Below are 144,179 nucleotides of genomic sequence, written 5' to 3'. Positions count from 1 at the left end.
CAATTTATTCAGCAAGATGAAGGCAGCAACTCAAACACTGAGGAGAAAATTTGTGCAATTGTTGGGCTAAAGGTGGGAGACTAGCCTCATGAACTACGCATTGCATAGTCTCAACAGTCAAGGGGGAAGTTAGAGGCTTGAGGCTACGCAATGTGTAGTCCTAGATGGGTAGACTGAGGGAAGGAAGTGTGCATTTAGTAGTCCCAGTATCTAGGGCTAAGTCTTGTGACTAAAAAATGCACAGTTGGGAAATCCAATGATTGTGCATTACGCAGTCTTAGAGGCCAAGCTGCAAGCTTCTCCCTTAGAGGTGTGAAATGCGCAATTGGAGAGGCAATTGTTGGCTAAGATTGCGCAAATCTACCCAAGAAAGGGAAAAATCAGTGACAGGTCTAAGTGTTAAGGAAAGAATGAATGCATATATGGCTAAGGGAAATAGAGACCAACAAAAACTAGTTCCGAAATCCAACATGCAAGAGGAAAAACGAACATGCAAAAAATGACCCAACAACAACTACTACTAGGGCGGGGGGGAAGCAATATCTCAATGTGAAACTTGAAAAATTTGAATGACAGACCGAACCAACACTTTTACAAGATAATATAAGTTAAAACTCCATCTGCTACAAAAATAAACAGAAAAAATAACACTCATAGAAATCAAATGACAAAAAGTGACAAAAAACGACATGCAAAACTTACCCAAAAAAACGCCACAAACTCAACCGAAAGTTCCTTGATCTCCTTTAGAACACTAGAGATCCAAGATCAAGCGTGCAAATGATCTCTATGGGCGTCTATTAAATAGATATAAGTGGTTTAGGGTTTCTGACGCACATGCCTAAAATCAAGGAAAAAGTGAAACTTGTCTGAAATTCATAATTGGTAGCTTAGTGGACTTAACCAACCGTTAATTGGGCAACTCCTATTTTTAGGGATTCCAACTCTGCTTTTTTGGAAAACTAGTTTTTCACGCTGGCAAAAGAGATTGCACAATTCTCAGGCTCAAGGGTTTGGGAAACTCCTTGCCTCAGTGAATTGCGTAGTTTCTAAGGGGAAGGATAGCTTTGCACAGTTTCTGAGCTCAAGATTGGCCTACCTCTCAGCCTTGCGCAGTTATTGAGCTCAAGGCTGGCCTACTTCTTAGGATTACATAGTTTCTGGAGGGAATACCAGTAATGTTGCAAGGTCAAGGCAGGTGATGGCTTGTGTTCAAAAGGTTTAGGTTGGGTCAAAATAAGACATCACAAGCACTGCATGAAATGATAAGTATTTAACATAGCATGAATACTTGGCGACAGTGAATGATAGACTCCTACAGAAAGAAGGGAGGTTCCAAAATCAAAGCATGGGAAAAAATTTGGAGAGCGGTTGTAGCAACTACAACACAACACTCCCTCTTAACTAGGGAGGTATTCAAAATGACACATTAGGATACTCTCAAGTCGAAATATTCTCATAAGAAGTGTTGTGGGTGGGAACTCCCTAGGGTCTTGGGTTGAAAACCCCAACAGAGCATAAGCAAAATAACAAGAAGAAATGCTCAGACAACAATCTAAATTCTTATACTATTGAACTGGTAAGAAGTGACCTTACCCGAAGATCCTACGTTTGGGTAGATCCCAGAGGGTTCAAATCATCTGCTTCCTCCACTGTCTTTGAAACCTGTAAATTATCCAAGAAAAGCATATACAACAGCAGTAACATAAATCATATTCATGATATATACGTTAGATCATATAATAAAATGAACAATTACGCATTAATATAAGATTTATAAACAAATCACAACATGTATCAATGCATAAACACGATAAATATCAGGAATAGAACAACATTTCTTTATTGATGTAAGCTACAAGAAAGATGGAAAACTACAACCTGAGTCTTCCTCTAGCTCCAAGCAGAACCGTCCTTCGGATCCATCATGTCCCGGCCTCAACAATCTTCCTCCATCAACATACACAAGGATATCACAAGAGGGATCAAGGATATCTCAAAAGAGGAAACAAGAGTTTCCTAAAGCTTGGGGAGTGCAGGAGGAAAAGGGATTTCGTCAGACTCGATCAGGGATCAATCAGCTATAATATCAATATATCATCTCTTCTCCTCCTTTATACCTTCCCATGGAGGTTTATTTATACTTCTCCAAACTAGTTTTTTCAATTGGGAAACAGTTGGGCCACGGGCTATAGTAGGTGAGTAACAGGTAAAACCCGTAAACTTCACCCGAAATTAAGGAGATTTATTATTTTTAAGTGTTTTAACACATGTACGTGGGTTGGGTATATGCTGACCTGCGTGTACAAGCTTTTAACACAGGGCAAAGTAGCATATAGGAAATAAAACACTAATTTTTAGATTTTTGACCAAGTCTGAAAAGGAATGGTTGCCATAGGCCATAATCAGAGCATCAGATCTACCAAGAGTGGTAAATGGTGCTATCACATATGCCCCCTAATATATGAGGTCAGAAGGGGTACATGATGGCTAAAATGTATTAAGTGTATAGAAGGAATCATGTCGAGACTGAGGAGGAGTTCACCAGAATTTAGCCTGCCAAGCCAGTGAAAGAGATCAGAAAGAAATTGTTGTCTGAGGCGGGCATACCCATGCTCAGAGATAGTAAAGCATGTCTGCATGTCAAGTACAAAAGCGGATCCAATATGCATACAAGTATAAAGGAACTAAAAATACATAATGGATCATCCGATCATATCCAAATAAGTACATGTCTGAATATCACGTATAAAGGACTGATCAATGATGTTGAAGTATGAAGCTGATCACTGAATTCATAAAGTTGATCCAAAAAGTACCAAGTCAAATGGTGGAATAAATGGTACTACATTGCAACTCAGGTGCCAACATATAGGATGTCATTGTAAGGAAATGCAACATATAAGGTGGATGGTATCAACTAGTAGAAACAGGAGGAACTGACAAGTGAACCAAGAAATGTTGATGCAAACCCGAGGTCTTCACCAACCGCCATGGTACATTTCTACACAATCGAAATAAATGATCTGAAGTCAACCATGTGAGAAATCGTTTCATTACCGGTCGTTGATGTATACTGTTAACAAATGCGAGGTTACTCACTGATAATGATGATGAGAGCCAAGGTAGCCAGCACAATCTAACAAGTGTGAATAAATGAGCTATAGTTGAACATTTTGAAGAATCTATCAATCAGGAGACAATGATGTTTTCCCACTGTCGATAGCGAAGGAGTCTGCCACTAATAACTGCAAACCCTAAGGTACTTCCAAATGGACTCTAGATCTCATTCCTAGAGCAATGAGCTGAAGTCAATGGGAAAAGATCTGCTAGAAGGAAGGCATTAAGGCATCCTTCATCAATATAGTGCGAGTGTAACCATATGGAAATAATGTGGAAGGAATCGGACAAATAAAGATATAGTAACCCAACCGAAGCACATTTTTGGCATACACAAGATGTAGCTAGCGCACGATAGAAACCCTCTGAACCAACCAATAATGAAATCTGGAACAGAGGTGAGGAATCCACCAATAGGGTCAAATGGAAACCAAGGTACTGCACGAATTTCAATGTGTGATAATGAAAGCTGATGTCGAACACAAGGGAAACCACTCAATCAAAGACCCAAGATACTCATCGATGTTGAGCACAAGGTGACCTATCAATAATGAAAATAGGGCTAGGTTGCGGCTCTAGATCTACCCTCAGAGCAATTTGTCGTAGTCGATAAGAGCAAGGCCCGCCCGCAAGAAGTCAATGGAGACCTTCTCAAACCAACACGAGCAAAGGACCAAATAGATGATGTGATAACAAACATGACTCTGACAACTAAGGATGTCCGAATGAAAACTATATCAAGAGACACCGCAGAGAATCCAACTCAAGTTTACTTCCCTTGAACAAAAGCACGACTCAACTATGACTACATGGAAGCATATGATAACTTTGTATAATTTTGTCATGCAGGAGGCATAAGCAAACTCTCCATATGATTGGAAGCGATAACCAATCAGAGGAGTACTAACTCAATAACAAGGTTAAGGCTCCCCTAAGTCAAACTAAAGCCCATCCCAATGCAGGAAAGACCTATTTTTTGAGTGCTTTGTTCAAGGGAAAAACAATTGACTCGAACTACCATCAAATATGGAAATAATGTCTCGTTCCCGCTCTTTTTTGGAATATATAAGTTTTTGTCTTTTTCATATTTATGAAGCCTGAAAAAGAATAAAAGAATGTTATAGTATAGTGGAAAGAACGAGTGTCAAAAAAGCAGATTCTCTAGTTCCTGGGAGGGGAACATTCTTATGCTCAATGCAAAGTGGCAAAATTGGTCAATGACACTCAAAGGAATGTTCTTTCCACGGGTAAAAGGGTGCGTCAAGTTGCATAGGCTAAGTGATTGAAAGGTTGATTTTGCAGAAGACATGGTCAAAAAGTGGCTTAAACACAAGTCCAATTGAAGTCGTCTCAAGGCCAAAAGGTACAAATGGTCAACATGCAATGCAACAATACAACTTAACACAAAGGAGTCTCTAGGGTATAAAGTCATAAAATAGTGAAGAAGAAAGAGAATGAGGCTTCAACGCACAAGTAATGGTGGACTAAAGAGGACTCTCGAGCCTAAGAATAAAAGTTCAGCATGGGTGCCAAGTGACAACGACGTACTACCTAGGGCGCCCATGATAAAGTGGGCTCTACCACACAAGTCATGACGCTTCTAAGCAATGAGAAGGTTCTACATCATATCTTGGTGGGGTCGATCCTAAGGCCAAAATGGGAAAGGAAACTAATAAATGCATAATGCAGGTGAAGAACCTAACCTATATGCCAGTTTCGAGAACCAATACCTATTAGAATGGATCAACCATAAAAATTTCCAAAGGAGAAATCTTCCAAGTTTTGTAGACATAAATAGGAACACTAGACAAGAAGTTAATACATCCCATATATAAACTTCAAATAAAATCTTGTGTTATAGAATACAAAACTTGAAAATGCATACCTTATATGTACAATATGGTACAGGGAACCATGCAGCCTTGCGGCTTACGCATAATAGTTCTTCAGGAAAAGCCCCTTGCGAGGCTCAAGCTAAGGACTCCTTTGGTAGTTAAAATTGATGGCTTCAAAAAAGTTCCTCCTGTGAAGGAAAATCAAACTCTAAGAAATCATGAGAACTACAAGAATCAAAAGAGGGAATTAAGGGGTCCCAAATCCCCATAGGAGAATTCACTCGTTCAATTGTCGGGACCAAGTCCCAAGAAGGAAAATAATAGTTCAAAGGATCCTTCTCAGTATCAATTGAACATTGAGGATTCAATGCCACATAGTTCACCCGTGGCGAGGTAGAGTCTACTTGAACACTTGGAACAAACCAAGGGGTATTCTATAGTAAATTTGAATTAGGGTGGTGATTATCATATGTAAGTTGATCAATAGTGACAATATTTCCATTATGAGGAAAACACATCACTTGAAAGAGTGAAGACACCACAGCATTCATAGCATAAACAAAATCACGCCCAAGTAGCATATTAAAGGCTAAAGGGCGATCAACCACCATCATATCAATAAAAACAATCTTCCCACCTAAATTAATAGGAAATTAAGGAAGAACACCCATAGATTCACCAGGTCTTCTCTCATATGCTAACAATTGACTATCAGCTGTCAACAACTATGGATAACCCAAAGCTTTCCAAGTCAAGGAGGATATAATACTTGCAGAGGATCCTTCATCCACCATACATCGATAGACGCTTGTGGAATTAACTCTAACATTTATTTGGAAAGGTGCATCCGAAGGAAGACGAGGCTTGACAAGGCTATCCCAATCAAAGGAGACACTCCTAAAACATGGAGGGGGAACATTCGAAGAAACCGGAATGCCCCCTATACCAGAAGACTCTGTACTAGAAATCAAACAGACTTTGTTGTTAGGCACTTCACCCCCCAAAACAAGAATATAATCAGCTAGAGATTGCACTGGCTCGACCACATTATCTGCCAATGGTTGATGATATTGTTAAGAAACCATAATAGATTCAGGAGTAGAAGAACCTTTAGACTCGGACCATATCCTTTGTACCTCGGGAATCCTAGGACACAAATGAGTAAGATGGTCTCCCTTATATATCTTACAAGGGAACTTAAGCTTATAACTTCCACACCTAGGTTTCTTATTAACATCCAATCTGCCAATATGACTAGCAGTGTTTGATGGAGATTTTCTAACATGACTTGCAGAGGTCAGTGAGTCTTTCCCAAAAGAGATAGGACTTGTGCCCCCAGCCGTACTCACAGAAGCAGGTGAGTCGACAAAAATATGACTCACAGAGGTAGGTGACCCATTTCTAGTATGACTTGCAGTGACTAGACTTATGCCCCCAGCATGACTTGTAGCGGCTGAAAGCTCATCTCCAACATGACTAGCAGAGGTTGATGATGATTCATTGCTAGTATGACTTGCAGTGACTAGACTTATGCCCCCAGCGTGACTTGCAGCAGCTGAAAGCTCATCTCCAACATGACTAGTAGAGGTTGATGATGAATGGATAGAACTATTCTTCTTCTTCGTCTTCCTCTTTCTCCTCTTTTTAGATCTCTTATTACAAGAGGGAGGAGAAAGAGGAATCCCATATTTCTCTTTGAAAGAAGATGAACAATTAACACCCATTTGATGCCCTTGAAATAAATCATTCATCTGAGAAGCTTCAAGAACATCAGGAATATTCAGATTGGACCACAACCAAACTGGTAATCCAACATTCAATCCAGGAATATTCAAAGTGGCCATCAAGTAGGTACCAACATTTCCATAGAAAGGAAAATCACAAGGATCCCCTTTTGGAAGGGTACCTTAGTTGGTCTCCATAGGAATATTGGCCATACCAAACTTATTCACAGATCCTTCTTTATGGGAATGTACAAACAACTTTCCAAGGAAGAGAGATGCACAATCAAAACCTTTTCCCTTAAGGAGGCAACTCCACAACTTTCAAAAGAAAGATCAAAAGCCTTTCAAGATTGGCGAAGCAGTAGGTCATTCACTTAGAATCTAAGGTCCAAAAGTGAAAATTCAAACCCACCTAAATCCACCTAAATATAAAGAGAAAAGAGCACTCAACTGTAAAGTCCCTAAAGTGTAACCAGTAAAGCAACTTCCAAGTATTTCCACTCCGGGTGATGAGGACTGGACAACAAAATACAAGAAAGTGAAGTAAGGGACCTTCTGAAGATAGTTTGTGGTAATAACGGCCTGAATCTACCAGCGAAGGTAACAGAAATAGTCACGCTGACCTCTAGACAATCCTTTTCTGGTGCAAGCATCCAAGTTCTGCAAGGGTACCCTCCAGAAGTACTGATGAATGTGATGCAATGTCTGCCTTAGGTGGCACGAGATTCCCCTCCGCAGCCACCTATGTGATCCCTAGGAAAGGCAACTATGGGCACCAGTTCGTATAAAAGTCGGGTAGAATAGTCATGAGGCAGGATCCAACAAGTAGGAGAGGGGGTATCTCATTTCCTTGTCTTCACTCTCCCTCGTGCTTGACTCCCAGTCATAGAGCTTTCCTGGTCATTCTAACGAAACTAGATTTCGTTCGTTATTCAACTTCTATGTTTGATAGTTTGAGTGACCGTGGAGAGTTAACTCTCCACTCACTATTCCAAGGCCCTAAAGAACTTAAACTTGTTGGTTTTGTTAATGAAAAATTAAAAAGTTCTAATTCTTTTTATTAAATTGCTTGATTTTAAAGAGGTTGTTCTCTAATTCATGGGTAAAACGAGAGTGAAACTTATGATGTTTTGATGCACAAGAAACCAATAGAAACTTAACTATATGCATGCAGATATTTTCTTCAATGAAAAGGGATTTCTATAGAGTTCTACGAATAAACTTGTACAAGCAATTTTTTCTTTTTTTCCAAAAAACACACTCCACACATTCAAAAGCTAACAAAAAGACTAAAATGTCTGCAATGCAAACTATCTTAATGCAAACTATAATGATGGTGCATGGATTCTCATACAAGAAGAAAAAATGTTTCAATATAGGATCAATCAACCAACATGACAATAAAGAGGGCAAAAATTTAATAACAAATTTCCCTAAAAACCAAGCAAAACAAATTGAAAAAAATCACAATGCCTTAGAAACAAAACAAAAGAAACCAAAAAACCAAAATCTTGGAAGAAAAAGAAAGGCAAAAGCTATGTTTTTGTCTTTTTCTTTTAAAGAAACTGAAGAAGTTTTCGAGGTCACAAAAAGACTACTAAATTTCAAAGATCAAGAAACAAGCACAAAGAGTCCTTAAACTTGGCAAGTTATAAAACTCATTAATAAATGAAACTTGAAACAAGAAGGACTATAAACTCGCACAAACTGACCCGAACAGTAGTTAAAGACTTCAGCAAACTGAAAAAATGTCAAGAAAGAAAAACTCTCAAGATTGCCAAAGAGACGCTCAAAAAGCACGAAAAGCAACAAGGCCTAACAAAAAGGAAAGCAAAGCAATGCAATTTCAAATCTAGGTTATAAACGAAATCAAAACTAATTTCTTGTTTTGGAAAACCAGAACATCCAAGAACTTCAGACAAAAGCCTTGAACCTAAGACACAAATCAAAAACTTGCTCCAAAAGAAATCCTAGGTCAACTAGGCTTTTCACTCAGAAGGAGATTTGAAAATTAAAAAATGCAATAGAACAGAGTTCTACAGACAGTGGATGACCGAACAATAGCAGAATTCACTGGGAAAGAGACCTAACTGAGCAAAATATTTTGAAAAAACAATCCAAAATTATGCATTAGGGGAGTTTTGAGGTCTAAAATGGGCCTCCTAAGAAAAATGTACAACCAAAATAAACTTTATAAGAACCAATAGGATTCAAGATGATGATGTCAACCATGGGGTATGATTCACCATTTTTGGAGTGTAAAACTAAAAAGATTAAAAAATAATAAAATAATAAAACTATTTTTTCAACTCGTATTTTCAACTTATCTCCCTATGTTTTTACTCAAATTTCAAGCAAGAGTACTCGTTGGATGCAAAATTTAATTCATCATCCAAAGAGTACCCATATTGCATACTTTTGATGGACCCTTCTATACGAAAAATGAGAAATACATGAAAAAAACGTGATTGCAATCACGTTTTTCATGTTTTTCTCATTTTTCGTGTAGCAGGGTCCATCGAAAGTATGCAACATGGGTAATCCTTGAATGAAGAATCAAATTATGCATCCAACGAGTGTTTCCACTCGAAATTTGAGTAAACCCATAGGGCTATAAGTTGAAAATACGAGTTAAAAAAATAGTTTTTTCTTTTTTCCCTCTAAAATTTGATGATGTAATCTAATCTTACTTTATTATTTCCACTAGTATTTTATAATTTCCTTGGGAGGCCCATTTTGTACCTCAAAATGCCCCTAATGTATACGCAACTGTGTAAAGACACAAAGGCGTGTACACGTGTTTCAAACACAAGAAACTCGCGTATACGTGAGTCTTCTTGAGGAAACTAGCATGTATACGCGACTGTACTCCAAGAAAAAAGTGTATAAATGGCTCAATCAAGAAAAAAAAAATCAAGGCTTGATTTAGAAGATCAGACTTGATGCCTGGGAAGCTAATAAGTCAAATAACATTGTAAAAGAAAGCAATCAAGAAAACAAACCCTGATTGAGAACAAACAATCCAAACTAGGAAAAACAAGAATGTTTTCCCCAGCGGAGTCGCCAATTCTGTTGTGTATGGAATCACCCTAGGGTCTTAGGTTCAAAACTCAACAGAGCGAAAGCCAAACGGCAGCAAGAAATGCTTAGACAAAATCTAAATGCTTATACTACTGAACTGGGAAGAAGTGACCTTACCCGGAGGTCCTACATTTGGGTAGATCCCGCAGGGTTCAAACCCTCTGCTTCCTCCAATGCCTTTGAACCATTAAAATATCCAAGAAAAGCATATACAACAGCAGTAACATAAAGCATATTCATGATATATATGTTAGATCATATAAGAAAATGAAAAATTAATCATTAATATAAGATTTATAAAGAAATCATAACATGTATCAATGCATAAACACAATAAATATCAGGAACAGTACAACATTTATTTATTGATGTAAGCTACAAGAAAGATGGAAAACTACAACCTGAGTCTTCCTCCGGCTCTGCGTAGAACCGTCCTCTGGATCCATCCTATCCCTCTGAAGTGTTAGCTCTGCTATGATCTTTGATACTTGATGGATTAAAATAGGTGTTGGTTTGATTGTATAAGGCTGGCAGCAGTTTTTTCATGCTTTCTCCTTCATTTTCCCTTTTCTCCTTAAAACTCTTGCTACCTTGTTTTAAACCCACTTTTGGCATAAAACCCTTGTTTACTTAGCTCCCGGGCGTTTTTGTTTATAAACCTTATAAACCCCGATAACCCGTTTAAACCTCGTATAAACCCATTCTTCGTTTAGTCCATGACGCTAAAGTCCTAACCCTTTATAACTACACGCCCTCGCTAGTCACATCACTCTAAACGTGTGCATTTAACCTGGGCCATCCGATCCTCTGCCTTGCGATCCGACGGTGTCTGTAGCCCCCGCTCCCGTAACTTGCACGCCTGTTAGTCAGCAGGGAAAGTTGTTTCCCAGTCATCCCATCTACCACGTGGAGCCTTATTATTGGATCGCGCCATCATGTACGAAAAGCGCCCAATTCCCATGAGCGGTGCGGGGAAACCGCTTACCACCCATTTGTACGACTCCCGCTCGTTAACCTGTGCTCACCTCCGTCGCCCAATAGCCATCGGATCTGCCCGACTGCAATCCGACGGCCCTCGTTTGACCGATCCCGTTGTCTTCCAATATCCTCCGTAGACTGATCTCCGCTGCTCGTTTGTTTAATCCAACGGCTACTATTGATCCCTGTTATGCCTTTATGTCTTCCATCGCCTCCGCCATCAGATCTCGGCCATCCGTCTGAGCCATCCAACGATTAATACTCGTTCTCGGCTCCTGTCCGTTTGCAATGCAATTTTCATGTGTTTTGGTAGTCTTGTGCACCCGAAGGAGAAAGGAGCCCATGGTTCAATACTCTACGCACTAAATCCTTAGCTACTACATTCAAAGAACAGCACGGCCAAGGACGAGAAGGACGATCCTCGAGCAGTTCAATTTCTACAGCAGTTATCGAAATTCATTCAAATAATACTTCACCTGTTCAGGAAGGACAAAAAAGTACCAGTAAATGTCAAATTGGTCCATTAAAGCAATCAAATTATATCAAAGACCATATCTGATTGTAAATGTGGTTGGTGGTCAGTTATGACTCCTCCACGCATAGGTTAGCGGAGATTTTTTGTAATCAACCTCCATATATACCCAGAAAAAAGATGTAATCAGGTTGATGAATGTTATTTTCATGTAAAGTTCAAATTCTGGAGACTGTAACTACTGTGATACCTGCAGCTTTTGGTCTTCGTTTTCAGCTAATGCAAGCTTCTTTTGTTGTTAATTGCTCACTTTCCACTTTTTCTTCTTTGTTCCAGGTTGTGTCTGTATGCATTTTTCATGTACTCTTAATGTTTAGCATTAGAGGGGCTGTCATCCCACCTCTGCGTTAGAATCTAGTTAGTATTATTGAATGTGTATGCAGGTTTCTATGGTTTTAATGCCAGAGAGTTGTCATCTTGTCTGTGCATTAGGAAATAGATTTACAGACCTTTTAACTGGTTGCAGCTGGCCATCACAGGGTCCTGTGCATCTGCTGGTGTGATCAGTATTTGGTGGAAAGGAAAATACCCCTAGGGTCCTTTGGGCTAAGACTCTACCAGACTGAAAATTGCTTATTCAAAGAAACACACACATAGCCATTATCTTTACTTTAAGCAAATTCTAATGTTAAGGGTACGTACCTAAGGTCCTACGTTCGAGAAGGCCTTTAGGGTCCAAACCCTTCTTGGAGTTCCCTTCTTCTTCCTTTGACCTGTAAAACAAACAAATCAAAGAACACAACAGTACATGGACCAATACTTATATATAAACCATCTTCATGCCATAAAGTTAGTTATAAAAATCTTTAAGTAACTACTTGCATAAGAATTCAAGACAAGAATCTCATAAGCATAAAGAAAGATTATTTCGGGAACCAAGACATATTTCTTTTATATAAAGGCAAATAAAGTACATATAACGGAAAGATATCACCTGAAACACCTTCAGCAGGCTCCAAGCAAAGCTTCCTCCCGGATTCGTTCCAGCCTCAAGCCTCCGACAAGAGCTCCTTCCAAGTCTTACTCAATGATGACAAAAAGGATGAATGATCACCAATACACATGGAAACAAGGGTTTCCTATGCAAAATGGGGGGAGTGCAGAAAGCACCAAGGACTTCAGACCTGGTCTATGGGGAAAATCTCAGCATAATAATCTTGCTCTTCTTTTCTCTCTCCTTAGGCCTTCCCTTTGATGTCTTTTTATACCATCTCCAAAGTAGTTTTTTAGTTAGGAGTTGGTTGGGAACAGTTGGGCCACGGGCACTAACAGGTGATCAGCAGGTAAAACCCGCGATCTCCGCCCGAAAATGAGGAATTATTTTTTTTTAAGTGTTTTAATACATACACGCGGGTTGGGTATACACAGACCCGCATGTACACGCGTTTAACTCAGGGCAATGTCGTGTATAGGGAATAAAACACTGTTTTTTAAATTTTAGGACCAGGTCTGGAAGGAGGGGTTGCCCTAGGCCATGAGTGCAGCATCACAAACCATAAGAGTGAGATTTGGAGCTATAACAGATGCCCCCTAATGTATGAGGTCAGAAGGGGAACATGATGGCCGAAATATATTATGTAAGTACATGGAAAGGAACTCTGTCGAAAAATCAAGGAGGACTGCACCAGAATTCAGCCTGCCAAGCCACCGAAAGGAGATCAGAAAGAAACACTGTCTGAGGCGGGCATACCCATGCTCAGGAAAATCATGTCCGCATATCAAGTACAAGCGGATCCACTAAGTATACAAGTATAAATGATTGGGAGATACATAATGGATCATCTGATCATAATAAGTAAGTACATGTCTGAATATCACATATAAGACTGTCAATGATGCTGAAAGATGCAACGGATCACTGATATCAAAGACTGATCCCAAAAGGTACCAACTGAACATGATGGAATAGGATGGTACTACACTGCAAACTCAGGTGTCAGCATATAGAATGTCACCATGACTGACTGCAACATATAAGGTGGAGTGGTATCAACTAGCAGTAACAGGAGCAACTGTCAAGTGAACCAATGAATGTTGATACAACCTAAGGTCTTCACCGACCGCCGTGGTACATTTCTACACCATGGGAATAAATGATCTGAAGTCGACGATGTGAGAAATCGTTTGATTACCGGTCATTGATGTATACCGTTAACAAACGCGAGACTACTCACCGATAATGATAATGAGCGTCAAGGTACCCAGTACAATCTAACAAGTGTGAATAGATGAGCTGAAGTCGAACACCTGTAAGAATCTATCGATCAGGAGACAATGATGGTTTCCCACTGTCGATAGCGAAGGATTTGCCACTAATGACTGCAAACCCCAAGGTACTGCCAAATGGACTCTAGATCTTTGCCCCAGAGCAATGAGTCGGAGTCGATAGGGAAAGATCCGCTAGAAGGAAGGCATTAAGGCATCCTCCATCAATCTAGCGCGAGTGTAACCCGTAGGCCAATAATGTGGAAGGAATCGGATGAAAAATATGTAGTAACCCAACCGAAGTACGTTTCCGACGTACACAAGATGTGTCTAGCGCACGGCAGAAACCCTCTGAACCAACCAATAATGAAAGCTGACACAGAGGCGAGGTATCCACCAATAGGGTCAAATGGAAACCAAGGTACTGCACGAATCCCAATGTGTGATAATGTATGCTGATGTCGAACACAAGGGAAACCACTCAGTCAAAGACCCATGATACTGATCGATGCTGAGCACAAGGTGACCTATCAATAATGAAAATAGGGCCAGGGTGCGGCTCTAGGCCTGTCCTCAGAGCAAGGTGTCGTCGTCAATAAGGACAAGACCCGCCAGCAAGAAGTCAATGGGGACCTTCTCAAACCGGCACGAGTAAAGGACCAATATAACTGATGTGATGATAGACATGACACTGACAACCAGGGATGGCCGACTGAAAAATGAGTCAAGAGACACCGCAGAAAGGCCGACTCAGGCTAACTTCCCTTGAACAAAAGCACGACTCAATGTGACTTTGTGGCAGCATATGATGAATCTGTATAAGTTCGTCATGCAGGAGGCATGAACGAACCCTCCATATGATTGGAAGAGATAACCAATCGGGGGAGAAATGACTCGATAACAAGGTTATGGCGTACCTAAGTCAAACTAAATCCCACCCATGCGGAGGAGACTTTGTTTTCAGTGCTTTGTTCAAGGGCGACATGACTGACTCTAGCTGCCAACAATAAATGGAAATAATGTCCCTGTTCTCGCTCTTTTTTGGAATATTTAATTTTTTTGTCTTTTTCTGATAAGCCGGAAAAAGAATAAAAGAATGCTATGGTACAGTGGAAAGAACGAGTGTCGGTGAAACAGATGATCTAGTTCCTGGGAAAGGAACATTCCTATGCTCAATGCAGGGAGGTGAAAACTGGTCAGTGACACTCAGAGGTATGTTCCTTCCACGGATCTGGGTATGTCAAGCTACAGAAGTCAAAGGTATGCAAGCTTGATTTTTCAGACGTCATGGTCAAAAGTTGGCTTAAACACGAGTCCAAGTGAAGCCGGCTCTAGGCCAAAAGGTGCAAATGGTCAACATGCAATGCAAAAGTACAACTCGACACTCATAGGAGCCTCTAGGGTATAAAGCCAGAACGAAGCGGAGAAGCAAAGAGGAATGAGTCTTCAACGCATAAGTCATGTCGGGACTACAGAGGACTCCCGAGCCTACTCAAAATGAAGCAGCATGGGAAACAAATGTCAGTGAGGTGCTAACTAGGATGCCCATGTAAAAGGATGGCTCTACCAACGTGTCATGATTTAAAGAATCGGCGAGTGAAAATGGCTGACGAACCATAACACGATGGGGTCGACCCTATGGCAGATGTATCGGTCAACTGGAGGCTAGTATGCATAATTCAACGGAAAAATGGTGTCCCTAACCTATATGCCAGTGAGAACACGATACCTGCCATGACGGGTCAGCAGTCATGGAACCATCTCGAACCGTCGAAAAATGTCCAAAATGTCCTGAAAAACAACCCAATCTCGACATTCCAAGCTCCCAAGTTAAAAGTGACATGAAACCAAACAAAATAAAATTTTGAAAAAATTTTGCATTTTCAAAACTTATAAAAAGAAATTTTGGACTTACCATTTTCACCGTTTGACTTGGAGAGCAAAAATTGTGGAGCAAAAGGAGCAAACTTCCCTGTGACTTATTCAACCGTTCAAACTTGCCGAAAACTTCCAGGTAAGCACTAAACTTGTCTTGCAATTAATTGTGATAGTTTTTTGGAAATTTAATTGATGTTTTACCGTTGGATTTTTGCAAAAAATTCCTTTGCGGCGTACACGCGGGTTGGCTATATAGAACTCGCGTATACGACGGCCCTACACGCGACTGTATACAAAGGAATCCGCGTGTGCACAGCAAACTAATTTTATACACAAAACTAACGGATGAAAATGATTTTTTCTTCCAGGATGACTCTCACATGGCGTGAAAGAGAGCACTCAGCCGTGGATAATGAAGTTATGAACAATGATGAGGCATTAGATGCCCTACGGGGATGCGGGTTGCTAAAATTCTTCAAATTGCCAAATATGAAAGCCAACACGCGCTTGCTCGAGAGACTCATTGATTATTGGGATGTCGATGAGGAAGCATTCATCATTGATCAGATGCCACTCAGGGTAGAAGTGGAAGATATATATTTTATCACGGGCCTTTCCCGAAGGGGAGAGGTAGTACATTCCCGGGGCAGGACACGGAATAGCCTCAGTGTAGATGACTATGTACAGATTTATTGCCCGGGTCACCGAAAGGTCGGGAGCCAGATCTCTATCCCACATGTGACGAGTTTGTCACTCAGGATAATCTTGTTCACTATAGCTCGAGTGAACGGATCATCTTCACTACATCAGGCGTCACGGGTGAACATGAGCGTGGCAGTGGACTGTCTCACTACAGTGTTTGACTGGTGTACTCCTCTCCTTGCCAACATGAAGGAACAACTCACTTCTATCAGGAGGGGACAGACCAAGAACTTTGGGTTCAGAACCATCTTGTGCACTTTCTTCTTCGAGAAGGTCCCCGCACTCCGCCCTAGGGTAGCAGTTTCCATCAGTAGTCCACGTGATCCACGCATGGGCCGGTGGGCTGACTTGATGAAACGTCTGGGGGGTGGGGAAGTCCCTAGGAATGCATTCGACGATGATTTCTTTACCTGGTGGGAGTAGCAAATCATCGTCGTGGATGATTACCCCTATGCCGGACTGGATTTCCGAGGAGATCCTGATCTAGTGTTACCACCAGACGCAGCATGGGGCGAGATTGGTAAGATTTTTTATTTTTATGATTTTATGAATTTTTTGGATTTTTCAAATATAATGATGAACTTTGAAAAATATTTTTTGATGAGATTCAAATGACTAATATGATGATCATGTTCCAGACATTGGGCCCGTACGACCAGATGGATTCCCACGGCATGGACGGCGTGGCCGAGGAACCGAAGAGGCGGCTACGGATACGGAACGGACCTTAAAAAACGTCCAGCGACACTTGACGAGACTGAGCTGCCAAGTACCGATGGCCGAGATAGAGGACCTTCCTCCAGATATGCAGCGTCATGTGGTTGGGATGCCACGTGACTGGGTTCGCATCTTTCGGCGCGTGGCCAATGCTATAGTTACTTATTTAGCCGCTCATCCTGAGCCGAGGCATTAGATATGCCTGACATGATTATGGACATTTGAGTCCCAATTTTGTATATTTTTGGACACACATATGTACACTCGAGGCGCTTTGCGATATATATATATATATATACAGTTTGACTTTTTGATGCATGATTTTATGATGAATGATTGATATGCCAGTATAATGCTTGATTAGCGATAGAATCAGCTAACCAATTTTGAGATCTTGGAATGTGCAAATAATTAATGTAAATAAATGATCTTTGCAACAACCTCACCCTTAAATATTGGCGATATAATAATGGATCTCTAACCCGATAAATGTTATTTAACTGAGACACTATCAATTGAGAATCAAGATATACTACCAACGAGTCGATCCCATAAGAGATTGCCTCGGATAATAAATTGATAACAGCTGTATACTCGGCCATATTGTTTGAAGCAGGACCGATACACACGCCTCTCGATATCATCAACTGACCAGTTGGGTAATAAAGTACCCAAGCTGCGGAAGCAAGATTCCGAGTGTGCCGACTAGCACCATCGGCGAACCCAAAATAGACCAAATCATCCATCAGCACCTGCCACAGCAGACCAAAAAGCACTGATATCAGAAAACACTCGACAATATATGTATAAATATATACATAAAATACAAAGAAGTCATCGCCCAGCCTGAACTAAGCAAAGTACTTCTTTAGGTAGAGCCCATTTCGGGGCTCCGCCAGCTTGTTTCCTTCGAAATCAATTAACTCATACGATCCTTTTTCTAAAACTCATTTGATAATGAAAGGACCGTACCACATAGGCTTAAATTTGCCTGCCCCCAAGGCGTCCTTATCTTGGTCATAGACCAAGACAAGGTCACCTTCAAAAAAGACACGAGGGCGGACAGACTTATCATACTGTGTTTTGACCCTTTTCTTATGGGCCTCATTCATCGTGGCGGCATCTCGACGCTGCTCATCGAGATGTTCCAAGTGAACTAGGCGCTCCTCGAGACTTGAAGTCTCAGGAAGAAGCTCAACAGCCAACTTTAGAGATGGGATTTCACATTCAACTGGAAAGATAGATTCCATCCCGTAAACCAACTGAAAAGGAGTAAAACCAGTAGCCGTTTTGACGGAGGTTCGGTATGCCCAAAGAGCCGAATACAACATAATGTGCCAATTGGACCGATTTTTATCGATTGTCCGTTGGAGTATCGTCTTAAGAGTTTTATTGACCGCCTCGACCTATCCATTGGCCTGAGGATAATAAGGGGAAGAATGCTCCTGACGGAAACCTAATTTAAGAGCCAATTCAGACATCAGCTGATTTTGGAAATGACTGCCATGGTCAGTGACAATCTCCCTTGGGATACCGAATCTTGAGATAACCTGATTGAAAAGAAACAAAGTTGTCGTGTCACTGTCGTTCTTATAAGTAGGCATGGCCTCGGCCCACTTCGTGAAGTAGTCTACAGCCACGATAATGTACTTGTGATTCGCCGCTGAAGGCGGATTACAAGTCGTAAAATCAATACCCCACTTAGTGAAGGGACCGACAGTGACAACGGGAAAAAGGGGAGCTGGATGCGCACGCATCTTGCGAGTAAAAATTTGACACGGGTGGCAGCGTTTGACCGCTTCCACACAGTCCTTAAAGAGTGAAGGCCAAAAGTAGCCGGCACGTAAGATGCGCTGGGCTGTAGCAAGCCCTGATAGATGACCACCACAAGCTCCACTGTGGCAGTCATTAAGAACAGACTTTGCTTCCTCTAAGGTTAAACATCGTCGAAGAATTGAATCAACCCCTCAACGGTATAATGTGTCATCAATGATAACATAGTTTTTAGCCAGGTGACGTAACTTGCGACGTTCATCCTTGGAGAAAGTAGAGGGAAACTTCGAAGTCTGGAGATAAACAATGATATCTCCATACCAAGGGTCTTGTGCAGAGATGAGGAATATATGTTCGTCGGGTAAACTTTCCTCATAAACAACATCCTCTCCACAAGGAAGCTCAGAAATTAGCTCCGCGAAGACCATAGATTTCTTAGACTTGGCGGACAAGAATTCGAGATCGAATTCTTGTAAAATGACTATCCGTCTATTATATTTCCCCCCAATCACTCGCCTACTGAGGACAAATTGAAATGGATTGACCGCCGCTAAGACAAAAGTTTTGCGCAGCAAAATATAATGACGGAGCCTCTAGACAGCATGGACAGCTGCCAAGGCCAATTTCTTAACCGGAGAATAGCGGAGTTCAGGACCTATTAAGCCTCGGCTCAAATAATAAATCATGTGCTCGACAAGAGCATTGTCCTCCTGAACTAGTACCATACCAATGGTAGATTCTGCTGCAGCGAGATATAAAAGGAAGTCTCTACCATAATCCGGTGGACTCAAAAGCGAGGCAGAGACTAATGCCTTTTTCAAAGCATCAAACGACCGCTGCGCAAAGTCATCCCACACAAACGGAACTCATTTTCGTAGCAAACGCATGAACCCTTTAGTGATCTCGGCATAGTTTGCTATAAACCGTCTTAAGAAATTAGCCTTCCCTTGAAGACTTTGAAGTTGACGAATTGAGGACGGGGGAGGCAACTGAACTATTGCCTCAACCTTGAAGGGATCAACCCGAATCCCTTCATTAGACACAATAAACCCTAACAGCCGACCGGATGTGACCGCGAAAACGCATTTATTGGGATTCAACCGGATTTTATAGTAACGACATCGCTCAAAGACTAATCGAAGATGACTAGGATGATCAGTTCTCTTTCGAGAGCGAGCAGCGAGATCATCTAAGTATGCCTCGATGACATGTTTGATGTCGTGGAAAGCGTATGACATGGCCCGCTGAAAAGTGGCTCCAGCATTTTTAAGACCAAAAGGCATCTTTCGATATGCAAAGGTACCCCAGGGTACATATGAAGGCTGTCTTATGTTGGTCTTCAGGACGGATAGAGATTTGATTGTAACCCGAAAAACCATCCATGAAGGAAAAAATTTCATTACCCACACACTCGTCGATAATCTGATCAATGAATGGCGTAGGGTAATTGTCTTTTGGACAAGCCTTGTTTAAGTCCCTAAAATCAATGCATACTCGGATTGTTCCTTGCTTTTTGTCCACAGGGACTGGGTTAGAAACCCAATCCGTAAGAGGAACAGGGTATATAAAACCCGCCCTTAGCAGCTTCTCAACCTCAGCTTTGATAGCTGCTGCTTTCCTAGGGTTAACCGGCCGAAGCCTTTGACGAATCGGTTTTGCGTTTTCGTACGTCTTGATCTCATGTTGGACTATAGAAGGATCAATGCCAGGCATTTCCTCATAAGACCAAGCAAACACATCGCGATATTCCTTGAATAGGTCGGTGTAAATTTGAATTTCTTCAAGGGAACACTCAATTCCGATGAAGATATTCTCGATGATGTTAGGATCCTTAGAGATGTTTATAGGTATCGTTTTTGAAATTACCGACATATTACCTTCGGCACGTAGGTGTGTTGGAGCCAAAGGGTTCGACACCGTACAAACATCACTACCAACGAGCTCGGAGAATCTAGATTCTACTTCCCGCAATGGAGGAAGAAAATATGAACGATGGTGTAAGTCTTCCCAAGGTCGATCTATACCCATCATTACTTCGAGGATTGCCTCTTCAGAAGGTAGAACTGAATCTAAGCAGTCCAAGGCAGAGGTAGAATCAAAGCTCCAAGCCGGGGCCACATGACCATCTAACTCCTCTTCGGAAAAGGGAGTAGAATGGTTATCTGCAGAGTCTACGATAAACTAATATCTAAGCTCAGCTGCAGATATAGGAAACGCCATTCCATTAACTTGTCCTTCAACTAATGTGGTCGTAGGTGAAGGCAAGGTCCAAGGGTCAGAAAAATAATGAGTTCGGAAGAACTCTTCTCGAAGAGACTCCTTGGATGATGAAATAGCATTGATTCTTGCAAAAGGAGAGGGAAGATCAAACGTACCCATCAATGAGGAATACATCCCTACTCCTAAATTCTCAGTCAGCGGGCGAGGGTTATCCACCAAAGGAACAGTAGAGTCGGAGCTTGCTTGAGGATCGATTGGGGAATAGTCCAATTGATCAACCTTAACGATTTTCCCCTCATAAGGAAAGCAAATGACACGAAACAGAGTCGACACGACGGCTTCCATCTCGTATACCCAGTTCCTTCCTAATAGGAGATTATAGTCTAGGTTAGCATCTACGACTTCAACTTCGACATTAAGGACCTTCCCTCCAACACATATAGGAAAGGCCGGGATAATCCCATGCGGCTTGTGATAATGGCCATCAAATGCAGTTAAGACGGTTGGTGAAGGAACAGCCGAAGGTGAACCAATAGCCTTCCAACATGACATGGACATGACACATGTGGAAGCTCCTTCATCTATAACAGTGCGAAAAATATTGATTTTCCGGTATGTAGACTTTATCTGAAAAGCCATATGATGAGGGAGTCTCTTTTTGACATTTGACATGTCAAAAGAGAGCACTAAAGAGTTAGCTTGATCGACTGCTCCAATGGCGGAGAGTAAAGAACTTCTCTGAGACGGACACGACTAGAGAACTTCCAAAGCGGACATAGCACATGGGCTTTGAGCCAAATCCTCGACAATGGAGTAATTTTGGGCGACCCTAGCATTAGGGTTAATCGTCGCGCGTTTGGCGGAACCTTTCGGTATCCTAGGTATAGTCTCAACAGGGGGCCGCTCAATATGAAGGTCACTACCTCCGGGAACAGTTTTATCCTTAGATGTCTCAGCTTCACCATAATCACGTGACCGAGTAGTCACATGGACATTTGAACCCATCATAAAAACATTTGATGCTTTTTCCCCTTCCTGGTTGCCCCCTGAGGAGGTCCCAGGATTCGAATTTGCGCCAGCAAGAAGTTGCTGCCCTTGGGGAAACGGGTTAGTTAACACAGCTTGCGAACTAGAAGTCCCTTGCTGTCCTAACAAGCGTTGAGCGTCTTCAATTCTAGGGCAGAGATGAGTTAGATGGTCCCCACTGCATAACTTGCAAGGAAACTTAACTTTCTTTCTCGACTCAGCTTTACCACCACCAGCGTTGTTGCCGGATTTATTTGCATCAGGCTTCCCATCCGAGTTCTTTTTCTTACCACGTCCTTTCTTTTTCCCATTGGAATTTTGATTTCCTTTGGGGTTATCGGATTGGAAGCAGGAGGATTAGACAATGTGACTTGGTTGTTAGAAGCAATTTGAAAAGACAACTGCTGCAATTGATTCAACAAGTTCACTGTAGATGTGTCTACTGACCCAACGATACCGTCCACGTGCGCACCTGGCTTCGGCTTAGCTAAATCAACCTTAGATCCAGGAGCATCTGGCAAATACTTTTGGAGGATTCCAGACTGAGAGTAAATCAATTCTAACTGCTGGGCCCTGAAAATGGCTTGCTCCTCAGAATAGACCCCAGACATGGAGACATCCTTGGAGATCTCAGGTTGCAAAGACTTCAAAAACCACTCTAGATGGTACTCCGGAGGGATTTTGGCTTTAATAAGCCTCTTTCTCCGTCTCCATTCCTGAATGTGATCAGAAATGTGGGTTGCCTTATCTTGACGAAAGGTGGCCAGAAGTTCAGTTCCGGCATCATAGCGGACAGGCAACTGGAAGTGATTTAAGAAGATATTGGCTAAGTCAGCGAACGATGTAAAGCTGCCCCCTGGCAACTCTATGTACCATTTAGCCGCATTACCAGTCAAGGTGCACTGAAAGAGTCTCAACCTAATCGAATCCTCGATGAGGGAGTTGGATGAGCACCACAAATGGAATGTGGTTACATGATCGCCCGGATCTTCACCACTCTTCCCTTCGAATTTTGGAATGTCTGAAGGGAGTTTGGTTGGGACCGGAGGCCAGGCCGGATTATACCTGATTGGGTCGTTTGTTAACTTTGTGAGATCTGGCAAGTTTAACGTTGCCAGAAACGGAAGCCTAGGAGGACCTAGGGGATTCCACCCAGACTGGGCAGAACTCCCAAAGTTCTGAAAAGATTGTCCTGGGATTTGGGAGGCACCAAGCTGCCCGAAGTGACCAGTAGAACCGGCTGAACCAAAAGGCAAACCTTGTGATCCAGCAAAATTCGGAGTTTGACCAACTCCTGTCGTATAACCTCCATAGCCCGCAAAGTTTCCTCCTAAAGAATGGTAAGGAGTTGATAACCCCTGATATGGGTTCCAAGCCGAAGCAAGGGGAGGAATACTTTGAAATGAACTAACCGTGGTGTACGGCCTATTCCCTTGTTGGCCGATAAATGGATTCCCAGTTCCTGCATTACTAACCTCAGGGTTATTCCAACCTTGGAAAGGATTGTTGCTTTGTCCTATAGAAGAAAAAGGCATGGATCCTACCGTCGGGTTGGAATGTGGTATATGACCACTTCCGAAAGGAAAACCCTGGAATGAGGCCGATCCACCCATCATGGATGTAGCCGCACTAAACGGAACCGATGGAATACCCTGTGATTGGGTGCCAAAAGAGAAGAGTCCAGTACTAAAAGCATTGGTTTGGGCATTTCCACTCGTGGACGGAATGGAGGTAGACCCAAGTAGAGATGTGCTCGCAAAAGATCCAAACAAGGAAGTGGAGGGGATGGAAATGGTTCCTCCCCCTTGCACCGATGTAGGGGTTTGCATAGTCGCAGCACTCATAGAAGCCATGCTTCCAGTAGTGGTCATGAATGGTAAGCGCGTAGCGTAACCTGGACTTGCTGGTCTATGTGACGGAGTCCCAACGTATTGCAATACGTCTGGATGACTAAATGGTAGAGGAGAATTTGGAACCACTAATGATTCTGAAAGTTCTTCTACCTCTATGTTATTATCCGCTTGAAAGCGAACTCGAGAGAGGACTGGAGTATCCCTCTCTTGCTCAGAAGTACCAGGCCTTGCTTGGCCGCTAATATCCCCGAGAGGAGGATCAATCCCCGATGCGTCAACCGGCGTGGGACGGACCCCACCGGTAGTACTGCCTCTGCGCCTTCTAGGAGAAGGCTCTAAACTTAGTGGCGAGAGACCACGAAGTCTTCGAGACCATCTTGGAGATTGGTCAGCCACTTTGAATTTTTTGTTATGATCTAACTAAAGACTCAAAAAATTAAAAGCTAAGCCGACTAGGAGCACAGAGCACACACTATAAAGTCCCTAAAGATACAGCCAGTCAAACAACTTCCAAGTATTTCCGCTCCAGGTGATTAGGACCGGACACCAAAATACGAGAAAGTGAATCAAGGGACCTTCCGAAGATAGTCTGGGATGATGAGGGCCTAGTCCTATCAACGAAGGTATCAGAGGAAGTTACGCTGACCTCCTAACAACAGCCTGCGCCGGTGTAAGCCCCCAAGCTTCGCAAGGGTGCCCTCCAGTAGTACTGTCGAGAGTGATACAACGTCGACCTCAGGTGCCACGGGATGCCCCTCCGCAGCCACCTATGCAGATCCCTAGGAGAGGAAACTATGGATACCAACTCGTCGCAGAAGCCAGGCGGAACAGTCGTGAGGTAAGTTCGGACAAGTAGGAGAGGGGGTATCTATCTTCCCTGTCTTCACAGACCCTCGTGCTTAACTCCCAGATCCGGAGCTTTCCTGGTCTTCCTAACGCTATTGGATTTACTCTCGTTAATCAGACTCTTATGTTTGACATTTTATGTGGCCTTGGAGAGTTAACTCTCCACTCGCCTAATCCAAGGCCCTAAAATCCTAAACTTGTTGGTGTAACTGTCTAAAACAAAAAAGTTCTAGTGGATTTTAATTTAGCGCTTGATTTTATTAGGCTGTTCTTTAAGTCACAAGGTAATGGAGATGAAACTTGCGGTGTTTTTATGGACGCAAAAGAAATTAATAAAACTTAGCTACATGCACATGCACTTTTTGTTTTCGATGAAGAGCAATTTCTATGAGGTTCAGAGGTACTTCTAATATAAACAAATTTTCTTTTTCTTTTCAGACTCCACACTCACAAAAACTAACAAAACTAAATATGCCTAAAAAGAGATGCAAATCTATCCTAATGCAAGAACTATATGTGGATGCAAGATTTAAAGACTACTTCTAAAAAAAAAGAAGGAAAGTTGCTGCTTTACCAAATTTTGTCTTGCCACTAAAATTCTTAGATAGAAGATGATGTGTTACCAATCATTTCGTCCAAACAATAAAAACAAGTTTTAAGATAAAAACAAAGCACTTTCACTTCGCAAAAAAGGAAATCAAATGAAAAGCAAGTTTAAGAAAGCAAAACTCAAAACTTTCAAAAGATTTTCTTTCAATCAAACCAAAAAGTCTTTTTCAAAGGAAAGCTCTCAAAAATACTGACACCAATGATTGATAAATAGGCAACCAAACACTTTTGTGAATTGACACCTTTTAAATGATGAAAACTCAACAAAAATAAATGTGTTTGAAATCGCTTTTGACAATCAGAAGCAGCAATGAAAGTCCAAAAAATCAAAAGACAAGTTTCAAGAAAATGGTAACACACAACTTTCCCGAAACGAAGGAGCAAATGGTCACAAAATGGTTTCGTTAAGCAAACAAAAGGGTCATCAAAACAAAAATGAACACAAAGCTTGAAATCCAATCTTCCTTCTCTGCCAAAACAGAGCAGTCAAGATTCTTAACCAGAAATCTTGTGTGTCAAAAATCAATGACGCTTGCAATCAACGAAAACAAGACTGATACTCCTTATAACTAGAGAGAGTTCAGAACAAGATGCCCCCTGTTAAACAGAGGACTGTTACTGGAAAATGACTGCTTGAAACTGACCTAAACCACCAGACAAACATTCAGCAAAAAGAAAATTTATAAATCTTGAAAATTATATGGTATACGCGCCTGCAGTGATGTGCAGAGTGCGTGTACACGCGACTGTAACTGAGGAAACCTGCGTATACGCGGGTTCGCTTAGTACAACTTGCGTATATACGCTTCTGTAATCCAGCAAAACAGTGTATATGAAGACTTTCAAGAAAAATAAAAAACACAGACTGAAAAAACTAGAAAAGCTTAGAGTTCAAGAACAGATCAAACAGTCAGAGCCAACAAACAGAGGGGCTGAGTCTTGATTGGCTTGAAGACTACCCAAACTAGGAACAACAAGAGTGTTGTCCCCAGCGGAGTCGCCAATTCTGGTGGAAAGGAAAATACCCCTAGGGTCCTTTGGGCTAAGACTCTACCAGACTGAAAATTGCTTATTCAAAGAAACACACACACAGCCATTATCTTTACTTTAAGCAAATTCTAATGTTAAGGGTACGTACCTAAGGTCCTACGTTCGAGAAGGCCTTTAGGGTCCAAACCCTTCTTGGAGTTCCCTTCTTCTTCCTTTGACCTGTAAAACAAACAAATCAAAGAACACAACAGTACATGGACCAATACTTATATATAAACCATCTTCATGCCATAAAGTTAGTTATAAAAATCTTTAAGTAACTACTTGCATAAGAATTCAAGACAAGAATCTCATAAGCATAAAGAAAGATTATTTCGGGAACCAAGACGTGTTTCTTTTATATAAAGGAAAATAAAGTACATATAACGGAAAGATATCACCTGAAACACCTTCAGCAGGCTCCAAGCAAAGCTTCCTCCCGGATTCGTTCCAGCCTCAAGCCTCCGACAAGAGCTCCTTCCAAGTCTTACTCAATGATGACAAAAAGGATGAATGATCACCAATACACATGGAAACAAGGGTTTCCTATGCAAAATGGGGGGAGTGTAGAAAGCACCAAGGACTTCAGACCTGGTCTATGGCGAAAATCTCAGCATAATAATCTTGCTCTTCTTTTCTCTCTCCTTAGGCCTTCCCTTTGATGTCTTTTTATACCATCTCCAAAGTAGTTTTTTAGTTAGGAGTTGGTTGGGAACAGTTGGGACACGGGCACTAACAGGTGATCAGCAGGTAAAACCCGCGATCTCTGCCCGAAAATGAGGAATTATTTATTTTTTAAGTGTTTTAATACATACACGCGGGTTGGGTATACACAGACCCGCATGTACACGCGTTTAACTCAGGGCAATGTCGCGTATAGGGAATAAAACACTGTTTTTTAAATTTTAGGACTAGGTATGGAAGGAGGGGTTGCCCTAGGCCATGAGTGCAGCATCACAAACCATAAGAGTGATATTTGGAGCTATAACAGTATTCTCCATCATCACCTTTTCCTTAAACTGTGAGTAATTGGTGGTCTAAAGCCTTGTATTCTGGGGGTGTTCACCCATGGCTGGGGTCAAGCATAGTAGAAGTGGTTATCTGGCTTGAATATGCAGCATTTCTTTCATTCATCCACCATTTCCCAACATTTTTGTTGAGTTTGTAATGTTCCCGAGCATCTCTGATATACAACCTAGGAGAGTTTCTTAGGGTGATATCATTAATAGGCGTCGTTGCTAAGGAGAGAAGAATTGAAGCTCAGCTTCCCTGGAAGAACGACACAGTTCCAGATTTTGATGATAGACAAGGTCTGGGCACATTTTCTAGTTGTAATCATCTATCTGGTGACTCCACTGGAGGAAGACCATCCTTTGGCAACTCCACATTGAAGTTCTGGCTCAGTTTGTGAGACACACTCGAAGAAATCCTTAGAAATCACCAGCTAAACCAGTGCCTGACCCTGAGAGGACTATTAAATCAAAGAAAGCATCACAAAAAGGGGCATCAGGATTAGGTAAGCCTAAGAAATCTCATTCATCTCTGAAAGATAAAGTTATAGCTGAAGATATACAGATTGAGGATTTAGAAATCAGCACTGTTAATAAGGAAATTCCTTCAGAGATTAATTCAACCCCTTGTGCAGTTAGTTCCCCTTTGAATCTCAGTCCAAAGAAAATTTCCCATTCATTCCAAAACATCCCTTTGTCTCTACTATCCATCACATTACTTCCTACCATTCAATCTACTAGTATTCTTCCAAATACTCTAGCCATGGCAGGCCAGCAAGCACCCACGAAGATAGAAAGAATTTTTGCTGCTAGATATGAACCTCTAGTATTTCCTGTTCCTTTAAATCCGATGCCTGTGGGAGAATATCATAAATATGTGCCTAAATTCACTGGTATGGAGGGAGTGACAGCAGAAGAACACCTTGAAGCTTTTTACAGTTATGTTGATAATTTATATATAAGTGAAAATGATATGTGGATGAGAGTTTTTGTCCAGAGCCTTGATGGAGAGGCCAGGAAGTGGCTTAGAGAATTACCCCAGAGATCTATAACAAATATTGAAGCATTAGATGATGCATTTTTGAAGCACTGGGGAGATAAAAAGGACTTACTGTATTATCATACTGAGTTTGGTAATCTAAAGAGGGAAAATGGGGAATCATTGCCTGATTTTAATAAAAGATTCAACCATATGTATAGTAAGATACCAGCTGAGGTAAAACCTACTCCCACCTCTGCCAAACTCACTTATGCCAATGCTTTTGACTCTAATTTCTGCCTGTTATTGAGAGAAAGAAGATGTGCTATGCTGGCAAACATGCAGGATGCAACCCTAGAAGTAGAGTCTAATATCATGGTTGCAGAGAAACTAAATGTCAAGCTGACAGAAGGAGGCAGAGAGGTCAAGCTTCTACTTCTTCTGCATTATCTTTAGAACCTAAATTAGGTAAAATGACTAAGATGATAGAGTCATTGGTTGCTGAAATTTCTAAGCTCAAGGTTGAGCAGAATTCAGGAAAGACAAGGCAGCAGAACACTTTTGCTCCAAGAAATCAGAATCCATTCAAAATAGCAAATGAGCAGTTACAAATTATGCAGAGGGGTGAAGAATCAAAGGAAGATCAGAAAGTTAAAGCTCCTTTCCAAAATGTAATCATGGAGGAGGAACAATTTGAAGAAGATGAGGATGAAATTCACTTCATGGAAGATAAAGGCAGCGCTGCATTTTTGACCTTAACTTCTTATGAAGAATCATTGCTGCAGGAACAAGAAAGTCAAGAATGGGACAGAGGAGTTGTTCAACAAACTGGTGAACAACAAAGATATAATCTGAGACCAAATGCAAAAAATATCAAGGAAAATATTGCCCAAAGAGCTGCTGTCCAAACAGAGTCACAGAACATCAGACAGAGAAGACCAGCAGCCGATCCAGTCATCCTCAAAACACCAGTTCAAGAGGTAAAAGTTTCTGATAAGTTACCCTCTTCTTTCAACTTTGTGTCAGAAGTTTGGAAATTGAAAATATTTGTGCCTCTAGTAGAGTTAGTGAAGAGTGAAGTCTTTAGAAAGCCTATCCTTGAAGCTCTTAAGCTGGAAACCACACAAACCTCCACTGACTCTGTCAATTTGCAAGAAGACAAGCCTGCCATTGTGCTTAGTCCCATGATTGAACCTGCTGATAATAATTCTCCATCTTTTTATGTCTCATTGACCATTCATGATAAAATCCTCCACAACTGCCTGCTAGATACAAGGGCCAGCCACAATCTGATGCCTAAAGTTGTCATGGAAGAGTTAGGCCTTGATATCACTAGACCCTATCATGCTTTGTTCTCTTTTGATTCAAGGAAGGTGAAATGCCTGGGATTGATTAAAGACCTGGCCATTACCTTAACTCAGTTGCCCATGAAGAGTATGATGATGGATATTGTGGTAGCAGATGTCCCTCCCAAGTTTGGCACGTTGTTGTCCATAGGTTGGTTTAAGAGACTAGGTGGGACATTACAGAATGATCTATCTTATGCCACTGTCCCAGTGTTTGGAGGAGAAAGCAGGAGATTGTACAGAGAAGCACAGTTAGCATACGTCATCAGTGATGAGAAGAATCCTACAAATCATCCCATTTATGCCGTGGACACTGATTTTGGAGCATGCATTCTCCAAATAGAAGAATCCCAGAAGGCATCATTGCAGATCAGGAAACCATTAGTTCATGCTGAGAAAGAGCAAGGAAGTCAAGTTTGGGAGATGTTCTTTGATGGAGCATGTTCCAGAGAGACTGCAGGAGCAGGGGTGGTGCTAGTATCTCCACAACAAGAAAGCATTCAGTTGCCTTTTAAGTTGGTTTTCCAAGTCACAAACAACATAGCATAATATGAAGCTCTGCTATTGGGCCTTGATGCAGCAAAAGACAGAGGAATCAAGAACCTGAAAGTGTTTGGAGATGCTAATTTGATCATTTAGCAAATAAAAAAAACATTTCAAGCAAAGCACCCAAGGCTAAAAGCATATAGAGATGAGGTATGGAGAATCAGAGATTCTTTTGATTATTTATGTATTTCATACATTCCTAGAGCCCAAAATCAACTTGCTAATTCCCTTGCTGTTTCTGCTACTCTATTCATCCCTCCAATACCTCCTAGACTAGTGTATGAAGTCCAGATGAAGTATAGACCATCCTTGTCGGATAATGTCCAGCATTGGAAAGTTTTTGAAGATGATGATGAATTGAATAGGTTCTTGCAAGTCATTGATGAATTTTCTGAAATGCAAATTGACCAAGATGATTAAGCCTTGTTAGAAAACACCAAATCCCAGCTTAGAAATAAAATTGGCAAAAATAGCATTGTCCAGCTTCCTAGTAATCATATTCCAAGGGATTTAATTCCTTTAGAAAGACTGTTTGACCAGAATGATGTGTCTTCAAAGCTGCCCAAAAAGAAGACCACTCTGCAGTCTGTAAGCATGATATAGGAGATCCAGGTCAGCCTAGATACATAAATTTGTCCACCCATTTTTCAGCTGATCAAAGTGCTGAATACTGCAAACTAATGAAGCAATTTGCTGATGTGTTTGCCTGGGAATATAGTTATCTGAAAACGTATGATAAGAACATAATTTAGCATAAAATTCCTCTGGAGAAAGACACTATTCCTTTCAAACAAAATCCGAGACCAATAAATCCTATGCTTCTTCCACTAATTAAAAAAGAAATTAAAAAATTGTTGGCTGCCAAGATCATAGTTCCTCTTAGATATTCCAAATGGGTAGCCAATCTAGTGGTGGTGAGGAAGAAGAGTGGAGAAATCAGACTGTGTGTTGATTTCATAAATTTAAACAAATGCTCCAAGAAAGACAACTATCCTCTACCAAAGATGGAGCATTTGCTGCAAAAAGTCTCAGGAGCCAAAGTAATGTCTTTCTCGGATGGATTTTCAGGCTTTAATCAGATTGTTGTGCACCCAGATGATCAAGAGAAGACCGCATTTACCACTCCTTGGGGCACTTTTATATATGCCAAGATGCCTTTTGGATTGATGAATGTTGGGGCTACTTTTCAGAGAGCTATGGATATAGCATTTGTGGGAGAGAAGGATAAATTTGTCCTTATCTACCTTTATGATATAACAGTTTACTCCAGCAACATCAAAATCATTTGCAGCATTTAAAAAAAGTATTTCTGAAGTGCAGGAGGTTTGGAATTTCAGTCAATCCCAAAAAGTCACAATTTGCTTTAGAAGAAGGCAAGCTGTTAGGACATGTGGTGTCTGCTGCAGGTGTTCAGATTGATCCAGAAAGAATAAAAGCAATACAGACCTTGTATGTTCCTAGATCAAAGAAGGATATCCAATCCTTTCTGGGCAAAATTAATTTTGTCAGGAGGTTTATTCCAAATTTTGCAGAACTAGTGAAGCATATTACCTCCATGTTGAGAAAAGGGTCAGAGGTAAGATGGACTGATGCAGCAAGAAAATAATTTGATTCCATCAAAAAATCTATTATGGAGGCTCCCACATTAATAAGTCCAGATTATAGCAAGGAGTTTCATGTATTCTCATTTGCCTCTAAAGACACTATTGCAGCAGTTTTATTGCAGGCAGATGAAGAAGGTTCAGAACATCCAATAGCATTTTTTAGCAAGAACTTGAGGGATGTTGAACTGAGGTATGATATTATTGAAAAACATGGATATGCCCTTATCAAATCCTTGAAATCTTTCAGAGTTTATATCTTGCACTCCAAGATAATTGCATATGTACCCTCTGCTGCAATAAAAGATGTCTTAACACAACCTGATGCTGATGGAAGAAGGGCAAAATGGATTGCAAAATTGATTGAATTTAATATAAATTTGAAGCCCACCAAGCTGGTCAGAGGTCAAGGTCTTGTCGGATTGTTAGTTGAAGAAAATTGCAGGTCTTTAGATATTGATTTCTTGTACACAATTGCAGAAAATGGTCAGACAGATAAAGAAGAAGAAGTGGCTGAAACAGAGAAGAAGCAATCAGTGGCCGAGAATCTAGCTTCTTGTGATTGGTATTCTGCAATAATTAATTTCTTGTTGAAGCTAGAAATCCCTTCAGGCTTAAGCACAAGTCAAGCCAGAACTTTAAAACTCAGGGCAACGAAATATTGTATTTATGAAAATCTGCTCTACTGGAGGGATCCATCGGGAGTGCTTTTGAGATGTCTAGACAAAGAACAGTCAAAGGAGGTTATGCATCAATTTCATTCCAGCATGTGTGGAGGGAACCATTATTGGAATACCACAGCCCATAAAATCCTGAGCGCTGGTTATATTGGCCCACTTTATTTTCTAATGTATTTTCTTTTGTTAAATCTTGTGATAGGTGTCAAAGATTTGAAGGAAAGCAGCAATTGAAGTCCCTGCCCCTAAAACCAATACATGTAAAAGGGCCTTTTCAGTAGTGGGGTTTGGATTTCATTGGAGAAATCAATCCACATTTCAGTGGCCAGCACAGATGGATATTAGTAGCCATTGACTATTTTACCAAGTGGATTGAGGCAGTCCCTACCAGGAAGGCTGATCATAATGTGGTCATGAAGTTTTTGACAAAGAATATCTTCAGCAGATTTGGTTGTCCACATAAGTTAATAACAGATAATGCAGCAGCCTTCAGGGAAAAATAATTGGTGGAAATGTGTGATTCAATGGGTATTAAACTTGTTCATTCCACCTCATATTATCCTCAAGGAAATGGTCTGGCAGAATCCTATAATAAAAGTTTGATCAGGATAATTAAAAAGCTATTAGAGGACAATAAAAAGAATTGGGATTCAAAGCTCAAGTATGCACAGTGGGCCTCAGCAGGTAAGTTATCCCCCTCCTTTCTTGTGTCTTCAGTCTTTGTTTTCTTTTAGATCTAGGTATAGAATTTCGGTTAATTTCTAGAATATATTAACCCTAGTTATTAAATTAATTTCTAGAATATATTAACCCTAGTTATTAAATTAATTTCCTTTTAATTTTCCCTAGGTTAATATCAATTTCTCTTTAGGGTTAATATTTCCCTAGGTATAATATTAATCTCATATTATAATTAATATTATATATTAAATCAAATTAATATTAATAATATAATTAATATTAATATTAATATTAATATAATTAATATATTGAGAAATAATAATATAATTAAATAATTCATTAATAATAATAATTAATATAATTAATTTTATTAATATTAATTAATATATTAATAATAATATAATTTTATTAGATTCTTTGCTTGGATTTTTAACCTAGTTATTTCCTTTAACTGTTTTCCTATATATTGATAACATAGTTAATTTTAATATAAATTTTAGTTACTAAATTAGATATACATGTACTTTGATTATGGTATTTACATAATAATGATTTAACTAGAATATGATTTTAATATCATAATTAGGTAAATATAGATTATTTAATAAACATAAATTATTGTATGAGCCTATTATTAATTTCGAATGGGCCATTACATTAAAATAATTAATAAAAATGATTTATTTTCACCATTGGACCCTTAATTTTAATAATTATTATTAAATAAATTCACAATGACCTATTATAACTATATTATAAGAATAATAGTAATTTAATACTATTTATTGTACTTAAATAATTTTGGAATAATAATAAATATGGGTTATATAGAGATTTAATTTATTAAGGACCATTATAGTTAGTTTACCATTATTTAATTTACCATAATTTATTAATGACCGTTATATCTAGTTTCCATTGGACCCTTTGATTTAAACAATTATTATTAAATAAATACATAGTGACCTATTGTAACTAAATTCTAAGAATAATAATAATTTAATACTATTTATTTGTATTTAAATAATTTAGGGATGATAATAAATATAGGTTATTTAATAAATATGAAGATATAATGACCATTACATTTAAACAATAAAAATATTTATTATTCAATTAACTAATAATAATAAATTATATGCTTCTATTAATAATAAAATCAGGGTTTGACTTTGATCCTCAAGTCAAAATTAGCCGTTGCAATATAGCCGTTGGAGTCTCTGCACACTCTATTTAATCAAGCTAAACCAGATCAGTTCTTCAACTTGTCCTGACGATGAACCACACTGGTTGGTTCGAAACGCGTCGACAAAAGATTGATTATGTGATTTTGCCGAAGATTATCTAGACAATAATATAATTAATAATTAATTTTATTAATATTAATTAATTTTATTAATATTAATTAATTTATTAGTAATAATATAATTAATAATAATTAATTAATATTAATTATATATTAATAATATATACTATTAATATTAATAATATAATTAATGTAATTAATTAATTAGTAATTAATTAATTAATATTAATAATTTAAATATTCCCTAGGTTAATATCAAATTTCATATTAATTAATATAATTAATATTAATAATTTAATTAAATTATTCAGAATTAATATTTCCCTAGTTTCAAAATTAATTCCATTTTAGTTTTAATTTTCCTTAGGTTATAATCATTTTCATTTTAGGTTAATATTAATTTCTTGTTAGAATTAATTATATTATATATCAAAACAAAATAAAATTTTAAAAGCACATTAATATTATATATTAAAACAAATTAATTTTTAAAAATTAATATTAAATTATATAAAAATAAAAATTAAATAAAATAAAAATTATTATTTCAGCCGACAGTTGGTTATTCCAAATGTTTCATCCTCATCACTATTTATTATTATTTCTCCGTTGCTCTTCTGTCATCATCATTCTCTTATCCTGAAGATGGATCCCATTTGGGATTTGAAATGTTGGTACAAAAATGCAAAAACCGTGGACTCTCCGGTCAATAATTCAAAAGATTCAAGCCACAGATCTCTGAAATCCATAGTCTCTTATATATATATGCTTCTAAGGACGAATAACACTAATGAGGTTGAATTCTTCACTGCCAGGATGACTTGGCCTTGGAGGGGTAAAATGACACTTTTTACTCAAAATAAAATCCTTTAACTTGTTAAAAATGCCCAATAGGGTATATTACATATGACAATGACTATAAACTTCTTGACTCTTTGATAAACCCTGGAAGCACACAATAGGTACCTTGACCTAGAACAAATTGACCTTGAACATGAAACCCATGCCGTAAAATAACAACAATAAATGTTTCTTTCCTTTTAAAATATACAAAGATACATGATATATTATTGAGACCGAACCTATTTACATATTTCAACACTCCCTCTTAACTAGGGGGGTGTTCATAATATCAATGGTACAAGGGCATTCTCGTACTGAAGAGTTCTCATAAGAAGAGTCGGACTGGTAAGCCATCACATAGGTTATTGTTAAAATTGGAAACTAGGGCCAAACTCCATGTGGGTCATCTTATTCATGGTTGATAATATTTTTAGGATTGATCTAAAGATCATTTGATTCTGATAAGCATTTATGGAGACATGAATTTATTTTGATTATGGAATAATTATCAAGCCGACCAGCAACTCATGTAGGCTCAGAAGCCCAATAGACGCATCTATTCATCATCAACATTTGTATATAAATACAGGAGGTATTTTCCTCATTTGGACACACTCATCTCATCACATCTCTCTCTCTCTCCCGTGCAGAAAAGAGGCTCTTCTCCTACTGTGCAGAAAGGGACTCTTCTCTCACACGTGTGGAAGGAAGGACGCAGAATTTAGGGCTGCAACTGCAGATTGGAAGTTTGACCAGCGTTGACCATCAAACTCTCTAGAACTACACTATAGGTGGAACTGACTCTCCTCAAAAGGCCGCATTTTTTGGTGAAGGAATCAAGCCGATCCGACGGTCGGTTTGCAAAGATATTGTCTGCCCTAGTTGAGGGCTGATCTAGAGTTTGTTGCTGCTGATGTAAATCAGATTTATGTACTATTTTTCTCTACTGAATTATTGAAGATAAAAGAAGATTTGATCAAAGGGTTTCCCCATATTGGGGTTTGTCCCTGGCTAGCTGCCACATCTTGTGTCTCTTGTCTTGGCTTGTTTTTCTGTCAATCGTTTAATGTTCTATCTGCACTTTACTTAATGTACATGTGATTGCTAATCTATGGATAATAATAAGAAAAAGAAGTAAACTACTCTAAGCATAGAACATACCATAACTTAACATGGTATCAGAGCTGAGGTGAAGGCAAGAGCAAGAGCAATCACCGAAGAGAAGATTGGCAAGGCTATCCTAAAAGAACTATGGGGTCCTCAACACTCTTCCCTGCCGAAGACAAGCTCCATGAGAAGTTTCACTATCACGGATGGAAGATGTCTCTCGATCTAACCTTAGAAGATAAAGGAGTGTTGGACCATGTGAGAGGCAATATTGTTGAGCCTCCATCAAATGCACCCGCTGCTGCCATGAACAAATGGAAAACTGGTGAATTCAAAACAAAGAAGATCATCTGGGACTCTATCGACAAGCACTTGGTGACCTACATCTCTGACCTGAACACCTCCAAGGAAATCTACGATAGACTGGTGAGTTTATTTAAAGTTAATGATGCAAATCAAGTTTTGTTTCTTAGAAATAAGTTGAAGGAAATTAAGAAGGGCAAAGATGAGAGCATGCAAGCATATTTCTTAAGAATCACCAAGATCAAGAACAATCTCCTATCTATTGGAGAAATTATCACTAATAGGGAAATGGCACTCTCAACCCTTGGAGGATTACCATCTGAATGGTACATGTTCAGGACTACTCTTCTCAACAATAATGTAATTCCTGATTTCGAGGAATTAATGGCAAGATGCATTCAAGAAGAAACAAGGATTGAAGAGCAAGAAATGCCCATGCCTAAAGGTCCTCCTGCTTCCTTTTCTTCTCATGCTAAGAAAAGGACTAATTTTGGGACTAAATCAAAAAGAAAGGCTGGGCCTAAGGGTGGAAGAAAAGGACGATGTTACATTTGCGATAAAGCAGGTCACTATGCAAGGGAATGCCCTGATAGAAGGAACTCTCACCAAGACAACGATCAAAATCCCTCTCATGGCAATCAAAGGAATGGCAAATCTAATAGCAGAGGTAAAAGGAGTGTTGGAAATCAAGGAAGAGGTCAATCATTCAAGAAGGCTAGAAATTCCAGGTATGAACCTAACACTGTTGACAATAGGCAATATGAATATTATCTACCAGCTGCTTTATCTACCTCTGCTCCTCCGGACTCACTAGGAAATTGGCTTATTGATAGTGATGCCTCAGGGCACTTCACTGGTTACAAAGAAGTTCTCCATAATCTGATAGAGAAAGAAACTAACCTGGAAATTATCCTTGGAGATAATATGAAATATCTCGTGAAATGTATAGGCAATGTCTCTCTTAAATTGAACCAAGGTAATACGATCCACTTACAGGATGTATTATATGTACCTGACCTCAAAAAGAACTTGGTGTCCATTTCGGCTATGGAAAACAAAGGCTACAAGGTGGCTTTCAGTGATGGCAAGGTACGTGCATGGAAAAACAATATTAAATATGCCTTCACTCTTGGGTTTCGATTTGATTCATTATATCAGGTCGGAGGAAGTCCGCTAGGTGTCATGTCTTGTGACACATATCTAGCCTTGATCAAGAATCAAACCGAAAAGAAGATCAAGATCTTAAGGACTAATAATGGGACTAAATATGAATCTAATGAGTTTCATGACTTTTGTAAAGAGGCTGGCATTAAGAGGGAGACTACTACACCGTACACTCCTGAACAGAATGGTGTGGCGGAAATGAAGAATCGTACGATTGTGGAAGTTGTTCGTGCCGTGCTCCATGATTAAACACTTCCGAAGTTTCTATGGGCCAAAGCTGCAAGCACCATCGTATATGTACAAAACCGGTGCCCTCATCAAGCATTGGGTTCCAAGACTCCCAAAGAAATGTTCACCGCTAAGAAACCTGACATATCTCATTTTAGAATTTTTGGAAGCCCTGTATATTTTCATGTGCCGAAAGAGAAAAGGAATAAATTGGGTGCATCTAGAAATAAAGAAATCTTCATGGGCTATGGTGAAAATACTAAGGGCTATAGAACCTATGTAGCCGGTCAAAGGGAAGTTGTGATTAGTCATGATGTCACCTTTGACGAAGATATGGCTCTCAGCAAGGTGAACAATCTTCCTACTTTAAGGAGCTCTCAAGAAGCTGACACCAGGGAACCAAAAGAAAAAAGATGATGTTACAATTCCCGATGTGGATGAACCCATGGATCCTATTCATCCACCTAAACCTTCCTCTTCTAGGAAGAGGCCCTCTTGGCTTAGGGGGCTACTCGATGATGTTGAAGGACACACTACACCCAGAGGAACCTTCCATGAAAGTAAGAAACCTAACAGGTATCAGGGATACTTGACCATCATGAGCACGATCATACAATATGAGCCTTCATCATTCTTAGATGTCGTCAAGCATCAAGTATGGAAGGATGCTATGACCGAAGAATATGAGTCTACTATGAAGAATGATGTCTGAGAAGTAGTTCCCAGACCCGAGGACAAGACAGTTGTCACTTCTAAATGGATTTACAAGATTAAGCATGCAGCAGATCGAAGTACGGAAAAGTATAAGGCTCATTTTGTCGCTCGTGGCTTCTCCCAAAAGGAAGGTATAGACTATAACAAGATATTTGCACCTGTTGCTAGATATACCACCATCCGCTTGATCATAGCCCTTACGGCTTCACAAGGATGGAACCTACATCAGATGGATGTCAAGACCGCGTGTTTGCATGGTTCAATCAAAGAAGAGGTCTACGTGGAGTAACCTAAAGGATTTGAGATTTATGATCAAAAATCTCATGTATGCAGGTTGAAGAAGGCTCTCTATGGGCTAAAGCAAGCACCCCGAGCATGGTATGAGAGGATTGATAGCTACTTGATGAAGCTAGGATTCACTAGGAGTGAAGTCGATCCTAACCTTTACTTTAAGGTTGAAGATGACAAACCTCTCATACTGGTGTTGTATGTGGATGACCTCTTTATAACAGGTGCAGACCCTCTCATTCACAAATGTAAGAGGGAGTTGGCTTTTGAATTTGAAATGAAGGACCTAGGACTGATGCACTATTTCCTAGGACTTGAAGTCTGGCAGAAGCCAAGGGAAATTTTCCTATCTCAAGGAAAATATGTGGTGAAGATATTGGAAAGATTCGGTATGGTAGACTACAAGCCTGTAACTACCCCGATGGAGCTTGACTTCAAGAAGTTAAGTGGTAGTGTTGCTGGACCTGTTTTACGAAATGCTACCGAGTATCAGCAACTCGTCGGAGCATTAATGTTCTTAGTGAACTCCCGTCCAGATATATGCTTTGCAGTCAACACATTAAGTCAACATATGGTTGAACCTCACCACATACATTGGATTGGCGCCAAGAATCTGTTAAGATATCTTTGTGCCACAATTACATATGGGTTAAGATACACTGCCGGAGATGTGAGACTACTTGGATACACTGATGCTGATTGGGCAGGCATTGTGGTGGATCGTAAGAGCACTTCCAGGTGTTGTTTCTCCTTGGGATCTGCTTTGATATCCTAGATGAGTAGGAAGCAAAATCCAGTGGCTTTGAGCACCGCCGAGGCAGAATATATTGCTGCTAGCATGGCCTCCTGTGAGGCAGTCTGGTTGTGAAAGCTCTTCACTGAGTTGTTTGGATTTACATTGGATACCATTGTGATCCTATGTGACAACCAGAGTGGGATTCGTTTATCAGAGAATCAGTATTTCATGATCGCTCCAAGTATATCGATATCAGACACCACTATATTCGAGATATGGTGCAGTGGGGAGCTATAAAGCTCCAACATATCGATACAGATGAACAGGTCGCTGACATTCTGACAAAGCCCCTAGGAAAGGTCAATTTTTTTACTTTCCGAGAACGACTTGATGTCGTTCAGAAACCCTCTGATGAGGGTCATGTATGATGTATTGAGTTGTGGGAGCTCCGGGGGGGCGTGGGGTACTTCTTGGAGCGACATATGACCACAGGGTGACTCACCATCCCCTGGTGGTGCACCTTGTATAGGGTAAAAGGATCAAACTTTCCCTGTGACAACCCGTGGCGACTATGTAGCAGGATGATTAGTTCTCCTGTGAGGTCTGGATGATCTGTTCTCCATGACGATTGTGTAGCAGGATGATTAGTTCTCCTATGAGGCCTGGATGATGTGTTCTCCATGGCGATTGTGGAACAGGATGATTCGCTCTCCTGTGAGCCAGGATGATTAGTTCTCCATGCCATCCAATGGACAGGATGATTCACTCTCCTGTGGATAGGATGATTAGTTCTCCTGTCGAGGCATCCTACCCATGCAGTCTGGGACTCATGAGAAGTACCTCTCATCTGATCAATGAGCAAGGAAATGAGGATAGGGACCATAGTAGTACGAATGGACGCATCACTGTATCTACCATACTCCCTATGCTAGGATGACCTTCATTGATCTGGGATCAATGATGCTGGTCTGGGACTAGTGGTAGGAGTTGTACCCACTATGACACTGACTTCGGGTCGGTTGAGGGCTGGTCTAGGACCAGTGGTACACACTCTAAGACTGACTTTGAGTCAGTGAACGATGATACTAGTTTGGGACCAGTGGTAAGAGTTGTACCCACTATGACACTGACTTCGGGTCGATTGAGGACTCGTCTGGGACCAGTGGTACACGCTCTGAGACTAACTTTGAGTTAGTGGAGGATGGTATGATACATCCTCGATCATTTCTTCTTCTTCATAATTCGGACAAAGCAGAGCAGAGCAGAACAGAGCAGATCAGAACAGGGCAGAATAGAATAGAGAAAAGCAGGCAGAATAGAGCAGAGCAGAGCAGGGGTCAAGCTGTACAGGATAGTGCATTTGATGGATGAATAGTAGCGATCGACAGACAAATTGCAGATGGAGTTCTCCCTAGTTGACAGGGAGTGTTAAAATTGGCAACTAGGGCCAAACTCCATGTGGTTCATCTTATTCATGGCTGATAATATTTTTATTAGATTCCTCTCATCGAGAGATGTAGGATTGATCTAAAGATCATCCGATTCTGATAAGTATTTATGGAGATATGAATTTATTTTGATTATGGAATAATTATCAAGCCGAATAGCAACTCATGTAGGCTCAGAAGCCCAACAGACGCATCTATTCATCATCAACATTTGTATATAAATACAGGAGGTCTTTTCCTCATTTGGACACACTCATCTCATCACATCTCTCTCTCTCTCTCCTACGCAAAAAAGAGGCTCTTCTCCTACTGCGCAGAAAGGGACTCTTCTCTCACACATGTGGAAGGAAGGACGCAGAATTTAGGGTTGCAACTGCAGATCAGAAGTTTGACCAGCATTGACCATCAGACTCTCTCTCAGAACTGCGTTGTAGGTGGAACTGACTCTCCTCAGAAGGCCACATTTTTTGGTGAAGGAATCAAGTCGATCCGATGGTCGGTTTGCAAGATATTATCTGCCTTAGTTGAGGGTTGATCTAGGGTTTGCTGCTGTTGATGTAAATCAGATTTATGTATTATTTCTCTCTGCTGAATTATTGAAGATAAAAGAAGATTTGATCAAAGGGTTTCCCCATATTGGGGTTTTTCCCTGGCTAGCCGCCACATCTTGTGTCTCTTGTCTTGGCTTGTTTTTCTGTCAATCGTTTAATGTTCTATCTGCACTTTACTTAATGTACATGTGATTGCTAATCTGTTGATAATAATAAGAAAAAGAAGTAAACTGCTCTAAGCATAGAACATACCATAACTTAACAGTTATTTTTTAGCTTATATCAGTGCATCTCGTTATATCAACCATCATTGTCATATAGCAAGGCCTTGAATAATATCTCTATATCTCAACTAGATTAGAGCACGATGTTGGAGAGACAATGATTTATATACACCTTCATCATTATCTCTCAAGGCGCATACCCCATCTGGATGTTCACAAGGTATGTCCTTTTAGGACCATTCCCCTCTTGGATTTTCACATCATCAAGGAATCTCCTCTTCGGCTACTCTTGTCTTGGATGCCCTACCTCATCCTGAAAGTGTATCAATTCCCGAGACTACTTTTGTCCCTAAGAAGTATCGGTCGTAGATTCTTACCCAATCCTCCATTCTTTCTTCATGATGTGAACACAAGAATGATGTTTCTATCTCTCCCTCTCAACTAGGGAGGATTTACTCATTCCTTTACATGAAAGGAATATACCCAAGCTCCCTCTTAACTAGGGACTTGATTCCAAAAACAATTGTTTATTCTTCAGTGGAGATCATGGTACTATCAGTTGCCTATAGGGCTTCTTTTTCTGCATCATCGTGTCATGAATAAACTTCAACTTCTACATCATGGAGCCATCTTCTTCCATAACTTATTCATAGGGCTTCAACCATGTTTCTCATCACTTTCCTTCAACAAAACATAGTGTTGAACTAACTAATGCTAGTCATGTAATCCTTCTTTTCATCAAAAATTGACCTTCTTTGTCATCATTCGGCTATTCTTCATACGACTACCTATTTCAAGTCATATTCTTTTCAGAATCATCCATCCAAATGTATGTGTACTAAATATATTTTTACAACCTTTTTCCAGGTAGCCCTGTTCCAATCCAACTAGATGCTTGCTTTCAAAAATCAAAAGTGAACTTCAAAATATAATTACCTCTTTATGATGACCCTTTGTTATCTTCTTATGCAACATCGACATCCTTCTCTATATGAATCCATCTCCAAGACATCTATTACCAAGGTTATCCTTCTTCATCATACTTATCAACGTTCTCACAATTTCTTCATGGAGATGTCATAACCAATCCTTCTTTACATCAGATGTTGATTATCCATGTAGATGCATCTTACGAACTCTCTTTTCAACTTCTTCACATATTGCTTCCTCGGAATTTTTATACATAGCTCCTTCTTTAAAGGAACAATTGTTGCCCACTACCTCATATTCTTCATGAGGTCATATAATGTTGATTCTATCAATATGTAGAAGAGTTCAAGGCATATTATATCTATGCCTTCATGCATCAACCATAAGGGAGTCTTCTTCTTCAAACATGCTCATGAGATAGAGCATTTCAATCATCCTTTTTTGAAACAAAATGAAGACATGACTTTGTCTATCTATCAAAAAGTTATCAAATGTATGCATACCTCTTTCTTCGTATGGTCATCTAGACTTCCTTTAGCAGCTTCCTTTTCCCTTGTTTGAAGATGGGAAATACTTCAATCAAACCATTATGTTGCACTTCTTGTCATCATACCTTCATCCTTCTAAATTATGGATCCCACATTAAGTGGAATGTAGACTGTCTATGTAACATTTGCTTCTTCAAGTAGTGATGAACCTTTTCAACAAAGATTCTTGTGGAGGATCTTGATGATCCTTTTCTACAAATACTTCATTCTAATGATGATGAGGTATGATGAGATTTTAACTTCCAATCTTGCCATATGACTTGCTTCAACCATGCAAACTGCTACTTTAATTATCCTTTTATGCTTCTAATATGATGCCATCTCAATAATGATACAATGCATCCTATTTTAACTGCAATGCTCTCTACCATGATTGTTATCTTCTATAAATTGAAAATGAACTTCAACATATGAGATACCTTTAATAGTAGAGGTATTTCACTTCTTTCTTTGCTTTCTTTTCATCGCGTTCTTCCACTTCTTCGGTTACATGGGCTTCATTTTTTTCTTTCCTTTTCTTGTTTCCCTTCTTGAGTTTAGGACAATTCCTCTGGTAGTGCCCATATTCATTACATTTATAATACTAAATCTTAGACATGTCAACTTTCTTTTGAAATTTCTTTCAAGGCTCAAATTTTCCAAACCTTCCTTTCTTCCTTGACATAGCTGCAAATGCTTGTGTTGGCTCATTTGATTCAACGTCATCCTTTGCTTTTAATTTGGATTCTTCAATCTTACATAATTCCCATAGATCATTGAATGGTGTAGCTTCCTTCTTTGCATAGATGTTTGATACAAAGTTGCCCCATTCTTTCAGTAGTGCATTGAGTACGCAAGTGGTCATCTCTAGATATGACATTGTTTCTCCTAGCTCTTGTAGTTGATCATTAATATGTGATATGAAGCTACCCATTATTCCTTTATTACTTTCATTTTGTATAATTCAGTTCTTAAGGATATTATTTCCACAGTGGTACTTACAGAGTATAGGTCTACCAACTTTCATAGATTTCTTTTGATGACTTCAATTTTGCTACAAAGGGAATGAGAGAATCCTTAATAGATTCAACGAGGATTCTTTGAGCCCCTATTTCTCCTTTCATATATTTTGATAATTCTTGAGCCTGATCTTGAGGAGGCTTGGTGATGGAGACCATAACATAATCAAAAAATTCATTTTATGTGAGAATAAAATATATTCTCTTCTTCCATGCAAGGTAGTTTGATGTCCCAACAAGTTAATTATTCTCCTTGCAGAAAGTAGTCATTTGATTTGTATATTGAGACATGAATATAAATTACTTGCTTGACAAATGAAGATGCCTCCTTGATGATGATGTCTTCCACTAGAGTGTGAGCTTTAGAATGAGGGAGGGGTGATCTTCCTTCTTCAAAACAATACTCCTTTTTCAAGATGCTTGAGGTGTGATCTTTTCTTCAATATAAGGATGGTCCGTTGTAGACTTTCCATAATGTTTTAGAACTTGTTCTTTCCCTTTAAGAGTGCAGTGTCCTTCCTTCTTCTAGATGATGAGATGGAGTATGGTCTTTTATGTCTTATTTATTCTTTTAAGAGTCGTTTCTGCAAGATGATGATGAGGTCATGGGATGTGATGACTAGATCTTCTTATTTCTTATGTTTGGCCCTTTGTATCCTTTCAATTGACATGAACTTCAAGCTATCTTTATTTGTCACCTTAGCTCGGATACCATGTTGAGAAATCTAGGGCAGTTGGATTAGGGGTGATTTCTCTTTACTGATAACTACTTGTGACATCATTTATTTTAACTTGTAGTATTTATAATTATTTTCTTCTTCTCTTGATTATTATAGTGTTTTTATCATCAAAAAACTACCAAAATGAAGATCAACAGAACAAATGGACACAAGATGCAGGTTGCTAGCCAAGGCCAAAACCTCTCCTAAAGAAGAAAACCCACAAGAAATTCTTCTCTTATAGAATCTTCAAATGATGAATTCCAAGACCTTTATACCCAAGACTGAGACCCCTCCAAGACCAAGTCAACCTTCTATAGATGAGCATCTCTTTCACAAAGTCAAACCAAGTCAAACCTTATTTAATTGCACAACTTCAACCCCTTCAACAAATTTCGGATTTCACTACAGGTCTGCACTTTTTCGGCCCTCCTACAACTGCTGCAACTTCGCGCATGTGGATGAATAAGATTGATTTATGCCTCCTCACTTCTTCGCATGGCTTGCTTCTTCCTACTAGACAAATAGACTATAAAACTTGTTTCCTTTCATCAAATTTTCAATCCTTCTCAGAGATCTGAAATTAGGGCTTGTAGCGACAACCAAACCCTAGTCTTCTTCACACATGAGAGAGAATGACCAAAAATCATAATTTTGTTTTTCTTCTTGAGATCTAGTCCTTGGCTTGTCCTTCCTTCTCCTTATTTTAGCTTTCTTGATCGAACGTGATTGATTAATACAAATGAGGTCGAAGGTATCTTATATATATGCTTCTAAGGAGGACAAATAACCCTAATGAGGCTGACTTCTTCATTGTTAGGCCGACTTGGTCTTGGAGGGGTAAAATGACACCTTTGACTCAAAATAAAATCCTTTAACGTGTTACAAAATGCCCAATAGGCTCTATTACATATGACAATGACTTTATAGACTTCTTGACTCTTTGATAAATTGTAGAAGCACACAATGGGTGCCTTGACCTAGAACGAATTGACCTTGAGCATGAAACCCATGCTATAAAATAACAATAATAATTTTTTCTTTCCTTTTAAAATATACAAAGATACATGACATATTATGAAGATCAAACCTAGTTACATATTTCAACACTTTGGTATCCTTGTTCTATAAAGTTGATTCCTTAGAGATATTTTCTTATCTGTAGTATTAACAGAATATAGTTTGACAAATTTGTCATAGACTTCTTTGGATGTGGACAGACATATAACAAAAGAGATGAGGTGATCCTTGATAGACTCAAAGAAGATTCTTTGAGCCCTAATTCATCCCTTATTGTTTTCTACCTCTTCTTGAGCATTTCTCTTGTCTAGTACTAGAACTTTGCCTAGAACGAAATCCATGACTTCATTTTCTATGAGAATCAAATCAAATCTCTTTTTCCAAGCCTTGAAATTAGAGGCTCCATCAAGTTTTTTTGCCTTCCTTGCAAACAGATGTCATTTGACTAGGAGGTTGAGACATAGAGTATAGTAAATTACTTGTCAAAGGAGAAGAGGTTGTTATAAGAGTGCTTCCAAGAATGTTGATGATGCTACCAAGAGTCTCCAAAGATGTTCTTGAGTGGTAGCTTGATATAGTGATGTCTTCAAGGATGGTTGCTACAATAATGTCTTCAAGCTACTATAATGACTTCTTCAATGATGGGTGATGAATGAGCAAGACCTTGACAATGTTTCCAAAAGCCTTCAATAATGTCAAAAGAGAGATTGTTGCTACAATGGTCTTCTTCAAAATTGAGTGATGGCTTCTACAAAGATGATGATCTTTGGATCTTATTTTTGCCCTTAATAAAAAGAATATCTTCAAGTATAATTGTTGCAATAAATTTCCTCAAAAGTAATTGTTGCAAGTGTGACTTGAGAGTGAAATAATTGTTGTAGAAGTATCTTCAAATATGCCAACAAAAAATGATCTTCAAGTTTCCCTCCCTTCACCTTAACTCTAATACCATGTTGAGAAACGAGGATGCTAGTATATTAGGATTGATTTCTCTTAACTTGATAATTACTTGTGAATGTTTGTTAGCTTCTTATTAAATTTATACTCTTCATCAAGCAATTACCAAAATTTACAAAACATAAAGATCACAAAGAGACAAAGGACACAAAAATTAGGCTCCAAGTCAGGGAAAAACCCCACAAGGGAGAAAACCCAAGAAATCCTCTTCTTATAGAATCAAATCAAAGTGAGATATCCAAGACCCAAGACCAAGACCAAGAATGCCACAAAGACCCCAAATCAGCCCTACTCCAAGTCAAAGTCAACAAAAGTCAACACTAGTCAATCCCTACTGAAATCTAGTCAAAGTAAAGAAATTCTCAAACTTGTAGTGAAGGCCAAATTTCATCCCTGTAACAACCTCAAAAAATACAAAAAAATTGCCTGTGAGAAAAATTAGGGCTCAAACGTGGTAACACGAGGATTTATAGAGACAGGCATATCAGCGGAGAGAACTTGGGTTTGATACAGAAGACTCAGGACAAGCTGGTAACCATGGAGGGGCAAGGGGGAGGGAGCTCCACTCCCTCCTACAGTAACATGGTTTCGAACAGAAGCAGAGGAGCGAATCGAAACAAACCTCAAAGTTCTTCGGAGAATGAGACAAAAATTACTGACACCCAAAAGGCGGAAGGCAGCAAACTCCATGAAAATGAAGGGACCCACGAGGAGGTTCGACAGGAGGAGAAAGCTGGAAACAGTGGTCAGAGAACTATGAACAGTAGAAAAATGCGGCCCTGTAAACCCAAGTCTAACATTAAACCTCGAGTAGTCCTAAACGATCCAGGTCTGCAGAATCACAAGGATCACATGACAACCTATGTGATCATATGCAAGTTTATGGGTATCTAGCCCACGGAGAAGGCACTATACACTTGGATAAAAAACACCTGGAAACCAAAAGGAGAACTAAATATCCATCTTGTATCTAAGGGTTTTTTTACTATGGTATTCACGAACTTGGAGGATAAGGACAGAATTTTTGAAGGAGGACCATACTTCTTTGCAACTACTGGTCTCTACATGCAACCTTGGAAGATGAACTTTGTTCCGGAGCGCGAGACATTCACATTGGTCCCAGTATGAATAAGACTATACTCTTTACCTTTAGATTATTGGATGTTGGAATCTTTAAAAGCTATAGGCGATAAATTAGGGCATTTCATAAAGATATCAGAGGCAACTCTACAAGGAAAATACACCTCCTTTGCTCGCATATGTGTAGAGATGGATTTATCAGGAGCACTTCCGGATGAGGTCGCCCTAGAAGTTTATGATGAGGAATGGGTTCAGACAGTTGACTATGAACACATACCATTTAATGCTGCAAGTGTCATGAACATGGACACCTCTTCAAGGACTGCCCAAATAATAAAAGGGAGGAAAACCAGAAAACCAACAAAGGAAAAGACCCTGAAGGTTTTACCAAAATGGGAGGAAGAGGGAAAGGAGGAGGAAAGAGGACCCAAAAGAAACCCAGTGAAAGCAAATTACCGAGTCACAACGGTTTTGAAATTTTAGAAGAGGAAGAAGAAGGAACACAAAGAATACCAGAAAACCACCAAAGAGAGAAAGGAAAAGAAGCTAACATGGAAATCATACAGGAACAAGATGAGCACAAAATGGATCCTCGAAAATCCATGGAATTAGATAGGGACCATGAGATGTCCCCAAGTGAAAGCAGCACGAAGGACCAAGATCTACAGGAGATCCTTGAGCGGGAGAACCTTGAACTAGAAAAGTTTCTAGAGCAAGGAAGCAACAAAGGAATCAACTCTCTACCACAGGAGGAACTTGATAGAGTACAACAATTATTCCTAAACAGGTCTAATCAAAAGGCTATAGGAGTAAAGAACAAAGGAGTTAAATCAATGGGATTAGTATCAGGAAAATCTACCAAAAACCCAGGAAAAAAAAAGGAAGGAAGAGACAAAAAGCACTGTTGTTAAAATGCGGAAAACTCATGATTAACTCAGGCAAGATGAAAGACCTCTCCAGTTACTCCTTTAAAAACCCCACATCATGAAACTCAAAACATGGAACATTAGAATACTGGGAAGCAAAATAAAACAGAGAAATTTAAGTAACAGAATCAAGGAAGAAAAACCCGATATGGTGTTCATACAGGAAACAAAATGCTCAATAGAGAAAATTAGAGAAAAGCATAACAAATGGTTAAGTAAATATGAGTATCTCGAAGTCAAAGCAACTAATGCAGCAGGGGGAATTCTCACTCTATGGAATCCACAAAAATTTGGTATTCTTGATGCGGAGGCATCTAGGCACCACCTCTCTCTGATTATTCAACCTGTGGGGGACAAGGAGTGCTACATGATTACCAATGTCTATGGTCCTCAACTTTTGGAAGAAAAACTCAGGCTCCTCACCTCTCTGGAGGAAATGAAAGAAAGGCACCCAGAATTACCCTGGATCCTGGGAGGAGATTTTAATATGATTAAATCTCTCACGGAAAAAAAAGGGGGAACCAGAATACTGGGTAGAGACTCAGTAGCATTCCAGAACTTCCTCACTAATATGAGACTGGTAGACATGGATACTGGAAATGGCACGTTCACGTGGAATAACAAGAGAGGGGGTATAGCTCAAGTAGCCTCAAGACTTGACAGATTCATAGTCTCAGAGGAATTATTGCTCACAAGGAACAACTTGACAACTTGCATCCTCCCTTTTGGGGGATCAAACCACTGGCACATACAACTGGAAGCTTCTATGATAGGAACCACGAGAAACAAGCCCTTCCGATTTGAGAATGTCTGGCTCACACACTCTGATTTCATCACAAACATTGAGAAGTGGTGGGCTGAAGAGTTACACACCCAAGGAACGAAAATGTTCATCCTTCATCTTAGACTCAAACACATCAAGAGAAAGCTCAAAGAATGGAACAAAAACGAATTTGGCAACATCTTCAAAGCTAAAGAAGAAGTGGAAAATAAATTACAAGAGATTAATCAAATTCTCATCTCAGAAGGATTCACAGAGGAAAGAAAAGATCTAGTGGACTCACTTCAACAAGAATGGGATAAAAGATGTTATCAGGAGGAAATCTTCTGGAGACAAAAATCCAAAGTGCAATGGATTAAGGAAGTGAAGAGGAACACTAAGTTCTTTCACAAGTCTACCATTGCACACAGGGCTAACAATAGGATAACGAAACTTATAGATCCCCAAGGAACAGAGCAGAATACTCATGAAAAAATGGAAGATATTCTAGTCCAACACTTTCAAAGTATTGCCGAGGAGAATATGGCAGACAGACCCCAATTCACTAAAGATTTACCCAGCACATTCCAAAGCTGGTAACCAGGGAAGACAATCATAATCTCAACAAGCCAATGTCGGAGGAGGAGGTCAATGAGGTCATCAAAGAAATGCATAATGGGAAAGCCCCAGGACCAGACGGTTTCAATGTAGACTTCTTCAAATCTTGTTGGAAGATAGTCAAACATGACATTCTGGAAGTAGTGGAGGAATCAAGAAACTCTAAATCAGGTTTGAGAGTGATTAATGAATCCTTCATTGCCTTGATCCCCAAACAAGAAAAAGCCACCACTCCTAACAGATTTTGACCCATATCTTTATGCAATGCGGTGTACAAAATCATTTCCAAAGTCATTGCCAATAGACTCAAACCTCTTCTACCAACACTTGTGTCAGAAGAGCACACTGGATATGTGGAAGGGAGGCAAATTAGATCATTCAAGCTCATGAAGTGGTGCACTCCCTCAAAACTAATAAGAAAGCAGGCATGATTATACAGCTGGATATAGCGAAAGCTTATGATAAACTAAGTTGGTCTTATATCAGGGATGTTCTCAAAGCATATGGCTTTGACCACAATTAGATAAGGTGGGTCATGGCTCTTGTCACTACTGTCAGTTGCTCAATTCTCCTTAATGGCTCTCCATCCAGAACTTTCAAGCCTTCAAGAGCCCTCAGACAAGGTGATCCTCTTTCACCATTCCTCTTCATTCTCATGATGGAAGGAATGGGCAGAGCGATCACTGCTGCCAGGGAGGAAGGAAGAATACAAGGACTAAGACTTACTCAGAATGGAGACACTTTGACCCATCAACAATTTGTGGACGACACTATGCTGCAAGGCATACCCATAGTCAAGGAAGCCAAAGCATTCAAACAAATTCTATATGAGTTTGCTTTGGCTGCTGGTACTGAAGTAAGCCTTGCAAAATCTAAGATCTTCTTTTTCAACACTGATATCTCTATTCAAAGGAATCTCTCCAGAATTCTAGGCTTTCAAAGAGATTCACTGCCCTCCAAATATCTGGGAGTACCCCTCACAGACAAACTGTTGAGAAAGGACATCTAGGAGGTTGTAACAAATAAACTAAAGGACAAGGTCAGCAAGAGGACTAGCAGATCCTTGAATTTAGTGGGAAGGTTAGTCCTCACCAAGGCGGTACTACAAACCATCCCAATCTTCATGTTTTCAACCCTTCCGACACCATCAGGTATCCTTCAGCAAATCAGAAATATCCAAAGAGACTTTCTTTGGGGAAAAGGAGAAGAGAAAAAGAAATGGGCTCTGGTAGCTTGGGACAAGATTTGCAAACCCAAATCCCATGGTGGTTTAGGTCTACATGACCCAGTGATTCTAAACAGAGTCTTGGGAGCAAAACTATGGTGGAGATGGCTAAAGGAAATACAAAACCCCTGGGTGAAACTCTGGAAACAAAAATATGCAATGGATTGGCAAGAAAAGGACCACATAAGAATGTCAGGAAACATAAAAGGTTCCCATATTTGGAACAAGGCCTAGGAGAACAGAGCTTTAGTACAAAAACGCAGTTTCTGAGAGATCAGAAATGGAAACCTTGCCTGGTTCTCGGAGGACAACTGGCAGCAAGAAGGTAACCTTAGCAGAGAGGAACTAGATAGTATTCAGACTGATACAATAAACAAAGGACTGAAAAAAGTGAGTGACTATTGGGAACAGTCAAGGGAGAATTGTAAATGGAGAATTTGGAAGCTACCAGAATACAATGAGGTGACCCCGCTGAAAACTCAAGCTAAAGCTCTGGAGATCATCCTGGGAAACAGACAAATTTTGACCTCAACTTCGGATGACCTACTAAAATGGGGTAGAAATAATGAGGGTGTCTTCAACCTCAAGGAAGCCAAAAGAATAGCTATGGGACTTAACTTACCAAGCACTGACAAGACATGGAAAGATATATGGAACAACCCACACTGGAAGAAGATCAAACTGCTCAGGTGGTTGGTCCAACATGGAAAGATTCTAACTTGGGAGAATCTCATAAAGAGAGGGTTTGTTGTACCTTCAAGATGCCATTTATGTGGCCAGCAGGAAGAAACCATGAATCATCTTCTCAACCTCTACTCCTACACCTCAACCTTATGGAATTGGGTAGTCGATGTTTTCAGGCAGACAGACAGGAACAAAAATAACATTACTATTACATTGAAAAACTAGAGAAGAGACTTCTCAGACAATGAGACAATAAATACTACCTGGGCCCTGATTCCAGGTTTCTTGGTCTGGAATGTCTGGAAAGAATGCAACAACAGTATCTTCAAAGATAAGACTGGCCTAGCTCAAAATATCATAACAGTAATCCTAAAGTAGCTTAAGGAATCGGTCAACGGCCTTGGGGGACATTCTCCAGAAAAGCCCCCGGGCAACATAGAAGCCCGCATTCTGAAACTGTTGGGACTCCAATCACATAACCCTCATAGTCCTAATGGAACTGTGAAGCATACCTCAGAAGGAAAAGATTTCTTGCAACCTCCTCCACCTGGTTTTTTAAAATTCAACATAGATGGAGCCTTAAAAGGTAACCCTAGGGACGCTGGTTATGGTGGAGTTATAAGAGATGAGGAGGGCAACTTAAAAGTCATCTTCCACAGCCACCTGGGAAGGGCCACCAATAATATGGCGGAACTCATGGCTATGGAGCTATGCTTGGAGATTCTAATAGAGTACAACATTCACAATGCCATCATCGAGGCTGACTCTGAATTAATCATCAATTCAGTCAAATGGCTAGGCTCGGGCACTTCACTAGATAAAGTCTTGAGCCACTGGAGACTTCTACAAGTCTATCACAGAATACAAGCTCACCTCAGAATTCTAAGAACTCTAAGTTTCGTTCATGTAAGAAGAGAAGCCAACAGTGTAGCAGACTGGCTAGCCAATGAAGGGGTAAGATGCACACGAGACAATAGGTGCTGCAGGTGGGAGGAGGTACCAGACAACCAATTGCGTGAAGGTTGTTCATTTAGGGCCCTCACAGACATGGAGCAGTACCAGAACAGACAGGGCAACTGACTGTCTCCTCTCGTCAATGAAGGATAGGGGTATATCAGGAAGATACACAGAGTTTGGGAACTTGTGGGTCTCGAAGGAAAATAGGCAGCGGCAGAGCAAAGGCTATAGGCCAACGAACAGGTTGGTGGGTTCAGGAGTTGGTCAGCGGGACTCAAAACAGTTTCTGGTTTACCACCCTTATCGAACGCCCTCAAAACCAAAAGTGGTTTCTACGAATCGCATGTGTTGCCACTCAACTGTCAACACGTGGCTTTGGGAGGAGAGTGAATACCGCCCTCATCGGGCGGGTATTCCTCGAGCTTTTGCTCCGCCCGATATGGCCATTGGCCGTTTGATCATGGGGGAGCAGATCGATGGCTATCGGCTATCGAGCAGGTTAGTGGTCCAGGAGAAAGTTAGAGGGAGTCAAAACATCTTCTGGTTTACCACCCATATTGGGCGCCCTCAAAACCAAAAGTGGTTTCTACGAATTGCATGCGATGCCACTCAACAGTCTACACGTGGCTTGGGAGGTGAGTGAATACCACCCTCATCGGGCAGGTATTCCTCGGGCTTATATTCCGCGCGATATGGCCATTGGTCGTTTGATCATGGGGGAGAAGATCGACAGCTATCGGCTATCGAGCAGGTTAGTGGGTCTGGGAGAAAGTCAAAGGGAGTCAAAACAGCTTCCGGTTTACCACCCATATCGGGCGCCCTCAAAACCAAAAGTGGTTTCTACGAATTGCATGCAATGCCACTCAACAGTCTACATGTGGCTTCGGGAGGTGAGTGAAAACCGCCCTCATCGGGAAAGTATTCCTCGGGCTTATGTTCCGCGCGATATGGCCATTGACCGTTAGATCTTGAGGGAGCAGAGCGACAACTATTGGCTCTCGAGCAAGTTGGTGGGTCCGGGAGAAAGGCAGCGAACCCGAAATCTCTTGGTTGCATTCTCTATTCCCATTTTTATGTCCGCCAAATGTTTTGTCAGGGCTTTCTTTTTAGTACGGGTACTAAGCGCTGCTACAAAAATTCCCTTTGCTAGAGGAATTGCTTCCTCTTTACGTCGGTTGTAACTTTTGTAACATATTTTTAGACACAAGTTAATAGAAGGTCCAACTCTTGCTTTAGCAACAACAACAAAAAATTAGGGCTCAAACAGTTTGTTTTCTCTTTCCTTTGACTTCGCTCTCTCTCCTTTGGCTTTCTCTTATACTTCTTCTTGCACATAAATTGATGTGAATGGATGAGTGAATGAACTTTCTCCTCCAAGTGGTCGATTCGACTCATATCTATAGCTATCCAAGAGCTCAAATAGTTTCCCCTTTAGGTTGATTGACCAAAGGAGGGTTGACTTGGTCTTGTGGATGACTTTTTGACTCTGACTCAAAATAAATAATAAATAAAATAAAAAAATCATTTTCTTACAACAAGTCCAAATGGGACTTTGACTCGATTACACTTCTTTGACTCATAATAAATTTTATTTGACTCAATTGACCCTAAAAGCATGAAGAACATGCTTTGACTAAAATAAAATAATGATGATGAATACAATAAATACATCAATGGTACATTTGAATTACATTATGAAGACCGATACTAGTTACATTTCCAACAAAATGTTGCCTTTAAGATAACATGGTACTGAAGATAATGGCAAAACTTGGCTCAAGACAATTTTTGACCTCCTCCCCATGCAAAATGGGCTCTTTTATTTAAACAGAAAAGAGAAGATACTTGACCTCTTACAAATATAACTTGGACCCTTCAAATAACCTTCATCAATGGAGCTAATAAATTAAGCTATGTTGTAGCAAGGTAAACTTGGCCCTCAGAAAATCAGGGAGAACTTGTCAATCTTGGCTTTTAAAATCAATGATCTCCAACACTAATCACCTGTGAGAAAACTATAAATAACCCCTCAGGCCGACAAAATTCATAGCTTTGATACCAATGTAATGTCCCTTTTCAATATAAACCAAAAGAAATCTTCAAAACATTTTAACAAACAGTTTGCAAGAAAACCAATGGGACATTTTGCCACGTAGTTTGTATTCAATTAAACATTAAACTCTTATGTAGCAAATAAACATAGTAGATTGTCAAAATGGGCAACGAAAATGTAGCCAATTATTTTACTAATATTACATGCCAATCAATCTTCTTCCTCATGCAAAAATGTAACCAGTTATTTTATTAATATTACATGCCAATAAATCTTCTTTCTCGTGCAAAAATGTAGGCAATTATTTTATTAATATTGCATAGCCGCCTGAATTCTTCTCCTAATGCTTGATACTCTTTCACATAACCATTGAAAACCTCTCTTCTTTGTTGCCCTTGGTTCTCCACAAGTTGCTCCAAAAAATACTGGGAGGAGAGGTCTGGGTGTGAATTTGATTGATGATTGAGGGTTCTGTGGGGTTGAAGTGTTGTTGGTCTGGGCAAAATGTTCGCCGTGGTCATTCGACCCTCCTAATTTGACCTCTAATGAACAACCAATAGCTCGGCCTACCAATGCATGTTGAAGAAAGTGTAACTAGGTTCGGTCTTCATAAATGTAATTTTGATCTTTGTATTTATAAAAGAAAATAAATATTATTTTTGTTATTTATATCAATGAGTTTCTTGCTCATTGCATAGGTATACCACAGGTCAAAGTGCTATAGGGAAGTCAAAGAGTCAAAAGAAATGTTGAAGACCCTTAAGGGCATGTTACACCATGTATATTTATGTATGAGAGTCCAAGAAATACCTCCAAGCCAAGTCACAAGCCTCCTCCATGCAACGACATCACAAAAGGAAGCAATTTGAAGCATAGAAGTCAAGTTGGCCTCAAGTCGGCCTAAAGAAGGAGCAGACCTCTATATATAAGGGTCATTCCACCCCTCCAAAGGAACGGAATTCACCTCTGAAATCAACGAAGGAAAGGACAAGTATAGGGTACGAAAAAGGACGAAGGAGGAGCCTCTAGTCCAAAGAAGAAGGAAGGAAGAAAATCGAAGTTAATAGGGTTATCTTAGGGCCTATTACAGTCACTCGTGCGAAGAAAAGGAAGTTGTCTCTGCTGTCATAACAACCCTCCTATTACAGAGATAAAGTTTGTTGGTTGGGCTAAGAAAGGAGTGCCTATTAGGCCTCTCACTCAAGCGAAGAAGAAGACCACACAAGTGAAGGAAGGAGAGCAATCTAGCATCAGTTTCTTGAAGGAATCCCTTCACACGTGCGAAGAAATAGGGCCACACTGTTGTTACATCAGACCTACAACTATATCTCAAGAAAGAGCTCGATTGTAAGAGGGATAAGGCACTCTTCATAAGGGAAGGAGTCTACTAAGGAACGAAGAAAAATATATCTTCTAGTGCAAGCATAACTAGGGTTGCTCTCAGTCGCCGGAAGAAGAACGAAGTGCCGGAAGAAGGACAAAGGCTTGACTTGTGCTTGGAGGATCTTCTTGTCAAGGGTCTAGGGTTTGGCATTTATCAATAGAAGCTTCAATAAGAGAAATTTCAAGAAGGGTTTTCCTCTCTAAGAGAGAGGTTTTGCCCTGGCTAAGAGCCAAAATCTTGTGTTCTTGTTTCTTGTATTTTGGTAACTATTTGATGAAGTAAGAAAACATACACTAATAATAAGAAGAAGAAGATTGTGTTAGCAAGAAAAGTAAAAGTACTTCACAAATTGTTATCATTGCTAGAAGAATCTCATTATAACTCAGGTTCCCTAGATTCTTCAACAATGCAAAACTTGGCCAACGAATAAATCTGCCCTCTAATCTTGCTACAATACAATTCCTCGTCCTAGTTGGAGGAAAGAAAAACAACAACAAAATCCAACCTCCATGAAGACAACTCCTCTCCTTCAAGTCACTCAGTGTTCTCACTCAAATGTTGCCTCTAAGATAACATGGTGTTGAAGATAATGGCAGAACTCGGCTCAAGACAAATTTTGACGTCCTCCCAATGAAAAATGTGCTCTTTTATTTCAACAGAAAAGACAAGATACTCAACCTCTTACAAATAGAACTTGGCCCCTTCAAATAGCCTTCATCAATGGTATGAGCTGATAAATTCAGCCTTGTTGTAGCAATGTGAACTTGGCCCTCAAAAAATCAGGGAGAACTCGTCAATCTTGGCTTGTAAAAACAATCTTGATCTCCAATGCTAAAACTATAAATAACCTCTCACGCTGGCAGGATGCACAACTCCGATACCACTGTAATGTCTCTTTTCAATATAAACCAGTAAATTTTCTTCAAAACATTTTAATTAACAATTTGCAAGAAAACCATTGGGACATTTTGTCAAGCAGATTGTATTCAGTTAAACATTAAACCCTTATGTAGTAAATAACACAATAAATTCTCAAAATGGGCAGCAAAAATGTAGCTAATTATTTTATTAATATTACATGTCAATCAGTCTTCTTCCTTATGCAAAAATTAACATGTTAAACTCCTACAATAATGGCATACTTGGTTGTATCGTCTGCTCAAGATCGTTGATGCCTCCAAAACGATGGGTTTTCAACGTTGAGCCCAATTGAGAAGTTTGATTGACTCTTCCCCATTCTAAAGCACCATTGAATGATTTGTATGACCCCTCCATCTTTCTCCACTAAAGCATAAACGAAAGATCTGATATGATCTCTTCTTGTAGATCGACTAAGGTGTATAGTTTCAACACTGAAGCCAATTCTAGCCAGATTAGCTGAAGTGGATGTCACACCACAGAAACTACCCTCATCAATTGGGTTTTTACCCTTTCTTCAAGTTCCACGAGCTTTCAAACCAAATATCAGAAACAATATCCAATTCCACATCTCCAAAAGCGAGCCTCAGACTTTCTTTTATTGTCATGGGTCGTTTTTTCCCCCTTTTTAATAAAGTGACTTTAAAAGTTTTATTTCTTAATTAATCAAAAATTCAATTATCTCCTCCTTGGAAAGGGACATTACATTCTATGAAACAAAGATGAAAACATTTTCAACATAAGGTTTCCTCTATCTCCACATAAATCATTGCACTTAAAATAGGCATGGCCACTTTTGTTCAGCAAACTATCATGCACCTGGAAGTACCTTCACCCAACTGATTTCTCACAAGCAAAATTGTCACCCAGTCACCATCAAAAAGTTCCCATTTTCTTGTCTTTACATCTCTTTTGCCCAGGAGGCTTTTAGCCCACTGTTGAATGATGAGCCTACTATTTTGTTCAATTATCTAGAGATAATTTAGCTCTCCTGTTTGCTCACAATCTTTACGAGGCATCAAGAAGAAATGTGTAACTTTTTGTTTTAGATATAGCTGCCTAACATATTTCTCCCCTGCTCGATACAAAATATAGACACATCTTCCTGTAGCTAATATGTATTATATCTGTTTATAAAGTCCACAACAAAATCAACCTTAGAAAAATGGAGATAGAAAGAATCAATCTTCAATCTCTGATAACAAAATGGAGATACAACTCCCTGTGATCTAATTGGACACCACACAAACTAAAGGATGACAATACTCTAAAGAATAAACTCAACTAAAAGACAAAATGTCCCTACAAGAAATGACACAAAATTATAGGATGAGCACAAATGACCAAAGCTATGAAGTCTAGCCACGGGCCATACAATGATTTTACAAGAACTGACATTCATTTGTTTAAAGCATAGAGAAATTCCAAGCTCCCAAGCTGGTATGGTATCTGTGTATTTTCACATCCAGATAGCATTACACAAATTTTATTTAGAATATTGATGGTGTAGATTGTAGAAACTTCCAGGCAAGTCATATGGCTCACATAATATGAGTTGGGGGTGAACTACTCCTTCCCTGTTTTTGACACATTACAAAGAGATAAGACTGAGTAACTTGCTTGAGAAATATGGATATTGTAATTACTAGAAAAGGCATATCATGCCCAAAAGATTTCTTGAAAACATGACTTGTAGAAAACAAAGATGACAGCAATGGGCAAGAAATTATTTAAGTATTCTTCTACAGTAATAGTATCATTCGTTAAACTTGGAATCAAATAATTTCCGTCTATCTTTTTTTTTTGAGCCGAGAGGCTCATTCTACAGCCCAATATGATGTGTAACCCTGTCCATCCGTCGTCAAAGTTGAAATTTTGCTTATGTCAGCCCAAATAAAAAATTTAAAAATAAAAATAAAAAATTAGATAACTATACAAAATATTTAAATAATGTTGGTTCATAAAAAAAATTGCACTTGAAGAAATTGGATCCCTCTCGGCTCATGTTAGATCTGTATTTAAGATGGATCTATGCTGGTTTCACAGACATCTTCAGTAAAAGGAAAAACTCCCGTACACACTGCGTGACATTATATAAGAAGTCCCCAGTGTAATAAATAGCCTACAATTTACCAAAACAGATTTTAAAAAATTGTAGATCTGAATCAGCAAAAGATGCCATCCATGAACCTCAATCCTACATTCTAACATACAGCAGAATTATTAAATATGTTGCAGAAAGAATTATGATGTTTCCCCATTGATGCCTGTGAATTATTCCATATTTCCTGGGCCTCAAGGATACCATATAGATAGAATGCAAGAGGTTAAAATCCTTAGCACATTAACTTTATGCATTGTACAGAGCAATTTTTAAGCAAAAATGAATGTTCTTTTGAATAAACTGGATACAAGAATTTACATTGTGCTGTTCCCAAGACTTATAGCTGAAACAAACCATGCATGTCTCCAGTGACACAGAAACGGCAACTCATTCTCATAGCTCTAAAACAGAATGCTTTGATCACAAACATTAACTACGACCCCGCCACTTCCTTTGTTGCCTTTGCTTCCTTTTCTTCTTGCAACTTGCGCAGAGATGGAGGAGGCCTGGGAATGATGCTACGTTTCCATGCGCTGTCCATCTTTCTTGATAACCGTTTCCCAATACCCTGCTCGAGCTCCCTTTCCCTTCGTACTGTCAGCATCCGTGCAATCTGTTCAACATCATTAAGTGAGAAAACTTGTTGCTTACAGCAGTTTAATGCTTTGCTTCAGTGAGAAATAAATATTTTCTAACGAAAGATCTAATATTGTGCAACATTCAAACAAATACAATTTACTGCTAGAACGATTACTACCCATTAAAGATCTAAATTGCGCAAGACAGATAAGATGAAATAAGATAATTTTATTAATGTCCAGCAAATGACCACTGAAGTAGGTCAATAGAACTGCCAAACATCATGATGTCAAATACAAAGCAGGAGCTCAAATACAGCTCCCATAAAAAGCAAGATGCATAGAGTAAAGTGCATGAGAGCTAAACTCTGGAAGCAGAGAGCAGATCTGAAAGAAGGATGTACAATGTGCACAGATTCAAACTCTGAAGTGCACAAAAAGCTCAAATCTGGAGTAGCTCCACTAGGGCTAGCTCCACTAACATCCAAGGCCGAGTGGAGAAAAAATCAGGATAAAAAAACTGTTCAGAGGAGGATCCAGACTGCATACTATGCTTCTGCCTGGAAGAGATCAACCATCGCTATGGCCTGGGTGATCTATAGTCTGACTGCTGGGATGGGGTCTGTACTGACGACACCTTTGAGGCCTCCATGAAGTGGGGCTAGTCCCACAGGCCCGCAATGATCTAGAATGGGAGCCAAGGCCGCTATCTGTCCGTCTCTTGGTGCCTCTCACAGATGGGACTTGGGAGAAGGGGGTTAAAAGGAAAATTTGTAGGATAAAGAGACCAGCTAAAGAAAGTTGAAACTAGTACTGAAAACCTTCATATTACTTTATATCGTTTGAAAAGATTTTCAAACTAGAGTGGATCTTATAGACAAACGTACAATGGAGTTCTTGCAGATATTTGTAGCAAATAAAATTATAAAACAAGTATTAAACAATGAAACCGATAAATTGACATGATCCTAGATGAAGCAAGTTGGGTACTAGACTTTTGCCAGCTACCAATGACTAACCCAGTTAACATGGATATTCATCACTGAATCATTCCACACTACACAGGACCTAATCCAGTTAGCAGAAACACTTGCTTTTAGGAAGTGGAAAAAGAACAACCCATGTATTGACCGTATTCCAAATTGCATAACCCTCACAGGTCAAAATGATGTGAATAGAGCTACAGGTAGATTTCTACTTACCATGTAGAAATCTACTCATGTCAAAATGATGTAGAATAGCTTCTTAATTTTCTCGACTCTCTCTTCTCAAAATTCAGATCTCATTACCCTGATGATGGACTCACCTAGCTAGTCCGAAACGTCGGTTTCATAATTTGCTCACAGGTTTTTCCATTAATTAAAATACTCTACCAGCCTGTATGGAATCTCTCTTCAACACCATTAAGTCCCACCATGGAAGGGACATGCAGAACAATGCTCTTAAATTTGAGAAGATGAGAATGTCAAGAGCCAGAATAGCTTCTTAATTTTCTCGACTCTCTCTTCTCAAAATTCAGATCTCATTACCCTGATGATGGACTCACCTAGCTAGTCCGAAACGTCGGTTTCATAATTTGCTCACAGGTTTTTCCATTAATTAAAATACTCTACCAGCCTGTATGGAATCTCTCTTCAACACCATTAAGTCCCACCATGGAAGGGACATGCAGAACAATGCTCTTAAATTTGAGAAGATGAGAATGTCAAGAGCCAGAATAGCTTCTTAATTTTCTCGACTCTCTCTTCTCAAAATTCAGATCTCATTACCCTGATGATGGACTCACCTAGCTAGTCCGAAACGTCGGTTTCATAATTTGCTCACAGGTTTTTCCATTAATTAAAATACTCTACCAGCCTGTATGGAATCTCTCTTCAACACCATTAAGTCCCACCATGGAAGGGACATGCAGAACAATGCTCTTAAATTTGAGAAGATGAGAATGTCAAGAGCCAGAATAGCTTCTTAATTTTCTCGACTCTCTCTTCTCAAAATTCAGATCTCATTACCCTGATGATGGACTCACCTAGCTAGTCTGAAACGTCGGTTTCATAATTTGCTCACAGGTTTTTCCATTAATTAAAATACTCTACCAGCCTGTATGGAATCTCTCTTCAACACCATTAAGTCCCACCATGGAAGGGACATGCAGAACAATGCTCTTAAATTTGAGAAGATGAGAATGTCAAGAGCCAGAATAGCTTCTTAATTTTCTCGACTCTCTCTTCTCAAAATTCAGATCTCATTACCCTGATGATGGACTCACCTAGCTAGTCCGAAACGTCGGTTTCATAATTTGCTCACAGGTTTTTCCATTAATTAAAATACTCTACCAGCCTGTATGGAATCTCTCTTCAACACCATTAAGTCCCACCATGGAAGGGACATGCAGAACAATGCTCTTAAATTTGAGAAGATGAGAATGTCAAGAGCCAGAATAGCTTCTTAATTTTCTCGACTCTCTCTTCTCAAAATTCAGATCTCATTACCCTGATGATGGACTCACCTAGCTAGTCCGAAACGTCGGTTTCATAATTTGCTCACAGGTTTTTCCATTAATTAAAATACTCTACCAGCCTGTATGGAATCTCTCTTCAACACCATTAAGTCCCACCATGGAAGGGACATGCAGAACAATGCTCTTAAATTTGAGAAGATGAGAATGTCAAGAGCCAGAATAGCTTCTTAATTTTCTCGACTCTCTCTTCTCAAAATTCAGATCTCATTACCCTGATGATGGACTCACCTAGCTAGTCCGAAACGTCGGTTTCATAATTTGCTCACAGGTTTTTCCATTAATTAAAATACTCTACCAGCCTGTATGGAATCTCTCTTCAACACCATTAAGTCCCACCATGGAAGGGACATGCAGAACAATGCTCTTAAATTTGAGAAGATGAGAATGTCAAGAGCCAGAATCCTATTTCTTCTATTAATAGCTTCTTAATTTTCTCGACTCTCTCTTCTCAAAATTCAGATCTCATTACCTTGATGATGGACTCACCTAGCTAGTCCGAAACGTCGGTTTCATAATTTGCTCACAGGTTTTTCCATTAATTAAAATACTTACCATGTGTTTTGCATCTGTGATTGTGGTTAATTGTTGCTTGCACGAGTATTAGCATTAGCAAACATGGCCATGAACATCTTGTAATCATAACGGGCTATAACAACCTCCGTCCTTATCAGTGAAATTGTAAGTTCAGATTGCTACAAAGGCTCCACATTATTATTTTGTATTGGCCTTCCAAATTGCATAACCCTCACAGGTCAAAATGATGTTAATAGAGCTACAGGTAGATTTCTACTTACCATGTGCTTTGCATCTGTGACTGGTTAATTGTTTGCTTGCACGAGTATTAGCATTAGCAAACATGGCCATGAATCTCTTGTAATCGTAACTGGCTATAATAACCTCCGTCCTTATCAGTGAAATTGTAAGTTCAGATTGCTACAAAGGCTCCACATTATTATTTGATATTTTTTGCCCAGAGAACCTGTATGTCGTTGAATTTTCTTCATCTTTACCTCTCGAAAAATCCAATTACAAAGTACTATAACTATGCTTTATCAAAGAAAAGGACCATTAATAAAAATTGAATGAATTTTGATGTATAAATTATCCAATTCTGTCTTGTTACCCATCCATATACATGGGTATTCCTCAGTGAAATTTTTTCTCCTATGATGCAGCTTGCCAGCTAGCAGCCCCTACCATGATCCACAGATAGCCATCCTCAGATGCCTCTCACCCATTCTTCAGTCGGTACATTAATTTGTCTAGCATGAGGACATCTATTGAGAGGTACATTAACCATTTTTGCATGCAAGTGCTTTCGTTTAATGTTTTAGGCATTCTAATATGGATCAAGGTTGACATTGGATTATATGCCATGATGTTTAGGATGTATAATTGTTCCCTTATGTCACCTTGATGGTAATCATTTGCTTCTAATACAATGTGACCTTCCATAGGGCTATTTCTTTCTCCCATCTTTTGACTGGTTGTTGTTAGTTGCTCATGCTGGTTCCCTGTATACTTCAATCCTATGACAAGAAAGGGCTGAAGTGCCTGAGGTTGATACAGCTATTTAAAAAAAAAAATGAAAAATCATAAGCCAAATGTTCAAATGCAAAAGAATGGTGAGGGACATAAAATGAATCAAAAGCCAATTTAGCTTGAGCTCTACCCTCTCTTATATAGTCACTCGTCCCTAGAGTTCCATGTATATTTCACGCATATCCAATACCCAACAAGGCTGGATAAGGATCCCAATCATCCATGATCTTGATCACCTCAAAATCAGCAAGAGTTTTGACACCAGCAAAGTAAAAGGAACTCTCAAAAGACATCTCGCCCCTAGTGTAGCAATAAACTACCCATCATTAAAGGGGGTTATATCATCTTTACAAGATAATCATTGATGCTTGTTAAACAAGCCAATTAAAGCAAAGAGAAAGGCACATCAGGGGCTTCGAAAAACAAGGCGAGGGAAGGCAAATCAAGTAGCTAGGAACTCCCTATAGAGGCACTCAAGGATGATGATCTTACATAACCTAAAATAAGACTATGGCACCTTTCATGAAGTAAACCCCAAGTTATAACACATATCACTTGCACCTATCATTTGAAAGGGTTGGCCTAGGAATTGTTCCTCCCCTTAGGGTTGGAAGCATCTAATAGGGACATATGATAACCCTCCCATACCTAAATTTGGCAACTTGTATACAATCACAAGCTAGTGAGAAAGTTGATAATGATACTTGTGTGAAGTAATTTGATGGCTTTGACATTAAATATCATCCACTTTGATGCTCTTATGGCTCTTGTACCCTTGACGTTGACCTCACTTGATTCCTAGTATGTGCTAGATGATTCTTCTAGGTGCTGCTAGGTTCCCTTAAGGGATGATGTGTTGCTTCCCCAACGCTTCATAGACGACATCCAACCACATTCCATGATGACGCAGAGCACTTGTTGGAGGACATTGGGGCACCTTTGAGGAGAATTATCCTTTATGAGGACTTCGCACAAATGATGAGACCCTCCACCATTCTCAAGATCTTTGACATAGACTTTCTAGGTTAGGACATTGCCTTGGGAATAGGTGTACCCTTGAGATAACAAGATGCCCCTAGGCTGGCATTGTACCTTCCTAAGGGGCATTGCTCTTCTCTTGATGATGACTGATGATAATGATGACTTGAGATCCCTTTAGAGGGGATTTTGCACCTTCTACCGTCATGATGTCATGCCCTAGTTTGATGACATCATGCCTTAGCTTGCATTTGATGATGGTGTGGGCTTTTTGGAGGATGATGTTGGCTTGTGAGGGCTCTTTTGGTGATGAGGTGCCACCTTTGGATGATGAGACATGGCTTATGGGATGAGACATACCATTTGAGCCATTCATTACAACTTTTCATGGAGAGACATGCCTTGTTCATGATGACATCACCCTTTGGAGGAGCTTTTACTCACACATGTGGGTTATTTAAGGCTATTTTTCATGTTTATTCACTATAGAGGCTATCTTTGGGGGTTAGCTTAATGACATATCCACCTTGTATCATGGATTTTGTATTTTTAAGGGATTTTAACCTAATTGGAGGATTAAATAGCTTGGTTGCCCTCATATATATAGGGGAGCAATTTACATCCTTGGATCATTGTCACAACTTGATATCATTTGTATTTTGATTAGTCTTCTTCTCTCTAGTGCCTATGGAGACCTAGTTGACTGACTTCTCTTGGGTGGAATTGGAATCTGATACGATCTCTTTCAATGGAAGCTTATGGTGGATCTTGGATGATGCATAGTGGAGTAAGTTAACTAATTTGCTTCATCTTGGTATTATTTTTATTGGATGAATGTTCATATGCTAAGTTAGTTTATATGGTATTTGCTTCATTGTCCTTGTTAAAATAAACCCTTCTTCCAAGTATTTGAGGAATATAGTTTTCTCTTTCCCTTAATCACCTTGAAAATCTCAAACTCCAGGGCAAGTTAGTTTCTTTGCCCTAGTTTGTTTGGATCTTGTTGTCACTCCAAGGAAACCCTTGATTTGTTTGATAGACTCTGTTGTCACACAAAATGTCTAGGCACCACAACAATGGCTCAAATCGGAGGTTGTCACCCTGATCCCCAATCTCTCCATTTAAGTTGTCTCCCTACAGCAGGCTAAGGGGAGTTGACCCTATGGAAAAATGGAATGAAGAACTAGTTGGGAACCAACCAGTTCGGAGACACAATGAAGCGACCAAGTACTTGATTAAGATTTAGCGAGACTTGTAGGATTTGATTAGATTTTAAACAATTGATGCCAATGCCTTATGGAGTCAACGATCTTGCTAGGGAAATTAAGACCAAGTAATCGATTAGCAACTGCTGCTTAGATGAATGACTATCTTATATGAAATGCAGATCCTAAAACTAATGTGAGATGCAAGAATCTTAGTTAATTTTAGTTAAATGCCTATCTAAGTTTTTGAATCCTTCGATCCTTTCTGTGTTGAGCCTAATTTCGTAGTAATTGGCAGAGAGAAGATAAGGTGAAGCACACTAAGGTGTGATTAACGATATCTCTCCTGAAAATCTAACATACCCGGTGCCTCCAGCGCTGCAGAGAGTTGTGGCTCTGACGACTGCAAGGTCACCGTTTTAAGTACTATTAAAAGCAGGCTTCTCAAGCAAAGATGGATGGATACCTATTTCTCTATCGACCAAGCTTATGCTTGGAAGTAAATTTTATTTATGCAAAGCTAACTTATATGTGAATGCACTAGATGATGAGACGAAGTTAGACTCGAGGATTAGAAACACTTGTATCGCAAAAGCCCTTAATCACCAAAATAAAATGTTCGTTTCGTTTTGATAGCTTACAGAGAACAAAAACTTCCTTGCAATTTAATATCAATGTCAACAGATGCTCAAAAAATACTCAGCTTAGGAAACAAAGATATGCAATTTATTACAATTCCACGACAAAGTACTTTAACAATTACTTGAGAATATTCACAAAATATCTAACATGTAACAAACATCAAATAATTCAAGTAACGACGATCAATTTCAATAGATGAAAAATATTCTAGCAATTAAATTTCTAGAGATCTAAATACTTTAAAAAACCATGAAATTTAAATGCTAATCAATTCACAATCCCTAAATCTAGGAAAATTTACCACTTTCCTACAGTCAATCTTTAGATACAAAAAATTTAAGTGTTTGACTATGAAGAAGTTAAAATGCTTAATACCACAAAAGTTCTCTTTTAGATTTTACCCTTAGCCCGAAAGGACACCAAGAAGGAACTTTAAATTGACAATTTAATAATTCCTTGGACAAATTTAATGTGCTAAGTTTTATGAAGCAAGACTAATGCGGTAAATGATCAATTAAAAATTTTTAATGTGACCAAAACAAATCAAAATGATCTTTTAAATTTTTTAATGGGGAAAATTTTGATTTAATTTCAGTTACGTAAATTTTATTTTATTTTATTTTTTAGGTTCTGGACTTATATTTTTTATTTTCAAGCAAAATAAAATATATAAAAACAAAAAAATCAAAATCAAAACGAATTAAAATGAAATTTGAAAATACAAAAGGTCAAAGTCAAAAATTAAAAGATTAAATCATTTTTTCCCTTTTAGATTTCTTTTAAATAAAGAAACTCAAAACAAATAAGAACAAAAGGAAAACTCAAAAAAAAAAAAATCGAACTTAAAAGAAACCTAACCTAAATGAAGTCAAAACAAATTAAAACAAGACAAAACAAAACATTCTCGTTTGGTTGTGCAGTGCAGGACGACGAGAGAGAAAAGGTTGACGACGGCGACAAGGAATGGAGATCGACGCATTTTTCTTTTTTGCAGGTGATGCAAGTCGATGGAATGGATGCGAAGAATGCATGTCTGGAAGAGCGTGGGTGGAGGGCTTGGCAGCAAAGCTATGGCAATGAGAAAATCGCGCGGAAGGAAGAAATGATGCAGGAGTGAGACAGATATCGAGCAGTGAGGGAGCACGCAGAAGGGAAAGGGGACAGGGTGCGATGGCAGTGTTTGAGGATGGACTGACGGGAGAGAGGTTGTGAGGGGAGAGCACGCTGGAGGAAGAGAAAAACGCAGCGGATCGGGCAGCTTTTGAGGGACGTGTGGAGGGATGAAGATTGCGCGAGGGGTTTGGAGGGACAAGGAGAAAGGAAGATTTTGAAAGGTTTGAAAAATGCAGGCAGACAAAGGAAATAAGAGGCTTTCCCTAAAAAAAATTGAAATTTTTGCAGCAAAAATGCAAAACAAAAACCCCAAGCAGTAGACAAAATGGAAAATGGTGGCCAAATAAAACCCAAAATTTTCTGATTAAGTTGATATGTTCTGCTTCAAATTTATTAATGAAACCCCTGTAAATTCGTTTCCAGATTTAAAAAATTTAAAACCCTTGGACTATAAAAATATGAATATTATCCCTGCAAAAATTATTTTGAAGCTAGATCTTACCCTCCAGGGCCTAAATCTGACTTCAAATCAAACTTCACCTTCAGATCTACAACCTATTCCTGAAAACAAAAACACCCAGAACCCAAATATGCAAAAAACAAATAAAATCCCAGAAACCCAAGTCAAAAAAAACCAAAAATTTTACAGATCTATGCCCAGGAATGGCGAGGAGTGCGAGTCCAACTCCACTCCCAGATCTGATAATCTAAGGCTCTCAAAAGCCAGATTTTTCAACTTCGCACATAAAAAAAATTAAATTTTTAAATTTTAAAGGAGGTGCTTATAGCTCAAAACCTTTCATGCATCACCAATAAAAATCTTATGATAAGCCCGGGATCAAATCAAATTGGGCTCTTCAAAAAATATGAATCGGGAGTTGGCTGGTCCAACTGAAAACTTCCCCTAACGCCCGAGGATCTAAAAATCAAGAATTTCCTGCAAAACTCAATTCAGCGATCAAAATAGAGCGAGAAAATAATAATAAATTCAGATAAATAGAGATACTTGCTATTAAAATCCAAAATTTTAATTATCACTTAAACCCCAGCGACTGAGCAAGATACCTGTACTCAAATCACTCTTCAAAAGCTATTACCAATGGCTAAAAAAAAAATTATGCAGGAAAAACCACACATCTTACAGTATTTCCATGAAGAGTAACATCGGCGAAGATTAACCCCAAAGTCATTCTTTATTATTCAAAAAAAAAGATTACATGAGAGCTTTTCGCTTAGCACACGACTCAAAGATCGGATAGATCAACTGACAAATGACCTCCTATTTAAAGATCTCCAACAACTAGTTTGAGTGATCCTCGTTAAAGCAATCTCGACCGTTGATGAGGATTAAAATTTCTTTTAATCTCATTCGTCGAAATATTTAATTCTTGAGGAAATTCGAATTTTTCAGTTCAGTGCATTTTAATTAACTCAAAAATAAAAATTTGAGTTAATTTCCTCAAAAAATTGACTTTGACTTAACCCCCAGGGACTAAAGGCTTAAAATTTAACAAAATAATTAATTTACTTATAAATTTTGAATTTTACTTATATAGACCTTTTAAATTTTGATTTTTAAGGACCGACGAATTTTGCCTTTGGAGAATTTTAATTTACCTAGGACCTAGAATTAATTAAATTTATGGCTTAAAATTTTAATTAATTTTTGGCCAGAAAATTTAATTAGTTAACCTATTAGGGGATAATTTATTTTTCCAACCCTTAAGACACTTTACATCATAATTTTCATATTTTTTACATCATAAGCAGGAAAACCCATCTATAATAGACGCTCACAGACTACCCATTTCTGCGACACAAATATAATCCAGCAACCCAAGCATATTGTAATAAAATAACCTAACCAAATAGTTAGGATTATTCCCAAATCACTTTTACATAGACTCGATTTATAACACTAAGACTCACCTAAGATCCCAGTGACAAAATACATTCCGGCTTTGGTGTAAGACTGAAGGAAAACTCTGCCGACCATCCGAGAATGGATCGGTGAGACAAAAAACCTCCTAGAATGTAGGTTGTCATCAGAAAAGTAGGTTTACCTAGGTAATTACATATATGACACGAATTTGCTAAGATTATTTACATCATGTACATGCAGAATGGGTTTACATTATAACATGATAATCATGTTGACGATGATAGTTGAATGGCACGGACACATCGATTGGGTGTTATCCCTTTTGCGAAAAAAATGGGTGTACTGCTATGGGTCATTGACACGTAGTGGTCAACAAACTCCATAGGCCTTAGATTGAGAAGGCACTAGTCCATCTCTTCTAGCAATCAACTAAATTATAAAAATCGTTTTTCTTTTCATTTTATGGTAAATTAGGGTTTACTTACAGCAAAATCTTGTATTTTCAGCATTAATTGACTTATTGGTCTATCCCCTAGGGTTAGACATTGTTGAAAAGTGCACTAGATATGTAAAAAGATTGTTTGGCATGCATTTTGCAGTCATTTTCTATGGTTGATGCATATGAGTCATTAACCATCAAATATTGTTGTAATTTATTTCCTAATTTGCTCTTATATTTAGCCTTCATTTACACTCATTTATCATAGTTTCGTGCGATAAATTTGTTGTTGTTATAAATTGGTGTATCGTTGTAAATGGCAGATTTTAAACCCTCCTTTATAGCAGCATTGGATGTTTTCTTGGTTTGGTGTGTTTGGGAACCCTATTTGAGCCTCTTACATCAACTGTAGCCTATAGATTGAGCCATAGCTACCTTGAACGCAAATCTGGAATTTACACCATTTTCCACCTCAAACCCTAACTTGTTATACCTATATCCGGTGGATTTTCATTAGGATCCTTGGGGAGCACTTAGCCTAAGTTTCTTGGGTTATCTGATCTCTAAGCCATATCAAGGAGGCCTCCCTTTTGTTGGCTTGCGTCCATCACTAAAACGAGGGGAGTTGTTGTTGAGGTGACAGACTCCCAATTGTTGCACATTGTTTAAGTCACCTAGTAAGGCTATACACTAGGTGCTAGATTTTGTTGTAATATGTCCTAGTATTCAATGATTTTGTCCAAGCTTTTGGTTATGGGAGTGTAAATTGTGTGTATTTTGTCTCCAAGCTCTTTCGAGGATCATCGTAGGTCTAGCCAAACACTCTCAACCTAGTGTGAAATTTCCCTGATTGCAGCAACTGGAATTTACTCTTCTATCTATTGCAAATTATTTGTCTTAAGAAATTAAGCACGGCAAATAACGAATAAATCACTATTGCACTTTTCACAAATTATAATAGGAACTGAGAAATAATGCACACACAAAAAATAATTGACACCAGTATTTTTGGATAAATTGTCCCTAGAAAAACCCCAGTTGCAGTGATTCAGCAAGGGCACAGTTGAAGCTAAGGAGACCCTAAGAAGCGGGGTTTCAACAGAGATTTGGGAGGAAATTTTCCAAAGAAAATTTCCACAGTAATTTCCAATTTCCAGAGGTAGGAAGGAGGTCGATTTATCCGTGGGGAAGGCAGCTAAATCAGAAAGTGCGAATAGCTAGTTTACCCAGTGCGAGTTGGAGGAAAGACATCGTTTCAGTGTGCCAGTGTTGGAACTATTTCCCAAAGGTAGAGTGAGTGGGTCTAGCATCTACTGAAGGCAATTCGACTTGCAAGGAAGGAGTCCCAGAGGTTGTGCAAATTTCAAGAGGCAGGCAATGCAAGTAGCCAGAGAGAGTGTGAGTTGGCTGTGAGAGGTCAGATCGAGTTGTAGAGGGAGATTTTGAATCTCCAGTTTATTTTGTCAGTGGAGATTAGTATTTGTCAGAGCTTTGCTAGTATTAGGCAAGCAAATCATTGTACTTATAAATTGTTGAAGAATTTATAATAATAAAACCCTCATCTATTGCACCGGTTTTCCCTTCGGGGGTTTTCCAGGGACGATGGTCCAAAAATATTGGTGTCTAATTTTCATGTGTGCACATTATTTCTCAATTCCGGCATTTTATTTTCCACAGCGTTTTTATTTGTGAAGAATTGTAGTAGTGAATTTATCAATATTTGTCGTAAGGTAATTTATAGAAGACAAATAAACTGCATAAGTTAGGAGATAAATATCCAGTTACTACATTCGTTGAAATTTCACACTACCAAGTCCCTCTTGCAATCCTCTATGAGCCCTGATGACCCTGTCAACAATAAATCATCCACATAAAGTACTAGTATGAGTGGCTCACATCCTACCATCAAATAGTAGAGGTTGGAATCTGTCTCGCTCCTCACGAAGCCCATCTGCTGCAAGTAGTTATCAATCCTACCATACCATGCCCCGGGAGCTTGTTTGAGTCTATATAGTGCCCTCTTTAACCTACAAACATGTGTATCTCCCCCATGCATCTCAAATCCCTCTGGTTGTTTGATACACAACTCCTTTTCTATCACCCCATTCAAGAAAGTTGTCTTGACATCCATCTGGTGAATCTGCCATCCCATTTGCGCTGCTAATGAGATCCCTGCTCTGACAAAAGTGAATCTAACCATAGGAGCAAAGGTCTACTCGTAGTCTATGCATTCCTTCTGCGCATAACCCTTGGCCACAGACCTAGCCTTGTATTTCTCCACGCTGCCATCTGCAACATACTTGATCTTGTAGATCCATCGAGAGCCAACCACTGACCTATCCACTAGTCTAGGCACTACCTCCCATACATCACTGATCATGATGGAATTTTACTCCACCACCATTGCATCCTACCACACTTGACGTTGTGCAACCTCCTGATAACTGGAAGGCTCTCTGTCAATTACCTTTGTCACCAATGCCTTGTATCTGTCTAGTTGTCTACGCTCTTCGGTGCTCACCCTAGGAGTTCCCACAAACTCCTGCACATCCTTTAGTGTCTGAAGCACCTTTGTGTTTCTTCTCCCGCCGGTGGTGGGTGGAACTTCATGCTCTTCATCCTGCCCCTGCTGCTCCGTTTGTTATGAACTCACTAGACCACCTACCCCTTGTTGAGAAGTGTAACTAGTTTCGGTCTTCATAATTGTTGTGCTCATTTCAATATGTATCCTATGTAACAAACAAGAAAAGAAGAAAAAAACTTATTATTATTAAAGCATGGGTTTCATGCTCACTATTGAGATCATCTAGGTAAAAGCATGGTCTTCATGCTTTTAGGGTTTGTTAGATTTTAGGATTAATTGTCACGAGTCAATGGAGTCAACATCATGCTTAATAGACCCTTCCGAGCAATTTGTAATTGTAAAAGGAATTTTTTTTAGGCAGAAAGTCTTGGAATCTCCAAGAGTACAAGTCGACCTTGGGAACAACAAGTCGGCCTAAAGGAGGGAATTTGACCCCTTGAGAAGGCTATATAAAGAAGCAGTTCAACTTCATTTAGGACACACTCACTCACAAGTTCGATCTACAAGAAAGAGTTTGATCTATAGTTGGGAAAGGCAAAAAAAAAGGAGAGTGAAGATCTAAGAGAAGCTGGGAGGATGAAATGTCTTGTTTTGGGGCTCTATCTCTCTCACACGTGAGAAATTCTAGGGTTTCTGGGTTGCAAAAACAGGCTGAAATTACAACTCCGAGTTGCAGGAGGACAAAGAGTAGAATCTGTATCTGGAAGAGGGGAAACCCTTGTCTAGACCTCATTGACCTTGGGAGAGTTGTCTTGCTCTAAGTAGGTCTCAGGAGGAAGTTGTATTAGAGTTTCCAAGTAGCTGCAAGGACGAAGTTGTTGGGTCGAAGTTGCAGGTCGAGTAGCAGTGTTGTAGCTGGTAGGTTGAAGTTGTAAGGTGTAGAAGTTTGGTGCAGATCAAAGGAAAGACTTGAGAAAGGGCCGACTTGGTACTGGGACAAGGACTTCGTCTAGGGATAGGGTCTTTGTATCTCAATTGAAGCAGATTCTATGAAGAGAAGAGTTTCCTGGGTTTTCCCCTTGGAGGTCTTTTGCCCTAGCTGAGAGCCTATATTTGTATCCTCTATTGTTGCATTTATTGTTCTTGATATTGTTTGATGATAAGATCTAACTAAAGAACTCAAAGAAGATAATTAAGGTTCACAAGCAAGTATCATGGTTAAAGAAAATAAGATTAATAGTTGCCACTATTGATTTTCTAACACACTTGAGCTAGTGCTCGTATTGGTAATTGTACTTGTGCTTTGTTGTCGCTGCAACTATTGCTCAACCCTTGGAGCTTTGTTGGCCCACTCTGATCATTTGTTGGCAACTCGCGAGATCTTCTGAAGGCTTTCTCCTCCTAGAACTTGACATCTCATCTCACGATGATCCTCCTGCTACCAAGAATGTAGATCTTGTATGCCTTAGACGTTTCGTTGTATCCAATGACATAGCCCTTTTCTGCAGTCTGATCTAATCTGGTGCATTTGTCATCTGGCACGTGACAATAAGAGATACTACCAAAGATCTTGAAGTGCCCGATCACTGGCTTCTTTCCTATAAAAGCCTCTTCTAGTGTCATCTTCCCCAACGCTCTATGAGGAACCATGTTTTGAATGTACATTGTTGTGCTACATGCCTCTGCCCATAGAAACTTGGGCATATCCTAGTCATATAACATTGCCCTCGCTGCCCCAATTATCGTCTTGTTCTTTCTCTCTACAACCCCATTTTGTTGTGGGTTGTATGGAGTTGTCCACTCTCTCTTGATGCCCTCCACATAGAACCTCATGAAGACCTTATCTATGTACTCGCCTCCATTGTTTGTCTGAAGCACCTTGATCTTTTTACCTGTCATGTTCTCCACAAAAGCCTTAAACTCTTGGAAGTGACTGAAGACTTCATCCTTTGTATTCAAGAAATAGATCCAGGTTTTCTTGGACAAGTCATATATGAAGGTTATGAAATACTTGTAACCCCTGAGAGATCTCGTAGACAACATGAAACAAATATGAGTGTATCAACTGAAGCACACCACTGACTCTATTGTCACTCCTTAGGAATGTTGTTTTTGCAAATTTCCCAAGCATGCACCCTCTGCACACATCGTCATGTTTTGTGCTCAATTTTGGAACCCCTGTCATGGTCTCCCTTAGAAACTTGAGTGCTCCATGATGTAAGTGTCGCATCCTCCTATGCCAAAGCTCTCCCATGTCTCTGCTACTGTTGTTTCTAATCAATGTCTTTGGAGAATCAAACTGCAACCTGTACAACTTATTGCTTCAAACCCCAATCTATTTGACCTTCTTCCAACTCTGGTGCTTGATGTACACCTTCTACCCCACGAAGTAGACATCATATCCCTTGTCCTGTAGTGCAGAAACTGAAATCAAGTTCATGCCTAAACCTGGCACATGTAGCACATCTGTAACACTAGTGCTCTTGCCTGACTCCCTCTGAATGTTGATGGTACCTCTCCCAACTAGAGTACATTTAGTCTTGTTTCCCATCTGTATCTGGAAGTCCATCTCCTCTTCCTTATAACTAGAAAAATATTCTCTAACTCCCGTCATATGTGTTGATGTTCCACTATCGATATACCAGACACCTGTGGATGTAGAGCTAGAGAGGCAAGCTATGAGAGTGAATTCATCCTCTAGCCTAGAAGACAAATCCTCAATGTCCGTTGAAGTTGTTGTCTGCTTCCCCTTCTTTTCTCCCTTCTTCCAGTTAGGACATTGGTAGACACAGTGTCCTACCTGACCACAACCAAATCACTTGATCTTACTCAAGTCATTTTTCTTCTTTTCTCCTATTGAGCCTAATCCCTTGCTGGATCCCTTCCTTGCCTTCCCTTTTCCTTCTAGGGCTACGTTTTCCTATTCCTTCTCAACCTTCAGAGTTTTACCACTGCTATTGCTACTGCCATTGACCAAGTTGACTCTAAGCTCCTCCTAAGTGAAATCACTCCATAGGCGATCCCATCCTAGTAGTGTATCTCGCCCATTGATCACTTGGACGAACACATTCCACTCCTTGGAAAACCCATTCAGAGCTATTCGTACCAACTCATCATCACTTGGCTTATCTCCTACTGCAGCCAACTCATCCATGGCAAGTTGAACTTTGGTGAGATAGGATACTACGTCTTCACCCTTCTGCATCTTGATGGTCCTCAGCTTTTCTCGGAGAATCAATTTCCTATTTTTTGTAGGATTCTAGTATAGATTTACAATTGCATCCCACATCTCCTTCGTTGTGCCCTTCTCTGAGATATGCGGAACAATATGGTCCTTGACTCCATCAAGGATAATCCTCTTGGCTTTGGTATTCTTCTTTTTATAGGTTGTTAGTTGTTGTGGATTTGTCGGTGCGGAAATAACATTCTCTGCATACTCCTTGAGTCCATACTCTTCCAATAAGAATGTCATTCTGGCTTTTCACAAGGCAAAGTTGGAGACTCGATCCAATTTGTCCTGATCTCGCAAAACATGTTGTGGCCATCTCTGGAAATGTAGCGAAACCCAAAAATCTGAAGAAGATAAATTGGGTTATAAACCCTTAAATTTCTCTTCATGTGCCCTGCGTTGATTTACTTATGCAAACCCTTTTTGTTGATTAGCTCTGAAACCATGTGAAATTTCCTTAATTGCAACAACTGGAATTTGCTCTTCTATCTATTACAAATTATTTGTCTTCAGAAATTAAACACAGTGAATAACAAATAAATCACTACTACAATTTTCACAAATTATAACAAGAACTGAGAAATAATGCACACACAAATTAATTGACACTAGTACTTTTGGACAAATTGTCCCTGGGAAATCCCCAGTGTGGGGAAAACCAATTCTACAAATGAGGGTTTTATTATTATTCTTCAGTGAAAATTGAGAATTATAATTTACTTGACTCTCGCTGGAAAAGCTTCAGTAAATATTTTTCTCCACTGGAAATGCAAGTTTCCTTTTGCAAAAAACAATTCGGCCTCCCTCTATTTATTCGCACCTCCTCGCACTATTGACTGAAAAATGTGCACGCCCTGCCAAGGAATATTCTTTCAACCTCCAAAAAATTGTTCCAGCAACCACACTGCCTCTTACTGCTCTCTAAAGCGACTCGCACCTCCTCTGGTAGCTAACATTGGCACTAAAAATCAATCTATAGCCTCTACAACTCGCACTGGGTAGACTGAAATGCACATTAGCTTAATCAACCTCCCTCTCGCAAAATAATTCAACCTTCCCTCAAAATGTTGGAATCTTTGAGGAGAATTTCTACGGAAATCTCCTCAATCTTCTCTATTGAAAGCCTTCTACTAGTGTCTCCCTTGCTCAAACTGCACCCTTGCTCTTACTGCAACTGGGTGATTTGAACTCCTTGATGTGTCTCCAACTGACCCATCGATTTGCTCTTATAATCTCTCATTGAGCGATCAATGGCCATGATCTAATCACAATCGATGGTTAAGATCATCTTGACCCCATCATGTAACTTTTTCAGAAGTCTCTAGAGCAAAATCCATTTACCTCAATTAATCTGATTTAATTAACCAGCTTTCCTAAGTTACACTTCGAAAAATATTTAATAATTGGTTAATTAATCTAATCAAGGTATTTTCCTAGAAACTTTTTCTAGGTCTTGGAGATAATTATCTTGTTGCGTTCCTTAGCCTTTTAGACACCAATAAATACTAAACACCTATCTAAGCTACTCAAAACCTAACACCTAGGGCACTCTTGAGACAACAAAGCAAGGTTATTCACGTCTTCTTAGTGATTAATGCAACAAAAAGTACTTTGTATTCCTCACTCTCTTCATTGACATCTCTTCCTATTATGTAGTGGATTTTATCTTAAAACTCGTTGTATTACTTAATCCCTTATATTTTTATTTTCTAGCATTCCAAAGTAGCCTTTTGCACTCCTACAGCAGGTTACAACTATTTGTACTCCCTACTCCCATGGACATACTCTTTTAGTTATTCGCGGACATTAATTTTTTTTGATAAAATGCTTCCTTTAACAATTAATAAAATTAGTGAATGTATAATCAAACAGTTAAATACAAAAAAAGTGGGTTGCATGAACAATCCTCCACAAGCACAAGTAGGGTTGATCCAATAGTAAACCTGCCCATGAAAAGAATGTTACCCACCATTTTGTGGGTAATGTCCCTACAAGAAAAATTTTCTCCAAGATGGTCTCAGCCGGTAGCTCCTTACAGCCACCAACTAGCTCATTGTGCCATTTTCTCCGCCGCCTAAGCCAGCCATGTGGTCCCTCGCCCATCTGCCATGATCGTATGTTTGACGGTGGACCTCCCGAATCCAAAGGTATGCCTTGTCATTTGGAAATTGAGTATTGTAGTTTGCTTATCATGGACACTTTTGGGCATGGATTAATGGGGGGATTCGGTGGAAAGAATCGGCTAGGTTTGTGCTTTTGTCCCCTAGACCCCTTTTAAGAATTAACCTTGGATTCTAGTCCCGTGGGATCTCTTTCACTGACCATTTGGTTCTAGGGATGGTATTTCATGGGAAACCCCGATTTTGGTTGCGTGGTCCCACTCCTTATCCCTTTATATTACCCTCTTTCCATTCATTATTACCCTATTCATCATTTCTCCCACCTGGGTCCACATTAGGGTTAGCATGCCCCTTCCCATTGCCCACACCTTCGGTCATGCCCTAGAATGAAGCCCGTAGGTTGATGCAGCTGAAAAGAAAGAAAAAAGCATAGGAAAATGTACCACAAAATGCAAAAGATGATCGGGACAAACACATTTACCACGTGGGCAAAAGCCAATACATGAGCTCTACCCCATTATCATGGTCATCCCCAATTCCTACAGGTTCTATGAGCCTCCCTCATCATATAGGAACCCATGATTGTCCCAACCAATGTTTTTAAAACCGGAACCGGTGACCGGACCGGTCCACCTAATGAACCGGTTTACCGACCGGAACCGGTCTAACCGGGACTGGTTTAGTCTAAACGAACCGGTTTTAGAAAAATACATTAAATATTTATTTTTTAATGAAAAAAACTATTTTTAAGATTTAAAACCATGATTCCAAGCCAATAGAGACAAAATATGCAAAGATTGCTCATTTATATACCATGTAAAGGTGAATATATCTAAGTTGCAGGAAACGTGGCCCTAGGGGGCGTTTCGCCAGGGGAAACGAAACGGAACGCGTTTCCCCGTACCGTACGGCATGGAAACGTGTTTCCGGCCGTACGGCCACGTTTCCCGAAACGGAAACCTGGTCGTACGGCCGGAAACGCGTTTCCAGGCCGTACCGGCCACGTTTCCCCCAAAAAAACATTTGTTTTTTAATTTTTTTTTTTCTAATGTAGATCTCTTACATTTGTTTGCCCTAGTGTTGATATGCAGTTCATGGTAATGTTAAATTCTTAAAGTAAAAGTGATATTCTCCTTTATTTTTCATTTTCATCCTTTTACTTAAATTTTTAACATTACCATGAAATGACTCAGGATGTTTGAGAGTGGTTTCGCCGTCATTGGATTTCATATGGAGAAAGTAGAATTTTAGATCTTACTCAAAATCCAGCAGACTTATCTATTTTTCAGGATTTCAGGATTGGGGGGATTTCAATGTTTCCATTGGATTTTATCATGTACTAGGGTATGGAACTTGTATTTAATCGAGAGAACAAAGCCCTCTATGCAGGGGAGACTCCCAATAATCAAGAGAATGTAGGGTACTAGGGTATGAAACTTGTATTTAATCAAGAGCACTAAGGTCATTCGACTATGTAGGAGGAGACTCCCAATCAACCACGAGACAAAAAATTAGAAATTTCTCGTGGCTGATTTTGGATATTTCTATTTTCATTATGTGATTATTCATGAGTAAATGTGATGTAAATTTAGATACTTATAGTCTATGCATTGACAATTGACAATTTTATCATAATGTAATAAATTAGAATGTATCATATATGCTTTATGATTGCACATATTTCTTAAATTCCTAATATATATATATATATATATATATATATATATTCGCGTTTCCCCGTTTCCAAAATTTGGGGAGGTCGCGTTTCGTATCGCTTCCCGTTTCGGAAACTCGTACCCGTTTCCTCGTTTCGTGCAACCTTGGAATATATCAAAATGGCACCAAGTGCAATACATATCATCGACAAAATACATAAGCAATGAGGCTCTAAATGGCCTCTAGAGTGCAAAAACAAAGCCTACAAACTATGGGGCCAGTGGCCTACTACAAGACTTCAGTCTAGACTCTACATATATGATAATAGTAAATACTATAATAGTGATCAACATTATCACTTGAAGTTGAAACTTCTCATGAGTCTCAGTCATCATGATCAAACTCAGTTGGTTGAGTCTCGACTCCCAAACTTTGCAGTCACAAACTTCTCTATTGGTTCAGTGACTTGAGTCTCAAACTTCTGAAGGTATTCTGCCCTAATATGCCCTATTATTTCATTTGGTGCTCCACATGGCTTTACATGGCCTCCTATCCCAGCCAAGTGTTGCTTGAACCTGTTAATACCCCCTCCTTGAATCGATTTTTGGCAATATTTGCAGATCATTTTGCCATCAACCATATCACAATGAGCCCATGCAGTATCTCTGGCTTTTGGAGGCATGATGACTCCCTGGATGGTAGATCATAGAAGTGAGAAGTTTATAACACATAAAAAAAATTAATTCATGGACAACAGTCAAATAAGGAATTTTCAAGTGCAAATCCTTACCTGGAAATGCAAATTAGCTTCCTTAGCTTCCTCTTGAAGATGACAACTCCACTGACAGCTACACACTATCTCCAAAATAGCTCCAACTCCAACTCCAAGATGACTACTTCAGCAAAAACTCAACACTCTCCAAGCTCACAAACAAACTCACAAACACTCTAAATCAGTTGTGTGAGACAAATGAGAGTGAGAGGGGCCTCTTATAGCTTGGAGAGGGTGTTTTTGGAGGGAAAACACCCTTAGTTCCCCCCCAAAACCCCAAAACCACAGTTAGAAATCCACTTTTTGCAAGTTATGGTGGGCATGCCTAAAACCGGCCGGTTTAGGACGGAACCGGCCGATTTGATACAAACCGGCCGGTTCCGTCCTAAACCGGCCGGTTTTCACCGGTTAGGGCCAAAAATTGGAGAAACTGCCTTCCAAACCGGGTTTTTTGGCCGGTTCGGACCGGCCAGCTTGCTAACCAGCCGGTTTGACCGGTAACCGGTTTTTGAAAACGGTTTTTAAAACACTGGTCCCAACCCCTAGTGGGTAATGAAACGCTCCACCTTAAAGGGGGATATTCACGGTTATATCTTATACATCATATCTTACCCCTTTGAGCCACGAGCAGTTAATCAAAGAAAATCATAAAAAGGAAAAAGGGTTATAAAGAAGGGTGGAAAAATCAAGGTCAAAGAACCTCATGTACCACGATTGCTCCCTCCTACACATTATAAACCCAAGTGTTAGCTTCCCTCTTATTAGCTACCCTTGTACCCTAGCATGTGACCCAGGGTTTCCCCTTCTCATCCCCTATTTCATTCACCTATTTGTCACATGCCACCACCTTTTGAAGGATGTATCTTGACTATATTATCCCCGTAAGAAGTAGAAACCACCTAAAAGGATTATTGGTTAACCCCATTTGGAGTTTAGGAGACATTGGCACATCCCAAAGCCCATCATGGGAGGGCAGGCCATTATGAAGTCCCCAATTGTGGTCCATGATTGGTTAGCTCATTTACTCGATTTCTCTAATGACTTGTTGTACTGGAAGGCTAGGGGACGCATTGGATCTTATGCAGGATTGCAGATATCTCCATCTTGGATTTGGTCTCCCTGTACAGGGTCCTAATCCTCCAGAGGGCCACATTGGCACATGTATGGTGTGCGTTGAGAGCCATGGGCCTCCACAGCAGTAGACAACACTCCATGGATCCCCACATCCATTCATAGATTGCTCGCAATTCACTCATTGGACGAGAGAGATGCACCTGATACATCATGCCCAGTTGGCCCCAGTTTTATATCATACATTTGGCAAATGATCCAAGCCTTTCACGATGATGTGGCACCACCTACACCATCATCTTAGCCCTTGCAGATGATCTACAAGCATCTTCAATTTGTTTGGAGACCCGTGAGGACACTTGTGTGCCCCCACATGTCATTTGAAGCAACGCAGGTTATTACAAGGGGCCAACCCCTTGTCCACTGCTTTTGAGGGTCCTATTCTTCATTGTGGCACCCATGGACCTCATTAGGCCTCTTAGAGGGTTTTACGGCATGCATAGATTATTATTTGACCTCTTGAGAGGCTTACTTTTTCATGTATGAGCTAGTTTGGTGGGTTTGTCACCAAGAGTTGAATTATTAGAACATTACTTTATTTTTGGGGTTTATGTAGGCCAAGGAGGCTACTTTGAACTCCTAAGTTGTGTATAAATAGGAGTGAGATGAGTTCATTTCTCATCATCACTTTGGTTTGGGATCTCTTATCTCTCTTGAGATTTTTGCACTTTTTCTAAGGATGTATTGGAGATTTTATGGATGAGTTTTGATGTATGGATATTGATATATCTTCTCTTGGAGCTTCTTTATTGTCAATTGTGAATGGCTGGATATACTCTATTACATGTAAGTATGTGCTTTCGATGTTATTCTTGTTTACATTTGTCACATATGTTGGATTGGGATTTTCGCTATTCTAGGGCATAATTGTTGCACGCATTTACTGCTTAATATTGTAGAATGTCTCTATTATAGCATTTCCTTTAATGTATGGACCATGTAATAGGAGCGAAATCTCCTAGGAGTAAAATTTGACCTTGACAAGCCATTTCTCTTGCACATCGAAGTATAAACGCTGCAAGGTTGCCTCTTCTTGACCTAGAAGGCAAACGAAGTGATCTTGAGGCCTCCTTAATTGGAAACCAAGAAATCCTACTCTTACTCAACATAGACTCCATTCTCCCAAAGATTAAGGCACTGACCTACCAAGGGTGGTCACTAAAATCCACATTTTCTCACATCCTTCCGAGACTAACCGCATGGGGTGACTAGGGCATCAATTCCCCAGCAAGTTAGCCATCAAAAAAATTCAATCTCCTAGAGTCTCCTGCATTGGCCTTTCCTCTAGCCCTCCTCCAATTCGGAAGCCATTTTGATGGTGGAGTTGGAAGAAAAGTCAAGCCCTAGCCTCGGGATCAAAACTTGCCCTGTCATCCCCAAGGCTAGTACCTCATAGGGTCAAGACAACATCTTTAAATGAAATTATTTTCTTGATCCTTTCCCCCACCTTGTTTAGGGTAAGAATAGCATTGGTTGCTTCATACCTTCCTCGTATCCTAGACCAGGTCAATTTGGCCCCGTGTGGTCCCACTCCTTCAAAAGACCATTCTTCAAGAACCATCCAAGATACCAATTCTAACAAGGATTTTAGGGATTGGGGAACTCCTTTAAAAGCCTATTCCCATAAACCTAACCCTCAAAATCCTCTTCCTTTCCCTAGAAATACATAGTACCTTGCTTAGAAAGCAAGAAAGCTCTATCCTTCAAACTTTTTTGGGAAAGGGTTTGGGTCACTCATATCCATTGACTTATCATTCATTAGTGACTCCACACATATTGGGTCTCCTCCCATCAGTGAAAGTTTGTAAATCGAAGGGAACCTTAGCTGAGGTGACAGTGGGCTAAGTCTCAATTTGTTGCCCTTCATCTAGCACTTTCCCTTTAAGGATCCCCCTTAGGTCCCCTACTAGTTTGAGTGGTAACAAAGACAATGGAAAAAATGAAAAGACTAATAGACATCCCCTTTACAATATGCACAAACACTCATTCAAGGGGGAAACAATGGATGTATGCCTCTAAACCAATAAGAGATCCCAATAGCAAACAAGAAGAAGAAAACACCCACAATCTAGAAATCCTAAGCCTAGGAGACACCCACAGCAAGGGGTCATTGGTTAGGGCACAAGTGGAGGACCTCAAATACTTCTTTAGGGACCAAGGCTTTCCATATAATGGATGCATTTTGAAACTTCTTGGTGCGAGATCTAATCCATTATTCTACCAAGAGGGGCTCCACATACTTTTGAATTAACATCCTCTGTGATAGGCCTTCTTCAAAAGTAATCCTTGCAAAGAATCTTCGCAGATGCTTTGCAAAAGTGAAAGATATTCTTTAGCCTCCATACCTCGAGCTTCTTTGCCTTGGCCGATCTATCCCATGCCCAATCTGAGGGCCTCAAATACTTCTTGAATAGAAGTGGAGGGCCATAGAGTAGTGTGAATCAACAAGGTTGTGGAATTACCAAACTTGTCTTTAAAGAAATCATCATTTCCAGTTGTTTTTCAAACAATAGCTTCAATCCTTTGAAAACAGAGGCGATGTCTTTTGAATAGATCCCTCCTTATGGCAATACGATCATTTTTCCCTCTTCTTTTTGGAAACCCTGGAAGTGTCCCCTAAAGACTCATGCATACAGGGAGGGCATGAGTAGCCTTAATGTGGGCATGCTCCTAGGGAAATGTAGACCCAAGTTTCTCAAGGTGACTTGATGCTACATAAGATTACAAATATGTCTTCCAAAGTAGGGGAACTCAAGTTTGGAATAAAATGCAAACAAAATAAGATGAGATCTCTATTGCATGAAACACCTAAACTGCCCACATACCAATACTAGAAACTTGTGGAAACTCAAAATCACCTAAAAAATTCTCAAAAACCTCCTAGTGCCCATGACAGTTGTGGGATCCATAAGAAGTATAAAGAACCCTAATCTATGGAAAATGAAAACAAATTAACCTCTAATTCATTTCTAAACCTACCTAAAAAACAACCTGTCATTCTTATTTTATTGCAAGACAATGTTATATGTGTATGCATGTGTATAACTCATTTCCCCTGACGTACCCATTTGTGTGGAGAGGGGGTTTGTTCATGTTTCCAAGTTTTCTATTTTTAAAACCAGTACAAGTTTCCACATTTCATGCAGCTTAAAATAAGATAAGATAATTTCATTAGTGTTGAACAAATGACCGCTAAGTAGGTTAATAGGAATGTTGAATACAATGATGTCAATACAAAGTGGGAGTGCTAAAAAGGCTTCTATACAAAGGCAAGATGAAAGAAAGCTCAAGATGGAGGGTTGTGTGACGAAGAGCCAGAGGAGGAGCTTGATTGTAAGCTGTGCTGCTGCTATAAAAACTGATGGAAAAAATTTTGATTGCAAGATAGAGATTATTAAGAAGACTATTGATATATTCAGGGTCCATTTAATCTTTACCACTGCTTGTAAAAATGTTTTCTTTCAGAGTCTTGAAACTAGAAATGTACTACTCAAAGGTAGTGAAATCCACCATTTTGAAGTTGGAGAGTTTTGATTCAAGTTTATTAATTTGAATGGTATTCACTACACCAGATAGTGTGGAAGGATTCCCAAACCTACTTTGCACTTTCGTTGTTTGTATGATGGATGAGATTGGGTTCCACGTACGAAGTGATCAATCCAAGAGCTCCATCATTCTTCAGAGATACAAAATTATTGCTGTCATCAATAGCAGAAAGAAATGGCTTCTCCAAATACATCCATGAACCCTTACTATGAAATAGCACTGCCATCTAAACAGCCCATGCATGATAGTTAGCCCATTGAGGCAGGGAAAAAGCCATACTCCATCTGAGGATGTCACAAAACCAGTGCAAATTTACAGCAACTTATGGCTCAAATATGGAGAAACCAAAGTGCACTGCCCAAAAGAAGTGGTCAAACTGACAGCAAATTCTTTAAATTTACAGCAACTTATGGCTGAAATAAGGAGAAACCAAAGTGCACTGCCCTAAAGGGGTCAAACCCACAGCAAATTCCTTAAATCCACCCCAAAAAAACAAGAAAAAAATTCCAAGAAGAGGTGCCCTGGTGAGGCTAAGGGTAGAAAACCCTGGAAACTGGCTGCTGTCCAAGAAACAGTGTAATATTCCCAAATTTTATGCATGCAACATCACTTAGGAGTTGTGCAATTTTGGAAATAATTAACGAGACTTAAATTTGCCTAAGGAGACTTTATTAAAGGAGAAAGGATGATATTTCCTAGGCAAGTTGGATGTCAGTTTAACATTATAAAGTGGAGTATCATGAAGTGACTTTATAAAAGTGAATTTAATAAAAATAATAATAATAATAATAGAGAGAAAAGGGAAGGTGAAGATGAAAAGACAAAACGGAAGGCGAAGATGAAAAGACAATCCTAAACTCATTAAAGAAGGGAATTGAGGAGACTCTAATTCAATGGTGCATTGTGTGAGTTTGGAGAGAGCGCTCTTGGAGAGAGTTGGAAGAGGAAGATGAGGACTTTGGAACCCTAGCTGCCATAGCAGACTTCGGTGTTGCAACAATACCCCCTAGTCTGAGAGTGAAGTCACTCAGATTTCACCGTAGAGCTTCAATGGAGAACGAGATTTGCAAGAAAAACTAAGGTATCCAAGTTCTATCAGTTAATTTTAGGAGCTTAGTTGGTATTTCTATATCGTTTTGGCAGGTAGAAGAACTTCATGAAAGTCTGAGCACACAAGCTTAAATTTTGAGCCTTGGCAATCGAGTCCCTTAGCCAAGCAGAGGTTGAGTTCGTTTTTTTAAGGTGCTGGTCACTGTGTGGAGAATATCTGAAGATGCTGGTGGTTCGAGCTATCCTTTTGAGAGGCAGCTCTAATGTTTAGTCACGGTTAGGAGTATCTTTCACTGTGGTCAAGTTTCCCTTCCTCCTAGGCTGCGTGTTACTCAATGTCTTGAGTGTATGGGCTGTAAGGGATGAAGCACTGTACAAGGAGGTCGTACTTCATAATCTGGTCATGAAACGAATTCTTAAGAGGTTGTACTCTGCTACTGTGTATGATCACGAGTTCTGGAAGCTGTATTGAGGAGGTCGAAGGTCATTTTCCATCTTTATTGTTGTTGTAGCTTCACTGTGGGACTGCATGCTATCTCAGGGTCAATCTTTATGTGTGATACTGTTGAAATAATGACCGCTGCCAATTGCTGTAGCTTGTTCGGCCACTATAAATTAATGCTGGAGCAGACATGATATTGCAGATTTATTTGAGGGTGTATATGCCAGGTTCTCCTCTCCACTGTGTTTTATTTTGCACAAATTACTAAGTACCTGAAATGAATATGGGTGTATAAAGATTTTTGTGTAATTCCTGAAGTTATATTTCAATGAGAGAGTAGTTACTGACTGCCAGTGTGAACATTAGTGTCATTGATACTGGTTGAGTTCAATATAAATGTAAATCTGATATTCTGAAGCAATTTCATTAGCATCTATTTCAGTTTCCTGTGGTTTTATGTAATAAGAACCTAGGAAAGCATCTACAGCAGTTAGTAGACCAACTGTTTGACGAAAGTATTCACTGAAGTAAACTATAAAAATTCAGAAATTTACAGGGTATATCTGGGAGGTTTCCAAGGTGGGATTTATATCAGCAATTTGTGTTATTTCTGCGTATAAGGTGTCATTCTAGTTACTGGTTACAATCTGATTATACCTTCTTATCCCAATATGCTGGTGTATAAATTGAACAAGCAAAAATTTACACCTACAGCAGCATGCCATTGAAGTGTTTGACGAAATAACACACAAAAAATATACTAAACTCAGAAAATTCAGTGACATTTTGGGATATTTCCTAGGTGGGAATTTTACAGTGGTATCAGAGCCCTAATCTTGGCTCAGCCTGTGGGAAACCCTCCATTTTATGATGACACCATAGCATGAATCTGGCCAGTTGTGGGTGATATCAAGGAGAAAAATCCAGGACCGGAATTAAAGGCTAAAGGTAACTAAGAGAAATGCTTCCCACTCAAAAATTCAAAAATTACAGTCAAGCTTTCACAAAAGTGACAGAACTTATAGAGGCTTGGGTCCGGTCAAAGAAAGCAAGAAAGGAAAAGGAAGGTTGCAAACTCGAAGATAAATCAGTGGCTACAAACCCGGAAGAATGTGGAAAAGGATATGAAGTTGGCCTCCCCAGAGATCATCCTCAAGATGGTGATGAAGCACTATGCAAGCCCATAGATGATTCTTTGACAAATAACAGAAAAGATCAAATTTTGCCAGGAAAATGTTGATTTAGTTTGTCAACCATCTGTTCATGTATGGGATGTGGATGGCACTAATGCTGAAGATTGCTCCATCATTGTCAAAGAGATTATTGCTATTCCATTGCAGAATGACAGGACACTTGAACAAAGATTAAAGGACAAAACTATGAAAGAGGTTTTTTCCAATTCTTGTAATGTTGGTGGTGACATGAGCAGAATTGGAAAGATAGACATTGGCAGAATTGGCCTAGCAGTAAATAAATTACTGTCTACTGATGTCTATGATATTGGGCCTCAGCATATCATGGGAAGCCTCATGGATCATATTCTTTTATTTACAAATGAACCACTTGTATCATATGCAGCAGAAGAGAGGCAGAAAGGACTTTGGACAGCCACTGTGTTTGATCGAGGCAAGAATAAGGAGGTTGGCATGGTACAGGGGTTTTACGAATCAACCTTAGGTGATGAGTTTGCCAATGAAATACAATTCAAAAATCTGTCTGAAGAAAAACACCGTAGTATATTCACTGGGGTTTCCACATCGTCTTCCAAAGCAAGTCTTTAAATGTTTTGGCAGACTGGGAAAAACTGAAAGATGAAAACAAGGAATTTGAACATGGGAACCATGTAGATATTGGTTACATCACTCAAAATACTGAAGATTTAAAGATCAAAGACACCATTGAGCATAACATCATAAAAAACCAGAGAGATGCAGAAGGTAACAGGGGTGTTTCGCCTAACATGTTGATGGTTGAACAGAAGGGCTATTTGAAGCTTGCCAGCCTTCCGTTTGCAGATACTTCCATGAAGGTTGATAGAACAACTACTCCAGCCGGCAGAGTGGGTTCATCAATACAAGAAATTACTAAGAAGATGGGGTTCAGTTGTACGAAGGCATTCAACAGGTGGATTTGGGATCCTGGCATAGATATGCAAATTCTGGATCATTTACAACTAGAGTTTCCCAGGTATGTGTGGGATCCGGGAATACAGTTCCAATTTGCTTGAGGACAAGCAATTTTTGGCGGGGAGGACTATAATGTTCGCAAATTTCATGCATGCAAAAATCACTTAACAGTTTTGCAATTTTAGAAATAATTAACAAAGGGACTTAAATTTGCCTAAGGAGACTTTATTAAAGAAGGAGAAAGGATGATATTTCCTAGGCAAGTTGGATGTAACTTTACAAGTGGAGTATCATGAAGTGACTTTATAAAAGTGAATTTAATAAAAAGAAAAAAAATAATAGAGAGAAAAGGGAAGGTGAAGATGAAACGACAAAAGGGAAGGCGAAGATGAAAAGGCAATCCTAAACTCATTAAAGAAGGGAATTGAGGAGACTCTAATTCATTGGTGCATTGTGTGAGTTTGAAGAGAGAGCTCTTGGAGAGAGTTGGAAGAGGAAGCTGAGCGCTTTGGAGCCCTAGCTGCCATAGCAAACTTCGGTGTTGCGACAATATCCCCTAGTCTAAGAGTGAAGTCACTCAGATTTCACCGCAGACCTTCAATGGAGAACGAGATTTGCAAGAAAAACTGAGGTATCCAAGTTCTATCTGTTAATTTTAGGAGCTTAGTTGGTATTTCTATATCGTTTTGGCAGGTAGAAATCTGACCCTTGGAAATCGAGTCCCTTAGCCAAGCAGAGGTTGAGTTTGTTTTTTTAAGGTGCTGCTCACTGCGTGGAGAATATCTGAAGATGTTGGTGGTTCAAGCTATCCTTTTGAGAGGCAGCTCTAATATTTAGTCACGGTTAGGAGTATCTTTCACTGTGGTCGAGTTTCTCTTCCTCCTGGGCTGTGTGTTACTCAATGTCTTGAGCATATGGGCTGTAAGGGATGAAGCACTGTACAAGGAGGTCGTACTTCATAATCTGATCATGAAACGAATTCTTAAGAGGCTGTACTCTGCTGCTGTGTATGACCACGAGTTCTGGAGGCTGTATTGAGGAGGTCGAAGGTCATTTTCCATCTTTATTGTTGTTGTAGCTTCACTGTGGGACTGTGTGCTATCTCAGGGTCAATCTTTATGTGTGATTATGATACTGTTGAAATAATGACCGCTGCCAATTGCTGTAGCTTGTTCGGCCACTATAAATTAATGCTGGAGCAGACATGATATTGCAGATTTATTTGAGGGTGTATATGCCAGGTTCCCCTCCCCACTGTGTTTTATTTTGCACAAATTAAGTACCTGAAATGAAAAAGGGTGTATAAAGATTTTTGTGTAATTCCTGAAGTTATATTTCAATAAGAGAGTAGTTATTGACTGCCACTGTGAACATTAGATTCATTGATACTGGTTGAGATCAATATAAATGTAAATTTGATACTCTGAAGCAATTTCATTAGCATCTATTTCAGTTTCCTATGGTTTTATGTAATAAGAACCTAGGAAGGCATCTACAGCAGTTAGTAGACCAACTGTTTGACGAAAGTATTCACTGAAGTAAACTACAAAAATTCAGAAATTTACAGGGTATATCTGGGAGGTTTCCAAGGTGGGATTTATAGCAGCAATCTGTGTTATTTCTGAGCATAAGGTGTCATTCTAGTTGCTGGTTACAATCTGATTATACCTTCTTATCGGAATATGCTGATTTACAAATTGAACAAGCAAAAATTTACACCTACAGCTGCATGCCATTGAAGTGTTTGACGAAATAACACACAAAAAACATACTAAACTCAGAAAATTCAGTGACATTTTGGGATATTTCCTAGTTAGGAATTTTACAAACAGCGTGCCAAAAACCCTAATTTCAGATCTATATTTGCCTTGAAATAGAGCTGAAACCCTAATTTCTGATCTGAAAAAAAATATCTTTAAAAGTGCAGGATAGAGGAAGGAAAATCCACACTAGTTCAGATACCATGTTAGAAATCATGAAGTCGAGTATCCACAGTGAATTCTCCAACAAACCCTGACCCCATAAGATAAAACAAGCTGACATATAACCATACCTTAATTATTAACACATAAGACTTCAAAAAGTGTGCAGCACAAGTACAATGAAATAGTATAGGTGCCCTTAGGAAAAAGAATGAATAAGCACACTTAATGAGATATGTTATAAATGAGGGGGGGTTGTGTATTTGTACCACTCGACTAGGGTTAAGGCACTAGCCCAAGGAGGAGGCTAGCCAACTTTACCCTACATTATAATAAAATACAGTAGTGTAATAATAACTGTAAAAACCCACAAGTCGGCCCATAAAGAGCCTCAACTACCCCGATAGTGCACTGTCACATAACTACTGAAGATTAGAGAAAATATCTCAATAAGTTTTCTCTTCTAAAAATACTAAATAGCAAAAGCACCCTCTCCAAAATTAGCAACATCATACTTTTCTAAAGATACCACCCTACTATTAACATAGCACAAAATAACCATTCAAAAGATCTAAAAAAGGTGCACCCTCCTGCTGCAAGAACTCAAGGAAAAATCTAAAAATAAGTCCAAGGTTTTGTGCCCTACTGCTGCTTGCATGCTGACTCAGAATGGAAAACTGTGCGTGCATGAAAACAATGTCTGTCTGCATGTTGAATCCTCCAGAAAAACGGGCATAAAAACAGTGCTTCAATTCTCATGACAAACACTTGAAGCATGATGAATATATGCTAAAATTAGACTCATTGCAGCACCCTGGTCCCTCACTTGTTTTTTCGCAACTGTTAACAAAAGGGCACCAAATTTGGAAAAGGCAGCACTTCATGCTGAAGATAAACTATTGAAATCAGCACCTTAACTGCAGATCCCAATGCAATTCAACCCAAGGACAGCACCCTGCTCTGCTGGTGGAATTATCTTTCATTAAATGTCAATTAGATGCTAAAGATCAGACATAGGAGAGTTTACTTATGCACCAGGTCATAGACAATCCAAATTATATTTCACTGAGCTTGAAGCATAAGCTGCCTTTACTGATAACTTCTCCAGCATTGAAATGAATCTAGGAATTAGCTTAGGGAATATGCTACCTAGCCACATACAATTTCCGGCACTGGTATGTCTTAAAATAGGTCTAATATCTCTCAAGAGTCAAAACAACAATGATGACAATCTAAATCCCTGAAGGGCAGTGAAAAGCAGGTAGTGATCATCCTCAAGATATGTCCAATGATGCCCACATGAGAAGCACCCTTCTCCAAGATGATATGGACTTCTAAAAGGTTGGAAACTCTCAGATAAGGGCTACCACCTTCTGCTGATATGAGATGCAAATATGAGTGTTGATGGTAGTTCCGACTCAAGGATGGTATCCCCTCACGGATGCTAAGAATCCCAAGACTCCACATGCAGAAATTAAAGAACAACCCACAAAAAATTGAAATTGGACTTGACTGTGACCTCTTAACCTTTTTCAATTCATAACAGCAGAAATTAGATGTATCTTTAAGACACAAAAATCATAGGTAACTGCATAAGGTCAAAAGATTATGCCTCTATAATTCTTGAAGACCACCTGTAACACAACTTTTGAGCCTTGACCGTATGATTACCTTTAAGCAAAATAATCAGACTCTAGTGTCTGTATACATCATGAAAATATCATAATACAATTCCTTCTAAACTTGACATAAACACTTTGATTATGAAGAATATGTCACGATAACACTTAATAATTCAAAACACACTGAAATGTAGAGCATAAAACTCAACTCAAGACCAAAAAACCAACTACAAACTTGAATCCAAACCAATGTTGTGATAATCGTGAACGGGCTTAAATCGACAAGGGTCCAAAATCGGAAAAAATCATAAAAATCGGCAAATAGAAAGAAAAAAAATCAATTTTTTTTCATTTTTTTAATATCTAAAGCATCCACAACATAAAATAAATGCATTGACACATAAATATGAAAAGAGAACTAATATATAAGATTTGTAATATGTATAGTGCTACATCACACATAATAGTGAATCATGTCCTGAATAGTGAGTCCTGACTCGACCTCAAAATATAATAATGTATCTCATATCACGAGTCATAATATCATATACAATAAATTGAACCAAGCAACTAGTACTACTGATTTCCTCTGCCCCTTTTGCGAGAAAATATAAAAGCTTTACCTCTAGATGAGGAAGGTCGTGGGGCTGGCAGCGGACTATGTTGTGCTCTAGAAGTTGAAGAACTAGGAGCTATAGGAGGTAGACCACATCCTCTACTGGTGACCATGGTAGGTGGTGTCACCTCCTCCTCTTCCTCTGCAGTTGCTACCCCCTCCACTACCTCCTCTAACCAATCAGGGGTCAATTCCATGATAGGCTAACCCTCCATGTAGAAGTGGTGTCAATCCCTTCCAATGAGATGGCCTCCATGTCAGGTGTCCTCTCAAGTTGCCTCATCCACAATTGGAGATTGTAGTAGACATAGACCATGTCGTTAACGCACTGGGACTCCAACCTGTACAAGGGTCATAAATTATAATAATAAAATAATAATTATAACAAAATAAAAATAATAAATTATATTGTTTATTATTTAATGAATTCAAAAAATTAATTGGAAAATTTTTAACCTGTTGAGCTTCTTGGTGCGTATTTATTCAAATACACTCCAGTTGCACTCGCATCCGAAGGAGCTACATGTTTGGCTAAGTACTTGAATGGAAAGCCCTTGGAGATTGGGTACTCTTCCACCAAAGCTTCCCCACCATGCATCTACAACAAATAAGCCAAACATAAGAAAAAAATGAAATTTGAAAGTTCAAGCAAAGTATGAAGAGACAATGAAAATTGAAATAAACTAAAGCTTACCTGCCATTTTGGTTTTCCTATCATGGATAGCCATGTCAAAGCTAAATGTGCCACTTGCCATCCTGCATATCTCCATTTTTTTGGAGATTTATGCACGTTCTGCTGGAGATGTCACCATCCTCTGAACAAGTAAAGAATCCATCCATGACCTCAGCATCAAATAAGAAACCACAGAAGTAAGAAAATGAGGGGTTCAGGTAGATCCCTACAGCATGAATAGAACGATAGTGTATTGTTCCATTGCTCATCAATCACTTACCATATCAATTGTTGTTTCTCAAACCTCTCATCCCCCGTATCATCATAATAGTTGTGAATGGATTCTTTGGCCCTATCCATGGCCTCATACAAGCACAGTTTTAAAAACCAAACGGCGTAAACAGTGAACTAGTCAAGCCGACTAATTCACTAGCAAATCTAGCTGGATCGACCACAAAACCAGGTTTATGCCCCCATTTCAGCGAATTTTCACAAAAACCTTACCTAACCGGCCAGTTTATGACGAAATCGACCGGTTTATGGGTAACCAGTCGGTTCCGTCATAGACCAGTCGATTCAATGCCAAGGTCACCGCGGACCCATCGGGCCGGTTTTTGGAAGCTTCTTAGGTGGTTTGGAGGGAAATTAAGGCTTGTTTCCCTCCAAAAACACCTTCTCCAAGCCAATAAAAGGAGGTCACCCCCCTCATTTGCCTCACACATCTCATTTGAAGTTTTTGTGAGTTTCATTGAGAGCTTGGAGAGTGTTGAGTTTTTGTTGGAGTAGTCATTTTTGGAGGCTTGGAGTTGGACTTGGAGCTATTTTGGAGATAGTTTGGAGCTGTTCGTAGAGTTGGCATCTTCAAGAGGATTTCCAGGTAAGGATTTTCACTTGAAAATTTTCATATTTCACTGTTGTCCATGTATTTAATTTTTTTATGTGTTCTATGTTATCAAATCTCTAGTTCTATGCTATCAAATTTTGTAGGCTAAATATGCATTTTTTTCCTAAATTTATCTTAGGTTTTCCATTTTTCTTAGCTGCAATTTTTTTTATTCGCAGATTTCTTTGCAAATTTCAATTATTTCTAGTCACCATGGCTCCAAAAGCCAAGGACACTGCATGGGTTCATTGTGATGTGATTGATGGAAAAATGATATGCAAATTTTGCAATAAATCTATTGGAGGTGGGGGTATTCTTGGGTTGAAACAACACTTGGTTGGGATAAGAGGCCATGCAAAGCCATGTGAAGCACCAAAGGAAGTGTTAGGTCCTATTAGGGCATAATACCCTGCCAAGTTTGAGAAGTTTGAGGAAAATAAGACTAGGGAGAAGGTTATCCAAGAAGAAATTGCAAGGAAGAGGGAAATATTACAAGCCATGAAAGAGAGTGGGTATGATGATTTTGAGATTCAAGACTCCTCTTCTATCCCTTCCACCAATGACCCCTTTCACTATGTTCCTCCTACTCTTGGGTTTTATCATCAAGGCCAACAATCTAAAGGAACAAAGAGGCTGAACATCCAGAGTTATTTCTCATCCTCTGCCACCACTGCCTTTTCTAATCCCACTTCCTCCCAGCTAAGTCGTCAACCCACTTTGGATGAACATTGGAAAAAACAATGCAAAGAATCTTCTTTTCAATACATTGCTAGATGGTGGTATGATGCAGATATCCCATTTAATGTTGCTCGCTCACCTTATTACCAAGCTATGTGGGACTCTGTTATAGCTACAGGAAAGGGCTTCAAAGGCCCTACTATGCATGACTTGAGGGGAGCTCTTTTGCAAAAAGAGATTTCTTCCATTGATGAGTATTTGGTTGAGTATAAAGAGTCATGGCTCAAAACAGGTTGTTCCATCATGTCAGATGGATGGACCGATGGAAAGAACTGCACTATCATTAATTTCCTTGTTTCTTACCCTCAAGGAACCATGTTTTTTAGATCAGTTGATGCCTCTGATAAGGTGAAGGATGCAACCCTTCTATTCGAGCTTTTGGATGAGATTATTCAGGAAGTGGGGGTGCAGAATGTTGCACAGGTCATCACAGATAATGCCTCAAACTATGTTCTTGTTGGAAAGATGCTTGAGTCCAGATATAAGACCATATTTTGGACTCCATGTGTTGCACATTGCATACACCTCATACTTGAGGACATTGGCAAAATGGAGTGGGTAAAAAACACTGTAGTGCATGCCAAGTGCATTACAAAATACATCTTCAACCACTCATGGGTATTGAGCCTAATGAGGAAAAACATTGGGCAAAGAGCTTGTTAGGCCTGCAATTACGAGATTTGCAACTCACTTCCTCACGTTGCAATGTCTCAATTCTCAACAAGAAAACTTGCAGAAAATGTTTTCTTCTGATGATTGGATTGAATCTCGGTGGGCTTGTAGACAAGATGGCAAAGACACCAAAAACAAAGTTTTTGACAATTCTTTTTGGAAAAGGTCTGCAGAGCTTGTGAAAATTACCGAGCCCCTTGTTAAGGTGCTACGGATGATGGATGGGGGGAAATTGGCCATGGGCTACATTTATGAGGCTATGGATCAGGCAAAGGAGCAGATACAAGAAGCTTACAAGGATAAGTTAGCTAAATATGGGCGTATATGGGAGATCATTGATAACAGATGGAACAATCAACTCCATCGTCCTATACATGCAGCTGGGTATTTTTTGAACCCAAAGTATCATTATAAAGCTTAGCTAGGAGATCTACAGGTTGGGGAGGTCAGAGATGGATTGTATGATTGCTTGGAGCGCATGGTCCCTAACCATGCAGACCAGTTGGAAATACATAGACAACTTACTCTTTTCAGTATGGCAGTAGGTACCTTTGGCAAAAACTTGGCAAAGATGGCAAGAGATGTGGATCAACCAGGTAAGCAATTCCAATTTGTTTTTCTTTTAAAGTTCAATTGTTTACAAATTTATAATTCAAATTATCTGTAAATACTTGTAAACAAGTAATGAAATAAACTAAGTTACTAATTAATGTCTCTTTTTTTACAGCACATTGGTGGGAGTCATTTGGAGGCCAATGTCCTCAATTGCAAAAGTTTGCAGTTAGAGTCCTCAACCAAACTTGTAGTGCTTCAAGTTGTGAGCACAATTGCTCTGTTTTTGAGTGCATACACACGAAGAAGAGATATTGTTTGGAACAAAAACAGTTAAATGATCTTGTCTTCGTGCAATACAACCTTCGACTAAGGTGCAACCAAATGATGAAAGACCTAATCTAGATCTCATTGTGTTGGACGATATTGATCCAACATCAGAATGGGTGGTGGAGACTGAAGATCCTAAGTTTGATGTTGATTTTGATATTGACATGGCATTGGGGGGGATGAAGCAGATTTGGTAGTGCCATCAGAACCAGAATTAGTAGCCACATCAAGCAAAGGCAAACAACCAATGGAAGGTATTGGTCGTGTAGCTCGACCAACTCATGCTTCCATTAGGTCCACTTCTATTGGTGGCAGTGCTACAACTGAGGTTGCACATGAGGTTGAGGCATCCTTAGACTCTAATCCAGATGATGTTTATGTAGCTCCTATTGATGATCTTGTGTCTAGTAGTGGTGATGAATTTGATCATTGATATGTAGTTCATGTTGATCACTGATATGTACCAATAGACTTGTAGTCATGTAGTAGGTCAATGGCCCCATAGCTTGTAGCATTGTTTTTGGACTTTATAGGCCATTTAGAGCCTCATTGCTTATGTATTTTGTCAATGATATGTATTGCACTTGGTGCCATTTTGAAATATTCACCTTTACATCGTATATAGATGAGCAAACTTTGCATATTTTGTCTCTATTGGTTTGGTTTTAAATCTTAAAAAGAGTTTTTTTCATTAAAAATTAATTATTTCATGTATTTTTTTAAAAACTGGTTCATTGAGATCTGACCAGTACCAATTCGACCGGTTCAGGTTTGAAACCCAATTTATTAGGTGGACCGGTCCAGTCACCGGTTCCGATTTTTAAAACTATGTATACAAGTAGCCCATTGTGGGCTTGTATCCATCAACTAATCGAAGAACCTTTACCAAAGGTTCAGTAATGCAACACACCTCCTGCAATCCTGCCCAAAAGCTATCCTGGTATGAAACTAGCCTGCATATGCCCTCTCCCTATGGTTTTTGGCTAAATGACGAAGCATGCCACTCGTATGAAAGAAACATCTTTTTCACATCCCACATAGAATTCAAGAGGGATTGAAGAGATATGAAGGTAGTGGCAAACCGTGTAATAGCGGGGCACAACAATTCCTTGTTGTTAGTGAATGCTCTCATCAAATGATGCACGGATGCATGATTATATATAAATTTTGTGATGTTTTTTTATGATTCAACAATATTCTTGACAAAAGGAATTTTTCTTATGTCCTCCAACATCAAGTCAATGCAGTGTGCAACACAAAGTGTCCAAAATATGTTAGGATGCCACTCCATAAGCATCTTTCCAGCAGCAACATAATTAGCAGCATTGTCCATTATGACCTGGGTCTTGGACAACATGTTGTGGACCCACCTCCTGAATGAACACATCCAACAAATCACATAATAATCGTGCATCTTTGATATGTGAAGATGCATCAACAGATTTCATAAACATTGTCCCCTTGGGACAATTAACCAAGAAGTTAATAAGGGTTCTACCCTTTTGATCAGTCCAACCATCTGACATCACAGTGCATCCTGTTTGTGCCCATGAGCCCATAAGCTCCTCCAATATCTTAGTGCATTCGGCCTTTTCATTATGAAGAATACACCCTCTAAAGTCATTATAGGAAGGGGCTTTGTACCCCGGGCCAATAATAGCAATAACATTAGTCGCAAACTGGAAAAATGGATTGTTCTTGGCAATGTTGAAAGGAATATCACTCCAAAGAAGACACCTGCCCAACAGCTTGTCAGCTTCTTCCTTCTCTATTTTTTAAGAGCTGACCAGGTGTGGTTCTAGGAACAAAAAATAATGACGCAGTTGTGGGGTTGGTTGTAGAAATTCATGATGAAGAAGAACCAGTATCACTCTCAAGGTCACCTCCCAATCCCATCGCTCCACCCCCTGCCATTTGACTCTTCAGAGCTACCTTGGTCAATTTGGTCATCTCTATATCTTCCAATGATTTGAGGGCTCTACGGATGATTTCTGAAGTTGTGTTTGTGCAAAGCCCTACTTTATGTCCAGGAATTTGTACGAAGTGGAATTTCAATCTATATACTCCCCCCGTCATATGTTGCCCACATAACTTACAAGTCAAATTTGATCTGTCAAAGCCTCCATCAGGTTCACCAAATTCCCACATAGAGTCCAATTTCCTTGGCATGTTTGTAACTTTGTTGAACGCTTGAGTTTTAATGTAAGATTGAAGTTTTAACCTAAGGCGCAAGAAGAATTGCAAGTTAAACAAATGAAATTAAAATTTACATACAACATTTTCAATTTTTTGCCACAAAAAAAAAAACCCTCAACTCAATGCAACAATAAAGGTAAAAAAACACATTCAAACCTAAGCAAAAATCATGGAAAAAAACTAGGGCACAAGAAGAATTTAAACAAATAAAACTATCAATCAAGATTTTGCATTTTTGACAAACAAACAAAAAAACTCTCAACTAAATGCAACAAAAACGACAAAAAAAACACACTCAAATCCAAGCAAAAATAATGGAAATATATAGGTGACTGAAACCCAAGGAAAAACAAGGAAAAAATAAAAAATAGGGCCAAATTTGATATGCATACTTGAAAACCACACCCTACTAAAGAAACTTGGTCCAAACTTGAATTTTTTTTGCTTGGGATGCTAAATTCCTTCACTTTTCTCCTCTCTTGCCCTTGTAGATGAGTTCTCCTCCTCCTTAGCTCTCACCCTTGCCCTTTGTTTGCAAAATGAATAAAAAAAACCCAAAAAAGCATTTAAAAACTCGTTGTTGCGTGGCCCCGCGATTTTTTCAAAGCAAAAAAATCGCTAATTTAATTGTTGCCGCAAAAAAGAAAAATCGCGACGTTCGCAACGCTGATTCAAACCATCAAATCCTACTTATGAAATCAAAGATAACACACCACATTTGATAGAAACTAAACACACACAAATTGATAGGGCTCACAACCAATCAACGTACTTAAATAGTCGGTGTAGCCACCCATGTGATTGGTTAATCTTGCAAGATCAATCATTGTAATCAAAGCTCTAGTGTAACCAATCATATTGTCAATCCACTCTATGAGATGGCTTGGTTTGCTCAACAACTAGACAAGACAAACTGTTGTTGTTTGCAACCCACACCACAACCAATCACTGGTATCAAAGCTCATAGTCTTGGCTCAGCCTGTGGGAGCAGCATCGGTCTATGACACCAAAAGATCAACAGAACATGACTTATCGAAGGCAGAGATATAGGAGCAGAGAGAGGCGTAGTGCACGTACAGCGTGTCTCAGTTTTGGTGGACAACAGGGTGACCCATAACTTCATTGATGCACAGATGGTGCACAGGAGAGCGATCACGACCGAGGAGTTTGAGGGGTTCTCAGTCCTTGTGCCAGGGGATAGGACCATGCAGTGTACACGCTATGTTCCCGCTTTGACAGTGACCATGGGGAACTATTTAGTCACGAATCATTTCTTCATGGTGGATGTACCAGACACCAATGTGGTGATGGGTGTCCAGTGGCTCTATTCTCTTGGGCAAGTCACTACTGATTGGAGGAAGTTGGAGATGGAATCTACAGGGCCAGATGGAAACTTGGTTGTCGTTAGGGGCATGCACTCTTACCCATCACAGACCAATGTTCCACCAAGTTTCCGAGATGTGGGGACAAGGGAGCGGGGATACGCAGGAGCGACCTAAGCAAAAGCTCCCCACAAATTTTTAGGAAACATAGGGGGCGTCGGGGTCTTAAAAACTTATACATATGAAATATATGATATATCATTGAGATTTTAATATTTATAATGTAATTGTCTTTATCATTATATAATTGTTAAAATTGGAAACTAGGGCCAAAATCCACATGGGTCATCTTATTTATGATAGCTTATTTTTCTTGGATTCTCTCTCCGAGAGGTGTAGGATTGATCTAAAGATCATTCGATTCTTGCATGTATAAATGAAGTTATGAATTTTTTTTAATTATGGTCAAATTGTCAAGGTCGACCAGCAAACTTATGGAGGCTCAGAAACCCAACAGTCACGTCTATTCATCCTCAACGTTGCATATAAATAGAAGGTAACTTAGCCTCATTTGGACACCCTCATCTTCACACTTCTCTCTCTCTCCCCTCATTGATTGGGTACGGATTTTTGGGCCTCTCTCTCTCCACAAGACCGAAATTTCAGGAGTGAAATTTCAAGAGAGCGAAATTTCAAGAGGCCGAAATTTTAGGAGGCCAAAATTTCAAGAGAGCGAAATTTCAGGAGAGCGAAATTTCAAGAGGCTGAAATTTCAGGAGATCGAATTTCTGGACAGTTTGACCAAGCGTCGACCAACATGCATTGGCCTCCTTTGATTGCGTTTTTGTGAGGGCTATCTCTGTTTGGGCAGGTCGCATTTTTGGGCACAGAAATCAAGGCTAAACATTGATTGTTGACCAGCGTTGACTGCAACTAGGGTTGACTGCAGGTGGGTTGTTTGACCAGACTTTGACTGGGCTGAATTTGACTGTTTTGAGGGTTGTTTTATCTTGTTGTTTGGAGGCTGAAGTTGACCGATTTGCTGAGGGTCAAATCTGCCCTGTTGACTTTTCTGGTTATGGCTCTTTTGTCACTGTTATAAATTATCAGATTTGTAAATTGTACTATCTCTCTCTGCTAAACTATTGAAGACTAAAAGAAGATTTGATCAAGGGTTTCCCCACATTGGGGTTTGTCCCTAGTTGGTGCCACATCTTGTTTCCTCTTGTCTTCTACTGTTTATGTTTATGTTTATGTTCTATCTGCATTTTACTATCATGTTGATGTGATTGCTAATCTGAATATTGATACTGGGCTAATAAAGAAATTGAAGTAAAATTGCTCTAAAGCATAGAACATACCATTGTTGCCTAAAATTAACATGGTATCAGAGGTGAGGTGAAGACAAAGCCCAAGCAAGAGTGAAAGAGCAATCACCAAAGGCAGTTGGACAAGGACAAAAGGTTCAATGGGTTCCTCATCCTACTTCCCGATTGAAGACAAGCTCCATGATAAATCTGACTATCATGGATGGAAAATGTCTCTTGATTTGACCTTGGAAAAAAAAGAAGTGATGGATTATGTGCAAGGTAAAATCGTTGAAACTCCTTCAAATGCACCGGCTGCTGCGAAGACCAAGTACAATAGGGCTGAAGTCAAAGCAAAGAAGATTATCAGGGATTCCAATGACAAGCATCTGGTGGCCTACATCTCTGAATTGAAGACCTCCAAGGAGATCTACAACAAGTTGGTCGGCATGTTCAAGGTTAGTAATGCTAATCAAATTCTATTTCTCAAGAATAAGTTGAAGGACATTAAGAAGGGAAAGGTCGAAGGACATTCAATCATATTTCTTGAGGATTACTGAGATCAAGAATGATCTACTCTTGATTGAAGAAGTCATTCCTGATAAGGAACTTACTCTCACCACCCTTGGAGGACTCCCACCTGAGTGGTATGTATTTAGAACCACCGTCCTCAACAATGATCGAATTCTAGGATTTGAAGAATTGATGTCAAGATGCATTCAAGAAGAAACAAGAATGGTGGAGCAAGAAACGCCTTCTAATAGAAGCAACCCCACTGCATTCTTCGTTCATGCCAAAAGGAGAAATAATGTGGGTTCTAAAGGTCATTTCCATGGAAAGCCTGGATCTAAGGGAGGAAGGAAGGGCAGGTGCTTTGTTTGCAATAAGTTTGGCCACAATGTAAGGGAGTGTCCAAATAGAAGGAACACATCGCATGATGATGATCACAATCATTGCAAGGGCAACTTCAACAACAACGATCAAAGGAATGGCAAGTCCAATGGCAAAGGAAAAAGGAATGCGGGAAGTCAAGGAAATGGTCAACACTCCAAGAAATCAAGGAACTCCAGGGATGAAGAATCAAATGTTGTTAACAATAAGCAAAAAGAGTACTATCTTATATCGGCCCTATCCATTGCCTCTCCTCCTGACACTTTAGGAAATTGGCTGATTGATAGTGGTGCCTCAAGGCACTTCACCGGATACAAGGAAGCCCTCTCTACTCTGATAGAAAAGGAGACAAACTTGGAGATCATCCTTGGAGACGATGCCACCTATCCCGTGAAGGGAGTAGGGAATGTTACCCTTCAATTGAATCAAGGTAACACTATTCATTTGCAAGAAGCACTATATGTACATGATCTCAAGAAGAACCTGGTGTCCATTTCAACCATGGAGGACAAAGGATTCAAGGTGGCATTCATCGATGGAAAGATACGTGTTTGGAAAAGAAAGTTTAAAGATGCTTTTAATCTTGGATTCAGGGTTGAAACTTTGTATCAAATTGGAGGAAGTCCATTGGGAGCCATGTCTTGCAACACATCTCTACAATCTGAACTATGGCACCAGAGGTTTGCCCATCTTCATTATAAGGCCCTACCCAATGTGAGACAGATGGTGACAGGTATGCCCGAGTTCAAAGTAGAGCATGAAGGTGTATCTCTGGGATGGGCCAAAGGAAAACTTACAAGGGGACCATTCCCCTCAAGTAATAGCAAGACCACAGATATATTGCAATTGATCCACTCCAAAATATCTAGTATGATGCCCATAAACTCTTTGGGAGGATACTTATATTATCTCACATTTACGGATGATTATTCTCGCAAGACCTGGATCTACTTCTTGAAGAAGAAGGTTGAAGTGTTCACTTGGTTCCGACACTTCAAAGCCTTGATCGAAAACCAATCCGAGTACGAATCCGACGAATTCCAAGATTATTGCAAAGAAGTTGGCATTAAGAGGGAGACTACAATGCTATACACTCCTGAGCATAATGGTGTGGCTGAAAGGAAGAATCTCTCTATTGTAGAAGCAGTTCGTGCCATGCTTCATGATCAAGGCCTTCTAAAGTTCCTATGGGCTGAAGCTGCAAATATCGCCGTGTATGTTCAAAATCGATGCCCTCATCAAGCATTGGACTCCAAGACTGTCGAATAAATGTTCACTGGTAAGAAACCCGATGTCTCTCAATTTAGAATTTTTGGAAGTCTCGTATATTTTCATGTGCCGAAAGAGAAGAGAAGCAAATTGGGTGCATCTGGGAAGAAAGGAATCTTTGTGGGTTATAGTGAAAATTCTAAGGGATATAGAATTTATGTCGCTGGTCAAAAGGAAGTTGAGATAAGTCATGATGTCACCTTCGACGAAGACATGGCCCTCAGGAAGATCAACAACTTTCCTATCCTAAGGAAGGACAAAGAAGCTGACACCGGAAATCAGGGTGCAAAAGAAGGCGAAACGATGCTTGATGTTGATGAACCTATGGATCCTATTGATCCTCCTCATGAGCCCTCCTCCTCCAAAAGGAGAGCCTCATGGCTTAGGGAGACTCTTGAAGATGCCGAGAGACACATTGCACCAAGGGGGACTTTTCGTGAGAGCAAGAAGCCAAACAGGTATCAAGGATATTTGACCGCAATGAGCACTATCATTCAAAATGAGCCTTCATCATTCGAAGAAGTCGTGAAGCATCAAGTATGGAAGGATGCTATGAATGAAAAATACGAGTCAATTAAGAAGAATGATGTCTGAGATGTGATCCCTAGACCCCAGGACAAATCGGTTGTCACCTCTAAGTGGCTCTACAAAATCAAGCATGGAGCTTATGGAAGGGCAGAAAAGATCAAGGCTCGCTTTGTTGCTCGAGGTTTCTCTCAAAAGGAAGGCCTAGATTACGTTGAGATATTTGCAGTTTGCACCTGCTGACCGATACACCACCATCCACTCGATCATAGCCCTTGTTGCCTCGCTAGGATGGAACCTTCATCAGATGGATGTCAAGGTCGCTTTCTTGCATGGTTCAATCAAAGAGGAAGTCTATGTGGAACAACTTGAGGGGTTTGAGGTTCATGATCGGGAATCTCATGTATGCAGGTTGAAGAAATCTCTCTATGGATTGAAGCAAGCACCTCGGGCTTGGTATGAGAGGATCGATAGCTATCTGATGAAATTGGGATTCACTAGAAGTGAAGTCGATCTGAACCTTTACTTTAAGGTTGAAAAGGATAAACCTCTCATCATGGTACTTTATGTGGACGACCTCTTTCTGACAGGTGCAGACCCTCTCATTCACAAATGTAAGAGGGAGTTGGCTTTTGAATTTGAGATGAAGGACCTAGGACCGATGCACTATTTCCTAGGGTTGGAGGTCTGGCAAAATCCAGGTGAAATTTTCCTCTCTCAAGGAAAATATGTTGTGAAGATATTAGAAAGATTTAGGATGGTGGACTACAAACCTGTGACTACTCCGATGGAACTTAACTTTAAGAAGTTATGTGGTGGTATTGCTGGACCTGAATTGGGAAATGCCTCTGAGTATCGTCAACTCATAGGAGCACTGATGTTCTTGGTGAACTCTCGTCCAGACATATGTTTTGCAATTAACACATTGAGCCAATATATGGTTGAGCCTCAACATTTACATTGGATTGGTACCATGAATCTTCTGAGATATCTTCGGGGCATAATCACTCATGGACTAAGATACACTGTCGGAGATGTGAGGCTGCATGATTATTCTGATGCTAATTGGGTTGGCAGTGTGGTGGATCGCAAGAGCACTTCTGGATGTTATTTTTCTTTGAGTTCTACTTCGATATACTAGATGAGAAGGAAGCAGAAATAGGTGGCCTTGAGCACCGCCAAGGCCGAATACATAGCTGCTAATATGGCCTCCGGTGAAGTTGTCTGGTTGAGGAAGCTCTTTAGTGAGTTGTTTGGACATGTGTTAGATCCCACCGTGATCCTCTGCGACAACCAGAGTGGGATCAGATTATCAGAGAATCCCATGCTTCATGATCGCTCCACGCATATAGATATCAGGTACCACTTTATCTGGGATATGGTACAACGAGGAGCAATAAGGCTCCATCACATTGGGACTGATGAGCAAGTCACCGATATTATGACAAAGCCCCTAGGGAAGGTCAAGTTGTTGGCCTTCCAAGAACGACTTGGAGTTGTGGAGAGACCCTCTTATGAGGGTCTTGTATGAGATGGACACTGAACTCTAGGAGCTCTGGGGGGCTTAGGGTACTTCTTGGAGCGATGAGAAACAATAGGGTGAGTGGTTCGGCCTTCCCTTGGTGGTTTGTTGTGTACAGGGTGAGTGGTTCAGCCTACCCCTGCGATACCCCTTGGCATCATGTAGGCAAGATGAGCAGTTCATCCTTCTCCTGCTGAGACATCCTACCCATGTAGTCTGGGACTCATGGGAAGTACCTCTCATCTGGCCAATGAGTAGGGAAATGAGGATAGGGACCATAGTACTACCGATGGACGCATCGTGTACTACTGTACTCCCTATGCTAGGATGACCAATATTGATCTGGGATCAATTAGCACTGACTTCAGGTCAATAAGAGTGGTATGAGACACTCTCTTTTGATTGGAACTGACTTCGGGTCAGTAAGAGTGGTATGACACACTCTCCTTTGATGACTGACTTCGGTTCAGTAGAGAATGGTATGATACATTCTCGATCACTTCTTCTTCTTCATAGTTCAACAGTGCATTCATGGCAGAGATAGTATAGATTGGCAAATGGATTAGCAGATAGAGTTCTCCCTAGTTGAGAGGGAGTGTTAAAATTGAAAACTAAGGCCAACCTCCACATGGGTAATCTAATTTATGACAGCTGATATTTTTCTTGGATTCCTCTCTTCGAGAGGTGTAAGATTGATCTAAAGATCATCCGATTCTGGCATGTACAAATGAAGTTATGCAAATTTTATGGCCAAATTCATTTTGCATTTTTTTTACTTATATTTTTTTTTTGGTTAATTTATTTATTTTTATTTTTTTTTTATTATGGCCAAAGGTCAACTAGCAAATTGGAGACCCTCCAACTAGCGAATTTTCTTTTAATTTTAATTTTAATGGCCAAAGGCCTAGAAAAATGGAGAAAAGGAGAACCTCCTAAATTCTGAGCAAAATGCTTCAATTCTATGGCAACAAGGTTGACAAATTTCGATAGCCAAGGACCTGGATCAAAGAACGAGCTTTATGCACCGGTTAATCAACCTAGAGGACCAAACCCCCTCTGATACCAAATGAAGCGAACAAAGTTCCTTCTGTAGATTAATTACTCCAAAAGACTTGGAATATCAAGATATCCATGAGGATAAAAATATTATATATTAAATGTGTAAATAAGAATGATAATGATTTACAATGAGAACGAGAGGCTTGCTTATATACCATGCAAGTGTCTCTTCATGAAGAGTCATGTCTCATTTAGACATGCCTCTTCAACCTAATACTAGTTTAACTAATTATTATTTATTGTTATTACTGTTTACATTATTTTACATTATTTATATATATTTTATTCGTTACAGTCGTTTCCTCGATTTTCGAGATCGAATCCTCAAAATGGGATCGTTTCCTAGGCGAAAGGGGTCGTTTGGGGTCGTTTCCTTAGACAAAAATCGCAATTTTTTAATAAAACAAATAAAATCCTAATTTTTATGAACGCCGAGAAGGGTTTAAACTTTAAACTTTAATTTCATTGTTTCATCTTTCATGATATCATTGCAACTTGGAAGTCGTCGTCGGTGAACTGTTGCGCCATCGCCCATCGACAATCACTCAGTGAACTTGACCATCAACTTCAGTTTATTTTGAATCCTGATATATGATATATTAGACTTGAGTCTTGACTCTATAAAAATTTGACTCTTGATGTATCAGACTTGACTTCTATTTCATTATTCAGTATTCATAGTTGGAAATTCAATATGGTTTAAAACTTTAAACATTTATTTTCATTGTACATTGTTAGTAGTTACACTGTACAGTTACAAACTTGTATGTATGATGTATGATTATATGATATCATGCTTTTCGTTTTAAATTTGTTTCAGTTATATGATTCATTGATTTATCATTTATCTTTCATGATGTAAGTGTTATCTATTATTGTTAATTTTAGGCAACAATGGTATGTTCTATGCTTTAGAGCAATTTTACTTCAATTTCTTTATTAGCCCAGTATCAATATTCAGATTAGCAATCACATCAACATGATAGTAAAATGCAGATAGAACATGAACATAAACAGTAGAAGACAAGTCAAGACAAGAGGACACAAGATGTGGCACCAACCAGGGACAAACCTCAATGTGGGGAACCCTTAATCAAATCTTCTTTTAGTCTTCAATAGTTCAACAAAGAGAGATAGTACAATTTAAAAATTTGATAATTTATGACAGCAACAAAAGAACCCTAACTAGAAAAGTCAATGCTAGTCAACAGGGCAGATTTGACCCTCAACAAATCGGTCAACTTCAGCCTCCAAACAACAAGATAAAACAACCCTCAAAACAATCAAATTTAGCCCAGTCAAAGTCTGGTCAAACAACCCACCTGCGGTCAGCCCTATCTGCAGTCAACGCTGGTCAACAGTCAACATTTAGCCTCGATTTCTTATCCCAAAAATGCGGGATGCCCAAATAGAGATAGCCCTCACAAAAATGCAATCAAAGAGGTCAACTCACGCTGGTCAATGCTTGGTCAAACTATCCAAAAATTCGGTCTCTTGAAATTTCACTCTCTTGAAATTTCGGCCTCCTGAAATTTCGGACGCATGGAGAGAGAAAGAGGCCTAGAAATTCGTGCCCAATAAATGAGGAGAGAGAGAGAAGTGTGAAGATGAGGGTGTCAAAATGAGACTAAGTCACCTTCTATTTATATGTAACGTTGAGAATGAATAGACGTGACTGTTGGGCTTCTGAGCCTACATAAGTTTGCTAGCCGACCTTGCTAGCATTACTAACCTTGAACATGCCGACCAACTTGTTGTAGATCTCCTTGGAGGTCTTCAATTCAGAGATGTAGGCCACCAGATGCTTGTCATTGGAATCCCTAATAATCTTCTTTGCTTTGACTTCAGCCCATGGTATTTTAAAAGTAAAAGAAAAAACAAAAGGGATACAGAATCTCATACCAAGTGCTATTTAAAACTTTTTACGTGGAGAAGCCCGTGGTTTTAGAAACAACCCATGGTAATTGCCCATGGTATTTTAAAAGTAAAAGAAAAAAAACAAAAGGGATACAAAATCTCTTTACGTGAAAGATAAGTTTTACTTTTTACCTAAAAAGTTTGGTGAACATCGTGACCTTGTCATATGAAAAGACGTGACCTTTATATTTATTTAGTGTGGTGACATCATAAAAGTTTATATTAAGTGTGACTTTTATATTAAGTGTGGTGACATCATAAAAAATGATAATATTAAAAATAATAATAATAATATTTAAGAAGTAAAATGGAGACTAGTAATGAAAGATTTCCTGAAACCTTTGGTAAATGTGTTTATACATTATTTAAAATCAAAGGATCGCTCGCAAGAAGAGATATCATAATCTCTATCAGTCTTGCTGAAACAAGTAATTATATTAGTCCTAAATGTGCTAACCAATTGGTGATTCCTGAATCAAATATAGTTGAAACAAATATTTTTGGCACATGTAACAAACAATACGATATAAGCAATCTACACCTAAATATTGGAGATTATACTTTTACCTCACAATTCACCGTGAAAACCTTATGTTTTAACGATAGTGACATTGTTTTGGGATCACCATGGATGAAAACTCTAGGTTCCTTTATTCTAAATACTAAGAAAAAGTTTTTAACATTTTCTTACAAGAAGAAGAAAATAACACTCCAAGATGTTACACTGAAACCTAATTTAGTAACGCCAGAAGATATATCGGATATTTCAAAAGTAATTTCTCAAGAAGGTAAAAAAGTATTACAAAATATGCAAAATGAAATTGACAAAATCACTATTGACAAAAATGAAGAAGTTTCTCAACTTAAAAACCATAGTGAAAAATTATTGACGCAAATTAAGAAACTTAAGAAGGATAAGAAGTCATTAAAAAACAAGGTACAACAACTTATCGAGAAGGAAGCATCAAATATAGGAATTCAAGTTGATGACAAAATAACAAATACCGATCCAGTGAATGTCACAACTCAGGAAGAAGACAAGCAAGTTGAAGAAAAGACGTGCTTGGATGTTGTAAGTCAGATGATAAATATTCCCAGTGCATGTTCCATAACCAACTCAACAACATCTTCGCCAGAAGAAAACATAAAAATTGCCACATGCCTAATAAGGGAAAGTCAAACCAAAAAAGTTCCCTATCGACATCCAAATCGTGAGAATAGACAGCTCAACCAATCTACGTATTGGGACCATTCAGACCAGAAACAACAAATTGATGTTTCAGAGAATAATGACGTAAAATCAATCTCGTCTTATGATGCCAAGTCGTTACAAAGTTCCAGTGATCAGAATACTATACAGAAGATTAATCTAGGATGGTCTGATCCCTTCTCAATGCGACAATTTTGTTTGTCACTTAGAAAATCATACCAGCTTGTATCGACGAAGATGATTGTTCCAAGACAGAAAGACTTTCGAAGCAGAAAAAGAGATCAAGCCTTTTTCATCGACAAGCTTTGAGAACAAAGCTTTTTGAGGAAGGAGGCAATGTAACGAATAAAATACATATATATATATAAATAATGTAAAATAATGTAAACAATGATAATCGTAAATAATGATTAGTTAAACTAGTAATTAGGTTGAAAAGGCATGTCTAAATGAGACATGACTCTTCATGAAGAAACACTTGAGTGGTATATAAGCAAGCCTCTCGTTCTCATTGTAAATCATTATCATTCTTATTCACACATTTAATATATAATATTTGTATACTCATGGATATCTTGATATTCCAAGTCTTTTGGAGTAATTAATCTACAGAAGGAACTTTGTTCGCTTCAACGACCCCTTCCAAGTTTCCGTGCATACCCTGATTTTTGGGAGCGTGGGGAAATGACCCCAAGTCCCCGGAGCACGAAGGAGCTAGGAATCTCGACCCCCAACTGGGGGGGCGCGACCTCGTGGAACACTGCTTCAAATAAGGCTTCCCTTCCAAAATTAGGACCTTGAACTCGCAATGGTGTTTCCTCCCTAGGAAGGAGTGGCTAAAGGACAACCCTATTAGGTGTTTTCAACCCCCAAGGGAAAGTAATAATGTTTTTTTCCTTCGTCCATGTGCTTTTGTCGGATGGGTGAGAAGAATGGGAGAAAAATCTCCTCCTATCATGTCACCCACTTTGGTAGCTAACAGGCACAATAAATGATGTATGACCTACAGTAAGCAAGAAGAATATCAGATGAGAGAAGTAAAAAAAAAATCAATACATTACAAAGAGGACTGGAATTGGAATTTATTTTCCCGAAAGACATTAAAGCCACTGTAAAGGTATTTTAGCATTTCACATCACTTCTTTCAATTTAAATTAGAAAAGGAAAGGGCAACTCTATGTTCAAAATGTATGAGTGACATTTCTACATTTATTGTAATCTTGGTTGATTGAACTCAATCCTCAGTATACTACAAAATCATTATATTTCTATAAATCAGTAGTAAATTTGAAAGCATGGAAAGCTAATTACGATGAATCCTAGTGGAGAAAGGAAAACAACTTGATAGAAAAGATAAAATGATATGAGCATAGTGACTAGTGATTGATACATTAGGTTGGGGCATGTTTATACTCTTACCATGCCTGTTTATTGAATAAGCCTCTTAATTGTTCAGATGATTACTTCAAGAAAGTTGAACAAATTGAACCAAAATTAAACAGTAAGAAAAATATGGAGTAAGAGCCACTATACACTCATCTCAGAAGTTCTAGAAATAATTGCGACGAAATACTTCTAGTGGAATCCATAATGCAAATCATTTTAAATTTTATGTAAATGTGTTAAGAAGTAGCAAATTAGTTTGAATACCTCTTAATCCGGTTTTAGTTTCAATAGTTAATAGGCATGTTGTAAATATTTATCTATTCCTATTCTTATTTTTATCAGATAAGCAGATAAAAAGAGACCCCATACCACTACAAATGGCATTTCTTGGATGATTCCTTATTGAACAGTGAAACAATAGATCTTGTAGAAGTCATCTTAGTTAAACTCAATCTAATTACAAATTTAATGAGATAATGTGATTTACCAGCCATGCAAGTGCCATTGGGACTAGAAAAGTGGTATGTTTATTCCAGGTTATATTTAATGTGTAATTTTCATAATTTTGGGCAAGTTTGTGTGCAATGGATTTCATGTTTTTTGGTCGATAACTTATATTTGAATATAGACCAATGTTGCAATATCCTCCCCCCTCCAGATCTGGAAGAGGATTTGCATCCTCGATAAATTCCCTACCAATCCTCAGGCAGAATCATGGATCCAAAAATCAGATCCATGGTTTTGCCTTTTTTTTCGCAGTTCCTGGAAAAGTGGAATCGTGGCAACCGATCCATGGTTTCAGCGACCCAATCTACGGTTCTTGAACTGATCAACCGTGGATCACGAGCAAATCCAAGAGAAAGGCAAACGATTTCGTGGACTTGTTTTTTTTAATTTATTATTTTTGGACTTGACTTGGGCTTTCAAACTATTATGTGAGGAATTATGCTTCCCAAACACTGCCAAGGTGCCCCCTTGATGCTCCCTAGACGCTTCCTAGATGCTCCCTAATGGTAATGTTAAATTCTTAAAGTAAAAGTGGCATCCTTTTACTTAAATTTTTAACATTACCATGAAATGATTCAAGATGTTTGAGAGTGGTTCCAACCTCATTAGACTTCATATGGAGAAAATAGAATTTCATATTCCATTCAAAATTCAGCAGACTTAACAGTTTTCAGAATTTCAGGATCAATGGGATTGTGGGATTTCATTAGATTATACCATGTATGAGGATATGTGATTGGCATTTAATCAAGAGCACCAAGCCCTATATATACCCCAGTGTTAGTGGTGTCGATTATTTAACTCCTTTGTCACGGACTTAGCAAAAATGTACCCTTCACTAAAGTCAAAATCATTGACCGGGCATGTTAAGCTTTCTCTACCATATTATAAGGCTTGGATTAAGCCGTTTGATCAAAATTGGGCGATGTTGACTAGTATCCCTAGAGAATCAAAGTAGAGGCAAAGGCTAGACAAGAGGAGAGTAATCTAGATTCTAGATGGTTGATGCTTGAATAATTAATCATTGATGTACAAAGGACGTCATATCTATCTTGATTTATGTACAAATATGCATGTTTTCATATCTTCTACAACTAATTTGGTATTTTGAATGTATTTTTAATATAAATGCTATATATATATATATAAAGGATGCTTCTGAGACTTTGCTTCCTAGATTTTTGGAAAATGACGATTCTGACACTTCACTTCCAAAAAATGTCCCCGCTTCATCCCCACTTCATGTAACATTAATATAGACACAATCATGGTAAGTACACCCAGTGATGCTGCATGGAGGAAGATGAGATAATGTGGTTTACCATCATGTGTAAAATTGCACATGGAAATATAAAAGAGGTATGCTCATGTAATATACCCAATCTCCTAGGTGTCATTAAAATATAAAAGTGATATGTTCATGTAACATACCTAACCCCCCATGTGTCATTAAGGAGGTGTACTGTTAAAATTTTTCCTCTTGATCACGCTTCTAAAACCAATTTCGAGTTTACAAAGGCCTTTTTCTCATCGAAAGCTTTCTATTAATTATATTGTTAGTCAATTACTCAATTCTAAAGCCACTTCCGAGTCTACAAATTGCTCAGAGAGAGCTTTCTAACAATTATACTATTACTCAATTTTGAACTCTAAACACAAAGTTATGCCCTTTAAAAGTTTATTAAGAATCTTCTCTTGCCACATCATCATCCGTATAGCCCCACTTGTGCTAGGTGATGTGGCTCGTAGGAATATACACCATCCTTTGTAAGGATGAGCCTTGAGTTTCAGCATTCAACTTCCTTTTGGGCTTATCACAGTAGTAAAATTCTTTCCCCAAGCGCCATCTTGCACCCCTTAATTTTACCCATGTGACGTATCACATTCATGAACACTTTCTACCTTGCAATGTCACATCTCATGAAACATTCGGGTCTCCAACGTTTTGTGCTCTTCAAATTTCTGAGTGCGACGTATCGCAAAACTTCCAAGGTTTTCTTTGGGTGGTTCCTCATCGCATTTTCAAAATATTTCCTTGTGCATTGTATCGTAAGATCCTTGAACTTCTTATCAAATACCATACTTTTAAGTCATGTTATACTTCACAATATAAACATGTTCAGAGTGTGTCGTGCTGCATAATACTCGCATTAGAAAAGTATTTCTCTGATGTGACAATCTCTTTCTCTACTTTCTCGACTTTCCTTCTTTACCAAGCCTCTATGTTTTCTATGTTTCTCCATCTTCCTTTCTCTCATTTCTTTCTCACCTTTCCCTTCTCCTTCTTCTGCCCAAATCATTTTAATTTTCATCCATTCCTCTCCTTATGACGCAGATGATACATTTGGTCCCACACGACATGTCGCAAGAAGTTTCTTCTTACAATATCTGACAAAGAGAAAAGCTTTCTCCCAATGTGACACTATGACATGTGTCCCTGCCTCAATTCATGCGCCCAAGAGTTTTCTGACTTGCGACAAGGCTCTAGCCTCGCCTAGGTCCTCGTATCACTTGAGTTCTCGTATCGCATCACAACAAAAGTTCTCTAGAGCGCCATGTTGCATCCTAAACAATGTTTTGTGGCATGAGAGAAGACTTTCTCTCATGTGATATGTGGCCTTCTCTCTCCCTTTTTCATTTTGGTCCCAGCCTCATCTTGCACAACAAATTTTCGTTTGAGCAAAGCATCATGCCAGACCTTTTAGTGGCGCAATATGCCACACCCTCGAATTTTTCTCCCCCATAAAGCCTAACATATTCATCCATGCGTCCCTTAAACCCCTTTGTTGTATCGCACGAAGATTTTCTTGGTGTGATACACACTATATCTCATGAAGAAAATCATGCTCAAAACTTGAACTTGCCTTAGCCAAAAGAGCCTAAAATTTTTCTCAAGTATTTCTAAGTGCTTTTCCCAAGGGGAATACCTCTTTCAAGGCTCCCTTAATCATTCTATGGCACAAAAAGGGTTGCTTAAGCCCTATATCGCACCAGTACTCCAATACGAGAGCAATAAGGTCTTATCAATCAAATGCAAGGGATTGCACTAGAGTGATCAAGATGAAAAGACTTCATATTTGTAGACATAAATTTGACAATGTAAAACAAGCCACCACCCCTTTCTATGTCTCCTTAACGCTTCATAAAAATGTTTTCACCTAGCCACTCTATTTTAAGCCATCATTACCATAGCTAGATATCAAAAATAGGTCTTCGAGTGGTGTATACCTAAGACATCCATGATCTACAACTGCATAACCCTAAAGTATATCTTCTTCATCACCTAGAAATGTAAAGGTGTACTGCTCTAATATAGGTCTTAGAGTGGCGTTAACCTAAGACATCCATGATCCGCAGTTGCATAATCCTAAAGTATATCTTCTTCATCACCTAGAATTGTAAAGGTGTACTATTAGATGCTTTAAGTCTCATTGCAAGGTAAAGAGGTCGTCAACAGATACTTAATTTAATTGCTTATATATTATAGGAAAGTCCTTATCCTCTTGGAAAAGACCTCATAACAACATTTATCCTTGTGCATTTCAAGCCCAAGCATAGCAACCATGAAAAATCATCAAGATGAAAACTCAACTCTATTATGTTCTCTTATTATAATTCTATCAACCATAAGCTAAAGTCAAGAACACTTAGGGGCATCCTTCTACTAGTTTAAAGGACTACCAGAGAGTTTTCCAGACTCAATTCTTCTTGAATAGTGCCAGGGTTGCAACAATTCATAAGCCCTTCTATTCTATCTCAAGTTCCCAGGCACCATCATGCCATGAAGAGCAAATAAATGGTCAGCAAACTGACACTTGACACACTGGGAGTACAAAATTTTACACCTCCCATTTAACATTCTTGCAAGGTTTTCATAGGTGGTAATCCCCTTCACCAATATTGTTGAAAAAATGACAACAATTATGTAAATAATGTAATTGTGGGTAAATCTATTTTTTACCATTCAGTCAATTTTTGTAACAAAAAGAAGTTATGTAACGAAGTAGCCCATATTAATTGGTGATTGCCCGAGAGGCTTGTAACTTGGAGAAACATTCTTGAGCAATAAGATTTCCAATCCCTTGCCCCGTGGAGGTTTCCTTGACACATTGTCAGGGTTTTACCACGTAATTCTTTGTGTTAAGTTGTGTTTGTGATTCAGTTTCCTAATTTTGTTCATTTATTTCTTGATTGAATGATAATGGCTCTAAAACCAACAAGTGGTATCAGAGCTTACGATGAGTTGAGATTGATTGGAGAGAGTAGTCGAGTTCCATTAAAAAAGACACCAGAGAAAGTTGTTGAGAAAGTAACTGTGTCAGGAGGGGTATGTTCAAATTTTTCTTAAGAGCCGAGCAAGAGAGACTCTGCCCGCTCGAAGAGAAAGTGAGCCGCTTATCTGAGGGAGAAAGTCGTGAGTCTGTCCGAGCAACAAAGAAGATTGTCAGTGGTGCTCGAAGAGAAGACAGACGGTTAAAGAAACTCTACCCACTACTGTGAAGAGGAAGAGATCGAGCAGGCAGGGTCGGAAGACTCGGAACCACCGATGTCCACTAGTCATTTTTGTTTCTGAGACGAAAGAAGAGTTGTCAGTCGTTGGCTGAACCGTCGGCAGAGAGGGTTAGACCGGCAAAAATCCGCTTTCCAGACTGCCAGAGAGAGCCAGAACCACCGTTGTCCGTTGGACGAAGAGCAGTTCAAGACGACGTTGTGTGTGGTGTGAGGGAAAGACGCCATAAATTTTGCAAAGCTGCAAGACCGATAAGAGACAAAGCCTTTTGTATGCCATCGTGCCATGAGAAAACAGAGACAGAGGGTCGTTTTGAAGGAGCAGAAGCCGTCAATCGATTAAGGGAGCAGAGCCGTCGGAAAGACAAAGTCGTGACCACCCGGGTAATTTTTATTTTTTACAATTTAAACAACAACAAAAAAAACTTTTTGATTGAAAGTAAATAAAATTCTGAAGATTTTGTTGTTGGGCTATCTCAGAAAACTGGTGAATTTGTTGAATGAAATTTAGAGTAGCGTTTCTTTAATTGAAGGAAAGGAAAACGAAAAAAAAATTATATATTCTGAAAAGAAACAGAATTCTGAAATTCATGGAAGTGAAATGGAGTAGGGTTTGTTGAGCAGTAACAAAAAAAATTGGAATAGGAGGGGAAATCCTAGAAACCAGAATTAAAGAAAAAGAAAAAAAACCTAACTGAAAGAAGGAAACCCTAAAGGATTTTTTTTCTAAAAAGAATTCAGAACCCCTGTAGGAAGAAATGGCAAAAACGACTAATGCTAAGATTGAGGTGGAAAAGTTCACCAGCAAGAACAATTTTTGCATTGTGGAAATTGAAAGTTACAGATTTGTTGGTGCAACAAGGGTTGCACAAAGCATTAGATGGGGTTAAAAAGAAACCTATTGGCATGACATATTTGGATTGGGAGGACTTGGATGCCCGAGCTCTCAGTACCATCAGGTTGTGCCTAGCAGATGAAGTTCTCTTCAACATTGTTGAAGAAACCTCGGCATCAGGTTTATGGATAAAATTGGAAACACTATATATGACCAAATCGTTAACCAAAAGAATTTATTTGAAGAGGCAACTATATAGCCTTCGGATGAAGGAGGGTACTAAAATTGCAGAACACTTAAATGTTTTTAATACACTTATTTGCCAGTTATCAGATATGGAAGTTAAATTTCAGGAAGAAGACAAAGTTATTACCTTGTTGTGTTCCTTCCTGAGTCTTGGGATCACTTTGTGACTTCTATCAGTTTGAGCACAACTGAATCTTTGGAATTTGATTCAGTTGTGGGAGCTCTGTTATCTGAAGAAGTACGGAGGAAGTCCAGCATTGAAACTTCCGCACCAGAAGCCATGGTAGCCAGAGGTCAATCCAAGGAAATAGGGGAGAAAACAAGGAGTTCTTCTAGATCAAAACCAAAGGGCAAGAAGCGTAAAGCCAAATGATGGTACTGCAACAAAATAGGACACCTCAAAAAAGACTATTGGAAAAGAAAGGAGTCCGTTGATAGCCCAGAGTGTAGTGTCCTATTTTTCTAGTATAGTTTTGTCACTCCTATCAAGGGTTATATATATATATGATGGGTTGATCACTTGATTGAGGAATAATGTTTTACACACATAGTTATATTTCCTTTTATGTTTATGTATGGCAAATTGATCACTGGATTGGGGAACAATGTTTTATATAGTTATATTTCCTCTTATATGTGGCATCATTGATTATCTGTATTAGATGGTTTTGGTTAAGTAAAATGTTATACATATGTTTTTTTGTTTGTATCTAATTTATGAAGCAGGTGTATGACATGGATGGTGATCTAAGATTGAGACACATATACCCATGGATTCTCATGGTTATGCAGAATAGATGGTTAATTATGATTTATGGATGATACATGATTTGTGTGATTATATATGTCTAATATTGTACTAAGCAAGATGTGGTAGGGTACCTGGTCATTTTCCAACAAGGATGTTCAATTATGAATGACTGTGGAAGTCATTTCTTCAAAACCAAAATGATTGTGGAAGCCATGCACCATTCTGGATAAAATGTGATTAATTTAATTTCATTATGAAATTCATTTGATTCCTTTGATCTATGAGATTGTAATGTATGCAGGTCTTTAAAAAAGGCCTTACCAGCGAACCATCAGATGGGCAAAAGCTCACAATTAGTACCATAAGGAGAAACGTAAAGTTTTAAAGCACAGTAGATGAGAGGGCATGGAAATTAGGGCGTGGAGTCCTAAATCCAAGAAAGATAAAGACGTGGAGTCATGAATATTTAAAAAGATCAAGTTGTGGAATCTTGGATCTTTGGAGTAGATCAAAGCGCGAAGTCCTCAATCTACTAAGGCACAGAGATGCATGAAACAGGGGTGCAGAATCCCTATTCTCCAGAATAAAAATACCTCTCATGGATGAATTTCCTTAAATAAAATTTCATTCTCACAATTCTGGAATGACTTTCTAAAAATAGAAAGTCATGTCTAGCATCTCAAGCACGACTTTCCAAAAATAGTAAATCACTTTACATAAATTGGTAATCAAGCGGAGTTGAAGAAAAACGAATTAACTTATTATTAATCAATCCTAATAATTCAATCTTGATTGAATCCTCAATATTGTTAATATTATTATTATCTTTTACGAGACTATGATATTATTATTAAAAAGGAATCACAAGTCAATTTTATCTCCTCAATCAATTCACACATCTCCTTCATGACTCTCTCTCTCTCCCCCCCTCTCTCTCTTAAATAATTCATTATACTCTATTTTAGGCACTCATCAAAGAATGGCATATTCCTTTTCACTCATTAAAAATATGTCATAAAATATTCCTCTTACGCTCTCTTTAATGCATATGTTACACTCTCCTTAACTAAGGCATGCATACCTCTCCTTAATGGCATAAGTTACACTCCTCTAATGGAATCCAGTGCATGCACATTACTCCTCCTTTATGATAAGAATTGGTTGCTCCTCCTATATATGAGTCTCATGTATTCCCACTTGGGGATTATGAGGCCAAGAATGGAAGAGACTTGAGGAAAATAGTGAGAGGGAGAGATATGGAGAGTAGCCAATTGCTTCCATAATAAATCTGAAATTATTGTTAAAATCCTAAGATCTCTAGCTATTGAGGTTGGCCATGAGTGGTATTGAGAGGAAGTGAAAATTTGCTTCCTTAGTTTGCCTTGCAACTCTCTCTACTATTGTCTTTTGGTACTGCTTGTGAGCTTTTGCAGCTCGAGGGTTCCAGGGGGGAAAGTTCTTCCTAGATATGATTGGGAGGCAAACCGAGTGGTTCACAATGAGTTGGTAAGGATATTGGAGCTGCAGCATACTCTCATTGGAGCTGGAGCATACTCCCATTTTTTGAGTTGTATAAATTCACTGCCAGGTATGTTGACAACATTATATTGTGTTTCTTTTTGTAGTTCATTACATGGTTTTGCTTATTTGGTTGTTGACTGAAACTTAGATATATATCAAATGCTGCACACTAAATGTTGAAGGAATTTTGCAAAAACTGTAGTTTTTTTTGTATAGTTTCATTGCAAGTTGATTTACATCATGTCTTAATGGCTGAAGCATTCAGGGTGTCATGAGTTGTATGAGAACATGTTAATAGCATAAATTTGGTTTTTTCTTTCTCTTTTTACAGTTGTAGATAAGTTTGCATAGTATATGTTTAACAAAAGGGACAAATGAGATAGTATCAATTTGTTTTTGGTTGTGGTTTTAAATAATCGCATTTCTGGGCGTTTCTGTTTCGATTTATTTTAACTTCAAGGGGTATCTGTACCTTATGGCCATGTCGCCCCAACTTTGATTTCAAAAAACAGAGTTTCAGAATCCAGTTCTATAATCTTCTATATTTTACAAATTTGTTGTTGCTGCCTGGTGGTTTGTCTTGCTTCTTTTTTTTTATAGCTGTGATTTACCTGGTAATCTCTTTTTATGAAACCAGTCTGTTATATAAACTTGGAATAATTATTTTAAAGTATCAATGGTTAATACAATGATAGTTTAGTAAACTTGTGACTGCTTGTTTGATAGTTTAATAGCTAGCAGCTTGTTTTGTGACTGCTAACCGTTGTTCAAAATTCCCAATGGTTGTAGCTACATCGCTGCGAGCTATTTGTAAAAAATCTTAAATATTTATAGTCATTATGTGCCTAAACTTTTGTATATGCAGCGATTAAGATCGATGACAGTTCTACTTATGTATTAGGTTCACTTCTTGGCATCACTGACAAAGAAAAAGAAACTATGTAATCTTATATTCATGTTGGTTAATTTTGGTGAAATTGCCTTAAGGGTTATGGTTGTAAGTGTTTGACAAAATGCCTCAATGGTTGTATATTTCATGCTTGCAAACTGTTTGACATAATGCTTCAATGGTTGTAACTAATTACATCTATGAATTGTCTATAAAAATGACTAAATAAATTTAGGATTTGCAACCAAGGTGTTTCTGAAAATATCTCAAAGAATAAGCATGATGATTCTATTGAATTAAAAATCCATGGAAGGCAAATTGGTTAGGTGAAATGTTGTAATTGTTAGCTCACATATGAATTCATAATAATTGGAAACCACTCCTTTTATCTTGTTTTTCTTCCCTTTGTTTTACCAAAGAATTCATAGGCATATTATCTAAAACAAAATCAAATTAGTCACTCTTAAACACGCTTAATTGCAATAGAAGAAACAATTAGCTTATTGGAAATTGTGGTTTGTAAAGATTGATATTATTTATCCCACTAAAAACTCTATCATTTAAATGTGATTTTAAGACTTATGGTTGTAAATTTTTGATCTTGAGGAACCATGACCCTGTAGCCTTAATGAAAAGTTTAATATTACCATGGGTTAGTTAGTTAGTAGAAATTAGTATGTAGTGTAAAGAATATCAATAAAAATAAAAATAAAAAATATAGATATATGACCTTTCATTAACTTTTACATCTTAAAAATTTAAACTTAAAACACATTTTGAGTCAGCCTTAGTACAATACTGATGGTTGGTAAGGTGGGACCTTAAACAAAGAAGGAAGCAAATCAAGTTGAGTCAGGTATGATTGATGAAATTTTATCTGTTGAATTAGGTATGGTAGATGAAGCTTTACCTGTTTGCAATGTCTCTCAGAATTATGAAAATTGGTTGTTAGATTCTGGTGCTTCTCATCACATGAGTCCGCACAGAAATTGGTTCACTTCATATGAAGCTGTGAATGGTAGTTTTGTTTTTATGGGTAATAATGTATCTTGTCAGACTATTGGTATGAGAAATATCAAAATTAAAATGTATGATGATACAGTTAGAACATTGATTGATGTTAGACATGTACCTAAGTTGAGAAAGAATTTGATTTCTTTGGGAGTATTGGACTCGGAAGGTTACAAGTTTACAGGTCAAAATGGAGTGTTGAAAGTTTCAAAGGGCGCTCTGGTTGTTATGAAGGAAGAGAAGATCAGAACCTTTACAGACTCAAAGGAAGTACTCAGGTCAGTGAAGCAGCGACTGTATCTGAGAAGGCAGAAGAAGGTACTCGCCTATGGCATCAATGGTTGGGTCACATGAGCGAGAAGGGTCTTCAGGTACTGATGAATCGCAAGTTGCTTCCTGATTTGAAATCCTTGAAGTTGGATTTTTGTAAACATTGTGTATATGGAAAACAATGTAAACAAAAATTTAAAATTGGAAGTCATAATAGTAAAGAAATTTTGGACTATATTCATTTTGATCTTTGGGGACCATCTCCTATTGTATCTTATGGAGGTGCATTATACTTCTTAACATTTATTGATGATTTCTCCAAGAAAGTCTAGGTCTATATGTTGAAAAGAAAAGTTGATGTATTTAATGTTTTTAAACAATTTAAAGCTATGGTGGAAAAGAAAACAGGAAAATCAATTAAATGTTTAAGAACTGACAATGGCGGTGAATTTACTTCCCTAGAATTTGAACAATATTGTAAGGATGAAGGGATTGTTAGACATAAAACTGTTGTTTATACTCCTCAACAAAATGGCGTTGCCGAACGTATGAATCAAACTCTTATGGAAAGAGCCAGAAGCATGTTCAGCAATGCTAACCTGCAAAAGGAGTTGTCGCAGAAGCAGTATCTACTGCTTGTTATTTAGTTAACAGACCACCTTCAATTACCATTAATTGTAAAATTCCTGAAGAAGTTTGGTCAGGTCAGTGCTGTGATTATTCACATTTAAGGATTTATGGTTGTGATGCCTATGCTCTTATTCCAAAGAATCAGCGTTATAAGTTAGACCCAAAAGCAAAATGTTGTCTTTGTTGGGTGTGATTATGCAGTGAAAGGATACAGGTTGTGGGATCCTTCTTCATGCAAGATAGTCATTAGTTGAGATGTAAAATTTGATGAATCTTCTCTTCTAAAACCAGATGTTGAAAAATTTGAACAAGAACATGTATTGTTGAATCAGCAAATTCAGTTGGAGGCTAAACCTTTTTCGAAAAGTCAAAAGGAAGGAGAGACTTCTGAAGAAAAAGGTGAAGAAGATGCAAAGGAATCGTAGAAATTCAAGAACCAATTCAACAACTAGTCACTCTAAGGAGGTCTACAAGGGAGAGAAGAACACCCAAAAGGTATGAAGATTTTGCTTCATCTATTGCATTGATTACTGAAGATGGGGAACCTTCTTGTTATCAGGAAGCAGTGGATGATGCAGATAGCGAAAAGTGGAAAAGGGCTATGGACAAAGAAATGGATTCCTTAGCCAAGAACAAAACCTGGGATCTTGTAGAACTTCCTGAAGGGAGAAGTGTTGTCGGATGCAAATGGGTCTTCAAATTGAAGCGAAATGTTGATGGAAGTATCGAAAGATATAAGGCGAGGCTGGTAGCAAAAGGGTATTCTCAGGTTGAAGGTATTGACTTTCATGAGATTTTTTCACCAGTCATAAAACTTGTTTCTATTCGTATTGTGTTAGCACTAACTGCATTACTTGATCTTGAGTTAGAACAGTTAGATGTTAAAACAACTTTTCTTCATGGAGATTTGGATGAAGAGATTTATATGGAACAACCAGAAGGTTTTGTACAAGGTCACAATAGAAGATTAGTTTGCAAGCTCAGGAAATCATTGTATGGCTTGAGGCAGTCTCCCAGGAAATGGTACAAGAAGTTTGATTCCTTCATGGTGAGTCAGAACTTTACTAGAAGTGAGTATGATCATTGTGTATACTTTAAAAGTTTCAATGGCATATTCATTATCTTGGTCTTGTATGTTGACGATATGCTTATTGCGAGCAAAAGCATGGAAGAGATCAACAGGTTAAAGGCTCAACTCTCTAGGATGTTTGATATGAAGGATCTTGGAGCGGCAAAACATATCTTGGGCATGGAGATACATAGAGACAAAAAAAAATGGAAAGCTCTGAAAAATGGAAAGTTCTGGTTATCATAGCAGATGTATGTGGAGAAAGTACTTTAAAAGTTTGGTATGAACAATGTGAAACCTATTAATGTTCCATTAGCTTCCCATTTTAAGCTTTCTTCGGTTTTGAGTCCTAGAACTGATGAAGAAAAGAAGTATATGTCTCGTGTACCATATGCAAATGCGGTAGGAAACTTAATATATGCGATGGTATCTACAAGGCCTGACATTTCACATGCAGTTGGAGTTGTCAGCAAGTTCATGGCAAATCCAGGAGAAGAACATTGGCGAGTAGTGAAATGGGTGCTTCAGTATTTGAGAGGCACAAGTGACCATTGTATCATCTTTAATGGTAGTGAAGGTTCAATCTGCGGATATGTGGATGTTGATTATGCAGGTGATTTGGACAAGAGGAGATCTACTACAGGATATGTCTTTACTCTTGCAGGTGGAGCAATTAGCTGGATGTCAAAGCTTCAAGAAACAGTTGCTTTGTCTACTACTAAAGCAAAGTATATAGCTGCTTCAGATGCCTATAAAGAGGCAATCTGGTTGAAAGGTCTACTTGATGAGATTGGAAGGACGCAGGAGAAAGTGAATGTATTCTGTGACAGTCAGAGTGCTATTCATTTGGCTACAAATCCAGCTTATCACAGCAAGACCAAGCACATTGATGTAAGGTACCATTTTGTGAGACATGTGATTGATGGCGGAAAAGTAGCTCTCAAGAAGGTCCATACACAGGAGAATCGTGCAAACATATTCACGAAGCCAGTTTCAGTAGAGAAGCTGCGATGGTGTTTGGCTTCTCTTGGCTTGCAAAAGAGATGATGAATGGGCATGGGCAAGGGATTAGGAAAATTGTTGTCAAGGTGGAGATTGTTGAAAAAATGACAACAATTATGTAAATAATGTGATTGTGGGTAAATCTATTTTTTACCATTCAGTCAGTTTTTGTAACGAAAAGAAGTTATGTAACGAAGTAGCCCATAATAATTGGTGATTGCCTGAGAAACTTGTAACTTGGAGAAACATTCTTGAGCTATAAGATTTCCAATCCCTTGCCCCGTGGAGGTTTCCTTGACACACTGTCGGGGTTTTATCACGTAATTCTTTGTGTTAAGTTGTGTGTGTGATTCAGCTTCCTAGTTTTGTTCATTTCTTTCTTGATTGAATGATAATGGCTCTAAAACCAACAAATATACCAGTCAGCATCACTTCTCTCTCAGGAAGATAAGCATGGATAAAAGCATCCACTAGGAAAATGCACCATCCATATCACTTATGTAGGCTGGTGTACCTGGATATATCTGTCTCTGTGTGTGTGTTAGGAGTAGTTGATGTGGGAGAGTATGAAAGTCCCTACCTCAAGGGATCTCAGACATGCAATATCACCAACCTGTAATCCATTCCACAGCCACTATACTATTGAGACTACTTAACAACAGTCCCATAAATACATCTACTTCATATGCTAAGGTCATAAGATAAGCTTCTAATATACTTAAGAATTATCATGACAAGTATAAAGGCAACACCTTTTAAGCCACGAGTCCCTCTCCAAGCTCTTAAATTTCATGCTACAGTGTTTCATTGATTGTATAAAGACCGTAACGAGACATTAAAACACTAATGGCAATTGTCTCAAACATCAGGGACCAAGACTTGTGTTGGGTGTAACCTACAACTGTTCACCTGGTGAATCAAGATTCAAAACATATCCGATTCCTAACATAACATAACATGCAGAAATAGGTCTGCTATACAGACTCACTACTATCAGTCCAGTTAATTCCATTACCAGGCTGCAAATTGTGTTCCAAGTCTCACAACCAAGACTACCCCTGAATCTACACCATTCAGGGCTCACATCCCTTTGAGTACTTTAAAATGGTTATTAAGGATCATTTCCTTCTTTAAGAAATTCATTGCAAATGTAAGACAATGCATCAATATAATCAAGGTGACCATGCTTCATGGTTATGATCATAAAATTCAGTTAAACAAACAAGCTACTAATCCATAACTTCTTAACACAATCCTGCTGACAACACACCTCATATATGGCAAGCATAATTCATCATTTAACTTGGATATGTGTAAAAAAGAAATAGAGCAAAATCATAAGAACTTATCTGTTGTTAAAGCTGTCAAGCAAACAGAATGGAGTTTTCCACCCAACCATAAGCACAGATGCACTTGGTCCTTCTACATCTGGCCACCCCCTGAACAGATGATGACACCACAAGGGCAAATTTACAGCACTCAGAAAACTGTGAGCCAACTGGTAAACTATCCTCAAAGGTATGAATTTAATAGGGAATCCTTGGTAGGACCTCCACAATCTCCAGGTACTCCTCTACTGTCCTGCATCACCTAAGGGAGTCCCTTCACTACTATACAGTCCCACAGTGAATCCCCTCCGTTGTGCTTATTGTGCATGGCCAGCTCAGCACCAGATCGTAACCCTCATACTCAGCAAGCTCTAGGAACCTCCCCACGCCAATCCAGAGCCTCAATTCACTGGTTTTACTAGGCTCTGCTTGCATGTCCTCCGCATGCAAACTCCACATCCCTGGCACCACACACGTGAGTCTGCTCCTGTCAGTCGAATGCCTTTCCTACGTGCAGTCTCTCCTCAAAAAATATGACCCCTTCCTCAATCCATGCAACTCACCCTTCAACTCGTGGGTACAATTTCTAATGGAGAAGTTTCTAGAGGGTGATGGGACTCAACCCACTCCTCTCATTACTGTGGAAGGTGTTCCTTCCACCTATTGCACTAAATGATTGGCTTGCTAAGTCAATTAACAATGAGGGAAATGGAGGATAATTTTCACAATTTATTTTGGACAGTAAAACTAATTGGGCAAAGGTGGCTAGGGATCATTAGACATATTGGAACCTTTCTTGGCCCCTTCACTGTTCGTCATTCATGGTATAATTGTTCCTATAGGCACTCGTGCCTCAGTCAGCTGCTGGCATTTTCAATAATTAAAATAAAATGCATTTACATCGTCTTGAGCTATCCCGTTAGACTTGGCAAATTAATGAAACGTCCATGCCAGAAAAAAAGCATTGTTAAACATGATTGGTTACATTTTATCACGGGTATTAGGAACTGGGCATTACAGCTCATAGAAATTTATATTTTCTGCGTAACTTTCAGAATTTTGGGCAAGGTTTGGGGATGTGAATTGTATGTTTTTCTGCTGGATAATATACGACTCCTTGTATTTGAATATGTATACAGTGATACACACACAGTAACCACATCCAATGATGTTGTAGGAGTCGGGGGATTTACTGCCAAATGGCTCACCTAGAAGCTAGACTGTTTGCTTAGAAAGTTTCACTGATTGTCGCCAATCTCGATGCCTATGGTATTCATTACTTACAGCATCTCAGACTAAACAGAAGATGGCAGCGTTGCAAAACTCCAATTTCTTCACGATTTTTCCAAGTTTGTTATCTGTTTCAGGTTGCCGAGTTTTCCGATTTCTTCCAGGTCTGAGTTTATGCAGGCCAAGTTTTGCCCCTCTCTTTTTCCGATACCGCCAATTTCCCAAGTTGTTGACCCCTTCCAATTTTTTTGCCAATGTCGAGCTCTGCAACACTGGTAGATAGACCCCAGTGCGATTGATGGATGAATTAGTTTCCAAAAGATTTGTAACAGAGTAACCATGACACCCATACTAGACAGAAACCAATGCTAGTAACACGTGTCTCCATTTCTATAACTTGTGCATTGGTGTGTCACTTTCGCATTCCATGCTTCACAAACCCCAATCCCAAACACGCGTTCTTCACAACGTCTGAGCCAAGACCTTGGGAGAACATATTTACAGTCTCAATTATGTTGGAAGTTTGACAACGAATTATGAAAATTAAATGTAAGTAGTTAGTTTTATACCGAAATAGCAGTTATGTAAATGAGGAAGCTGGTATAAAACTAGTGAATACCCGAGAAATGTAATCGTAGAAAATCATTGTTGAATTAATAGAGATTTCAATCACTTGCACCGTGGATGTTTCCTTCACACCCTGTCAAGGTTTTACCAGGTAAATCCTCTGTGTTTATTTGTGTTTGGTTTCAGTTTTCCAGTTGGTTATGAATCTTTCTTGGTCAATGTATAACTGAATGTTTATTATCTTTCTTCATTTCCCCTATTCAAACTACAAATTAATTCTTTCCCATCAATGTTCATAGGCACAATGTGCAGAGGCACACTGCTTTCCCTTGTCTAACCAACACAATGCATAACCCATAAGCACAGGCCAACACAACAAGAGACTATGATTGCCGCCTATGCACTCTAGCCCTCCTCCCAACACACAATCCCCATGCCATGGTAAACCAGAAAATCTCTGTTTACAAGCTCTTTATAAAGGGCCAGTAGTACAATTCTCATGAAATTATATCAACTCACCCACAACATTTCACAGCCCTGTTTATGCATTATCCTCAGTCCATATGCATGTACTATCGGGGCTGTGAAGTGCTGTAGGTGAATTGATGTATATTATACGTTGGGAACTGAATCGATTGAGTTATCTAGGCTTATTGAGCTACTCTTTTTTTGTTCTCACACATTATGCAATATATTACACCCTACATCTTAGAATGCAAGCTTAATGTAAAATGCCTACCCTTTTCTGCAATCGCCCGAACTCGCTGGATTTTAGCTCCTGTCTGGTGGCCTTCTTAATCCGCAACATGACAAGCTCTCCCTTGAGATCAATCACTTCTTCATTGAGTTGCTCAGTTGCTTTTGTTCTGATTTCTTTAAGTTCCTCTTCCCTCTTTGCCATCATCACGGCCTTCAAAGGCTTGTAGCTGCAAACGCCCTTAGGCGCACTTACTCTGAAGGGAATTCTGCCACTGAAGTTGGTGTTTAAGCTGCTCATTCCGCGGGCCTTATCAGAGTGATTCAAATTCAATGCACGATTCGGAGGCGTATAGAAGCTCATCATACTGGCAGCCATGGCTGGAAAACCCGAGCACACTACTACCTCTCAGAGTCCCTCTTGATAAGGCCGCTGCTTTGCTTTATTGCCAACGATCCATTTTAAAACCATTTTAACTGTTCGCTTGAAGTCTTCCTGATAAGGCCGCTGCTTTTGCTTATTGGCAACAATCCATTTTAAAACCTTTTTAACTCTTCCGTTGAAGTAACTGAAACATGTTTTCATATTAATTGAAAGACTTGCTACATCCGCGGAATTTGTATCTTATTTTTTGTGTTTTACAATTCAATGGGGTTTTACCATTTAATGGGAAAGACAAGTTGTTTTTTAAATTTCTGGAAAACTTATTATTATAAAATAGATATTATGAACACCTATTATTATTATTATAAAATAGATATTATGAACACCTATTATTTGTTGCTATAGGTTCATTCATTACAATTATTCAATGAAAACCAAAATTATATTATCTAGAATTATTTGTTTGTGGTATGTAAAGGAGCATGCTTTCACTCTTTTTAAATGTCTCTGAATCTTGGATCATTAACCTAATTCCTTTTGTCGCAGAAAAACAAGTCTTAATTTATAAAGATTGCAATCGGGTTTGAATCTTTAGGATATGGATTGGGTAGAATTTTTACTATTCACGAGTAGACACTCCACCCATAAGAGGAAAAAAATTAATTATAAATGAAATGAAATTATATTTTAAGGTCCACGAGACTAAAAATAGTCTATGAGACCATTAGTTCCCTGTTTTTCGCTTTTTGCAATTCAATCCTTTTCCGATTCAAATTGATGATGAGTTGACCCAACCTTCCAACAATCCCCTCCCTAAAAAGACAATGTCAAGAAATTGATGCTAACATGTTCTCATAACTTTCTCTAATGTCTTTGAATGCATCACTTTCTTCTTTCTACCCAACTATTTTCCCCATACCTTTTTTTGAAACTTCTCCATAACAAATTCATTTATCTCCTTGCTATTTGCAGAACAAACATTAAGGTAGATATTCCATTTTTGCATCCATGTGTAGTTTTGTTTCATCCATGTTTTCTTTCTTTCACTCATGCATTCATTGGAAATAATATTATGCCATCTACCTACTCTCATTTACTGAATTTTTTTTAGATATCTTATGAGTTGCACCATAGCAATTGCTTCAATAGGAGTTGCTCCTGTTTCACTCAACATTATCTCATAAGGTACTCAAAATTTTATTTTGAACTTGCTCATGATCAAGCGTTTTTGGATTTTCTCAATTTGTTTCCATTTTGAGACGAGAGTGCTACTAGCCCACAATTCACATCCATATAGCATCACTAGACAAACTCAAAGTCCAAAAAGCACTTTAATCGTTTTCCAATCCCATAACTTTGCCTCTCTACATCTGTTTTGAAGAGCATATAATGTTTTCCACCCTCCTAAAATTCTATTCTTTCTGCAGTCCTCCCATTTGAGTTTGTTGTTGAAATCAATCCCAAGGTATTTGTACTCATTTACTTCTTCAAAAATGTTGTCTTCAAAGAAGAAAGTATGTTGGCTCTCCTTCCTTTTATTAGAAAAAATCATTATTTTGGTCTTGCTAGTATTGATTTGCATACCCACTGCTCTACAAAAATGCTCAAGGGCATATAAGTGCATTTGCAATCCATGGGCCAATTTAGAAATCAATACAATATCATCAGCATATAAAAGAAGCTTTATCACAAACTCCCCCAACCGAACACCATCTCCACCTTGCAGATTTAGCCACTCTTCCAATTTATCAATATATAGACCAAAAAGAGTAGGGGATAGAGGGCAACCTTGCTTGACTCCAATGTCACTTCTAAAGCTTTTTGAAATACCTACTGAGGTTCTAATTTTGACTTTCACTTCTTCATAATGCACAGAAATTTCAAGTTCTTCCATTCTACGCCACAACTTATCCCTAGGGACTGTGTCAAATACTTTTTTGAAGTCAACAAAGCAACAAAATACTTCTTCTTTGTCCTCCCAAACCTTTTCAACAATGTGCTTCCACGTGATGCCATGATCCACTGTAGAATGTTTCGGCCTAAAACCCGTTTGTCCTCTTGCCATCCTTTTTTTTACTTTTTCCCACTTACTAATTATGTATTCTACCATGCTACCAAAAAGCTTTGGAAACAAAGGATTGATCATAATTGTTCTATAGTTGGATGGATTATTAATGTCTCCACTTTTAAAAAAGGGTATTGTAAGGCTAGTTGTCCAGTCTCTTGGGAATCCTTGTTGAATGATGTTGTTGAATATTTCCATGATGTGCAATGCAAGAGTGTTCATTCCCCATTTTAGATACTCTGCTTGAAGTTCAACCAAGTCCTTACCTTTCCTGTTTTGAGCTTCTTAATTCTATTCTCTACTTGTAATGTGAAGAGCTTTGAATTTGTGTTGATCCTACGGGGGGACTCCGCCTCAGATTCTTTCTCATAGAGTTGCCTTGCATATTCAAACCATTGATTGGCTGTAATATTATTTTCAATTTGCTTCTTCCTTGGTTGCAATTCCTGCCAGAAAATATTTGGATTGTTCTTGCTTAAATATATTAACTCTTCTCTCCTTGTTTGCATGAACTCATCTTTTTTCCTTTTTAGTATCTGCTTAAATAACTTTACATTCATCTTTTCCTTTCCTGCATTTTCAAGGTTCTCCTTGCCATTTTGCATTCCTCATAAAACCAAGCATTTACAGGAAAACAATTTGATTCTGATTTCCTATTTTTTGCTCTTTTGCACTTCTCAGGTGCACTTTGTATTATATTTGTTAACTCGTGACTGTTGAAACTTTTGAAACGAGTTTTCTCCTTCTGAATTAATCTCTCTAACATTGTCTTGAAGATAGTACAATCTTCTTGTGTTAGAATAATTTTGCCCCTTGATAGTGATTGTCGAGAGCATTGGGTTTTCCTCCTATGTTGCCTTTCTTCTAACCATGATAGCCTTATATAAATTGGGTTATGGTCTTATTTTAAGTCCCAAATATGGTCTCTAATACTAACTTCTTATATCTTTTCTATCAAGCTTTGTGAGCACATCACATAGTCAACGACACTTGCCCCATTATATTTGTTGCAAGTGAAGTTCCCACACCTTTTCCATCTATCTAGACCATTGCAAATAATTAAGTTGAAAGCCCCATAGAGTGTAAGCAACTCCTCTCCAAAATGATTGCTAACTTTGTCATCTTTTGAACATCTCACCCATTGGAGATTCTCCTCTTTAGTGAGGCAAATATGATTGTTATCCTCTTTGCAACAAAGAATGCTAGCTTGTGTTATGAAACCAACTCACAAAAAGATAGAAAAGATAGATCAACGCCTTAGAAATAAGCCTCTTTGAGGGGCAACCTCCTTTACATTACACAAATGAACAATTCTTAGATGATTCAAATGACAAACCTCCTTTCTATATATAGGAGTTTAAGGGGTCACAATATAACCAAGTTGACCTAACAATAATAATATAAAGGCACAAAAATAATGATAGAGGGATTTTATGGGGCACAATAATAACAATATGGGGACAATAGGGGCACAACAATAACAATAAGGGATACACCGACAATAGTAATGGGGGAATCACTAGTATTATAAGGACCTAATATGCCCCTCCTTCAAAAAAGTGTTGTCCTCAACACTTGAGTAGTTCTGGATGCTTTTGTATAAAATTCTCATCCTCCCATGTGGAATCTTCAACAGGTAAGTTCTTCCACTTGATGAGATAATCTGAAATTGACCGATTTCGTAGTTGTCGAGTTCTTGTTTCTTTCACTGCTTCAGGTTCGAATATGATTTTTCCTTCCTCATCAAGTTCTAGCAATATTGTTTGAACTAGAAGCTTGTCACCTATAACCTTCTTTAAGCATGGAAAACTGGGTGCACTCGGGAAGCTGCAGGAAGCTCCAATTTGTATGCCATAGTACCTATCTTTTGCAACACCTTGTACGGAACATAATACTTTGGTGATAATTTATTATCCTTCTTAGCTTGCTTGAGGGACATTTGTTTATATGGTTGTAGCTGTAGGAATACCCAATCACCTACATAAAACTTCTTTCGCTGCGATGTTGATCTGCATGTTGTTTCATTCTATTCTGCGCCAAGTTGAGGTTATCCTTTAAGAGTTGGAGAACTTGTTGTTGATGCTCGATGTGATCTTCCACTGCTTGAACCTTAGAATTTTCTCTTAAATATGATGTGATGGATGGTGGATGATATCTATAAAGTGCCATAAATGGGGTCATTTTTGTTGCAGTATGGAAGGAAGTGTTATACCACCATTTAGCAGGCAACCATTTGACCCATTATGTCTGTTTATTAGATACAAAGCAACGAAGATATCCTTCCAAACATTTGTTTGCTATCTCAGTTTGCCTATCAGATTGAGGATGATAAGATGAGCTATGAGCTAACTGAATACCAAGATAAGAAAATAATTCTGTCCAAAAATTTCCAGTGAAAATGGGATCTCTGTCACTTACAATAATCTTTGGGTTTCCATGTAGCTTTTGAATTATTTCCATAAATGTAGTAGAAACTGTACTCACTTTAAATGGGTGAGATAATGCACAAAAGTGTGCATACTTGGTAAACCTGTCAACTACCACCATGATAACACTCTTTCCTTCGGACTTGGCTAAACCTGTGATAAAATCCATTTAAACCTCCTCCCAACATTGGCTTGGAATGGATAAAGGTTGTAATAGCCCTGGGGTCTTAATTGTTTCAACTTTATTTTGTTGGCAAACCAAACATTCCGCCACAAACTTTTGAATATCCGATTTAAGGTCATCCAAAAAAAAATCCTTCTTTACCCTGTGGTAGGTTTTTAGAAATCTTGAGTGCCCTCCTAAGGGAGAGGTGTGCAATTCCCTAAGAATCTTTTATTTGAGTTGGGAATTCTTACATAAGTATAACCAATCCTTGTACCATAACGAATCATTTTTCCAGCTAAATGTATCAGATGTACTAGGGTCTTGTTGTATCTTTTGAATGAGTGCCCACACTTCCTCGTCATTCTTCCATTCATCCCTTGCTTCATTTATCCAATCTAGTTGGATAATAGAAATGGCACAAACAAATGCTTCCACATCCTCATCCTTTCGTGAGAGTGCATATGCCACAGCATTTTGCTTCCATTTTTTGTATATGATGTCAAAGTCATAACCCAACATCTTTGTGACCCATTTTTGTTGCTCTTCTAAAGATAATATTTGTTCTAAAAAGTATTTAAGACTATCATGATCTTTTTTTACCTTGAAGTGTCTTCCCATTAGGTAGGGTCACCATTTATTAAGTGTGTGTAGTATTGCTAACATTTCCTTCTCATAAATAGCTTTATGTAAATACTTTCCTTTGATTGGATGTCTTTCGAAAGCAATGGGTCTTTCTTCTTGCATTAAAATAGCACCAATTCCATTTCGTGAGGCATCACATTCCACAATAAAGGTTTTTGTGAAGTCCGGTGTAGCTAAGACTGGTGCTTAGCACATTACCTCTTTAAGATGTTCAAAGGACTTTGTTGCTTATGAAGTCCATGAAAATGCATCTTTCTTCAATAATGTTGTTAGAGGTGGTGCTATTCTCCCATAATTCTTAACAAACTTGCGATAATACCCTGTCAACTCGAGAAATCCTCGTAGATGCTTTATGGATGTGGAGATTTTCCATTCCTTAATGGTTTTAGTTTTGCTAGGGTCTACCTTAACACGTTCATGAGATACAATATGACCTAGATATTCCACCTCTTGTACTCCAAAGAAACATTTGGAGATTTTTGCATACAATTGTTTCTCCTCCAATAGTTTGAGTACCATGTCAACATGTTGGACATGATCCTTCCAAGACTTGCTGTAGATTAGTATATCATCAAAAAATACTAACACAAATTTTCTAAGGAAGGGTTTGAAAATGGAATTCATCAAACCTTGAAATGTAAAAGGTGCATTAGTAAGGCCAAAAAGCATGACCAAAAATTCATAATGACCCTCATGAGTTTTAAATGTTGTTTTTGGAATATCTTCAGTCTTCATTCTGATTTGATGATATCCTGAACGAAGATCCAACTTGGTGAAGTAAATTGATCCATGCAATTCATCTAATAATACATCAATGACAGGAATGAGAAATTTATCTTTAATAGTGAGCTTGTTGAGCTCCCTATAATTTGGACACATGCACCATGATCCATCCTTCTTGTGAACCAATACTACTGGAGTAGAGAAAGAACTTTGACTAGGTTGAATTATACCATCCTCTAGCATTTCTACAACCATATGTTCAATTTCACTCTTTTGGACATAAGGATATCTGCAAGGCCTGATGTTTGGAGGAACAATTCCTGGAACCAAATTAATAGCATGATCATGATCACGAATAGGTGGGAGGCCTTTGGGAGTCTCAAATACCTTGGAATGATTGTCCAAGACTTTTTGGAGATTTGGAGAAATGGATGATTTCGATGTGGGAACCTCTAGTGAACATAATTGTGCAATTATGCCTCATTGTTCTTTCTTTAGAATCTTTGTCATTCTGTTATAGCTGATTATCTTTCCCGGTTTCCCTGTGATACCCTTTAATTCAGCTTCCTTTCCTTCTAAAGAGAATTTCATGAAAAGTTCTTGAAAATTAAAAGCTATTGTACCCAAGGATTGTAGCCATTGGACTCCCAGTACAACATCAACACCACCCATTGGAATGGAAAGCATTGGGCTATTCAATACATATTCTCCCATGGATAGCTTGATATTATGGCACTTTCCTGAGAAATTTATGGTTCCTCCACTTGCAACCATCACTTGACACTCTGGTGCTGGATATAGGAAGCAATCCAATTCCTTGGCTATCTTACAATGAATAAAATTATGGGTACTTACCGAATCAATCAACATTATTACCTTTTACTTCTTGAGATGCCCTTCTATCTTGATAGTTTGAGGAGTAGTAATTCCAGCCAATGCATTACAAGATATGGTCGGATTCATTTCTTCTTTTTCTAGGGTTTGTTCTTGGTGTATATCCTCTTCTTTTGACTTTTCTTGTTCATTTTCTTCCTCCTCTTCACAATCTATGTAAAATAATTTCTTCTCGGCACACTTATGACCTTTACTGTATTTGCTATCACAACTGTAACAAAGCCCTTTTTCTCTTTTTTCTTCCAATTGTTGTGGTGTCAACATTGTAGGTTGTGGATGGCTAGGGGTAGCAACACTTCCATCTTTATGATTGTGAGTGGTAGGCTTCATTGTTGCCATAATTTGCTTTCCATTTTTCTTGCCAACTTGAATGCCTTCTCTAATGAATCTGGTTCCCAAAGGCGAACCTCATGTTGGATGTTATCTTTCAAAGTCCCTATGAACACATCAATCCTATGCTCCTCTAGAATATCTTTTACCCTTATATTCAATTTTTGAAGTCCTCAATGTGCTCCATAATTGAACCCTTTTGTTTGAGATTTATCAATTGGCTAAAAAAAGTGTTTCTTTTTGTATCCTCATAATGTGTTATTATTCCATCTGTAAAAATAGCCCAAGTGACAATTTGTTTACGAGAACAAAGCCATCGATACCATACAAACTTATTTGTTTCCAAATATAAAGTTGCAATGCGTACTTTTTGTGTGTTTTGCACATTATGGAGATCGAAAAATTGCTCCATTTGTAGTATCCATGTTTCGGGATCCTTGCCATCAAACTTCCTCATATCGATCTTTGGAACATGGTGATTCTTCGATCCAACGTTAGAGTCTATGAAATCATGATTAACATTTATTTTGTTCTCATCATGAGTTTCCTTTACTACCCTTTCACCATTAGTAAGCATTTCTTGTAGAAACTTTGTCAAATCTGTCTTCAAATCTTCCATGCCTTTCTTTAAATCATCCATCTTAGCTTCCACGCCGTCCATCTTAGCTTCCACGTCATTCATCTTAGCTTCTACGCCTTTCTTTAAACCATCCATCTTAGCTTCCACACCTTTCTTTAAACCATCCATCTTAGCTTCTACGTCTTTCTTTAAACCATCCATCTTATTTTATGTTACTTTTTGTGCGAATGAAATTTGTTGCACTTGGTCTTGTAATTTTGAGATATCATGTTGCATTTCTTCCTCTTCTTCATGAGTCATGCTAGAGCTTTCAGGTTGTTTACTAGGTGTTTCCATTTTCTTTCTTCGGGGCATCAATTACCGATAATAATGCTTCACAATGCCCTTTGAATTCCTTCAAAATAATTTTTCAAACGAAGCTTATGCAAAAATTTAAAAAAACCTACACACTTTTTTTCACTTTGTAGGAGCTCGATATTGAATCTGATGTATATCTGTAATTTTGGATCTCCCAGGTCTGAAATTTCTCCCTACGGTAACCCTTTGAGTAGCCTTTCTAACCCCACAATTCTGATCAAGATTGGATTCTCCAATGAAGAGTTATGTCAAATCTCCCACGATGACCCGAGTATAGACTGGTTTAATAGAGCGAACTTGTACAACGTGCCGCGGGTCACTGTTTCAACCTTAGGTTCTGAAAATGATACCCAAAAAAACTACAATTTGTCCTCTTTCTGTAACTTCTTACAAAAATTCAATCCAATGCTCAGAGCAAAAGTTATTACAATTTTCCCAAGGTGACCTGTTTGGAATGTAATTCGGGGGTCTGCAAAAACCCTAACTTCCTCAGATTATATCTCCTAAAATATAGCAAGACAAGATCTGAAATTTGGAACTGACGTTCAGACCGATCTCTTCTCAAATGGGTTTTTTTAGCTTCTGAAACTTCGTAGAGAAAGAGTTATAGCGAACATTCCACGATGACCTGTTTTAGATGAAATTCTGGAGCTTGCAAAAACCCTAACTTCCTCAGATCATATCTCTGAAAATATAGAGAGACAAAATCTGAAATTCGGACCTGAGGTTCAGCGAGATTTGGTCTCAAATGGGTTTTTTTTTTAGCTTTTGAAACGTCGCAGCGAAACCCTGGAATCCAAAGCTCTGATACCAAATGTTATGAAATCATCTCACAAAAAGATACAAAAAAAATAGATCAACGCCTTAGAAATAAGCCTCTTTGAGGGGGAAACCTCCTTTACATTACACAAATGAACAATTCTTTGATGATTCAAATGACAAAACCTCATTTCTATATATAGGAGTCTAAGGGGTCACAATATAACCAAACCGACCTAACAATAATAATATAAAGGCACAAAAATAACAATAGAGGGATTCTATGGGGCATAATAATAACAATAAGGACAATAGGGACACAACAATAACAATAAGGGATACAACGACAATAGTAATGGGGGAATCACTAGTATTATAGGGACCTAATATCTTGATTATTTGTTGTTCTAGCATTGAAATCTCCCACTAAAATAACTTCTGCCTGTTGAGAGTACATGGAAATAATTTGTTTTAAAGCTGCATACAGATCCTTGTTGTTAAGCCCCTTATTTTTGTAAGTTTTTGAGACTTGAGGGGGAAAATAGCATGTTGTAGTTCTTGTGTGCTTCTCATTCTCTGATATTTTCAACCATAAATATTGTGTTGGAAATAATACTAAGAGGGGGGTGAATCAGTATTATCAGATTTATTTCCCAAACAGATTTATATACGCTACTTCAGCTAAGTGAACTAGCGTGTACACGCGACTGCACTTAAAGCAACCAATGTGTATGCAGAGAACTTTTGATTTAGTCAATTTATCATGCATTGAACTTTAACCAGTATATCAGAGATTTATTAGACTGTGCAGTAAAAGCATAATAAAGCATCACACATAAGCAACACACATGAACACCAAGATATAAGGTGGAAACCCAATGTGGGTAAAAACCACCTGCTATTGTCGTCTCTGTTTTCTTTTAATAATAAGAAAATCTATTTACAATCTTGTATTGGTGCAGACTCATACCAGTATGCAGGCTTCTACTTGCAGAAGGTTACAACCTTCTCTCGTTCTCCAACTTCTACTGGAAGGGAGCTACAACCCCCTAGCTCTTGTACTAGCTGATATGTTTACTAGTACATAGGTGATGACCTACAAAAGGCTACGACCTTCTTTCTTCCTCCAAGGACCACGTTTCATAAATTTTCAGATTGGATCCATCAACAAAATCATAACTGCAATACAATCGTCAAATACATCTGCATCAATCAATCACTTTCTGAATCAACCACAACTAAATCAATCAATCACTTTGACAACCCATCGTCACTGTAGCAAATCACAATCAATCTGATCATTCAGAACACTATCACCAGAATACAGTCACCAAAACCCAAAGCAGAACCCAGAACTCTGCAACAGCAAACAGAAACAACTGAAACATACTTCATAAGGTATACGCTACTTCCATGTGTCAAACCAGCGTGTATATGCGCTTTTATCAAAGCCAACTAGCGTGCACATCTAAAAATATTAATTCATAATTCTGCAGCTATTCCGAACTTCAATTATACCCAGATCATAATATTTATAGAATAACACATGCGTCAATATTCAGATCTAGACTATACATGATCAAACCACATAATAATAATTCATTTCAAGTCTTAAGATACCAATCCATCATTAGATCTTATCCCTCATCAACCGCTAAGGTTCATCCTTGGTTCATATCAAGCACAGCACCATAAGCCAATAACCTGCATACTAGATCTCACACTTCATCATATATTTGATACTTGCACTCATGGCCTAAGGATCTTCTCCTCCTTATATAGTTTTAGGCCTTTCTCAATACCATGGACCAAAACCACTTAGGACCAATACCTTGGACCAAATATCTCAGATCAGAAACTTAGTTTTCCAGGATATACAACTTTTTTTTTCTATGAAAGTGCGTGTGTACGTATATGCTACTTGTGTACAGTGAACCTGCGTGTATACGCAGATTGGTCAAGGTGAACCTGCGTATACCTCTCTTTCTTCATTCTTTGTAGTCTGAACTGTAATTCTTTGATGTTGACATGTTGTACTGTGATCTTTCATCTAAGTGAGTTGCCATCAAGGACAACACCTATATCATAATGCCAACAATCTCCCCCTTTGGACTTGATGGAAACAACAACACCAAGTCACTCTCCCCCTTTGACATCAAGGGCAAAGGGTGGACCAAGATAATTTCTCCCTTTGACATACATTATGTTGGTCATGCTCCCCCTGAGTACATGTTGAATTCTCTGATTGAGCTCCCCTTTTGTACATGTTGAGATGCATTGAAACCATCCATGCTCTTCCTGAGCACAAGCAGTGTCTGCAAAAAAAATGACTTTATAACTCAACTATGTGAGGATGACCTTCCTGTCACCAATGGCTCATGCATACATCCATCTCCCAACCAAGTGGGGATATACCAAATTTGACTCGTCCACCCAACGAAGTGGAGATATACCAATTATTTATACATGACAGAAACAAGAAATATTACAGCATCCATCCCATGTAAAGTGGGGATACAAATTACATCATTTGTCCAAGAGGGTTCATTCAAGACATATCACACCCTAGAATTTTACATGACTTGAGCAACAAATGGTATAAATATCTAAAGCCATAGCTGGACTCAGCAACCATAATGCCAACAATGTTGAACGTACGTGGAGGCTAATGCTCCCCCTAAACTTGTGCTACGTGTTCATTGTTAACAGGTCGATGATAAAGGCATCTTTGTTAGTCAGATAAAATTAATGAACAAAGCATATAGACATTAATCATCAATATCTATCAGAGCACCCATATTAGAGCTTTCCCCACTGTTTTTCTTGTCTGAAACACATATACGCTTCTTGACCCACAAAAACTCGCGTTTGTATGCAACTATACTTCATGAAACCCGTGTATAATAACCTTTCTCTGGAAAAATTGGATTTAATAGCAGGATGATGCAGCAACTACTCCCAACTTTTGTCTGAGATATTCAAATGTCTTTCTGGGCAGTGGTTTAGTGAATATATCAACAACCTGTTCTTTGGATGGAACATACTCCAATTTGACCTTTTGTTCAAGCACTTGTTCACGTAGAAAATGGTATTTGATGGGTATGTGCTCGGTCTTGGAGTGCATGACTGGATTCTTTGAAATACTGATGGCACTTGTATTATCAAATAGAACAGAGATGGGTGGAGTGCATGTGATCTGAATGTCTTGCAAGGTTTGATCATCCAAAGTAGTTGTGTGCAGTAAGATGCAGCAACCACATATTCTGCTTTAGTTGTAGATAACACAATTGAACTTTATTTCTTGCTGAACCAAGATACTAACCTAGAACCCATGTAGAATTCACCACCACTATTGCTTTTTTGGTCATCAACACTTCCTGCCCAATCTGCATCTGTATATGCATGAAGAGTGAGATATGTATCTCTAGGATACCATAAACCAAAGTTCTGTGTTCCTTGAAGATATTTGAAAATTCTTTTGACTGCCTGAAGGTGTGATTCCTTTGGATTTTCTTGGAATCTTCCAACTATTCCTACTGCATGCATGATGTCAGGTCAGGTATCTGTTAGATAAAGCGGACTGCCAATCATGGATCTGTAAGTCAGTTGATGTACCGCTGTTGATTCATCATTTGAGCTGAGACTGCATCCTGTTACCATTGGGGTACATACAGGTTTAGAATCTTCCATGCCATACCTTTTCAATATCTATTTCAGATATTTGGTTTGTGAAAGAAAAATACCATCTTTATTTTGTTGAACTTGTAGACCAAAAATAGGTAAGTTCACCAAGCAAGGACATTTCAAATTCTTGCTGCATTACTGAAGCAAAATTCTGACTCATGGATTCTTCATTGCTACCAAAAATGATATCATCAACATAAACAACAATAATTAGCAATTTATCAATGTCAATCTTTGTATATAGATTGCTATTTGCTAAACCTTTTGAAAAACCTTGTTGGTGTAGATATTTGTCAAGGCGGTAATACCAGGCCTTTGGAGCCTGTTTCGGACCACAGAGAGCCTTTTTGAGTATGCATACAAGTTTTGCATCATTTCCAAGAATGAATCCTTCTCGTTGTTCAATATAAACTTCTTCTTATAAATCTCCATTAAGGAAAGCAGATTTGACATCCATTTGGTATACTTTGAATTTCTGAAAGCTAGAAAGAGCAAGAAACATGCTTATGGCTTCAAGTCTAGTAACAGGTGCAAAAGTTTCTTCAAATCTATACCTTCTTGTTGAACATACCCTTTACAAACAAGTCTGGCCTTGTTTCTAATGACTTCTCCATTTTCATTCAACTTGTTTTTGAATATCCATTTAGTTCCTATAATATTTTTATCATGAGGTCTAGGAACTAATTCCCAAGTATTATTCTTTTCAATTTGCTCAAGTTCTTCATTCATGGCCTTGACCCAACATTCATCTTTGCATGCTTCATTTACATTTTGAGGTTCGGTGGAGGATAATAATGCTAGATAGCTTGAGGTTTCTGAAATAGTTCTTCTTGTCTATACACCTGCCTTTTTTCCCCTAAAATTTGAGTTTCTGGATGATTTTTCTGAACATACCTGGATGGAGTCTTTTCTTCTATCATTATCTCTTCTTCTGGTGCTTCATTGGTTTCTTCTTCAATATCATCATGATTTGATGTGGGAAAATACTCCCCATCTTCTTCATTGTCATCATCTTCTATTTTTGTCTATTTTGGAATTTTTCATGCTTCATCAACTACAACATCAATACTTTCAACAATTTTCCCAAGTCTTTTATTATAACATTTACACCCTTTACTTCGATAAGAGTAACCAAGAAGAATACCTTCATCTTCTCTGGGCTCAAACTTACCAAGTTTTTCATCAGTCCCTTTGATATAACATTTGCTTCCAAAAACTTTAAAGTATTTTACAGTAGGAGTCTTACCATACCAAAGTTCATGTGGAGTTTGAGTGCTATTTACCTGAACATTTGCTTGGTTGAGAATAGTTGCGGCGGTGAATGCAGCTTCATCCCAGAAGGTTGCAGGAGTTTTAGATTCATCTAGCATAGCTCGAGCCATTTGTTGAACAGTTTTGTTCATTCTTTCTACCACTCCATTTTGCTAAGGAGTCCTTGCGATGGAGAATTGCCTTTTTATTCCATGTTGTTTACAAAAGTCAAAGAATTCATTCGAGGTAAATTCCCCTCCTCGATCAGATCTGAGACTTTTGATTTTTCGATTTGATTCATTTTCAACCAAAGCTTTGAAGGCTTGGAACTTTTCAAATGCTTCATCTTTATGCTTTAGCAGACCTGTCCAACACATTCTGGAAAAATCATCAATGAACAAAATAAAGTATTCCTCTCCATGAGGTGACTTTTTCCTTGATGGTCCACATAAATCAGTATGGACAAGTTCAAGAGGCTTACTAGTTGACCCTTCTTTTTCAATGAAGTGAGCTCTGGTTTGCTTACCGATTTGACATGGTTTGCATATTGTATTTTCAGGGATGTTGATATCTGGAAGATCACGAACAACCTTGAATCTGCATGCTTTTCTTATTTGAGAAAAGCTTAGATGTCCCAATCTTCTATGCCACAGCCAGTTTTCATCATTTTTTCTTAGATAGCATTGTTGTTGTCCTCCCTTGAGTATGTATAAGTTGTTTGGAGTTCTTGTACCTTTGATCATGGTCTCCCCTGTATCAAGTTCACGAATAACACATCCTTTTGATTGAAACACCACTTCATTTTCTTGAGCACACATTTGACTGACACTCAACAGGTTATGCTTTAAACCATCTACATACATAACATTTCCAGCTTTAACCTTTTCTTTCAAGAAAACAAATCCTTTACCTTTTATGACAACAGGAGTGTCATTTCCAAATGAAACATTCTTTTCTTTTTCTAAGGCATTATATGAGTGAAGTTTTTAT

At 38.8% G+C, this 144,179-nt stretch overlaps 1 protein-coding gene across 2 annotated transcripts; it reads right to left on the bottom strand.

Annotated features, from left to right (window-relative positions):
• Positions 1-58,881: 58,881 nt before the first annotated feature.
• LOC149253354 (large ribosomal subunit protein uL29c-like) lies at positions 58,882-129,449 on the bottom strand. Of its 2 annotated transcripts, XR_016267073.1 has the most exons (3): positions 128,971-129,449; positions 60,080-60,374; positions 58,882-59,234 (listed from the first exon to the last, which is right to left on the bottom strand). XR_016267073.1 is itself a non-coding variant. In XM_089459890.1 (2 exons), the coding sequence occupies exons 1-2, from the start codon at positions 129,304-129,306 to the stop codon at positions 60,195-60,197; spliced, it is 516 nt and encodes a 171-aa protein (XP_089316016.1). In that variant the 5' UTR covers positions 129,307-129,449; the 3' UTR covers positions 59,971-60,194. The 2 variants fall into 2 exon arrangements, 1 of the variants encoding a protein (XP_089316016.1); XM_089459890.1 differs by lacking the exon at positions 58,882-59,234 and having other exon boundaries at positions 59,971-60,374.
• Between the last annotated feature and the right edge of the window lie 14,730 nt (positions 129,450-144,179).

This window comes from Pinus tabuliformis, chromosome 7 (genome assembly GCF_031772625.1).
Source record: "Pinus tabuliformis cultivar Carrire ecotype Pingquan chromosome 7, CPIR1, whole genome shotgun sequence".
Taxonomy (NCBI): Eukaryota; Viridiplantae; Streptophyta; class Pinopsida; order Pinales; family Pinaceae; genus Pinus; species Pinus tabuliformis.
Note: the sequence above shows the minus strand (reverse complement) of the source record. Positions and strands in the feature narration are given on the sequence as shown.

Bases quoted from the DNA above. Each gene is read 5' to 3' on its own strand.
- LOC149253354 (XM_089459890.1), bottom strand. From the start codon at position 129,306: ATGGCTGCCAGTATGATGAGCTTCTATACGCCTCCGAATCGTGCATTG. The intron at 60,375-128,970 runs GTAGGCATTTTA...GATGTTGAACAG, and splicing joins TCGGGCGATTGCAGAAAAGG to ATTGCACGGATGCTGACAGT.